Raw genomic sequence first — 144179 nt, forward strand, 5'->3', positions numbered from 1 at the left:
CCTTTTGTTGTACAGTTATCTTTCCAGTGGTCACCAGCAGCCCCCTTGGTTTCCTTGCTTTAATTAATTTCCAAGGAAAACATTGAGAAGTAACACTTGATTAGATCAGGAAGTGGTACAGTGAGGGAAGATTGATAGCGAGATGTGTAACAGAAAGAAAGACAAACGAAGCTCAAGAATTCCACCAAAAGAAACTCCAAGGCACCTCGAGATTCAGCTCAGCAATTAGAAGATACTTCTGGAGGAGAAGAACATTTTCAGATTTCAGCCCAGTACTCAGAAGAAAATGAGCTGAAGCCAATTGTATGTTGCCTGTCCCACTCTGTAACAGATAGTATGACTTCCCTCACAACCTGACATTATTCTTCAGCATTCCCTTGGACACCATCCATCAGGCAGAGAAATCTAAGCAAGTCCACATGTTTGATATGGTAGGGGTTGTTGTACTGGCTGAACAGAGAGTAGGGAAGATTTGGAATGGAACTTCTGCTTTGGATGTGCTGCTTCTAGCCTGACCCTTCACTGGAAGGCAGAAGAACAGACCTCTGCAGGTTGCCAGAGATTTTAGGTCATATGTAAGACCCAGAACACATTGCAACCAAGACACAGATCTGATTTTCCTGCTGCAGACTTGGATGATCATTAAGAACATGAGAAGAGGTTCTGGCATCTTAAAGAGCATCACACTGCAATCACTCACAGGTAGGCCTCCATGATGATCTTTACCCCAAATATCCATGAGGTTTACCCCAAATATCCACCTTCATGACTTTTATGTGCCTATGCATAAATTAGCTCTTCACTCAGATTTTCCTGGGGGAAGGTGTGTGGCTGTGCTTCCTGTGGCTTTTTAAGGCAAATGTTTTTGCACTAACTATTTTTAATTTATTAGGATGTTATTATAAGCAACACAAAGAAATGGAGAAAGGAGTACCTTATAGGAGCTTCTGAGTCACTCCATATTCAGAACTTTCTTCAGTTACTGTAATTTCAGTGTTCAACTGTGGTTTAGCTTGATCTCCCTGGCCCACACTCTGGAAAGGGAAAATTCAGGGAGTGAGGTGGGAATTTGGGCAATCATCATGATTGTGTATGTGTGTGGCCTAGCGTGTTGAGCAAACCCAGGCAATGGTGATATATATATATATTATATAAAATATATAAAAATATATATATTTCAAGGACTTGTACAAACCCAGAATTCAGTAACTAGGTTAAGCCTATTCTGCAATACAGTCTATCCCTATCAATTTTCATATGCATCTGTGCATATAAATATTCAATTTACATTTCAACGAATGTTATTTTAAATTTTGCAATATTCTTGTTTTAATATTCACAGGATGGAAATACTTTCTGAAATGCCAGGGTACACATTTCAATTTTTCCAAATATGGTATCATACAGAAAGAAAGAATCCCTTCAGTTCATCAAAAATGGCTTCCTGTTTTTATGTTTTTCCCCAGCCTAAATATAAAAATAACTTAATACCCCCAAATCTTTTTCTTTTAATATAACTTCTTGCATATTTTTTTTAAATCAGAAAGGCTTTTCATGATTAAACCTTATGCTGGTTTTATATATCTTATAATGCTGCCTTTAGCAGGAAAAAATGTTATTGTGTTAACTGCAATTATGTTATGCCTATATTGCTTTTCATGTTGCGATCCAGCTTGGACAAATGTTTCATTTTAAAGGTAGGATTGAAAAAGAAAATAGCCTAAATAATAAATATTTACATGATTTGGGTTTGTTCCTCCAACAGATGTGTCAGATGTCTTTTGCTTCTCCCTCCCCGCCCCCCCACCCGGTACGTTAATTTGGCTCTTGCATTGACAATAAAAAAATGAAGAGTACCATGAAAATGAAAATGCAGCTGACACACTCTCCTTTGGAACTTCCCAATTCAATGAGCAGGTCCTGTTTTGTTTCTTTGTGAGGAAAACTTTAGGTCCAGCTGGTTCATAAAGGCAGTGGAGCAGTGAGCATGATCAGAATGGATAAGATTTGCATCAGCATCGTTGCCCCTGACTACTGGCCCTCCAGAGTATGCATTGTAAGGTTGGATAATTATCCTCACTCACCCAGAGCCCCAGAGAAGCAGAAGAGAACCAAGAACACACCTGGAAGAGACTGCCTTGGCAATAAAATGGAGACAGAGGCTATTTTTGCTTTGATCTCACCCAGGATCCCCAAGCAAGAAGCACTCTGTATGCTCAGAAGAGACTGTCTCAAGCATCACAGCGTGGTGTGATTTTGAAAGACTCCCTCCCTCCACACCTTCTTCTCTGAAATGACAAACTGAATAAAGATTTCCTCCTCCCACACAATGATCTGAAAAAATTATGCTTCCCCCCCTGCCCCCCAAAGCCTTAAATCTGGCAATGCAGGTGACCAAGTATTTTCTGTATTATTCACAGGATGGATCTTACAAAGGAACTATATATCTATTTGTGTCCATTTGGACAAAGTTGTTTTCTGTGTGGATATATGCCATGCTATCTCTTCCAATGTGGTGTCACAAGGGCACCATTTTTAAGCTTTTATTTTAAACAAGACTAGTGTTGCCCTTCACTTATAAACTCTCCAGATGGCATAAAATAAGATAAAAACAATCAAGAAATAGCATTCTACACTAGCCTTTCCCAACTGGAATTTGTATTAGTCTCAAAGTAGTAGTTATGTGATCTGGAGATGGAGGGGATTTGTATCTGATCTGTGGTCAGTCCACTCCCCTGATCCACTTGTGATTGTTAGCCACCTATGGATTCCATGGGAATCATAGGTGGGGATCTAGTTGGATTTTCTGCTTCAGATGACTAATGGATCTGTCAGCCCCACTAGACACACCAGACCAAGAAATCAACTCCATGGGAAGGCTTTTATTGAGATTGGCTATAATAAAAGAATCCTGTAAGTCTGATTAGGGTCCAGATAATCTACTTCATCCAGGGTCCTTTCAAGCTGCCATGTGACCACTTTCTCCACAGCCTTCCCTAAGAAGGGGAGGCTGGAGACTGGATGAAAACTGTCCAGACTGGTTGGGTCGAGCAATGGCCCCTTGAGGAGAGGGCACACCACTGCCTCCTTAAGAGCTGGCAGAACCACCCCCTCCCTCAAGGAAGAATTAACCACTGCCCAGACCCAATCACACATCACTCCTCGGCAGCCATAACCAGCCAGGAGGGCCATGGATCTAACACAGAAAAGGCCGAACTAGCAGCTGCGAGAGCCCTGTCCACTTCCTCAGGTGTAACGGGATCAAACTCCCCCAGATAACCATGCAGGACGTCGCCCCCATGCCCTCCACTGGTTCTGCCCTAAAGCTGGAGTCCAACGTAGAGTGGACACGAGCAACTTTATCTGCTAGATGCGCAGCATATTCCTCACAGCGACCCTGTAGGTGAATCCCAGTATTACTCCCTCCAACAGGGGCTTCCTCCATCAGGGGCAGTGCTGGCCTCCTTCCCACCGCCGCATCACCGAGCACTTCCCACACAAAGCACCCGATCCGTGCACCCAGCGATCCAACAATCCAGCCGCCACTGCCGCCTGCTCTGCTCCCTCAAGGCCAGATCTCCAAACCGTGAGCCAGGTAGGGGAACAGGCCTTGGGCATCACACACAAACCCGTCCCAAGCTGTTCCAAGCTGCCCAACAGCCACCCAACAGCCCAGCAAAGAATATAAACTGAATGGGCCAAATAAAAAAACAGTCCAGCTCAGTCCAGTCAGGAAACAACCCCAAGCAGCTCCATCCCCATCCAGTCTAAAACGACAAGGCTCTGACCATCCACAGCATCCTAAAATCCTCCATTCCAAACAAGCATACCAATTTGGTGCCATTTTCTTTTCTCCAGACAAGCAGACCAACGCTTCTGGAACATGCCGGGCTATGAAAGGCATCACTGTAAGTACAAAACACAAAGAGCAGCTACTGATTTCCTAATATTAATGTAATTTCAGCCCATGTATTGCTTCATCATCCTGACTGAAATATGTCAGTGATTTCATCTTTTTCATTTCCATATACTTTTCATTTCTTGTCTGTCAGATAAAATTAGGGAAGCTATACTATTGCACTGTAAATTTAGGGTAATTATTAAATATACTGACAGCTGGAAGTACCAAAGTGGTGTACTGTATAGCAAAACCGAAAGTATTATCAGTGAAAGAATGAAAAAAAAAAATGTACGTTCAGCTGGGGAAACTTACAAGGCATGCTAAATGTAATTGTTTTTTCTTCCCTTCTAAAACAATCAAGATATATCATGTATCAGATTAAAATATGGCACATGTATATTTCTGAAAAAGAATGGATTACCTGGCTTGTATCTTAGAATTTTCGGGTGAATTCACATAAATATGTTTTGTGCCTGTACAAATCTAGGCTCAGAATGCTTCAGAACCTAGTCAGACTTTGGGAGAAGCTCCATCTTCTATATTCCCTGCACATATTCTGGGTGAGATTCCTATTCATTCCTCACTTCTTCTTCAGTTGCCCCAATTGCAGATCATAGATTGGACTTTTCTGATTTTCTTTTCTGGTTTTCAAGCTTACCATAAGTCTGCTCACACAGATTGACAACTATTGTTGTAAGTACCTATGTTATGGAAGCAAGCTTCTCTCTTCAGGAACACACAGTGTTTGTGTTTGAGAGAGGGTTATGTGGTAAAGGCATATCAGTATTGTTTGTCATTCATCAAACAGGCCAGTGGAAATAGTAATGCTTGTTTTAAAGCAATACTTTGGAAGCAGAAGGTAATAGCAGCTAATTCAGCAGGGATACATATCTCTAATTTTACTACCCAGGACTCTATCTGCCACCCTGGATGTTCCAGGCCTTCTTCAAAGTAAGGGAAATCTGAAGAAAACTCTTGCAGATTTCACTGATTATGGATGATGTGGTCTCATTTCATCTTGAAGACCAAAGAGGTCAGAGCTTTGGCTTTAATTCATTGAAATAAATGCCAGGCCTCAGCCAATGGCTCCTGCCTGCTATTATGCCATGGAAAATACACAAATACTTTAGCTAGCCAAGGATACAGCATGCCTTGCCCTTGGTCAGAAAAGAGTAGCATGATACAAGGATATCTAAAGTTAAAACAATTCAATTATTGGAATGAACTTTTCAGCATTGTTTTAAAGTGTGTATGTGTATATATGTATGTATGTATGTATGTATGTGAACACACACAGAGACACACACTCTTTAAAGAGTATCTATCATCATCATCATCATCATCATCATCATCATCATCATCATCATCATCATCATCTCTATCTTGCTATTAAAAGCACTCAGAAGCTAAGGAAATTTTCCCTGCTTCTTCTAAGTCCAATATCACCTGTTACTCACATCTTAAAGTATAAGTGCAGTACAAAATTAGATGAAACAAGTATTTTGTCATGAAGGAATAGTCCAATATACATGCACGGATCAGTGGCATCTGCGGAGAGTGATAAAAAATTCAGTTATCAGTTGTGACAGCATGGCAGTGCAATGTCAATGCCATATACAAAAGGGATGGGGCTTTGATCTCACTGCTTCAATGGTCGTCTCTTTTTTCTTACACACTCACACACGTACACATATATACATGCTTGCTACTGATATGGGTAGTGCAGAGCTTCTAAAGCTAGCCAAGAAGATCCATTAGATTCATGTGTAAATTTTCCAACCTGACATACAACTCTTCAGTTTTCTATGTAGTTTTGCACCTATAACATTAAGATACAGTTGATGTATGAATACACAAAGAAATTATGCAAATTCTTCTGAAATTAGCATAGAACAGAAAACACATATCATCTAGGGTAACTACCCACACATTACCAAAAAGGAAAAAGTATGAACAAGGAAAAAGGCTGATGCTTTATATAAAATTTACCTATATTAATATGCATGTGTGACAAACTCCAGTATTTTGATACGGCTCAACAGTGCCCCCAAGAGCATCTAGTAAGTTGACCCCATGAAATCTGAATAAATCAGAATTCATCTTTTCTTTCTCAATATTCCTCTTCAACATAATCCTTCTTATCCAATGCCTTGACTGGTTTTAAACAAAAACAAAAAAAAACAGCTAAAATGGTTATCATTCAACAAAGGACCTTAAGAAACTGGGCTCAGCAACCTAATTTGTTTCCTAGGCATCTTATATCAAAGGGGGGAAACAACTATCTGATTCCCTTGTAGAAATGTGAAAAAGTAATGTTATTTTTTTAGAAAAACAAGAAGAGAACTAATAACATCCAAGCAGGAGGTTAAGAAGCTTTCTCTCAAGTAATGCACTTTATACAGGTTTTAAAGCCCATGATCCTATTAAAGCAAGTAATATGCAATTAGATTAATTAAGATGACTGTTGTTTTTGCCTAGAACTCAGTATGATTTTTGACTTCTTTTTTTTTCCTTTCTGTTTTCCCTCCCCCCATAAATTTCTTTTAATATTTAATTATTTGACTATATTAATGGAGGATTTGTCATCAAAACTTTCATCATATATAACACTGCCCAGTTCAACAAAGACTCCTTGTATTTTCGAGAACTGCCTAAGGTTTCTGAGTTCTGTATTCAACAGAACTCCCTGTTGGAAAGACAAGGATGGAAAGAAAGAAAGTACAAATGGACTGGTAGCAGCCTATTGTCTTCCTCCTTCCTCTTCTTCCTTTTCTTCAGAACACTTGAAAGAAGGGATCTGCCAGTAGGAAAATATTGTAGTCCATAACAGCATATAGACACATCTCCCTACTGGCAGTAAAAACATGGTCTAGTAACTTTTTTCCTCAATATCTTTATAACATCACCTTTGTCTCATCATTCCCAACTTAAAGTGTCCTTTGTTGTCCTCATTTTAAAGTCGTGTTTTTTCACTTGTCCTGATGCAGTTTTGGTCATGATACAATCTAGCCTGCTTCATCAATGATATGGTTTCTGACACAGAGAGAAGTTGGACCTGCCCAGCTCCTATTGGCCACTTTAAACAGCTGCAGGCAGGGCCTCTCCTGTATGATCGCTGTGGACTGCCCTTTATAGTCCTTTTGGCTAGAGCTGCAGGAGAGGCCCAACATCTGACTTCCACTGCGTCATGCCTGACTGGTACTTTCCAAAGCATTTGTCAGATCTTGCAGAAGATCTTCAGTGCTTGTGTGAAAAATGCTAGACTTGTTTTTTAAATCTGTGTTTAAGAAACATATATAGTATTTGTGAGAGACCACTAACAGGGCCAGTTTAAACCTGGAAAGAGAGTTGAGTTTCGTCAGCTATCTGTTGCTAGTCCTGTCATCACTGAGGACAAATTTTCCACTGGTTCTGCCAACGAAGGGTTTCATGTGGCTGTTTCCTTATTCTGTTCCAGCTTTGGTGGCACTAAATGCCATGGTGATGACAGTCGGCTGTTGACTGGCTACTTCCAGGTACTGCCAACTACAAGGCCAGAACTAGCCAAGGACAAAGTTATTCATTATCAATACATCTGCTTTACCTTCACCCCTTCTCTGTACTTGCTACTTGTCAGCTGGGCTATATTTTAAACATGGGTTAAGCATTCTTTCAGAAGAGTGGTGTACCCATTCTCAGAAATAGCCTGAGAAGTGCAGGTGCAGACAAGGGGTTGCATTGAGCAGGAGCATCAGGAGCATTCCCTCCCACATCATCTAGCACCCTTCTCTGCACTTGCAACCTTGAAAACAATAACTGGTAATCGGCCTTTACCTGGGATGGCTGAACCTGCTGTTCACCCCAGGTAAAGGCCCATTATCCATTATTCTTTTCCTGCCAACAGGTGGGAGAGGAAAGGAAGCTGAGAGTCTCCTTTCTTTTGATGTGGCCCACTATGGCTGTGTAAAGATAGCATCCTTCACCAGCCTAGTTTCTGTTGCAGTAGAAGAATGGGCAATGGGGTCAGCACAATTTATGCTGGCAAACTTTTCTGCTCCTTCAAGGTGAATAGCTTTTTAACACGGCCATGGGAAAGTCTCCTCAGAGATATATGATGTTACATGAATGTTTGCTTTTTGTAAGGAAGTGTCACCATCCTGACATAATAGTGGGGAGTTGTATTCACCTGACTACAATGGGAAATTCCCGTCTTTACGTCTGAGCCTTGTGTTCAACGTTCAGTTTTTAAAAATATATTGACATTCCTTTCCCTTGAGTTTTTTCCTAGCTGTCCTAACTTTCAAAGGCCTTGTCAAAGTAGTGGTTTGCATTTCAGACAGAGGCAGAAAGTGAAATATGAGAATAAATGGAGAATGTAGCCAGAAAGACCTTGGAGAATGAGTGCTTGCCAAAAACATGTTAATGCTGACAGTGTGATCATCCACTCCCTGTATGCTAATAAAATGCCAGCCCAGCCTGTGGAAATGTTCAGGAAGAAATAAGTGTTGGTGATAATTCTTAGAGAGACACCAGACAGAAAGAATTATTATCAGCACAACTTGGAGCACAAGGCTACCATCAAAGTCCTCATCTCGATGCTCAAACTGAATACATTATTTTACATTTAACTTGATTAATTGTTCCAAAACTATTCAAGAGTAGCCAGAACTAGAAGAACAAAGGGCTGAAGGAGCTCTTCTTCATGCACAATATTACAGACATATGGCTTTCCTTTATATCACCAGGTTGAGAGATTGGCACTCACCCACAGATAGGATTAGGCAGGAGATATATAAATATATCAACTATCATCAATATAAGCTTCAGAAATCCAAAAAATGTGTGTTGTGTGTTTTGCACATTTGGATTTCATCCTGAGCTGGGAGGGGCAGAGAGAAAGATCTTTATTGGTTTTGCTATGGGAGATTAATGTGGCCATCCCTCTGGGAAAATGTTAAAGGGAAACAAGTAGAGAAAATGGATACTGATACAGGCCTTGAAGACATTTATCTTGGTTTAACATAGAAAGATTGGTTTTTATTAATTAATACACAAGACAAACCCCAAATCTATGAGGTTTGAGGACAGGAATGTTTTCACTTTCTCTCTCTCTTTCCTCCTCCCTTTCTCATACTGTGTTCCAGATGCTCTCCCCAAACAGTAAATGGGTAAACCCTGTGCCTGGATTCAGAGTTAGCGCTGCAGATGCTGAGGATCCCTGACATGAGAAACTGAGTCATAAAACTGGACTTCCGGTGAGGATTTATGGTGGTCTAGTCATCTTCATGGAGTGGATATAACACCACAGCTTGATCGATGCCCAGCAGCCAACGCTGGCTGCCAAACTTCCTCCAGATAAAGGAGGAAGTATGAAATCAATCTATCTGATCTCTGGATGGCCATTCCCCATGAGTTAACCACAAAGATGGAAGTTGTTGCAGTCAGCTCGTGAATTAAGCAACTGGGAGGTGAGGGATTCTATCTTTGTTCATAGCTGTGGTGTAGCCTATATATGGATACCAGGATCTGCCAATCCTCATGTCTTAACCACACTTGGAATATAATTATTCTTCAGAAAGAGATACTTTTTTTTCGCAGCAGGTAAGTCTCTCTCTTGGTGTTTTTTCATTCTTTCTGGGATTATAAACTTAAAAGAAGACTTAGAGACTTAAGGTACATCGAATATTTCACAAAAAGCTGGATAATAAGGATATAAGAAAGCTAATAATGGAAAAAGGGGAAGATTTATTTTTAAAAGTTTAATATTTCACAAATCCACATTGCAAACATCTCAACTGCATTAATTTGACTTAATTCTTCCATGGTGATGCTTTTAAGCATGTCTTAACATGCTTGATAATTGGCTGGATTTACAAAACAAAAGACCACAGTAATTTGAGTAGACTGAGCATTTGGCTGAGATGTGTGCCTGTATTTACAGCTTTAAAGGCACTAGAGCATTGGTTCTCAACGGGGGCGGTACCGCCCCCTGGGGGGCGGTGGGAGGATGCTGAGGGGCGGTGAACTTGTTTTGGGCGGTAGGGGGGCAGTGGGCATGTTTTGGGCAGTAGTACTCCCCCCCCCCATACCCTAAATTACAGGATTTTCACAAAGGGTGGCGTTGAAAAATTTTCCGCTCCTTAGGGGGGGCGGCAGCTTCAAAAAGTTGAGAATCACTGCACTAGAGGAAGTGAAGTGTGTGTTTGCTTTCTTTTCTGCTTAACACTTTCACTTCTGAATAACGGCAACACACAAAGCAAGAATGGAGGCTAGAAGTGGCTCCTTAGAGCAGCCAATCGAGAAGGAAGATAACAATAAAGAAGATAAAGCAATCCCTTTAAGTTTACTTCAATCAGCATTTGGTGAATTACGGTCTAAACTGGCTCAGTCACTTGAAACTAAATTTATGACCCTTGGAAAAAAATAGATGAAAGGTTGGATAAGATGGGTAATTCTGTAAAACAAATGTCTGGAGAAATAAAACAAATCAATGACAGAATGGAAATTCTAGAGACTAAACCAGAAGTTAGCGATATAGAATTAGAAAGAGGGATGGATAATGTGGCTATGCTGGAACTTAGAGAGAAGGAATTTTGTTTGAGATTTAGAGCCATTCCAGAGAGTCCAGATGAAGATATTAGAAGAAAAATTGTTAGACTGGGAAAAGGAAGATATTGAAGATGAGATGGACGAGGTATATTGAATAAATTTACATTTTGCTACAATAAGAAGTGTTCCAAGGGATGTTTTAGTGCATTTGTGAGGAAAAAGACAAGTTTTGCAACAGCATTTTAATACAAGATTGAAGATTGGTAGATATAATTATCTTAAAAGAAATTTCTGTTAGAATTCTACGTAAGAGAAAGGAATACTCTTTTTTGACTGAAATACTAAACCAGAAGAGGATTTTCTTTCATTGTGATAAATTAGAGAGTGCAATTTTTACTTTCCAACTTAGAAATCTTTACTTAGAAATCTTTTCTAAGATTTCGACTGGATTCTGTTCAAAAGGCCAGAGAATTCTTGGAAAATTTTAAAGGAGATTTGGAAGAGGTCCAAATGGAGGCTGTAGAGAAGACTGCCCTAAACAGATGCAAAAGGATTTTGAACAAGATGACTCTGAATTAGGTGCCTTTTCTAAACTACTGGTCTAACTATGGATTATAAATGTCTAAGGTAGAATATAAATGAAGCAAATGCTCCTCAAAAAAGAAAAAAAAGTCTTATTATTTAAACAAATTAAAACAAGACATAATTTGCTTACAAGACATAATTTGCTAGAAGATATGAATTTTGGGGAGAATTTTATAAAATGGGTAAAATCGATCTATGCTTCACAGAAAGCACAAATTATTGTTAATGGAGATTTAACAAAACCTTGTGAGATACAAAAGAGAATAAGGCAAGGCTTCCCATTATTCCTCCCCTCCCCCCCCCCCACTTTTGTTTATTTGGTTCCTGAAGTTTTGAATAGGGATATAAGGCAAGATGAGAGGATAATGAGTGTAAAAATTAAAAAAGAGACTTTTTAATTAATTCTTTTAATTACAAAAAAAGGAAAAGCATACATAAAAGTGCTTTAACATAAAAGTGAAAAAATACAACAAAAAAGTTAATATATCATTATAATAGTACACAGTTCCAATTTTATAAATGCTTAACTAATACAAATATTATTCAAGTACATATATATTTCGAATAGAGTTATATGACTATCCTGGTTTTTTGTTTTTGTTTTAATCCAGTGTATTTTGTATAAATGAGTCCCATATCTACATCTATAGGCAATCTGCTCATAAGTAAATCAGGTCTTCAATCCATTGGCTAAACTGAGCCATACATTTATCTTTCCAATGTTGCAATATCAATCAGTCTTTGGGCCATAGTAAGGGCATGGAGAATCCATTCACATTGTCCAGTTCCATGTACTAGGTATATAATTCAAAAGAATATTATCCTTTGAGCATTCTAGCTTTTGTCACACAATCATATTTATGTAGTCCACTACTTCCTCTCAAAACTTAATAAATATAGGCCATTGTAAAAACATATGTTTTAAAGAAGCATTGTCCTTATTACATCTCCAACAAAATGCTGTTTTTGACAATCCTTTTCTATGCAGACATAGTGGAGTCCAATAAGTTCTAAATATTATTTTTTGTTGTATAAGTCATAATTCAAGGTCCATTGACACTCTTGGTATAGAAGTTAAGACACTCTCCCTTTGTCTAGGCAATATATAACCTCTAATTCTTTATTCCACTCATCCCTTAGCATCTGCATATCAAATTGTTATATTGATAACAAATATCTATACAAACTAATAGCAGAGTTTTTAGTTTTAAAGAATTTAACAAGTTGTTCTAATATCTCAGGTGTCTCAGTAGCTGAAAATGCTGCTGGTCCAAACAATGTTGTTAACAAATGTTGTCATGGTAAATATTGCCATTGGGTTATAGTTGATAGATATTTATCTCTTAACATAGCATACGTTAAAAATTCATCAAAAAAGAGACTTATAAATTGAAAGCCTTTGCAGATGATTTGGTGTTGGTGTTAGAAGATCCCTGAAAAGGGATTGAATTATTAATGAGAAAATTAAAAGAATCTGTTGCATTAGCTGGCTTTAAGATTAATAAACAGAAGACAAAGATGTTAACAAAAAATATGAAGATACAAGATCAAACAGAATTGATGAACAAAAGGGGTTTCAAGACTGAGAAAAAGGTAAAATACTTGGGTGTTAATCTGACAATTATGAATTGTATGTTGTTTCAAAATAATTATGTTAAGACATGGAATGTAGTTTTAAAAGATACGTTAAGATGGGAAAACTTACAATTGTCATTGTTGGGGAGAATTTCTGTGATTAAGATAAATGCTTTACCTAGAATGTTCTTTTGTTTTAGACAATACATTTTTTTGACAACTGATGTATCATTTAAACAATGGCAGAAAGACACATCCAGATTTGTATGGCAAGGTGAAAAACCACAAGTTAAATACAAGTTGTTACAAGATACTAAAGAAAGAGAAGGTTTAGGTTTACCTGGTTTGAAATTGTATTTTGCAGCTTGTTGCTTAGTTTGGATAAAAGATTGGGTGCTGCTTAGAAACAGAAGGTCAATGGAATTAGAAGAGCATGATTTGAGATTTGGGTGGCATGGCTATTGAAGGTATGATAAAGCTAAGATTAATGTGGATTTAAAAAATCATTTTATTAGATGTGCCATACTGAGAATATGGAACAGATATAAATCTAGGTTGCGTTCGAAATACTTTTATGGCTGTCACCACAACTATATCATAGAAGAGAAATGATAACTAAGCATAAATGGTTAACTTATGGTGATATATTGGAATTCCTCCATGCAGATTTCAAAATAAAATCAAGAGAGGATTTGATATCAGAAGGATATATACGTCAATGGTTCTCCTATGTACAATTACTAGAAAGGTTTAAAGTAAATAAAAGGACTTTTGCTTTTGAACATGGTAAGACTGAAATTAAAACAGAATTATGTACAAATGATAAACGTGTTATTGCTAAAATGTATAAATTTTTAATGAAATTTGAAACAGAAGATGAACAAATGAAAGAATGTATGATAAAACAAACAAAACTTTGGGTATAATATACAAATGGAACAATGGGAGGATATGTGGATGAAATGATTGAAATTTACATTGTGTTATAATCTTAAAGAGAATTTCTATAAAATGATGTACTGTTGGTATTTGTCCCTGGAAAAATTGTCTAAAATGTATAACGGTACTTTGTATGTTGGAAATGTGAACAAGAAGAGGGGACTTTTTATCATGTTTGGTGGACATGTAAAAATGCTAAAAAATTTTGGACTCAAATACATACATTGATTCAGAAGATCTTAAAGACCAGTTGAAACCAGAAATATTTCTTTTGGGACTGATGAATAAACAGTTGGAAAAAAACTCATGGAATTTTGTTTCTATATATAATAACAGCAGCAAGACTTTTATATGCACAATGGTGGAAAGATTTGACATTACCTACAATGGAAGAACAGATGGTGAAATTGACAGCTTTGATTAGAGAAAACACATTGATTAATTTTAATGCTGATTGGAAGCCCCTTTTGGACTTTTTGCATGAAACAGGAAAAAAAATGAAATTATGATATATGGATTTGACGATTAGAAATAATAGTAGACGACAGGAAAAATGAAAGTTATGTTGTAAACTTAGAGTAAGAGCTTAAAGCAAATTTATACTTATATCTGATGTAAAAGAAAGTCAGAAGTCATTTTTCTTTTGTATTTCTTTTTCTTTCTTTTTCTTTCTGCACTTTTGACTTTGTTTTCTTTTTCATTATTTACTTTTTTCTCTTCTCTACTTTCTATCTTAATTATTAGTTCTTGTTAGTTTTTATCTCTTTATCTTAAAAATCTAATAAAGTTATTTGAAAAAAAGAAACTGAGGCATAAAATCACAGAACTGCATTACAGGAGACACAGAATGTTACTTGCATTGTGGAAAAACAGGCAATTTTACGAGTTAGGGCCATTATATACTACTGGATCATAAGGTAAGGAATCAGAATAAGGGGGAGGGAAAGTAAGGATTTGTTAAACGCCCCTTCCCACCCACCAATAAAAGCTGCAGACATTGAAAAGAAACATGCTCCAATTCAGAATGCAGGGATTTGGAGCTCAGCTCTTTTCTGGCTCCTTCGTCAACACTGTCACTGCCCTCAACATGAGTTCTATTGCTGGCTCAATCATTGGCTTGATCATTAACTTTATTCCTGGTTGCATCACCATCTCCATCACTGGTTCCCTCATCAATCCATCACTGGCTCCATCACTGGTAATATTACTGGTTCTGTCAATGGCTCCATGAGGCTCCATCATTGGCTCTATACCCCCCTCTATTTTTCCCATTATCACTTCTTTATTCGGTCACTCCTTTGTCATTCTTACTCCATTGCTCTTCTTCTGGTGCATCTCATCTCATCTCATCTCATCTCATCTCATCTCATCTCATCTCATCTCATCTCATCTCATCTCATCTCATCTCATCTCAACTCATCGCATCGCATCGCATCGCACCTCACCTCACCTCACCTCACCTCACCTCACCTCACCTCACCCCACCCCACCCCACCCCACCCCATCCCATCCCATCCCATCCCATCCCATCCCATCCCATCCCATCCCATCCCATCCCATCCCATCCCATCTCATCTCAACTGGAGCAATTTGTTTTGTTTTGTTTTATTTAAATGATTTATATAGGTCCCCATCTTATGCAGCATAACCCTGGATAGTTCACAAACAACAGTAAAAACAATAAAAACAGTAAAAAACATAAAAACCAGCACAGAAACTCCTGGTACCTCCCAATGCAATACATCCCCACACATCCACAAACAACTTGACTGGGTTCCAGCCTCACTACACTCCAAGGCTTGCAGGAAAATCCAGGTTTCCAAGGATTTTCAGAAGGCCTGGGGCCTGCCATATCTCAGGGGGAGGCTGCTGCTGAGTAGACACACTGCCTGGATCCTGCTAGATGGCAACATTTAAGCAAAGGGACCTGGAGAGTTGCCAGCCTATTAGATCTAGTGGAATGGGCAGATCCCTTCAGAGAGAGGAAGTCCTGCAAATAACCTGGCCCAGGTTATCTATCTGTACAGCTAGGGAGCCCAGGTAATGCCTGATTGGTACTCTGCATCTGGTGCCCAGTGCCAGATCCAATAGCCATGGAGGGAAGTCACAAGAGGTCAGGAGGGAGGGGTGCGCTGTGGCAGCCCAAGGCCACCAACAGGAGCTATGCAGATCCCAGTCCCTTCCATGTTATCATCCTGGTCACTGCCAAAGCACCACAAGAAGCCCATTCAGCAAGTTTTGTGTTGGGAGAAAAAAGAAAAGCCATTTTAGCATCAGATCTGATAAAAAAGATGAAGCTAGCCTGTGTCAACAGGATGTGCCCTTAAAGAAAGCTTAGCAGGGCATCCCACCCTCTGGAATTTGCTCTCTGGAGGTACGTTTGGCTCCAACCCTCTTTGCATTTTGCAAGGCTGTTTCAATGTGCCTTTGACTTAGTATGACTCTAGGTACCATTGGCTCTTCTATGGCATTCTTATTATTACTATTACATTCCTTATTACTACTATATTTTTATCCCAACTTTTTTATATATAACTCAAGGCAGCGAATATACCTAATATGCCTTCCTTCTCCTATTTTCCCCACAACAACAACCCTGTGAGGTGGGTTGGGCTGAGAGAGAGGAACTGGTCCAAAGTCACCCAGCCGGCTTCATGCCTAAGGCAGGACTAGAACTCACCGTCTCCTGCTTTCCAGCCTGATGCCTTCATCATTAGACCAAACTGGCTCTCTGGCATGGTATGGCGTGGTATGGCCTGGTATGGTATGGTATCTAATTGAGATTAATGTTGGTTTTCTTGTTTATTTTTTATTGTTCACTGTCAAGAGACTGGTAATTGGGTTGGGATGTGCATATGTGTTTTTGTTTTTTTAATTTTGACTCCCCAAAGGCAGTAATAAAAATCATTCGTTCCTTCATATTTATTTTATATATAACTTTTTATTTAGGTTTATATTACATTACTTAATGCCTGGTTGGATTTTTTGAAGTACTATCTGTGTCTGAAAAAACACATAAGGGAAGGGAAGAGATAATGGTCTGGCATTTCCCCCCCCCCCCAAATATTTGGTTGCAATCTTTTTTTTTAACCTTTCATTTATGTTTTGTTTTGTTTTCTTAAGCTAGAACAACAACAGAAAACACTAATATGCTACAAAATTTTGCTATTTTTTTGTGTTTTGTTGCTTTATCTAAAAGATTGGCATGGATACCCTTGGGAAAAAGTTTTAAAATACCATTATTTAGCATTTAAAATACCATTATTTAGTAAAGAATGTACTTATCCATAATGTATCCAATTGCCATCAATGATCACTCTTGCATACAAATGCAATGTTTTGTGTATCAGTACTATGCACATATTTGTATGTTGGATGTTAAATATTTCAGTAGGAAAGCTATTTGATATCCTTTTATTTTGTGTGCAAAGGCTGCACCCTGCTGGTTTTTAATAAAATAAGTGGAAATATGAGGGATGCTTTGTTTTTTTAAGTTGCTTGTAAAAGAGAGAGGCAATATAGTATAATTAAAGAAACAGTCAGTTGGCATCCTAGCCATTCAGATTACAAAATAAATTTTAAATAACCAACATTTATTGAGGCATTCGATATATACATAAAGGCCTTTGCTTGGAAATTTTAGCACAGCAATTCCCATTCAGAACATTTATATGACCCACCTCCCATCATGTTGAAAGAACAACTGAGAATTTCAAAATATTTCCAATCCTGGCCTTCCTCCATTACTGATACAATACATGGCCACATCTTCCCAGCAGACATTAAAAAAAAAAATTTTTTTTTTCAGCTTCCTCTAACTCAGTAATGGTCTGGATGAGGAAGAATAAACTGAAATTAAATCCAGAGAAGAAGGAGATGATGTTGGAAGAGCAGCTGGACTTGGGGGAAAAGGTGAAGCCTGCACTCTCCCAGAAAGAGCAGGTTTGCAGTTTGGGAATGCTTCTTCACCCCCAGTATTCTCTGGATTTGCAGATGAAGGCTGTGCTTGCTGAGCCAACGGTGACCTTTCCTGATCTCGTTGGACTTTGCTAGGCTTATTCCCACCTTGGTTATATTCTCTCTTGACTGCTGCAATACATGGTATGTGCAGACAGCTTTTAAAAAGGATCAGAAATTTTGCAATGGCCAAGCTGTTGACCAGTCCAAAATACAAGGATATGATGCTGAAACGGACAGATCTGCCCTGGCTGAGAACTGCTCTCCTGGCGAAATGGAAGGATCTGGCTTTGACCTCAAGCCCCTAAGCAACATAGGGTCTTTCCTGATTATCCAAGCCTCCCTTACTATGTACCTGCCTAGTTACCAAGATCTGCCAAAATCTCAGCTATCTAACATAGGTAGTCCTCATGTAGTGACCACAATCGGGACCAGCAACTCAGTCATTAAGTAAGTGGTTGCTAAGTGAAACTACGACTGTGCTTATGATCTCACTTCAGCTTTCCTTTGCTTTACAGATCTGCAAAGGTTGTAAATGGGAGGGCTGGTCGTAAAGTTACTTTTTCATCACCGTCGTAGCTGCGAACATTTGCTAAACAAGGCAGTTGCTAAACAAAGACTACTTGTATGCCTTCTCCTAAATTGCTCCCAGGCTATGGAAAGGAAGTACACTTGGCCCCTACCCTCCTGGTATCTTTTTCACTACGCTTTTAATTGTTAGCAGAACTGATTTGATTTTAATGTTATTGATTTTATTGTTGCCTTAATTTTAATTGCATTGCTTTTATGCTTACATTTTCTAATTTGGTAATATTAATGGTTGTAAACTCTACTTGAGAGTTATATAAACAATACTGTAATGCAAGTTATACATTTCATAAATAAAGTACAAAGAAAAATAATCTGCACTGGCATTGGAGGGAAGAAACCCAGTTTGGTAACCATACTTGTAAAAAAAAAAAAAAGGTTGGAATAATAGTTGATTGCAAACTGACAATGCATGAGCCAGAAATAGCTGCAAAACAGGCAAATGCAATTTTTGGCTGCATTAACAGAAATGTGAGTTCCATTTCTGCTTTGGTCAGACCTTGTCCTGAGTACTGTGTCCAGTTCTAGCCTTCTACTTTGGAAATAATTCAGAGAAGTTGAAAACAGATTCAGCAACAGAGATGTTCAGGGGACTAGGAATTAAGAGAAGTTGAAGGAGCCTTAAGGAAAAAACAACTGGAGTGGGAAGGAGCATGATAGCCATATTCAAATATTTGAAAGTGTATCAGATCAAGAGTTCCTCTCTCTCATGCTCGATTGCAGAACTCAGAATAATGGGTTTAAGTTGCATGAAGGCAGATTCCAATGGAATGCTAGAGAAAACCAAGAACAGTTCAATGATGGAACCAGTGACCCAGAAGAACAATGGCTCCCCTTGCTTGGATGCATTCAAGTGGAGGCTAGGCAGCTTTCTCTCTGGGTACTTCAACTTGGAGTTCTGCCCTGAGCAGGACATTGGATTCAATGCTCCAAATAACCGCTTCTGCTTCTAAAATTCTGTGAGCCATATAATGTTTTAATTACACCAACTGGAGCACGGCTTTCAAAGCTTGAGTGAGGCCTATGAAAGATCAGGATGCTTGCCTGGGGTGTTGTGAAGCAGACAACAATGAGAATGTTAATTTACCTTCTTGCTGTGAACAGTCTTGTGTGTCAGCCTCCAAAGATGCAATTTCCCTTGCAAGTGTCACATGCTAGGACTAGGTAATGAAGTCATAAAAACATAAGGCCCCCGAGGCCACCCAGTCCAAACTTGTGGTGAATTAAGATTAGACTGACCTGTAAGATTAACCTAAGAAGCCACAACAGAAGATCCAAGTTTGACAGAGAAGCTCCTGGTGACCAGGTATAGTCCTGTGAAAAAACACAGTTGTAGGATAAGAGAGAAAATGTCCCAACCCCAAGGGATATTTATAAGCATCCCCCCTGTTGAGCTAGGGAAGCAAATTCTCTTACGTATTCACTTATTGCCATGCAAACTAATCTGTCGAAGTAAGAGAACATACTACTCCCACTCTTTCTATTAAGACTTCCTTATAGCCGTGCACTTCTACTGAGTTTATCATTCGAAACTGAAACATGCAACAAAACACTGTAGATCATACTGGCCACCCATTCCTTCCTCTGGGGTAAGTTGTTAGAGAGTGGTACAGGCCAACGAATTCATTATCCCCTTTCACTCCTTTTAATACCTGTTCTAATTTTACAACTGACAGTAGAAATACCATGGCTGCTGATCTCCAAATATGCTCAATGCCTATTAAGCAGGTCTTCTAAGAGTCCTCGGCTAAGCCTGATTTTTGCCCTGAATTGTTAGAGGAAATACTACAGAAATGTGCATATTTGTTAGGATATCTCTTGGAGCATCATTGGAGGAAACGAGAGGATATTTCATCTCCCATCAAGAGTGAACCCTTGTCCTCCTTGCATATCCAAACAAGCACATACATGGACTTCCAGTGCATGTGAGCTGATGTCACACAGTTCATCCTCTTAGAAGAGAGGAGACTGAGGGCTATGCAGAGAGGCGGACTTCAACTGCAGAGAAACAGTATGCTGGCCTGGCCAGGGGAACCTTCACTCCTGCTTCCTATGGGAGGTTGGTGTCAGGTTCAGCCCAAAGAACTCCAAGAGACAATGCAAATACAGTTCTGTTGCGTTTATTAGCTTCCACCTCAAGACAGAATCTCCCCAGACTGAACCCTAGTTCCCAAGCCAGCCAGCCACAACACCGTGAATTCCTTAGGGAGGTGCCAGCCTCCTCTTCTTGAACTTCCCACGCTCCTGCTGGGGGCTAAGAACACGCTTATCTCCCTGAGCCTGGCCTTCATAAGTCCATTCCATCACAGTTGGGTAGATTAGAGGCAACAGGAAGGACTACAGACATTGAATCCAGCCTTTATTGCTAAGTACGGGGAATTCTTGATACTTTGCTGGAAGCAAGCAGACAAAGTGCTGCTTATGATAGAAGATCAAGCTATCATGGGAATAAACTAATAGCTCTGTGGCTTGTTCGTGTGCTTTTTCTCACAACAGAATGGAAATCTGGCCTGGAAAAAAAAAACTTTGCATAATCCAGGGAGGGGACAGATCATGGAATGATTATTTCTCCCTATCTCAGAAAGCCAAATGCCATGGCCGTATGTCAGTTGCACTGTATTCTTTTGGGCAAGGCAAGGTCCTAAAGAGCCAGAGAAGGTGGCAGAAAGCGAGAGTAGAATCCGTACGGCTATTGGGGCTTCTGTAGCATTAAACAGGGACCAGTGTCCATTGTCAGTGACATCACTATCCATCAAGAATACAAAGTGATGTCCCTGGCCATCACCACTTGAGCAGGAAGAGTAGGGATACCTCTGGTTGCACGTAGGAACGGCCCCCAGGTAGGCTAAGACAAGGGCAAGGGGAAAAATCCAGACAGACAGAAGAGAGATTCATTTAAAATATCTATTGAAATTACAAATAAAACTGTCGGATATGATTTCAAAGTACAAAACAACATTCAAAGGCATTCAACAGCTCTTGTATACATCACAGTGTTAGTGGCACAAATGTAGTTACATTTCAAATACAGAAACAAAATGTATTTATTTTACTGTAGTCAAATACATCATTTATAGATACGCAGGACTCTTCCATGCTTCTTTATACAAAGTTAAAAAAGAAAATCATGGTTCAATGAGCAAGGAAGATTCAGTTGTATGACACGTACCTGGACCTAATATTTTTGGATTCCAATAAGAGAGGATTACGTATCTAACCAAGCAGGGACCAGCAGGGGAGTGTAGACACAAAAGATGGGGGTTTTTTTGTTTGTGGAAGTGCATTAGCAAGCATGATTGCTGAAAACCCTTTAATGCCATTATCCATTAAAAATTATTTCCATACTGTTTTTTCCTGGGACAAAACCCTTTGTAAAACTAGCTTGCATGGTGTTTTTTATATGTATATGGTGTTTTGTTTATCTTGATACTGCATATCTTCCTATTGAAATGGCTCAGTTGGCAAGCCAGCAATACCCAGAGATGCATTTTTTCTGTTTTCTTCCACAGCTGGGCTGGACTCTCATTTTTCCCCCTCTGTTTAAGTTGGAAAGCATTTTATCCTTATTTTGGAACTGGTGCATGCCTAGCATCCTGCAGTTTTGATGCACATTTTCTATCTATCTTTAAAACATATGTGGGAACTAATCTGCTATCAAAGAAATGTGATGAAACATCAACATGCATGCTTCCTCATGCTCATCAGAAACTAGCAAGGAAAAAGATGAAACTGAAAACTGCAGCAAAATATCCAGGTACAGCAATCTGAACATAAATGGGATATTGAATTTGAAAATTTGCTAAAGCCCCAATGCTATTCTGGAAAAAAATGAAGCAATTCAGAAATCCAAGTCCATGAAGAATTGTACAAATAATTCTAACAATAATTGCCAAATCTGTCAAGTCTCAATAAATTATATGTATGCTGTTTAGGTCCATTACACATTCCTGTTGCTCTATTTCCTGACAGAAAGATAATTGTGCTGTTAGATGTGTCAGTGTCTGAAGCAAGTGGTCCAAGCAGATCCTGGAATGAATAACCTGTCATTTCTGATCCCTAACACTGGACAAATTGTGGCTTTCTATGGTATAAGAGTTAAAGCTGAAAATAATTGAAATGATATCCTAAGTGTTTTCTGAAGAACCTTGAAATTATCTCTCCAAAAGATATTGCAAACTGTTGATTAATTTTAACAGGTGGTATAACTAAGATAGCATTTGGGCTCACACGTCACATTAAGCCATGCTTTGCTGACCATGGAATAATATACAAGGCTGGGTTCTCAACAAAAGCTAAGTCATGGATGACATTACACAGTACAGTATGCAAAAACTGAAAACCCAAATCAAAAGTATCCTACATATTATCTCTTAGTATGATAACTTGTCCAACCACAACTGGGTGTAGCACAATTTGGGATAAAGACAATCAGTCATTTTGCTAGGTCCTGTTCCCATTTGAATGAGAACAGAACGATGTCTTTGAGCTGGATAGTGACAAAAATTATTTGTTGGAACTTTGTCCAAGAGGACATCTACTGTAACAAGTAACCGTTCACTAAAAGGAGCGTTAAGGCATTGTACTGAAAGCAAGAAACAGCATAAAAATAAAAGCCATATCAGGTAAAATTTACCTTTCATTGGAAAACAAAATTACAAAATGTGGATTTTGGGAGTTCCCAAAGACTTCAAAAGTAACATTTAGAGAAATTCAAGCTATATTACCTTCTAAGACAATATAACTGAAATTTGTAATGGCAATTATCTGATTCAAGTTTAGACACCATAGAATAACCCTGGTATAAATGATGGAAAACTGGTTTGAAATTACAGTACAATGTCAACCACCTTTTATTCACTAAAGTAGTGTTGAAAATGTCCACTATGATATGCTTGGAATAATACTGTTTCTAAAGTCAAAACCAATTCCACGGGGGTCCTCAATGTGGCACTATCACAACTCCCTAAAATGATAAATGAATGTGTGTTAGCCACTGCCCCTGAACAAAAATAATGATTTTGTTGAGGTTGGGCAAGACATAAACATAACTAAATTTTAATCCATATATCAGGTAAGACAATGATACAACCTTGCAACTTTCTAAATTAAAACCTTTTTCATTAGAAATAAACAGAACAATACAGTTTAAAAATGTATTTTTAATGTGAACAATGAGGTTGCTTAGTTTTGTGTAATTTCTGAAATATGGGTTTTATTTTTGAGTAGGCCACTTTCATTTTTCATCTGACTTTTCTTGGGTATCGACGTTGGCTTTTTATAGCAGTATGTGTAGAACATCCTGACTTTGCTCCTGGTTGGTCCATGTGGACCAGGAGTGGATTCTGACAGAGATCCAGGTTCGGGTGTGTATGACAGAAGGCTTATGCAACTCAACTCGGAGCCCAAAATAACTAACTCTAGGTTTTGCTTAGACAAGCCAGATCCTGCCTTGTCTAAGCAAAGTGGGAGGGAGGACCGCCAGCGATTTAGCAGCGCGAGCGTAAGACAATAAGTGTGCAGCAGGCTTTGCTCATGGCTTTGCTTGGACAACCTGACAGCAAGCTTGACCAGGCATAGCAAGATCCAGCTTTGGGTAAACAAGCCATCATGCTACTCTAAACAAGGCCTGAACCGTGTCAAACTGCACTGTGGGCTTCCCTCTTTCTTTTACTTGAGCCAGCTGACAACTGACTTAGGCAAGCAAGGTGGGAGCAAGTTCTGAGAGTGATCCTGCTTTGCAGCACAAATGTAGAACAGCTTTCAAATTTGCTCATGATTCATCTTTGGAGGACACTGGGATTATTGCAAAATGATTCAAAAAGAAGCTACTGCTAATGCCTTTTGTCTCTTTGCATAGGCATCAGGGGCAGTGGGGACAAAGGGTGAAAAGTTAGTTGCAACGTTGCAATACAAACTCTGCCCTTTATGTGCTTGAATTATGATATCATGACACACATTCTATCCAGTTGGCATCACTGCAGTTAGGGATGGACGCTTATGACTCCTTGGTTTGCTCAGGTTGCCCAGAGTTTTTTTATCTATGCTAGATGTTAAGAACGTGGGTGAGGGGCAAAGATTCCAGTTAGGAGCACAGTAAGAATATTTTATATCTCCAATTCCCACTACTATTTTGACAAGGAATGCTGTACCTTGCATGCCAATTATGGCTAGATTGAAAAAAAAAATTTCCACTGGCACCAGAAACAAGTATCACTCATTCTTGCTCTGCTAATCATCTAAAGATTGATAAATGGGACAACTAGGAGAAGTGATTTTATTTTTTGTTACTAGAGGAGAAGGAGAAGAAGGAGAAGGAGAAGGAGAAGGAGAAGGAGAAGGAGAAGGAGAAGGAGAAGGAGAAGGAGAAGGAGAAGGAGAAGAAGGAGAAGATTAAAGCCGGAACAAAGCACATTCTTCCCACAATTCAACCATTAATTTTCTGATATGGGAGGACAGCTGGGATCAGATTTGCATTAGATACATGTACAAACGCTGAGTCCAAACGGTTATGCCCTTATTATGCCAAGAATGATTTTCTGTTTCATTTGGCTTATATATGCATGAAAGATTTTCCCATTTCCAGGTTTCATTTGGTTATAGAATATTTTGAGCTAATACTTCCCCTTAGTTTAAAATCTACATTTACAATTTTCACTCAAAACAATGTTATCAATTGTAGCTGGATGTCCATTTTATGGTACTTCGGAATATACAGAAGACAATAATAGTGAAAATATAAGATGGAAAAGGTGATATTTAAAAACAAACATTGTTTGCTGTCACAATACTGTACACCATAAAATAGAAGTGATTTTTAAAATGAATTAAATACTTATACATTTTGAACAGCTTTTAGAGTATGCATGATCATTGCAGGCATTTTTAATAATTGAAGCATAATGGGAGGGAGAAAACAGAACCTTCTTGAATTTAGATGGGATTCTGGGACTGTAACACTGATGTTATCCATCTACATCCAGGTACAGCTTAGTGAATTGAGATGAACCGACATAAGGCGCCCCTCTCTCTGGCTGATCTTCAGTGCCCACTGGACATTAGGAAGATGGGAGAACATCTACGCTTTCCATATACCCCTCCAATCCATGCCTTGAACCCTTAGGATCTAAGGAAGAAGAGCCACCTGGGATGAACCAACAAAGTAGGTAAATATACAAGCAATATCTCCTTCCATGGGATGGCCAGTCTCTGCCAGGGACAGATTATACAGTAGTAGAGGAAAACCAGTTCTGCTGAGAACTATGTTTATTCTTTCCTGGTTCCCAGAGTACTGTCCACATGGGAAATGACGATGATTGTTATGTTTCCAGATTAGCGCCTACCACTAAGAGAAATCATGAGCCTCAGACTTTCCCAAAATTTAGAACATGCTTGGCTTCTACAAAATTATTTTTCTAGGTACACAAAAGGATACCAGATTAGAGGCAGCTCTATTTACATGTAGCAAATAAGTAATAAACAACAGGTAGAAACAAATCTAGATAGGAAACAAAAGGCACAGTTGGACGAAGCTGGCAAGCAGGGCATGGTGCATGGTGCCTCCCAATGGCATATCCTGTTGGCCAGCCTGCCCCCAATCTTCCCAGCACCTTCCCTTCCTCCTCTCCCCTGCTGTTCCTCAACTGCCACAGGAGTTCCAGCATGACATATTCCTGTTCTAACAGATTTTGTCTGTTAAATTTGAAGTCCACCAAACTGAGATCTGTTAAATCAAGGGTTTAGTGTAATCTCAATTTTTAAAAGACTCTTGGTTATATAACAGTTCTGGGCCATATGTCTCAGCCATAAAACTTTGCAACCCTCCCTCCCAATCCTCAAATTAAAAAAAAAATACAGACATATCCACATATTTAGCTCACACAGATTTTCAAATATTAGTAGGCAGAAATGGCACCTCTTAGCTTTCAGAGTCAAAGGCCTAGGGCATCTGTCTGGATGCCATGACTTTGTGTGTGTGTGAGAAAGATGGACAGGGGAGATGAGACAAGAATGCTTAGACATTTTCCAATTGCAGATATTAAGAAATTGATTTTAATAAACAGATACTGGAAGTCACATCTAAAACGAACATATTTAAATTGGTAACGGATTTGTAAAAACCACCTATACTTAAAGGAAAGAACCTCTCTCAGTTTAATGTGAATAGTTAGATGAAGATTTTCATCTGGGTAGCGTAACTCAGTTCCAGGTCTGCTAATGTTGTCTCCCAGAGAATAAGGAATGACTCATATCATTGATGCACACAATTCTGATGTTCAACCTGTTTGCTGCCAGCCCTTAAATTGTTCCTCATAATCCGACTGGTGGATAGGGAACTCTGGCACCAGTAGTTCCTGGAATCACGGCGCCTCACTTCTCACTCAAAGCGGAATAAGGCAAGATTCTAACAAGATTAAGTGCAAAAAAGGGGGGTAGGAAATGGACAGCGATGATGAGTAGGTCCCTTCTTCATTCTCTCTAAGTAGGCAGAGGGTCATCGTCTCCTTTACTACACTTGCATTTGCAGCAGAGGACAAATGGAGTAGCGAGTAGAAGAAAGGGAGATGCCACTAATAATAGCAAGCCAAATCCTGCAAAAATCCCCACGACCTGCAGTAGGAAAAGAGAAAAGAAACACACAAAATAATAGGAAAAAGATGTTCTCCCATTCTGCTTAACTGGATGAGAACTGATAGAGCCCTAAACTGTTGGGCCCAGAGTGTTTTCATGTTCTGTTTTAAGGACCACAGAGAGGCATGAGAATAAGCGCTAACTGGAAAGTCTGGTTTCCAAACTGGAAACTGCTCTCATTGCTACCTCCGTCACTGAAGGAGGAGGTATGGAGGAAGACGCAACCATACACAGGGAAGGGTGCTTTGGTCGGGGGGAACAACTCTTTCAGCGATCCAGACACAGGCTCAATAGAACAGCAAGTGCAAGAGGGAACAACAGTAACTGTTTTGAGATTCCTTTACCCAAGAAAAACATTGAAGTAGTTTACCTGCTGACTCTCTCCCCTTCCCTCTCCTTATTTCCCTTTTCAAACAAGAGATTTCTACTAGTCATGCATTTTTCCAAGGCTTCCCCAAATTCCTAGAGCTCTTGTGGGAGAAGGAAAAAGCATTTGTGAGCCCAGACCGACAATCCAACTGGCCCTTTACTCCTAACAGCTTTGGAGAGCTCTGCTGTTCCAGATGACCCTTAATTGGCATCAATTTGCATTGATGAGATGCAGACTGCATCAAACAGCTCTTACAATCCTGGAACCAATAAATACTCCTTCTGCTGAAGGAGAAGGCTGCAGGAACTCCAGGACTAAGGCTAGGGATGGGTTGGGTTCCTCAAGTCTCAGGAGTGAGACACCATCTGATCTAACAAGCCACAAAGTGTAAGGGCTCATGTCCCGGAAGGGGTAGAGAATGGAAGGCTGTTTGGAACTAAGTGATGTTGCACCTCACAGAATCAGGAGGTTAGTGTTAAAATGTTGCCCAGTTATCCCACCTGGCTCATCTTTCAATATACTGAAAACGTTTTAAGTATTACTTGGCCTTGATTGTAATGTGAAACAGATGTAATAGCTCCAACTAAAATCAACACATAAAAACATTTCTCTTACTCGGGCTAGAGGAAGAGGATCCCTTGCAAATATAATGCACATGCTTTACCCTGTTTTTTTTAACATGAATATCCTACCTTTCTTTTAGTAACTCAAAGCTGCATAGCTGGGATGATCCTTCATTTTGCTCTGAGAATGGCTGTTCTGGGAGCTAACTCTGTGACTAAGTAGGGCCTTAAAGCTGGATCTCCCCAATCCACCACTGAACCCAGCCTTGCCCAGTTTGTGTTGGTCCCCAGATTGGTTGAACTACAATCCCCAAATTCCTAGTTTAGAAGGTCTATTGGCCATGCTAGCTGAGAAATCTGGGAGTTGTAGTCCAGTGTATCTGCGGAGCAGCATGTTGCAGAAAATTGTCTTTAGTACTCTACCTTGACTCTTTATTGAGAAACCTAGACAAATAAAAAATGTGGGTAACAATAGAAACTTGCAGTCTGTGGCTAAAAACTAAAGCATTGCAGGGCAGAATTGCCATTAGGCAGAGTAAAGGCAGTAGAAGTGGAAAGGGGTGGCAGGGATCTGTGTGAAGCTCATCCCTCAGTTCTGGAGCATTATACTGTAGCTTATGCTGATCCTGTGAGGTTGAGCCAAAGCCATCACAGGAGAGTTTGGATTTGGCAAGGTATTGTTAGGTATGCATCTCATACTTCATACAGGATTAGAATCTTCTGCTGAGGTCACCAGGAGCTACTTGAGCAGAAGAATGGAAAAGTAGAATTCTCCTGATTTAACAATAGTCAGCCTAAAGGTTAGCACAGCAGATAGAGAGAGTTTCCCAACAGGCTCTCCATAGCTGTTGGGGTAATATATTCATATTATTTCTGTTAAGGTCTATTTTCAGATTTTTTTCCCCCTCCCTTAAGGAAAAATTGAGTCGACGTTAACTACTTTATAATATTGGATTTCATTATTTTTCATCAGGGAGTGAAAACTCTTCTTTGCCACCAGGTGGCGGCGTTGAACAACATTCACTTTGGGAGGTTTCGCATGTGTGTTATGTAACTGCATACTTGGAAGTCCCTGTATGTGGTTGCAAAACTCCATACTATTTTAATTTTTTTAAAATCCAATTTGCAGAGTGGTGAATTTATGGCTGTGTTTCACTTCATGAAAAATATGGCTTCCCCCTTCATAGCTTGCCATGCTATATTATCCATACTAATCCTAATACCCTTCCCTCTCCATTAGATTGTTGCAAGTATTCCTGAAATGCTTCCAGGAATATTTTAATTTCTTTCCAACAAGAACCAGACCACAATCCTAACCGCTTGCCCTCCCTTCCTAAGGGTGATGGAAAATGTTAGGAAATGTTGAAATATCCCTTGGTAGCATCCAGCTAACCCTCTTTGGCAGAGGAGCAGTAGAAAGCTCTCACAACATTCAGGTAGCTGGAAAGGAACCGTCACTGCCAACTCTTAGAAAGCTCCAAAATGGATTATGCTGGGAAGAAGCCAGCTTGGAATCCCATGGAGTCAGAAATGTTCCATTCCTCTAGAAAGTCCTAATTCAGGTGAAAGTACAACGATCTTACAGGAGGAGAAGCCTGGGAAAAATATTCCTCAACTCTCTCTCCTGGGTAACTTTAGCAGAGAGGGTTGGGAGGAGATCTTCTCTTCCCATCCTCTCTGATTCCATTAGGATTGCCTTGTGTAATTCTTTGTGCCTTTGAATCAGTGTTGACTCCTGGCAACTGCCTGGACAAGTCCCTGCAGTTTTCTTGGCAAGGTTTCCAAAGCGCCCTTCGGAAGTGCCTCTGGTTTGCCCTTGCCTGCTTCCCAGGGCTGAGAGAGAGGGACCGGCCCAAGGTCACCCTGTTGGCTTTGTGCCTAAAGCAGGACTAGAACTCCCGGTCTCCTGGTTTCTAGCCCAGTGCCTTCACCACTGCACCAAACTGGCTGTCCAGTATAAATTCTTACCAGGCAAAATAAATCCTAGTATTGTAAATCCGCTTTTAAAATTTACAAGTTGAAGCTATATTTTATCAATGTAAATCAACATTTACAAATCTACTACAACAATGTTACTGAACTGCGGTCTTAGACCCAGTAGCACTAGTAAGCACTATTGGTCCAAAAGCATCACGGCAGGTATTCTCTCTTTCCTTTCCCAGTGGATTTTTTTCCCAGTAAGAAAAAGGCTGAGAGAGAGGGACTGACCCAAGGTCACCCACCTGGCTTGATGCCTAAGGCGAGACTAGAACTCACGATCTCCCAGTTCCTAGCTTGGTGCCTTAACCACTACACCAAACTGGCTCTTTTGATTCTTTGTACCGTACATCAAAGTTTATCAGAAATACATGTGATTTAAAAAGAAATGATGTCAAATAGCTGACATCATTTCTTTTTAATTTTTTTTTATTTTCTTTGACTCATTTCTTTTGTGAGCCATCATTTATTTTCTGAGCCATAATTCTTTCGATTCACTTAAACTCTGCATTCACTTACACTCTGCATAGTAAAAAGAAAAGATAGTGAAGCACCTACCTGTGTTCTGTGCCAAATAACTGATGCCCTAGAGTGACCTAACTTGTTTCGGCAAGGTCCTTTGTCATAATGTATAAGGAGAAAGTCATCCTAGAAGAGAGAGAAAAAAGAGCTTTGAGACACTCTGGGTGTTGAATCTTGCCAAATCATCAAAATACCTCTCCTTAGTGAGGATGGCAATGTTAACTTCTGCCCTCTTTGGTAGATATAGGTAGGTATATCTACCTACCTATATCTATAATAGGTAAAGTGAAGTGGAAAAGTCACCCAGTGTTGCCTATGCCGGTGCCCATGCTGGCATAGCAATCCTCATCTAACATCACTGCTCTTATTATCATTGACAGAATGTCTTTTGCCAATCTGGGTGGAACATCAGTACAGCTAGCATATAACATTAGGTTCTGTGACATGGTCTTGGATTCTGGACCTACTGCATATTTCACCTATTTACTTTCCAAAATGGTGATTCTTTAATGACAAAAATGTCACATATACACATATATGTACAAATCCCAAATGTGAGCTTTTCAACTAATGCTGCCTTCCTGAGATGGTGTCCCATACTGCATACCAGTGAATATGTGTGCAAAAATGGTTACATCTACAAAGGAATCTAAGCTTTAAATGGTTAACTTCTAAATTCTGGCATATTCAGAAATTTAGAAGTTAACCATAAATATTCCAAAATTTTTATAATTTTGGAATATTCCGTAAGGTGGCATTTAGAAGGTCTCTTTTAAAGGCATTTAGGACCGATGACAGTAGTAACTTTAATGAACAGTATTATTCTCATCTTAAAAAGAAAACTTACATCAAGTGATTCCAAACAATACCAGCAGAAGGCATGTTTACAGTTTTTACACATCATTTGGGCACAGCCTTCATCTCTTTCAATATAAACTTTGCATTTTGGACAACGTTTGATTGGAGCATCATCTTCTTCCATTTTATAAACAGAGCTGGAAGAAACAGGTTGACAATATTATGGGAGAAATACTCGTTCAGTATGTGTCACTTTCAAATTGAAATTATTTCAGTCTCTATGTTTATATGCGATGCAACCATATTCAAAAATAGATTCCAAGACTATGTAGCCTTTGATTGTGTTATTCAGTCTAACTGGATAATGCTAAAAAGCAGCATGCACAGGCATTCACTGTTTTTGTCAGCATGAAAAAAGCAGTATCACAGTGCAAGTTTTTCACTTTGGGGGCATGCTTGTAATGTCACATTGCATGTAGAAAAGGGGCAGGGATTGCATTGTAACCGCACGATATTGTTTGTATCACTCTGAGCCCCTTGTCCTCTGCTGTGGTCACTACTGGTACTAAGGTTAAAAACAAAAGTCCAGGCAACTAACAATAAGCCTGCCTAGTAGGCCACCTGAGACAATAGCAATACAGACCACCCTTCTGAAAGCTGAGTGAAAGAGCTGATAATAATATATTAGGAACATATCCACTTCACTCAATAGCCCCGTACCTTGTTTCCCCTGGAAGGAAGCTGACTGGCATATTCTCTTGACAACCTTGTCCGGGGTGCCAGTTAGATTTGCATGATGAGCAAAACTCTATGTCACAGACTTTGCATTGCACCAACTGGGGGCTCTGAGGTCCTGATTCTTGAAGTTGGCAAACTGCTTGGCAGGAAGAAGATGGGCACCAAGTCCGACAAGGATCCAAAAGCACTTCTGTTGGGGGAAATAAGACACAGTTGGGAAAAACTGTAGTTTGATGGCAGAACCAATAAATTTAATCCCTATGGAGGTCTGGTATAATAGGTTAAGTATCCATAATCTGTTTGGTATAAGGCAGTTGCTTCTATTCCAAAGACAAAGGTGAAGATTCAGGATCTTGAGTTGTGGAACACAGTAAGGAATGCCAAATGATCTGTAAGCATCTCTCACAGAATATGCAGGAACAATGCACACATTCTGTTTTCAATAAGATGGGAAAGCAAAGAAAACATGAGCCATTTCGGCCTCCCACTCCCTCCCCACAATGTTCTGCAACATCTCATGTACAGTAGTTTCTTGGGAGATGAATCCAAACTCAACAGATTTAGTCTGGGTTGTCTCTGGCTATTTCTACAAGTAACACCAGGGCCTAGCATCCTTATCTGGGAGTAAATTCAGCCAAGCACAAAATACTTTCCTTATTTTTAAGGGAAGTTATACAGAACCACCCAGAGTCGCTAGGAGTCAAGTGGCATATAAGTTATTATCATCATCATCATCTGCTTGGCAAACTTGTCATGGATTTCCATCGTATGCAGCTCTCCAGACTCCTCTCCCCACTTTTTTTTACAATCCCCAAAGATTTCCACTAAGATTATGCCACTGAAATTTGGTGGCAATCCACTAAACAGTAGCAGCATGGTTTCCCGTCAATGAAGTAAATGTTACATGTAGTAAAAGCCCTTTCCAAACCACCCCCACAAAGGAAAAACAAACTGCTTAGTCACCTTATCCCCAGCAGCCCTTGGTGAGAAAAACGATAAGTGAAAAATCCTGTGCAACACCTCTCCCCTCAAAACCACGAAAATATGGCTTGAACCTGGTCTAAAATCTCAGCTTCTGCAGATTTATAATACAATGCCAAAGGACCTTGGAGGTCTTCTTTGCCATGACTGTGGGGTGACTCTGTGCCTGTTTTAACTTTTTTTATCCCCCCCAATTAGAGCCAACCAAACTTTGTATGGGCATGAAGTATAGATGAGCTTGTTATAGTGGTTAAGGTGTTGGAATAAAAATCAGGAGGTTGTGAATTGCAGTGTACCCTTGGGCATGAACACTGCCTGGATGACTTGGGGCCAGTGACTCTCTCTCAGCCCAATCCACCTCACAGGGTGGTTGTTGTGGGGAAAATTGGAAGCAGGAGTATCATGGACGCCTGCCTTGAGTTGTACAAAATAAAGGCAGGATATAAATGTAATAATAAATAAAATAAAAATGAAAAGGAGATTACCTCAAAACACACTCCCTTATCTATGTAACAATAAATGGAGAGAGATAATCTAGGGAATATTGAATAAAGCAGAATCAGAGAAACATATTTAAAAAAAATGGAACAAAATTATTTCCACATAGTTTGGGGTCAACTGTGGATTCTAGTAGAAAGATTGCAGCTATATACAATACCTCTTTCAAATTGTAGTTTTTTGTATCTCTGCATGATTTCTGATGCAACCATACACTCAATCTGTTGAGGAGAGAGAGAGAGAGAAAAACAACATTGAATATAGCTATAAGCAAAAGGTTATTAGACAAAAAGGAACATGATAGAAAATCATGATTTGTAATTAGAAGTGAGTGTGACTGTTATGTAAGATAAAGACGTGTAGGAAACGTACTTCATTTTCTTGTAAATGACCTCGCTTTGGGCAAGCAGCATCAGGACAGCTAATTGCTGTTTCAAGGCCTTCCTTGATCAAAAGCTCCACGTACTGTTTCAGGCACTGTTAAAAGTCATGGAAAAGAGCTATAAATGTCACACAGTGACTGGAAGACACATAGAATATTGAATACTTTTTCAGATAATGAAGACAAGCATAACCCTTAGGAGTTAATTCACAGGAGCAGCATAATTACATTTGAGACCTTTTCATGCCAGCATCTGCAAAATCCTTTTCAATATCTCCTTGTTAACAAAGGTAGACTGCTTGCTCAGTGAATGCTCCACTCATCAGGTAACGCTAAGGAACCTAATTTACCTATGTTCTGGATTGGATATCATGGCCAACCCATAATTTGGAGTCAGAAATATTCACTCTTTCCTCATATATTCCCTTCTCGGTTTCTTAGTTTAGGTTAACCTGAGTTTTCTGCAGCTTTTAAGGTGGGCCAAATAGTTGTCTATCTCTAACCAAAGTTTATTTTCAACAGGAGATTAGAACAAATGACACCCACTGCAAATAATTTTACCATGAATTAGGAAGTGAAAATATTAATAGTTAATATGATTAATATTACCCATCAATAGAGAAGTAAACCATCATCACCACAACCGTTTTGCTTTACAAAGCAATGTGTTTTTCTTCTCCCTTAACAGCTTCACTTAGAAAATATTAGTTTGCAAGCTTTCAATGAACCCCTATCTCCCCATCTGTGTAAATGGAATCCCCACATTTGCTCCAAGTGCTTTTGCTATTATTCTCCTGAGGTGCATTTCCTCTTGCTTCAGGAAGTGAACATTCACTGGACTTCCAGTCTTCTCTCCTGACTGGGAATGGCTGCCTTGTACACAGCAGGCTTCTCTGCATATGCATTTATTTGGATAAACCCAGTAACCTTTTTCCAGTGAAACAAACAGGAAAGCTTTGTGGACATGACCTGTACATAGCATTTTACAAATCTACAAGAATTCAAAAAGAAAATACTTTTCTCTAAGATGAATACCAACAAACCATGCCATCTTTGGACACGTCAAGAGAAGCAGGATGGACCCTTGTGGGGAGAGTCTGAAAATTGGATCCACCCTGCTATTATTTCTTCCCCAATTTGACAATAAAGAATGTAAACTGAAACAAAAGTGCATAGGTTTTAATGGGAATGTTTAGCTCTCACAAAGCACTTTGAGAGTTAAGTGCATTTTGCAATTATAAATGAATAATTCAAAACAACAAGGCTTCTTACACTGAATAAGAATTTTGTTTGGTTAGCCAGAATTTGCTTTCCTTTTCCTAACATTTTAAAGAGAAAGCAGGCATGGAGACCCCCTTGGGACGAGGGTGACACTAATAGGATACAAAGGCACTTAAACTTGCCCGTGTCATATTCATGATCTCAAGGTTTCATTGCTTTTCATTGCTTAACAGCCAGGTGGGAAATAATGAAAACGAATTCACAGAATATAACTCCTGTGTAACCATTATGCATGGATGATCAAAGCTTCCCGTTTATATTGCAACATCCTAAGAAATATTAATTCATAAAAGTTAAGAATATGCTGCCAGACAATGTATTGCCTGATGAGGATATTCCTTTGTGACTAAATACCATATAACACGTAAGTTCTCATTAAAAAAAAATATTATTTGATCATTCAAATTCAGTAATAAATCAGTAATCTTAAAACATTACACACACACTCACACACTCACACTCATACATACATGCAATTGTGTGAAAAAGAAAGTACACCCTCTTTGAGTTCTATGGTTTTATGTATCAGGACATAATAAAAATCATCTGGTCCTTAGCAGTTCTCAAAAGTAGGTAAATACAACCTCAGGTGAACAACAACACGTGACATATTACACCATGTCATCATTTATTTTACAAAAAGAAAGCCAAAATGGAGAAGCCATGTGTGAAAAACTAAGTACACCCTTACTGCTCCCATAGGTATGAAGAGGCTGAGTAGCAGCCAGGTGCTGCTAATCAAATGCCCTTGATCAATTGGTCATCAGCAAGTGTGACTCCCTCTGTAACAGCCAAAGTTTTAGGAGTTTGCTGGTCTCGAGCACTGAGGTGTGTGTTAACACAATGCCAAAGAGTAAAGACATCAGCAATGATCTTAGAGAAGCAACTGTTGCTGCCCATCAATCTGGGAAGGGTTATAAGGCCATTTCCAAACTATTTAAAGTCCATCATTCTACAGTGAGGAAGATGATTCACAAGTGGAAAACATTCAAGACAGTTGCCAATCTTCCCAGGAGTGGATGTCCCAGCAAATTCACCCCCAGGTCAGACCATGCAATGCTCAGAGAAATTGCCAAAAATCCAAGAGTTACATCTCAGACTCTACAGGCCTCAGTTAGCATGTGAAATGTTAAAGTTCATGACAGTACAATTAGAAAAAGACTGAACAAGGATGGTTTGTTTGGAAGAGTTGCCAGGAGAAAGCCTCTTCTCTCTAAAAAGAACATGGCAGCACAGCTTCAGTTTGCAAAGCTGCATCTGAACAAATCACAAGACTTCTGGAACACTGTCCTTTGGACAGATGAGACCAAAGTGGAGATGTCTGGCCATAATGCACAGCGCCACGTTTGGCGAAAACCAAACACAGCATATCACCACAAACATCTCATACCAACCGTCAAGCACGGTGGTGGAGGGGTGATGATTTGGGCTTGTTTTGCAGCCACAGGACCCGGGCACCTTGCAGTCATTGAGTCAACCATGAACTCCTCTGTATACCAAAGGATTCTAGAGTCAAATGTGAGGCCATCTGTCCAACAGCTAAAGCTTGGCCGACATTGGGTCATGCAATAGGACAATGATCCCAAGCACACCAGCAAATCTACGACAGAATGGCTGAAAAAGAAAAGAATCAAGGTGTTGCAATGGCCCAGTCAAAGTCCAGACCTCAACCCGATTGAAATGCTGTGGCAGGACCTCAAGAGAGCTGTGCATAAACAAATGACTGCAAACCTCCACGAACTGAAGCAATGTTGTAAAGAAGAGTGGGCCAAAATTCCTCCACAACAATGTGAGAGACTGATAAAGTCATACAGAAAATGATTAATTCAAGTTCTTTCTGCTAAAGGTGGTTCTACAAGCTATTGAATCACAAGGTGTACTTAGTTTTTCACACATGGCTTCTCCATTTTGGCTTTCTTTTTGTAAAATAAATGATGACATGGTGTAATATGTCATGTGATGTTGTTCATCTGAGGTTGTATTTACCTACTTTTGAGAACTGCTAAGGACCAGATGATTTTTGTTATGTCCTGATACGTAAAACCATAGAACTCAAAGAGGGTGTACTTTCTTTTTCACATGACTGTATACTGATATAGTCTATTGTTATAGAAATTAAGTCTCTGTGATACTTTAGGGTGTTTACGAGGCTCAGTATTTGCTGCAAAAGTTGTCAGCTGGAGGGTGCATATGTCAATTGTCTGCATAACAATGTGATTCAAGAACAGAGGTGATAGCTGCTGTCCTAGCTGAGAAGTCGAAGAGTGGATTAGGGACTGCATGTTTTCTATCACTTGCAAACCTGAATTTACAAGTCACAACTGCAAAGAAGGGGAAGAGAAAGCTGAAAATGAAACCCACTGATAAAGTTAACAGGAACTTTAAGTCAACCTTCTCTTTATTTTCTCTATATCAGAATAGAGCAGCTCAACTCACTCAGAAAACTACAAGATTCTGCCTACCCCCACAGCAGACAGTCATAGGCTCATTCAGGCAGCCTTAGTACTATGCTAATCCTACATGGCTGGCCAGAAGATATTTCTTGCAAGCATCACATTTTTAATGATGGCCATCCAAGGCCTCAGGTAAAGGGGCTGAGGGATATTCCTTTTAGATATTGGACTAAGCACATGGCTAAGAGCAATTGGGGACTGGGGGAGGGAACAAATTCAGCAGATCATGAGAAAGAGAGAGAGCATATACATGGTTCAAGCTGTGCATGAAAAGATATCTGGTACAAGCATGGCTAATAGTCTCTTTTCTGTTGTCTTTGTCTATAAAGCAAACAAAAATAATGACGGAAAGAACTAGTGTGCTACATGAGCCAATATGCATTCAAAGAAAGCCTGACATGGATGAATACAGGATTAATAATAAAAATGGAAGGGGAAGCTGATTTAGAAAAGTTATAGATATTATATTTGGTGGTGACTTCTCAAGTTCTCAATCCTGGGTTTTGGGGTTTTGTTTGGTGTCTTCAAATCAGTCTTTGACTCCTGGCGACTGCCTGGACTAGTCCCTGCAGTTTTCTTGGCAAGGTTTTTTGGAAGTGGTTTGCCACTGCCTACTTCCTAGGGCTGAAAGAGAAGGACTGGTCCAAGGTCAGTGCCTTTGTGGCTAAGGCTTTGTGCCTAAGGCAGGACTAGAACTCATGGTCTCCCAGTTTCTAGCCTGATGCCTTAACCACTACACCAACCTGGTTACCTGAAGCAAAATGTGCTCTACTGAACATTTCCCCAGATTCTTGCCAGACTCAGTAATGTGTATATTCACTATGTCCAAATCTTCACTCAGCCCACTGTGCTTACTTGAAGTTCACTGGAACAGATACTCCAACTTCATCCCTGCCCTATGCACTGAGGATTGTTTTATCAACTGAATAAAATGAAAAGAATATCCTTTCCTGATTCTCTATATGGGAGAAAGAAAAGGCTGGTTCTCAATGGTACACCAAATCTGGAGTACTCAGCAAGTTGAGGGCCAGGTCAGACATTTTCCCCAAGTCCTTTGCAGTTCAACAAGAACTCAGGGGGAAGTATTTAACCACACTCCCATTGTTGCTTTCATAATGTCTACAGAAATATGAATCCATCTATCATATATTTATTTTAATGGTCTTTGTGATCTCATTTGGCAGAATCTAGAAGCCAGAAGAGTCCAGCTTGGCTCATCAAAACAGGATATTTATTCCATAATTTGGCTTCTTAGTGGTGTAATCTGTAGGGGATGGCTGGCAGAGGAGTTTTTTCTGTCCTCACAAGAGCTCTGCTGGATCCCAAACTGGATCAGCTCATCAGATTTATTGTCTGTTTAAGTGAAGGTGGTTTCTTGTGGATATGAATTTGCCCAAAAATAAATTATTTGATGGTTTCCAAGAAATAACTTGGATATAGACAGTGAGATGAATGGTTGAGAAACTAGATGGTGTACAGACCAGTCTTAGAGGCTATTACTGATAGTGTTGCTGAGGATATTTAGGAAATATGCTTCTCAACTTTTTAACTATATTTGAAGAACTCATTTAAGGAATCTGAAGCTGATTCAGGCACTTATCCTTATGATTTACATAAGAATGAAAGAGTAACCATCCATGTTTGCCCCATCTTTCCATCACAGCCTCTTGGCTCTGTTCCTGTCAACTGGCAGCTTTGATCTAAAAAAAAATGTGGCTTGCACAACAGGCACAGCCCCTCTAGAGCAAATGTACACAACCTGTGGTACTTACAGGCATCCCAAACCTCTAAAAATGTAACCAACAAATTGTAGTTTTAATTTGAAAGAAGAGCAAAATAAATATACAGTGTTATCAAATCGCTGTTTTTCATTCATTTCATTGAATTGTAATTTAAAATTCAATCCAGCTTAGCTTTTTTGTTTCAACCCCGTTCACTTTTTGAAAACAACTCTCCCTCCCCTGGTTAAAGCCAAATCACTACTTAGCCTGAAAAAAGTTGGTTACCCTTGCTCTAGGTTGTAAATCAGAGACAGCCTAGAGCAGGCTGAGAGATAAGTCACAGGGGAGAACCTAGGAACCAAGAAGAGTCTGTGCTCTGCAGACATTCCACCACGCCCACCCCCAATTCACGACCATTAGGGAATATGTAGAAAGCAAGGATCTGTATGTTAATTGCTTAGGAGTACAGTAATTGATGAAATGTGTTTGATAATTATTGTCCTCAAGAAAGATTGCTTCCTGCAAATGCTCATGAATTTTAATCCCTAATCTGAGAGTGATTCATGTACTCTAAAGCAGGATCTGAACCTGGCAGAAAACATCAAAAACTACTCACTGTATTGTTCCAGAATTTAATATCTTGAATAAAGTCAACCGCAATCTTCTTCCTGTCCCAAAGTGACACCATTGTGCTAATGTAGGAATTAGTCTATCTTTTAAGGGCTTTTTTAATGACTTTCCAAGGGTTGCCAAGAGAGTGAAAGTTTTATAGTATGCGTCTGCTTCCACAAAGTAAAGCATTAGTGTGACTTTGCAGTGCTGAAAGCTCCATAACACATTATGGTTCTTGTTCCATGGAAAGATGGAAAGATGACTCTGCCTTGAGCAATTCTCATATATGCATAAATGCACTTCTATATAAAGTTAGGAAAAATGCAAATTATCTTAATTTTAAAAATTTCATAGGACACTGAATCACTGTGTCAAGGTTTTGTTAGCTTCCAGAATCCTGCTTTAGTCACCATTATTATATCTGTTGCTTTAACACAAACTCTGTTTTGGAGGGGTGGGTGGGTGGGAGGGAGAGAGATCGGGATGCTTTAGGTGCAAATGTGCCCCACTTCCAGAGTCATAAAACTGTAAACCATCATTTATGGTTTGTCTCCAGGGGCCATGTTGTGTTGTAATGTCTACTTCTGACTAGAATAATCCATAAAGGGGATTTATTTGCAATTTTCCCCCACCTTATTCTGATCAGAAACAGGCTTTGCACTAAATTAATGCAACGTAGCACTGAAGAGCAAATCAGCAATTTAGGCTGCCAGCAGATGGTAGATAGAAAAAACAAAATAGAGGACAGAACCAGTTTAGCTTTTGTCTGATCTGCAGACTAGAGAGCATATGTCTAGCCATGTATGGTTGTGCTAGAGTAATTCTCTTGCAGGACCATTTAAGACACATGTAGCAGTCAACTCAAATGGGATCCTACGCCATTGGTCAAACGTGGCACACTGCTGTTCCACCAGGCTTAAATTCTACGGAACGCATGAACAGATCGATTATAGCTGCAGTTGCCTAAAGCCAAAAGATTTACAGAAACAGGAACAGTCACGAGAAAATACGCCCAGCATAATTCTTATTTTCACTGCTAATATTTGGAAAATACCTCAAAATAATCTGGGGGGGGGGGGAATGGATTGATTTGATGTAAATGCTGTTTGGTTGCCTAGGCAGCACCAGAATACTTTCTTGCCTTCCTTTGCTGAGTCTGAAGCAAAGAAAAGGTCATCTGACTATGCCAGGCAAAGTGGCAAATATCAACTTAGTTAGAAGCAGCAAGATTTTCTTTTTTCTGCGGGCGGAACAGCATCCCTCACACCCAAAAGCCGCCCTTTAATTTTCAGCTGCCATGTATTTCATCTAAGTCCTTCGGGGGGCGGGGGAGTGCTTGGATAACATTGTGCATGGATTCCTTGTCAGGTGAGGGCAAAGATTCTGTGCTTGGAACCAACTACTTACTTCCCATATAAATAATACCGAAGCCATTTTTAATTGGATGGATGCAGTTCAACTCCCTTTCCTTTTTGCTCTCGATACACTGATGTGTTTAATCCAGATGGATTTTCTTTTCCCTGGCATGTCATTCTTTGAAACCCAGATGTCAGAGCTCCAGGCAGTTGTTCAGCAGATTGTCTTTTGCTTCTCTGCCTAAGAGGCTGATAATGTAGCATTATGGTTTGATTTGTCTCCTTTTTTCTTTCAGATGTGTGAGCATATTTAACTAAGACAGGCATGCAGGTTAATTAATAGCACTCCCAAATCAAAGATCATAATAACAGACTTTCAAAATGTCTTAGATGCAGGTTCATGTAAAAATCTGGAATGGACACTTACTGTCATCCTTATCTTATCTTATCTTATCTTATCTTATCTTATCTTATCTTATCTTATCTTATCTTATCTTATCTTATCTTATATCTTCTTTCTTGAAAAAGAATGTGGAAATATGCTGTTTTATCTTCCCAACTTCCCTGTGGGCTAATTAACTGAGCAATGGGCTCATGTCTCACAGCATGGTTGAACAGAGAACTGAATTATCTCACTCAACATTGTTTTTGCATAATTTTAAATTTTTATACCACTGATCTTCTAAAGAATTGTGATGTTACGTTGCCCCTCCCCCCACCCCCGACAGTAACTGTGTGAGGTAGATTGCGCTAAGAGGTCAAGGTTGCGTTGACTCAATTTCATTCAGTAAAATTTTTCTTGAATTTGGAGGAATTGATTCAAGTCTCTTATAATTCTAATATGACATTCTAACCCAGAGGAGGGAGGTAATTCAACATCTCTGGACCATTTTTACATTTAACACCCGCCCACCCCCAGCCCTTCTTCCTGCAGAATTAAGCTCCTGGGTTATTTTTTTGGCCACGACAATTCACCACTCTTTTAAACATCACAGGTCAAATAAAAGGAGTATTTTAATTTTCCAATGTTTAGTAATAAGAAATCTGGTGGCTGGCCAACAATAAAAAACTGAATCAGTTTCTTGTGCTAAATTGACATGCATTGGAAAATACACAGTAAGCCAACTTCAACATTCATGATAAAAATCTCCTTGGTGTTTTCCCCCATTTCATCAAGAGTTTTGATTAAAAGCACTGACCTAGACATCCAGCAAAGATGACAACGTGTGTCATTTTGTTTACGCACCCATCAATGCAATGCAATAGAATTATTGTGTGTGTTATATAGTATAATTTAGCAGAGTGAATGGCCACAACCATTGTTGCTGCAATCAGTATGATTGCATGCTAAAACAGAGTTATAGGAATTCTATGCCACAAAGAATTCTAACAAGATTCATCATGTTTGGTGCTCAAATGATCTTCCCTAAGTTTTTAACAATGATTTTCAAGAGCACATGTTATGCTAAATCAGTGTTTCTCAAACTTGGCATCTTTATGATGTGTGGGATTCTGGGAGTTGAACTCCACATATCTTAAAGTTGCCAAGTTGGAGAAACACTGAAAATAAATAAAAGAATTTATATCGCTTTCCTGAGATTTTCATTCTATTAAACAAAATAGATATTTATTGTCCTTAGAAGCATCTGCAGGAGGTGTAGGTGTCAGTGATGAAATTGTGGTGTGGCATTGTGATGCAAGCCCTGCCCTTTTCTAGATGCACTGTATTGTCACATACATGCCCCAGTGAGGTGGGGCCTGCAAGGTGATGCTGGGGCAAAGCAGAGAGCCCCCGTGGCTGCTGCTGCTATTCAAATATTGCTATCCAGCTGTAAATTACGCATTTTATGAAGGACTTATTGGACATGACTGATTTGAAATTTTACACTCGTTTACACTTGGGTTTACTCCCTTTGCAGTAATACTCAGAATTTACATAATTGTTACCTACAGTATAATGAAATCTTTAATTACATAAAATCCTAATTCTCCCATTCCTTGTAGTAAGCATTCCCAAGTTTAAAGCATGAATGATGGAATGGAAGAAGAGGACATGAGTCAGGAGTCAAATGTTGTTTCTTCTTCAAACTCTTCAGAATTATATTTAACAGATTTGAAGTAGCAGCTATTAAGTTCTTACTTTCAGGAAGGAATGGTTTCACTTTAACTAAAGAAGTATCTAACTTTAATTTAGTTTGTCTCTGTTGGACATTTCTGAGTTTCTTTTAATTTAATTTTCCAAACTAAACTAAATTAATTGGAAGTGTTTTAAAACCAAGCAGGATTTTCAGTAGAACTGACATTTAACTGCTTCTATTCTGTCACGTAACAATTATGAATGATAATGCTATGATTGTGATAGTCTTGCACAGAAGAGGTTCAAAATTCCATTTTTAATTGATGCCAATCCTTTTAATGAATATTCCTAAACATTTAAATCCCTCTTCACTAATATGAAATCCAATGTCTTGAATCTGTTTCTATGACTCTTTATCAGTGTTAAGTAAAAAAGCAGATGATTTATCAGTGTTAAATTCTAAACCTGACACTGCATGAAATGTATTTAATATAAACTACCATTCAAATATGTCCTTATTTGGATGCCTAAGGAAAGTAAGATTGGCTGGTGTGGGTCTTCCAGGCTGTGTGGCCGTGTTCTTGAAGTTTTGTTTCCTAACGTTTCGCCAGCACCTGTGACCGGCATCTTCAGAGTGCAGGAGCACGGACAGGAGCAGTTCTCTCTGTGCCCAGGGTGATCACAGGATGCCGGTCACAGGTGCTGGCGAAACGTTAGGAAACAAAACTTCAAGAACACGGCCACACAGCCCGGAAGACCCACACCAGCCATCGTATGCCGGCCGTGAAAGCCTTCGACGAAAGTAAGATTATTACATGATGCTCTGTTTCATATATTACAGTATGCATGTTAAATATTCTTGTTTTTCCTAATATTCTTTAGTGATACTCGAATAATGAGATTGAACAAAATACAGGTAGTCCTTGCTTAACAACCACAATTGGGACTATAATTTAGGTCGCTAAATGATGCAGTTGTTAGTTGAATCATCACATAACTGGACCCAATTTTACAACCTTTTTGCGGTGGTCGCTAAATGAATCACTGTGGTCATTAAGCGAATCACACGGTTCCCTATTGATTTTGCTTGCTGGAAGCTGTCTGGGAAGGTTTCAAATGGTGTTCATATGACCATGGGATGCTGCAACCATCGTAAGTGACAGCTGGTTGCCAAGTGCCCGGATCATGATCATGTCACCGTGGGGGTGCTGCGATGGTTGTAACTTCAGGTATTGGGTGTAAGTCACTTTTTTACTGCCATTGTAACTTTGAACGTCACTGAACAAATGGTTGTTAACTGAAGATTACCTGTAGATGATAGTAAGGATGTTTATTTATTTGAAAAGATTCTGTATCCAATCCATCTAAATATAACTGATTAATTTTAGAAATGAACTTATTTCCAAATCCCATTTTAATAACAATTTGTTTGAGAAATGTATTTACCACTACCAAATTTAATAAGGCTATAGAATTTTAGTATTTTTAGGCTTATGCATTATATTTAATATTCTCCTAATTTAGTGTATCCTGCTTCTTTTAAGAAAAACCTGGATTGACCTGGAAATATACAACTACTTGAGAAATTACTGAATCTCCTGGACCACAATATTACACTTTTTAAAAATCTTACTGTAACAAAGCAGTAGGCACATCTGCTAAGGGTCTTGATATATTTATGGAACAATTAAAACTCAAATTTGTTTCCAGGAACCATGCATGTTTGCCTCTCTGGATATATTATCATACATTTTATATACATATGATACAAAATAATAAAATATTATATAAATATTAAAACATCAATATAATAATGTAAAATGAAAATAAGAATAAGAATAAACAACAAGAATAAAATGAAAAAGAAGCAGCTAAGGATAACCATCAACAATAATTACCAATATCTCACAGGCATATCTAATCTGGGCGAACAGCCAGGTCTTAAAGGCCTTCTGAAAGGCTAGCACAGATGAGGCCAATCTAATCCTGGAGGGGAATGGTGTTCCAGAGGGCAGGTGCAGTGACAGAAAAGGTGTGTAAGAAGGATATTACTTGACACAATGCTGACAATTCTGTGATATTACAACTGATATGCTTCTAGATTTAGAAGAGCCTGGAACTAAAAATTGGTATCTGATCCAAGAATTCTTAAGTATTGGCTTTAGTAGAATGATGGATTGCCTGGAGGCAGATAATATCAAACTTTTCTTGTTTATAATAAGTAATGACTTTTGATTGCTTAGCTGATTATCTAAACATTAAAGTTAAATGATAGAATTTCTCAAATTAGCATAACATACACTTAATTTAATGACATTTACCTTAACTAATATTTTGTTCTTCTCAGCTAATGTATTTTGTAAAATGTGTTCTTTTACAGATAATATTTCTACCACAATGAATGTCTTTTAAGAGAGTGAAAAGAACAACATCTAGACAAAAATAAAACCCATTGTGGGATCATATTTTCCAGATTTCATCTCCTTAGGTTGTATAATTAAAAAAAAAATTGTGCTGACTTTGGTGGGAAATGAAAGAAAATAGAAGAATTAAGCTTACAGTACGTTTAATGCAACTCTAAATTTAAAATATACCTCTCAAAAAACACTCCAAAGAGGAAAACATAGGCCAAAAATTATCCTCCTGACCCTCCTTTGACTTCTTGACTTCACTGCCTGACCTGCTATGACCCTCAAGGGCTTAAAAAATACAGGTAGTCCTCAACTCATGACCACACATGGGACCGGAACTTCCGTTGCTAAGTGATGTGGTTGTTAAGTAAGCTGCACCCAATTTTACAACCTTTTTTGCCGCGGCTATTAAACGAATCATGCGCTTGTTAAGCAAATCTGGCTTCCCCCATTGACTCTGCTTGTTGGAAGCCCCATGGGAATGCCTCAAATAGCGATCACATGACCCCAGGATGCTGCAACCATCATAAATACATGCCAGTTGCCAAGCACCTGAATTTTGATCATGTGACCGTGAGGATGCTATGACGGTCGTAAGTGTAAGGACCGGTTATAAGTCACTTTTTTCAGTGCCGTTATAACTTCAGACGGTCATTAAATGAATGGTCGTAAGTCAAAGACTACCTGTAAAGCAGCAATAACGATGAAATATGTTCCATTCTCCAGCTACAAAAATCACTGTTTGTTGTTCTAACCACTACCAGTTTCTAAAAGCCAAGGAGCGTGATTGTGCGGATAAAAGAACTGCTACAGATAACACTGCCAAAGAACTTGAAATATTTTCTAGTACAAGGGTTTTTATTTATATTCTGCATTCCCAGTATGAACTTAACAAATAAGCCTGACCAACCACAAAGCTTTGGGCCATCCTTAGACAGACAGAATCCTCATTCTCTTTTCTAATTTGTTTGTTTGGAGATAAGCACTAGCCTATACAGGAAATATAGGCTACTCTAAATCCAGGACAGTACAGCACTTCTGCTACTTGCCTAAAAATGTATACTACATGCTCATCATAAATGCTGCTCCCCCAACTACAATACTGCAGTCTGGCCTACAGATATACAATACTCTTGTTGACTTCAGTGGCAGTTCAGATGGATGTCAGCACAGAATTGTTGGACGTTTACTAACCAGTGTACAGAAGATGCATTGGCATTGTGCTATTGTTGTCATCTGCTCCACAGGATACTCCCCAAGGCAGAGTTTACACAATACAAGAGGATCAAGCACCAAGTCCCAAGTAGGTCTGTATCTGGCTGTAGTCATTGCAGAAGAATCTGAAAAGGGAAGAGGAAGAGTGTGTCAATAAAAAAATCTGTCAGAAATGTCACATGTTTTCTTTAACCTGACCACAGTGAAAAGTTGCACAAACAATTTTTCAAGCAGAAGTGGGCAACATGCAGGTCATAGATGGCCCTACCAACTCCCTTTTTTGCCACTCTGAGCTTCCTGACTTTGTACTACCAAAATAATACACTTCCATTTTTAAAAAAAGCAATGGCAAAGTATACTTTGATAATTTTCATTTACGTATTTTATTAATTTCCATCATTCCCAAAATTCAATTGTTGTTAATGTCAACCTGTGGATTTTGGCCTGGGCCTGTCCTAGAAGATGACTAACAATGGGAAAGTCATATCAAATGAAAAAACTGCACTAAGTATATCCATTCACAAATTAATGGATGAAGTCAAGGGCAAACCTATGTATTGCTTACTCTGAATACCAGTTTGGTACCTGGGTTGTACACCCTGGAATGTTTTAACCAATCAGAATATTCATGACATCCATCACAACACCAAGAAGCTTCATCACTATTCCTGTTTTAAATAACATTTTGGAAAGATGTGTGCTGTAAGCATTCAAAGATCTTGTGCTAGTTTGAGTTTATTTTCCCCATAATTCCTATTCCTTGCCCCAACATGCTTCTATTAGGAGTGTCCCTTCCTTCTCCCATGTGATCTTATGGGTGCTGAAAAGTTCTGAATTGTATCACTGTAGGAGATCACAGGTCATCCTGTACATGCTGATCTCCTCTGCCTTGATGTACCTGTTCTTCAGCTCTGTAACAATGGGAACCGGAGACCAGCAGAAGGAAGAAAAGGTACACAAGGGTACATGATTGCTGCTGTTGCTCCTATCCCAGAGTGCCCTGAAGACACTTCAGCTAACCCATAATTATGAATGGCTTGGGTTCATTTAAATGTCCGAAATATACATGCACCTTAATATTAACAAAATAATATACAAGCATGCTTAATAATATACAAGCAACACCTTCAAGTCAGTGTTGACTCCTGGCAACTTCCTGCACTAGTCCAGATTTTTGGAAGTGGTTTGCCCTTGCCTGCTTCTTGGGGCTGAGAGAGAGTGACTGGCCCAAGGTCACCCAATTGGCTTCGTGCCTAAGGCAGCACTAGAACTCACAGACTCCTGGTTTCTAGCCTGATGGCTTAACCACTATGTCATATTGGAAGAATAATGTGACTTTATTATCTGTCAATGTAAAAGAACTAAAGTTGCAATTTAATCCTACCCACCACTCCCTTTGGATATTATTTTAGCTGATAGATCCCTTTTTTTCTATCACTACTAATTGTAGGCAGAAGCCATCAAGGGTTACACAATCACTTTTTTAGATTCCTCTGCTTGTTAAGGAAACAAGAGCAATCTTTCCATTCTTGGCCACCAAGAAGTATTATGTAGGGCTTATTCTTCATTACAGCAACTGGATAGAAAACAAGAAAGGAAAGGGGGAAAAGGTCAAGTAATCTTATTTTCGGGGGATGTTTTGGATCATTTCTTCTTAGTCATGAGCTTGAACTTTGTTCCAAAGAAAAAAGGAAATAAAAAGTCATTGAACAGATCTTAACTCCAAAATGAAAAGCATAAAAGAGATGTAGCGAGGTCAGAACAATCTGTATTCTTTATGTGAAATTCTACATGTGTATGTAGTATTTAGATGGGAAGGAGAGAGAGAGAAAAAAGAAAGAAAAAGAGAGAGAATAATTATATGTATATCAAACCACAGTGCTCTTAGTTTACTATAGACTTCTAACCTTTCTTTAAAAGTTATCTTGTACAGGCTTATTTTAAAGCCCGCACCAGCTAGCCAAATGTGTAATAAGAATGACCACCATTATTATAGAAACTTTCACATTTTCTAAAGGTCATCTGCTCCACTTTTGCTGAGGAAGCCTGATTCTAAGAACATCACACGCATGCATGTGGTGTCCTAATCTTAAAAAGTGGGTTGGGTTTATCCTCATGTATTCGCTTGCTTTTGAGATCTGCCCTAGAAAAGAAACTAATAGTTCCAAAGGAATCTGAAGTTCTGTCTCCAAACAATGACATCAATTACTATCTATTTCTTACTTTCTAGGCTTAAAAGCCATTGGCTGCAATCTCATTATGTTTGCTCATTCTTTAAATTTTTTTTTAAAATTAATTTTTTTTTAAGTTTAAAAAATGATTATGTTTACTCATTCTTTAAAAAAAAAAATCTTGGATTTATAGAGTTGGTGTTCCTAAAGAGTTCTCCAAATATATAGAAACTGTCACCATCTTGTTTTTGGATAGTCCCACTTCACTTCCAAATTCTGTAAAACAGTCAGTTATACATACGTAAACACATACACACACATCATGCTGTTCTTTTTCATAAACACTGTTATGCACAGTGCAGAAAAGAACCGAGAGGAGGAGGAGGAGGGAGAACATAAAGGTGGGAGGTAAAAGAAAAGGAAATCTAACTAAATCTGCTTTACATAAATGGTCTTCCCTTTCCTCTTGACCCAGTCTTGGTCTTCCCCTTTCTCTTGACCATTCACTCTTGCTTCATACATGCACTCTGATATTTGATCTTTTTCCTTTCTCTCCAGATGACAAAACCACCTCAACATCCTATTGGTCACTCACTTTTAAATTCATTCAGTACTATAGGCATGCATTATCAGATGTGAAGTGGGCAAGGGTATTTTGGATCCAATGTGGACACCTTTTGCTGTATCTGCCAGATACCTAGAATCGTATTGTTAGAAGTCAGGAGACTAATGCTAATATTAATACTTCCTCCTCCTCCTCCTCTTCACTCACATAGTAGTTGTGGGGCTTAGGATAATGTGAGTTTGAGTTAAGGAGACACTAAAGTGAAGGCAGCAGGTACAGCAAAGATGGCCATGGTGGACCTAAAGCAAGCTTGCTGCTTTAGATGGGATATTGTACCATCTATTTGGCACCCATTCATTCTTGGCCTTATCCCTTATTTTACCACACTTCCTAGGTAATCCATTCCTACTGCACTTCAACTTAATTTTATACAGTCTTTTGCTTTTTTTTTTCAACAAGCACTTACTTTATTTTAGGCAATAGACCATGTTCTATCTACAACCTTTCCTGCAGAATTTGAAGGTCTTAAAATTTCTCTGTTTCCTTTTATAGAGAGAATATATGTTTTCCTCATTCCTTTTTTTAACATTATGAAACCCTACTTGTAAAACACATTTGTTCATTACAAAATAGTATCTAAAATTGCAAATGTGAGAAATGTGTCTCATCCATTTCTACTCAAATAATTATGCTACTTCTGAGGGTGAGTTATTGTAGCATTACCCAATGGTATGGTTATTAATGTTGAACTAGGTATGGCAAGACACAAGTCAATTTCCCATTTGATCACAGAGCTTAGTGGGCAACTTTCCTCTTGAAAAACACTGAAATGAGAGACAGATCACCATCTACCAAGTCTTATATCACAGGATCATAGGGTTGAAAGAGACTTTGGAGGTGCGCTAGTCCAACCTCCTGCCAGGGCAGGAATCCTCAGACCATCCCAGACAAATGTTCTTTGTTTGAAAGCCTCCAGTGATGGAGCACCCATGGGTTCAAGAGACAGGTTGTTCCACTGCTTAATAGCTCTCATGGTTAGGAAATTCCTTATTTCGAGTTTGGATCTCTCTCTGTACAGTTTCCACCCGCTGGTTCTTGTTCTACCCTTGGGCACTACAGAGAATAAATCCACACTTGTTTCCCTATGACATCCCTTCAAGCATCAGAAGATTGCTATCATCCTCTTAGTTTTTTTTTCTTCTTCAAACTAAACATATCTGTTCTTTTAACTGATCTTCATAGGATTTAACCTCTGTCCCTCATATTTTAAAGGAGAAAATGGCTACTTTTATACATGCGTAATCTTACAATTTATGGGATGTTACTGTATTTTCTACTTCACTACTATCATAGCTAAACATAAAATGCACATAGGTTGCTGAAGAAAGGAGATCTGATATTTGTTGGTAAGAAAAAATTCATGCAATGCAGATAACGAAGAAATCTGTGTACTTGTCAATAGCCAAGTGGTAATAGAACACAAAATATTTTCAAATCTAGGGTTGTATTATTTCCTGTTGAAAGTGCTACAGTCTTAGCTGCATGCATTGTTAAGAGCACGGATTATCTGTTAGGAAAAAAATACCTGCCCTTCCCTTTTTCTATTGTCAAGGAAGGCCCACAGGAAGCAACAAAACAAAACAAAACCTGATGGTGGCTTTTCTCCTATTTTCAAGACATTGGAGAAAGCAAGGAATACAGTGTGGATTTGTACTTGAGATTTTTAAATTATTTAAGAACCGCTGCATTTCTTCTTTCCTGCTAGTCCATTCAAATTCCATCCTCTAGCTCTGATGACAAATCCTTTTTTGTAAGCAGTGGCTAATCTACTCTGATATCACCATGGGCCTTTCAGACACAACTATTACAACTGCTCAGCTGCAAATCTGAAGATTAGCATTAAACTAAATGTTGCAGGTATGCTACTCTAAAACCTGTTCTCATTCCCCTGGTTAAATATGAGTAGGTAGTCCTGCAAAGGACGATCAAGAAAGTATCACATGTAGTTCCAAGGAAAAACAGATGACAGGAAAGTTAAATCCTCCTCCCTGTGCCCTTTTTCCAACTGCAAACTGTCCCTCCCAAAGAAGTTTTGTAAAAGAGAAACAGCATTTGGGCTAACTTTACACATGGCTGTCATTTTTTAAACTAATATGAGCCCCCCTAGAGACAGTAACTTTTTTAAAAAGGAGAGAGAAATATACCAAAGGGATACATAAATAATGTTCTACTAGCCACAAGAACTGATATACAGTTCTTGCATGTCCTTAGAAATTAAATGCTAAAGTAAATTACCACTAGATTAATATTGCTATACATGAAGAATTATTCAATAACATTTCTGATGCAAATTGGTGGTACAGTTTCAGAACTTTAGAATATAAATATTATACTTTTTGTCTCTGAAATTGAACAACTGGTTTCTTATTTGTGAACACTTCCACCAAATCCGCTTGCTAGTTATAATGCATGAGCAACAGATAGATTATAAGGTTCTGCATATTTATTTTTTCAGTGGTTGAATAAGGAAATATTGTTCCAAAGACAAAGTAGATTTCGGTTAAGTGTGGTATATACCATATAAATATCAAGATTCAAAGTAGTTATCTACATTTCATCACTAAAGCTTAAATAAGGGGATTAAAATTAGGAAACAGTAGGCCACTAACACATAACCTAAAAAGGCCATATAGGGGAATTAAAAACAGGAAAGCAGATGGCCATTAATAAATATATCCACAGTGGCAGTGGCCATGCCTCCATTCCAGACCTTTATCTACTGGAATATTGAGACTGTAATCCTACAACCACTTAATTGGGAATAAGCCCCTTTTATCAAAGGTCAAGTAGCTGCCAACTAGGGGCATCCACAGCGATGGTCAATGACATCAATATGGGAGGCAATGACATCACAACTAGGCAAATGATGCCCTACCCCTTTTTAACATGCACTGCACATATTACACATACATAAAAAGGGGCAAGCCTTCCATCTTCTGTTTGCGCCACCACTTTGATACAGCTGACCATCACTGCAACCACCTTGGCTGACAACGAAAGTAGTGAATTTCCTTTGTTGAAAATGGAAGCAATATCTTAGTAAAACAATGGAAAAAACATCATCAAGTCCACAAGTGAAGACTATCTTAAGCTACAACCCACCAGATTTTTTATTACTTCTTGAGTGTATTTCATAATAAACTTTCAAGATGGTTGGATTCATAAATCACCCCAAGGCAGAATACAGTTGGTTTGGCTTCAGTTCAGCATAATGTCATGGTGGCTTGTAAACCATATGATATACTTTAATATGTGTGAATTAACTCACTATGGATTTTTCAGTAAATCACAGTTAAACAAAATCTAGCTTAGTGTCTGTAACTTAACCAATGAGTACAAATCCATTCAAAATCACCAACAAATGTCTTCTAGTGAGAGCACAATGGTGAGCTAGACGTCAACAGAGATTTGCAGCTGGAGGCAGGATCCGGGCTGCCGAAATCTCCCTGGAGAAAGAGGAGATCTTGAGACAGCCCACGTGCATTCCGCACTGCTGCTTCTTGCAAGCAGACCGCAGGAATTGATGCTTTGCAGCAGGCTTATAAATTGAGTGGATGGGAGTCGAGGGAGGAACCATCTTTGCTCACAGTCATGAATGCAGCCTTTTTTTTAAGGACATAAAGCTTGACTGAGCCTCATTTCTTAATCACTCTGGATTTGGTTTTTTATTGCCTTTGAAATATTAAGACCCTTCAGATGTGATGGAATGTGAGGGTGGCCTTGGAAGATAGGGGAAAGAGATGCCACCTAGGAATGATCAGATAAAAGAGAAAGGAGTCCACCAAACAGGGTAATGGTCAAAGAAAGAAACTTAGGAAAGACCTGCCCTAACTACTCAGGTGGTAAATAAGAAGGGGGGAGATTTGTGCTTTGAGACTTGTAAGATTCCGTTAATGTAGCATTACAATAAAGTAGAATTAGTTCATCTAGTCTTGTTTCTTGTCTGGTTCACCTGGGAAGTAACCAGACTGACATCAATCCTCTTTTATCTGATTGATCTCTAGGCAGCATCTCTTTCCCCCATCTTCCAAGGCCACCCTCACATTCCATCACATCAGAACAGCAAGTTATATGACATTCACCTTCACAGTGAATCGCCTTCTCCTTGGAGACAGAATTTTTAAATAAGATTTTAAAGTTTTGGAATAACATCACTTTTTGGATTAAACAGCAAAGGGTGCTTAGAGTGTTGATTTCGGAAAGTTAACAACAGATTAAGGGTCCAGATGTACTTGGAATTATAATTTTAAATTAATTGGAAGAATCCTTCCCATGGGAAATGGTGATTGTTTGGGTTTCTTTAAAAGAAAACATGATATAGGACTTTGAACGTTGGACACTAGAAGGAGCTAGAAGATAATGAAGAGTTTAATTAAAGGTTAAAAATGGAGCAAAACACTCTAACAGTGGAATTTTTAATAGATATTTTTGAACAATGATCTTTGAAATTATCTGATATGATAGATGGTCAGTCAATGAAATTATAGAAGGAGAACAAGCTAGACCGGATAAGTTTGAATGAAATTGGTTGATGTTTCATTGCTTAAAAGACATACAGCTATTAAATCAGAAAAGCAATTTGGATAACGTTTTCTCCCTAGGTGTACAAAAGAGGTCTGTTAAAATCATGAAGAATTTTTTAAGAAGTGACAAAAGAAAGGACAAACCTTTTTTTACTGGATGTACAAATCAGGTTTGTTAAAGTTTTGGAGATCCCTTGAGAAGGGACCAAAAAAAAAAAAGTGCTGAAAAGAACTCAAGCTCTGGGGCTTTATTTGAAGTGGTTAAAAGTCAAGATTGTTAAAAGTTCAGGGAAGGAATACTGTATTGGCTTATTTGATCAAGATTAAAATAGATACTTAGTTATATCTGGTAACCCTTACTGGACTTTTGCTGATAATGAACGAATAATGAGGTTTTTTGGATTTTGTTTTTAGTTAAGAGATGAGATATGGGATGAAGAAAGTATATGTTGTATTTTATGAGATGATGATAAGTTACCAAAATTGTTTATACTTGTTGTGATGAAAGGGGAAGTTACTTTTTTCCTTTTTTCCTTTTTCCTTTTCCTTTTTCACACTTTTTTATTCTTATATTTTTTGTAGTCTCTATTAGTTTTTATTTTTTTCTATTTGTGATCTCTAATAGAATTATTTCAAAATCACCAGGAAATGTGATGATGTCTGTGTTGTTGGATACACCATCCCCATCCACCAAACGGTTTCCTTTACGATGCAGAATAGAGAGCGGAATCACCTGGTGTCCTACTTTTTTTCTTTTAAAAACATTTTTATTATAATTTTATAATACAATGAAAGTATAAAAATGAAAAGAAAAATAAGAAAAAAGAAAAGAAGTGGAAAAAAAGAAAACATAGAATTTTTACTTCCACCCTTCTTTCTATTGTGTATTGCCATCTTACTCTTTCCCCTGCCTCTTTAACCATTTTTAATCCCCACCTGTTGTTCTACTTTCCATCTGTATTCTGCTACTGTTATGTACATAAAAAGGTTAAAATTGGAATATCCAAAGGCCACTCCCTTTGGGACTGTCCATGCTAATTACCCACAGTATAGCTTCCAGGGGTCTGTAAACTTCTGTGCCTTTTGGGAGGGAGAGGGAGAGAAAAAATGTTTGTCTGTTGTTCATGCTTCTCTTTCTCTCCCTGTTTTTGCCTGTCTTTTGTCTCATTTTTTGCTAGTTAATTTTGTTTTTAAAGTTTGCTGATCTTTACTGAATCAACATCGAGCTATATTATTTTTGCTAGCTCAAATGAGTGGCATGTGGGCAAGCTTTGATCTGCATATAGGGATTGACTGGGAGTGAGCTGGGTGCAAACTAAACTGGAAATTACAGTAAATTTCCAACATGCCTGAAATGTTACATTTGCAGAACCTCTGCTGCTGAAAACTATTTCCAGTTCTGACTCCAATGCCCTGTTTACCTGGGAAAGTCCAAGCAAAGGTCTTCCTGCTTTCAGGTGAAAAGTCCTTAATGTCACAGTTTGGAATGTCTAAATGAAACCTAGTTTTTGCGATTCCATTTTCCAGCAATAGTTACTTGAAAAATGGGGTAAGATTTTATTACTACTGTAATAAGCTCATGACATTTATAGCTACTGCATGTGTTTTATAATTTGCGAATCTCTGCATAAATGGTTATGGTCTGATTATTTTAAACCAAGCAACACTTCTTTTCCTCAGAGTGTGCCTCCATAAGCTAAGAATACTGTTACTGAATTGGAGCAGAAATTCAAAGTTGATTTCTGAGTGGTTTATTTTTTCCATTTTTACACTTGCTTCTCCAAGGTAAATTCAGACTGCTTTGACAATGTGAACTAGACACCCCAAATGCAGATATTTAGTCTCTGTTTCAAGTTGAAGCTAAAGATATTAAAACTATTTTGAAATAGATATTATGCATAGTTAAAACAGAATTCATTGGGTCTGGGGTTAAATGTTACTCTATTCAATGCAAATGTTTTCAGTTATACCAATTTAAAAATAAAACATACGACAAATGGGGCTTAAGCTGAAATATCTATAATGGATTTTTAGCATGAATTACAGGAATATATCTAAAATGATTTCCTGCAAATAAAGAACAACACAGAACCCTCATAAGAACTAAATACAACCATGGAAAAACAGCGTCAGCTCTGCTGAAGGACTCTGATATAATCAAACTATTGGAGACCCTCCTAGAAGCACTACTCACTGCAAAGGAAAGAGCAGGTTCTCCTCCATGTCTTCTGTGAGATTATTTTGAACAGTCTCAAAATAGAATTAAAAAAAAAACACAGTCCATGGAATCTCATCTGATAGGAAAGTCTAGCAGACCAATCTGTATTCCCCCAAAACTGATCCACTGAAATGAATAGATTTTTTGGCCATTTAAATTGCAATCCATTAACTTCTAGATTGCCACCTCAGAAGGGGTCAAAGGTTAAAGGCCTCACCCACGTGAGAATCCCAACATAGATATAGGCATCTGCAGGAGGAGCTACTCGTGACATATATGTGACAATATCACAATAATGCTGCAATTTTCATACTCATATCAGATGCTAGGCCTCAAGAGTACCTAATGGCAGCATATGTGTGATGCCACTTTGTGTACCATATGTCATCAATTTGGTGCCACTGCAGTTTGCTGAGGATGATTCTAAATAATTCTGATTAGACTCTTCCTGCCAGTTTACCAATTTGAGGGCAAAAATCGATGTACATGCTATATTCAGGGTAGTCTTCCTGATACTGATGGGATCCATTTTTAAGCATGCTTGACGCTGCAGCCTTATTTTAAGATTATGTTTAGATACTTTTGCTGCGTACCTCTTCTTCAAATCAACAAAAAGATCAAACCCCCCAATAGTCAGATGAGTTATCTTTTGACCCTTCTTCTAGCATCACCTATGTCCAAACAGAATTAAAACAATTTGGAAGTACTGGAACTGACAGGGTTTTTATAGGTTTGTGCACAGAAGCTACAAAAATATAACACAGATACACAGATACATGAGAATGGCCAGGAATCATATACCTACAGTCATATGCCTACATCTTGAATTCCTGCCCAGCTTTAATTCATTTGCTCAAATTTCCCTTTGGACAGTGTGCCCACTGGCGCCTGTACTGGGTGCACCAAAGAGACAACACATGCCATATTGTGCTGACCATGCTGTGCAAAGGAGGACAAGTTGTCCTGCCAAGAAACTATTCTGGGAAGAACTTTCCTTTAAGGTTGTTTTACCTTTGCTAGCCTACCTATGTCAACGGTAATAATATTTGGGACTGTAGGAAGAGCTCCAACACAGTGACTTCCTTAGTAATCCACATTGCTTATTACAAAGCATCTGCTTGTATGTTTCATAGTTCTGCATTCCAAGGAACGAAGTGCCCGTGGTAGACCATCAAATAAAATCCTCTTTTGACTGTGTCCCGATGTGACATCCAATATGTCCATACTTGAGCAGCAGCTAGCCACAAATTTTTATTCTAGCCAGAAAACAGATTGTGTTACTATTATTACTTCTTTCAGATTCCATCACCCAAGAGTTAGGAAAAAAAGGTAACCAGGGGGCTGTAAAAATACTCAGCTATTTTAGTTGTTTACCATGCAACCTCATTCAGTTCAATTGGGAAGGGCATAAAGGGTCACAACTCTAAAATACAGGATCAGCACCTGGCATCCCTTTTTCCTTCCACCCTAAAAAGTTCTAGTAATTTAAAAACCTTAAACTTGGGTAAATTAGGTCAGTTAAGGTTTAACTCCACTAAAACCAGGAAGCAGAATCCTAAGAAGAATAAAAGGAAAGCAATGCTAGCAATACATAGGATAAAAGCATGCAAGAAAGATTCGACTTGCCTACTAAAACAAAGAGGCACAATCTGACAAATGTTTTTATGTCTCACAGTTGTAGATTTTTGTCTACTGCCAGGGCTGGGGTTAAACAGATGCATTCATGCAGCTGAGAAAAGCCAATATCAAATTAATGTCCCCAAATCTGGTCTTTGCTGATCTCACCATAGCCATGGTTGGTGTGCGATGGGGAACCCAGAAGTCAGTTGCCCCCAAGCCCCCCACCTGATTTTGGAGGGGCTACTGCAACCGTAAATAAGGTCTGATTCAGGCACTCCTTTGAAGCCTGCTTTCTAAAAGAGACCATCAGAAGTAGGCTTTAAATGCTTCCTTTTTCTAATATGCACATAAAATAGGAGTGATTTTCAATCAGCAGGTATTATTTCAGTAAGAAGGAAGGCAAGACCTTTTAAATACTGTAAACACTTCATTGGAAGTTATTAAGAGGCCATGGTTTAAGCAAAACAAAAAAGCACATTCTAAAAGAGAGTATTTTAGGTGGTGATCTAAAACTCAAAATTCAGTTTATGCTGTCCGAGGTCAACCTAAACCAAAATCCACAAGGCCCTGCCCTCTCTTAAGGCTTCTGAGAAGATCATAGATGGAGATGCATCCCAGTAACCCCTTGAGTCATGTGGTAAAACTAAATCAGCTCTGGGGGCATACACGACTATTTAAAGCAATCACGTTTTGCCAACAATGAATCTTTTTCTGGGGCACACTCTCTCATTATTGCCCTTTCCTATTTACTTTAATGACTACTGTTTCCTTAAGGACAACCTTATGGCACAGAATTGTCATCCCAAATTTAAAAATAGAACTTGGCTTCCAAGAGGGCACCACCTCAAATTTTCTTTTTCTAAAACTGTACAACCTAAATTACATCTGAATGCTTAAGTTAGCATTTTCAAGCTTCCCCCTCCCCGCAAACATTTCCACTAAAAATTAAATCGGAATAGTTAAGTTTTCTCCCACTTTTCTAAAGAATGGTGTTTGTCACATGCTAGGAGGCTTATCCATCAAGAGGAAAAGTCACTTTAGAGTACTTCAAATCAGTAAGGTTTGTACTAATCAATTTACAGTTTTCAAGCTATTAATAATATCAAGGTAGAAAATGGCTTGTTTGAGGTGTGGATTGGAAGAATAGAAGAATGGATTACTATTGATTTATATATTAGGAAAATAGACCTTTCTGTCACAGGATGATTCTAATTTTTCCTTCTGTTTTCTGCATAACAAATCATAGGCTCTAAGATTTGAGATGACACCCACATTTATAAATTAAAGCAAAGAAGTGGGGAATAAGATAGAGAATGGACCAAAGAAGGACCTTTTCCCAAGCCAAGAGTATCCATGTGCCCCCAAATAAATATCTTTCTCTTTTTCTTTACAACAGAAATTATTTTTATCTTTTATTAAAAAAGAAAATGTGCTCACAGAGACCTAAATGGCATTCTAAAGAATAAATTTAAAAATTTGAAAATGTGGTTTCCAAATGTGGTTATCTGATTAAAAGGAGGAAAAAGCACAAAAGTAAGATGGGGAAAGGCACAGAGAATCCTAATTGAGTGGAGGAGTAACAAGGAACAGCTTACTGGCGGTCTTCAAGGGCAGCCCCATGTAGAGTGCACTGCAATAGTCCACATGTGAAATGATTAGGGCATGAGTGACTGCCTGATGGGCCCTCCAATCCAGGAATGGGCACAAAATGTGTGAAAAGGCCTTCCTAGCCACAGCTCCTCTTCAAGCTGGATCTCCAAGTCTAGGAAAAACCCCAGACTGAACACCAGTCCCATATGGGGAAGTACAACCCCATTCAGGACTAAGGATGGGAAATCTTCAAGAAGGGAGTCCCAAAAGTTGAGCCAGTCTATTCCTCTCCATCCAGACTCTCCTAGCCTCCAAATACTGGGACAAAACTTTGCCAGTATCGCTTGAAAAACCCAAGGTTGAGATAACTGGGTATCATCAGCATACCAGACCCTGAACCAATGGATGGCCTTACTCAATAGCCTCATGACATGCTAAACTAAAGGGACAAGAGCACTGACACTTGCAGTACCACACAAATTAGGGGCTTTGGGCTCAATCTCTCTCCCCCACTCCACCAACTAGAATTGCTCACAAAGAAAGGAAGAGAACTACAGTACCACAACACAGTGCCCCCCCCTTCCAATCCCTGTAGGCAGTCCAGAAGGATAGACTGATCAATGGTACTAAAAGGCACTGATAGGTCAATGAGAACAAGGATGGTAGCACACCCCTGTCCCAGCTCTGCCAGTCATCAACAAGTATGATCAATGCCATCTCAGTATTATGCCCCAGTCTAAACCCTGACTGAAAAGAGTCCAGATAATCTGTTTCCTCTAGGGCCCTCTGAAGCCACAACCTGACTACCATTTCAACTCCTTTCCCTAAACAGGAATTGGATGACTGGATGAAAATTGTCCAGCGCTGTTAGGTCATTCAAGACAGGTAGGACCATATCTTCCGACAAGAAGGCTGTCACTGCTGTTGGGACCCAACCACATGTTACCTCCCATGCAGTCTTCACAGCCAGGAGAGACATGGATCTAACAAAAAGGTGATCAAACTCATCTCAGCTAAATATGTAAGACTGCCTCAGGCAGCTTGACAGGATTTGCTCAGTTGGAATCCAACTGAGTGAATCTGTCAGCCCCACTAAGTAGACCAGAAAATCAACTCCACAGGAAGATTAGAACTATATTTTATTGAGATAGGACACAATAACAGAATCTTGCAAACTGAATTATGTTCTACTTCCCCTCCTTCTCATACTCAGGTGAATTGGGGGAGCTTGCCTGGGTCATTTCTGAATACTATCTTGGTTCCCAGGACTTAAGCCTAATTGAGTTCACATCTGGACAAAAAAAAAAAAAAAGACTTATAGCCAAAAGATTACTTGTTCAGCATCGGAAAGATAAACATATGGCTCCAACTATTCAGTGGTTTGCAAAATTGATTAATATAGATCAGCTATGGATAACTGTAATGAATCATGGCTTCAGAATGCTGATACATGTATATCTATAAATATACATCTTGTATGTTTTCCTTTTTTCTTTTTTAAAAAGAATGTTTCAGCCCTCTTTGCTTTCATAATGGTTCTGGTATATTTCTGTCAAAAGTTACTCTCATATTATTCTCTACAGAATCCGAGCCATTGGATAGCTAGAATATTCCTCAAAGCAGCCTTGCAGGTGATCCTACAGCACTTCTTTCCCCAACAAGAACTGAGTCACCTTAAACAAGGCCACTGGATGCTTACCTGCAGACACAATAAAATGAGAGAAATAGCTATATTTCACTCCTCTTATCGCCGTCATGTAATCCCTGCTATAGGCTCTCAATCGTTGTCTTTTTCCAATGGGATTCTAGGTGTCTCTTCTAGTGCTTCATTTCCTGGAGCTCCTTGGAAAACTAAGAAGACACTAACTAAGTGTCCAAGTGGCTAGCAGGATCCAAACAGAGCAACCAGTAATGCCATTGCCACATCCCCATCACACTAGGCCAAGACAGACTGAACTACAAGCTTCACCATGCTAGTCTGGCCTGTGAACCTTGCTGTGCTGGCTTCTGTATCAGCTTCTCGTCTACCAAATCCTTCCCATTATTGCTGCCACCTCTGCCACTGCTCACGTGGCTCTACAAATGACCAAGGTCAGATCTTCCAGCACTCCCAACACTTCCACAAGTCTTCCTCCTTTCATTCTGCCACCCTCCAACCTCCAACAAAAATCACAACTACAATTCCAACACCCCCCCCCCCAATCACTCAACACTTTCAGACACCATCTGGTTAAGGGATTTTGAGGACTGTCAAAAGTAGCACTGAGAAAGGATCTTCAACGCTCTCCTGATACTGATTGGAATCTGTGAAAAAAATCAGCGTCCTCTACATAAAGTAGTACCAATAAACTTTTTTCAGGTATGTTAGAAAGGTGACTATCAAGAGCATGCAATCTGATAAGGAGTTAATAAAAATGCTGAAGAGCAAGTAAACAGGCCTACTTAAATTCCAGCTGAGCTGGAAAAAAATGTGTAAGATACCCCTATGGGTTGAATCTTTTGATGTTTGCATGTGGGTTGTAGGTAAGCAGAAACAGACATTTATTTATGGAAGAAGTCTTAAGCGTTTCCTATAAGTTTTCTCTAGAGATGGAGTCAAAGGTACACTTAAAATGGACAGATTCCATATATACCAAGGATATTATAGCCTCTGAAGACATGCAGAGTCCTCTTCCCTTTCTACCCAGCATGAGACAACTTGCCTCTCTCACATACTTTAAGGAGAAGGACACGTTGTACAAGATGGTCTTGCTCTGCATGATCCTGAGTATCATGCAGATCTTCTTCTGAAACATGACTCCTCTTCTGTTGCATGAAGGGTAACTCAGCAAGCACCAGTCTTCAAAAATCAAAGTAGAAAAGAAGACATAGCCTTTCCTGCTCTCAGTGAAATCCACTCCATATATGTAGTTATTCTCAACATGCAGCATTTCCCCACCACAATTCAGTCTTGTCTGGCTTTTTATCAACCATCAGGAGACAAACAAAGAAACTAAAATTTAGTCAGTTTACAAAACAAGCCTACATTACCTACCTTATCCTAAAAAGAAGAAACAAGACAGATACCTCTATGCAGTATGACCATCCAACTTGCAAAAGTGACTTTAGGAAGCTCACAATTGATTAGAAACATAAAAACAAAGGAACTAAAAAACAAAATACAACAAACACCCAGAATAACAGAATAACCATGGTTAACCATCACATGTTCTTTTCAAAGTCTTTCATTTCTGAACAGGCCCATTCAATGCCTAGAATAAGAATCAGGTTGTCAGGGCCTTACGGAAAATTAACAGTCAGGGCCATCCAAATCTTTTGGGGAAGGCTGTTCTATAGGACAGATGCTGCAAAAGAGAAGGCATGACTCCCGGGTCCTGCCAGGTGACATTGTTTTGTAGAAGGAAACTGAAGTATGACTAGTCTGCTGGATCTCATGGGGCAATCTGAGTTAATTGGAGACAGATGGTCCCGCAAATAACCTGGCCCTATGCCATGAAGTGCTTTATAGATAATAGTCTATATTTTGAATTGTACCTGGAAACCTACTGGGAGCCAGTGCAGCTTGCAAAGTAGTGGTGTTACATGGGTGTACCAAAGTGCATCCATAATTACTTGTGCCGCTGCATTCTGGACCGGTTGCAGCTTCTGGGTGGTTTTCAAGGGCAGCCCTGTGCACATTATGTTCCTACAGTCTAACTGAGAGGTGACCAAGGCATAAGTGACTGTGAGTAGGAACCCCCCAATCTGGGAACTGGCACAATTGGCACATAAGATATACCTGTGGAAAGAGCCTTGTGGCACAGCTGCCATCTGCTTTTCTAGCAGGAGTTGAGAGTCCAAGAACACCCCCAAATGGCTCGGAAGGGCATTTGGAAGGAACTTATTTTCAGGATTGGTGATGAAGGATGAGCTTCTGAAGTTCTGTAGCAGGGGACTGGATCAAAAGAGATTGGGCTGGAGAGAAAGCTTGGACAGGGAAAAAAACCCAGGGAATATTTTCCACAATGATTACCATACAGAAAACTTTATGCTACTATAAAACTTTTTTTTTTTTTGGTTAAAATACAATACTAAACAACAGCAGTTTAAAAATAGTATATCTCATGTTACCATCACCACCACCACCACCCCGGCCAGTCCATAATTTGCAGTATTCCAGAAAGGTACAGGAAAAGAAAATAAATCTTTGACAATGCTGTTTAGAACTAGATTAAATAAACTCTCGAATCCTGGATATGTCCATGCAGTATTCTCAGGAACAATACTGAAGTAGTTTGTCACTCTCAGTTTCCCCAGTGCAGTTTAGAAAAAGAATAAACAGCTAAAATTTTGTATTACTTCCAGTTTGGATACCGACCATATTTTACCATTATGTCTAAAGCAGGAAGCAATAGTTTGAACAAACTACAATTAGATGGATAGAGCCAAGATGAGCAAGAGAAACATTCCTTTTGATCTCTATCAAAAAATCAGTAGAAGATTCCAGAATAGAGAGCTCTTTCACAATTAGCATTAAAAAAATAAATTTAATGCTACAGTGAGAGTCTCATAGGATTGAATATAAATGGAACTGATGGATGAAAAAATAAGTAATTTTCAACTATAAACTTATGCTATAGTATCTGAGAAAGTTTCTCAATTACGAAATAACATAAATAAGGACAGGAAAAAAGAAACTGATGGAAAAAAGTCAGCAATGAAATTCATTCTTTTTTCTGCATTTAGCAACCTTCAGGGGTCCCCCCCCCCCATCCAGGCTTTCAAAACTTGGATAGCTTTCCTCCAAATGACATTTTGTTTAGTACCAAATCCAATTATTTGAAATCAAATCACTGTTATCTCAGTTAACCTTCCCCCCACTCCCCGAAAATGCTTTACATTCAGGTCAGGAATGGCCAAATCAGTCAATTTTCAAACCAGGTCAAATCAGTATACAGTATGTTCAATCGTAAGTCAATTCTATATTGTGTTGTTTTCTGTATATTTAAACTCACAAAAATCATACTTAAGTAGTATACTCCCTCCCCCGCCATGAGCATTATATACATCTTTTTTTTCTAAAATACATATTTTATCCTTATAAAACACATTTTTAGCCAAGAATTGTATCACTAAATTTGGAAATATGTGCAACTGAAAGTTCAACTGAGTTCCAAATCACATATTAGTCTAGGAAGTGAATTGAAAATACTTTAGCACCCTTAATGAGAATGCTTATATACAGGACAGCCAAGCTCCCAAACAAAAGCTAAAATCTGATTCCGAAAACCTTAGTGTTTTTCTAAATGGAAATGACTGTGCAATGTATTCATAACACCCATATAACTCCCCCCGCTTTTTTTAATCAGTGGGAGACCTGATGAAGCCAGTTCTAAATGTATTCATTCTAGACCACAGAACACAATTAAAATGTACTTTAGACTTCACCACATTACAGTGATAGATTTCTTCCTTCCCTTTAGAGGCAATTTAAAGAAAAAAAACAAACTGTGTAGGCAAGATTATGGTTATACCAGTAGAAAACTATTGTTGCTGTTATCCTTCTAGCGTTGAAAGAAATGGCTTCACTTTTCTAGGCGCAACTAAAATAATGTAAAAAGCTGTAACTTGCCTGTGTAAGACGCATTCTTTCATTGCAAGTGTAGATCCAAGAACATTAATGAGAAGTTTGATTTGCAGAGGGCATCTTTTTCCCAATGTACTTTGGATGGCATATTCTTTTTTCTTTTCAATACCAATGCTATATTATAAATCACATTTGAAACTTTCCTGTCTCAAAATTAGCTTAGTACAGGTTTGTGAAGCGCAGCCTGCCATTATGGGAAACACAATCAATCACCAAACTCTTTGGGTGTGAAGGACTGGTCATACTGTTGTTTCTGACACAACTGAGGCTCCCAACAAGACAAAATGCAAATGATAAAACAGGACATGAATTGTGGCTAATTCATGCAGCCAGACTGGCAATCAGCATTTGAGAGTCAAGTGCGTCTGAAATGGGACAGGCGCTAAGCAATGCTAATGAGTCAATGCATGCTTAAGGCTTAACCTGGGCTGTCTGCAAATCTATTGAGTAATGGAGCCAAATTCTGGGATTAATTCGCCTCCTTAATTCTTACTGCATGAGCGGAAAGGAGGGGACAAGCATGTTAGTAGCTCCATTACGGATATCCTTGCTATTTTTCACAAGGTGGGGACAGACTTACAGTATATGCATTAGAGAGGTTATACTCCTCTTGCAGGGTATTTAGTTATTGCTTTATCATGTTTGTATAGCCACCCATCTCACATAATGACCCTGGGTGGCATACACAATAAAACAATCCAAATACATCTGCTTTACCTGTAAAAAGGGCACTCAGTTGTGTGGGGAGATAAGCCCAGGTACAGCAGAATTATACAAGGCAACTGGACCTGGACAGGGAGTAGAACTAATGTGTTTGATTTCATTTTCCCTTATTGTACAGGGATTATGAATGATTGATTAGTTATTTTGGGTGCCATTGGGAGAATTCAGAAGATTGCATTGTCATGTGCAGAGTTCCAGTGACTTATTCTTAAATCACAAAACAGCTCAAGGATTAAGGGGGGAACCTGCACACTGATCAGAGTCATCAAACTGGGGCTGGGTTCCATAGACGGGGCTTATGCTGGTTGTTAAAACTCCAGTCTAAAGAATATCAAGTTATTTCATCCACCTGGATGAATTCTAACAGTCAAATATGAAGACTTTTTCACATGTGATATTAGCTTGACTAAGACAAGTCTGCATGGGTCAAGAAGCAGCGATTTAATTCAACCTGTTGCACACTTATTCTGTGCAAGTCAATTCAATATAGCTAAACTGAAATGCAAAAGAAGTCAAGTGTTCATCTGGAAATTAATTCAGGCATCCTCCCAAATAATTAGAAATAAGAGTCAGAAAAAGCTGTAATTTGCTAAGAACAGAGTTTGAAAATTACTGCTGTAAGAAAGGAATAATTAGCAAAATATCATCACTATATGATTTGTGCTTTATTATATAAGATTACAGAATACATAAAATCTCTCTCAGCTGGTAATGAAAACTTGGCATTTTGCCTCATTAATTCCTTCGGTGGATAGCAACACATTTAGTGGTATTTAAAAATGGGAACACATTTTGATGTAAAACTAAAATATTAATATACTGACAGAGCAAAACAAAGCAACTCATTTTACATGAAAAATATATCTGTAAAGATATAAAGGCTCAGACTAATGATGTGTAAGGACAGCCCAGTTGGATCAGGCCAAGGCCCATCTTGGCCTGGCATTTTGTTTCTCATAGGGGCCAATCAGCAGCCTGGGGGGTGCTTGCAAGCAGGCAATGGAGACATCCTTCTCTTTCATTAATTCTCCTGTTGCCCCCAACCCAGAAGTAACACCAAGTCTTCAAGCCAAGTAGACCTGTGACAGACCTATCCTCCATGACTTTATGCAATCTCCTTTTAAAGACAGTCAAGTTAGTGGCCATCATCATATCATGTGGTAATGAATGTTACAGATTAATACTGTACTTTCTTTTGTCTGTTTTAAATCTCCTCCTGATAAGCCTCGTTCGACAGCTACCAGCCCTAGAGTGTTGAGAAACGAAGAAAAACTCATATCTGATCATTTTCTCCACATCATGTATGATTTCATACACCTCACTGATGTCCCCCCACCCCCGTTACCTTTTTCCAAAGCTAAACAGTCCCACATGTTCTAGCCTGTGCTCATAGGGAAATTGTTTGAAACCTCTGATCATTTTAGTTGTCCTTTATGCTGGTTTATCACTGTAATAAAATATTTGATTTGATTAAGTGTCCTCTTCTGCAATTTTTCAGCTCTATTACAATAAATCCAAAATTTAGTGGACCTTGAGACAATGGACTTTGCATGCAGTTGACCAAATTTCTGCAGTAATTTACATCATTTATTGTAAATTTACACAAATGATATAACTTCTGTCATTTGTTTTAATGTCATGCAGAGTCATCAAAAGATATCCATTGTTGAGATGATGTACTTTTGCACTTAATGGGCATTCATGTATATTAAAACCCACTTCCCCACCAATTCGTCCATTAAAACGAAGTTTCACTATATCTCTTTTTTCAAAGGCATCTGCTAGAACTGTATACAGTACTCCAAATATGGGCATACCATAGATTTGCATAGTGGCATTACAATTATAGCATTTTGATGTTTTGGTTATTTTCCTTTTTGATTACTGTTTCTGCCAACTTGTCTAGAAATTGACTGACCTAAAATTTCCCAGATCTTCCCTTTTTAAAAACTGTTGCCACACTGGCTACTTTTCAGTACACTGGGATTGAAACTGAATACACTTTACATATTATTGCTAGGAAGTCAGAATTTCACATTGATTTTTATGAATTTTTGGGTGGATCCCCCATTATTTATTATTATATAGTCTTTCAAGATATATCTTCTCTTATTTCGGTTTCTTTTCCCTCCCTGAGAAAAGTCAAAACAGGCTCAGATATCTATCCTGAATCTCCTGCAGTAAAAACAGATGCAAAGACAAATGCAATAAAGACAGATTCAAATAATTCATTAAGTTTCTCTGCAGGTGGAATTTCCAAATTCCACCTGAAATTTCAACTTCATCTTCCTTGAGCATTCCTTTCACTCCTTTGTCCATTTCTTGAAGTGAGCCTTCTTTTCTTTTACAATATCCTTAACACTATTAGGAAGCCATGCCAGCCTCATCACTGACCTAACTAAGCTTTCCTTACATTCTAGCTGAACATCAATTATTGTAGTAACCTCCAGGCATTATGAAATCACTTTGCCATTTCCTTTCAGCATCCTTTTTAAAAAAAAACAAAAAACCAGGCCCCACATTTTTTAGACATTTCCCTTTTAGTTAAATTACTATGTTGGATTCTGCTGGCAGTTTTTTATTTTGCACAGTTACATCTCACACCAGATCACAGTCACACATGGGATTAAGTATAGAGTTACTTCTCCCTAGTCAGTTCTTCCAAGACTATTCTATGAACAGGATCCATTTCTAATCGTGAGACTGTTAAAGTGAAGAAACATGCATCATGACATCACAGTGAAAGTTCTGTTCTTTCACACTTGTGTCATGATGTCAGGCACAAATATGTAAGGAGTGGAATTTGCATTGTGATACATATTTTGTCAATTGTCTACCCACCCACCCCGACACGTATGGTTCTGAGGCAGAGTCATTTATGGTATCTAGAAATTTGGTTTCTTTTGCTATGACTAGAATATGAACAGACTCAGATTATGTGAGAGTAACCCATTATTGCTCCTTTGTATGCCTCCTTGATTTATTTCACCAGGGCAAAATTTGTGCCATTATTTAACTGGATATTCCATACTCCAAGATTTCTTAGACATAGGAAGTAGTATAAAGTAGATTAAATAAATGCAAGTAAAATGTTGAGCTGGTAGTCACTGTTGTGTTGATCTCCGAGATTCCCCTCTCCAAAGCACTTTTATCCTACTGAACCAGGGCTCAAATTTAAACAGTATTTGATGGGATACAATCTACAATTAGTTAAGCAACAGCTTCATTATTCTCTCCCAGGGCATCCGTTATGCCATAAAATCTTAACTGTCTGTGCAATTATGGCAAATATAGATTTAGACTAACTGGATCTGTTGCAGTTACAATTTGGCTCTGATACACAATCACAGTGTTGCAAACACTGATTTGCACAGAAAACAAACCATGTGATAGAGACGTTGCAGGACTGCAACTCTCCAACTGCAACTGAGGAAGTGAAATGACTAATTCTGCACCCTTTAAAGCAATCCTTTGCAAGCAAATGTTTATATATAACAGGAGAGTTCCAACTTATATTTCATAAAGATTTTTTTTGTAGGTACACAATAAAGAACAGTCTCAATAAACTATCTTCCACCTTCACAGTCATATGATAGTTAGAAACAATTCATCATATGATCACAGCTTGTGGAGAGTAAGCTGTGTCAAATTCTCTGGTCAAGAAAATGTGGCATTCAACTTGCTCCTAGAAAAACTGCTTTTCTACTATCTCAATATTCTTATAGCACAGTCCTATGCCTTCTCAGAAGTCCCACCATGTTCAATTTTGTTCACTTCCAGAAATACAATGCAACTAAGTTAGGATTATTATTAAGCACATTCTAATGGCTCAGTGCTGCAAAGAGAAATAAGTCTGGAAAGCCGTAGTGCCGTGCCCCAAAGCTAGCAATGCTGTATTAGATGCCACAGGAACTTGGGGAGAGGAGGAAAGATGGTAGTAATTGTAGCCATTTAGTTAATGTATTTAATCAGTTTGTATGCTGCCTCAGTCATGCAGGCAACTTTAGGTGGCACAAATATTTGGCACTTCTCTACTCACTACTATGCATTTCAGAGAGAAAGTAATTTATCTCAGCAAACGTTTCCCCAATGTACAAGCCTGGCATGATTATTTTTGTTTCTCTTTTAAGGATTCAACACTACAAGATGTGGCAGGCTGGGCAGCTACAGGGGTACCTCTGCAACACTTGTTCCTGCCACTACAGTCCCTTACCACTCAATAAATCTGTGGGGGCTTTGCACAGATGAGGATGATGGGAGGTTGGAGGCAGAGGGCTGCTTACTTAGAAGTCCCCAGAACTAGCACTAGACCTGCCTAGGTGTGTACAGTGAAGCAGCCTTAATGTCCTACAACTGCTACAGAATTTATATCATCAATATCTTGGAGATCTTTTTCCTTTCCAATTTCAGTACAACTTGCAGTGCTTGGTCAATGGTATGAAGGAAAACAGTCAACGGCAAATGATCAATTTATTGTTTCCATTGTCTCTTTTTCTTCTGTATTTGCAAGCTACATCTCAAATTGGGCTAGGTTATTGAGTCATTTTTTAAAGAAAAGTACCACAGAATCAGTTTTCCTTATGACTAGACCCTGGCCTCTCGGGTAGTAGAAAAATAAGTCACAGCTTATGCACAGACATTCAGAGGTTTGTTTTAACTGCATTTTTTTCTTAGGGACTTTCTATTTATGTAACACCTTAAGTCCTACATTCAACTTAAAGCCTATGGATTTTCAGCATACATTAGACACTAAAATTCTTATGAGCCCTGAGAGGGATTATTCTGAAGTAAATCCCTTTGTATTTATCTATCTTGCTTATGTGATTCATTCTCAGAAGATGCAGTATCTCTTCCAAAATGTAGAAGAGAGGAAAAATGAAAGGCTGATGTTTGTATTCTTTCCTGTGTCTTATAACTGATTTTTTTACTGCAAGGAAGGGAGAAACCTAGCAACAGATTAAGAATACAAGAACATTATTTTCAGGTTGCACTTTGATAAGAATTTATCAAATTTACTCTTACCAGATTGGTAATACACTGAGAATATAGTTATTCTTTGATTTCTGTATTTGTCAATGTTTTGTCATACAGTTCTCCAACCCCCCTGCAAATAAATATATACACAAAAATGCTATTAGTGGCAAAATGTACAAAAAAGCATTATTCAAGGGAAAAGTGCTTAACAACAAAGTATAAGAATATAATATGGAAACATGAATGTCTTTTTGTACTGATCTTTTTTAAGTATCAGACTGGTGAGATGGAACAAATTTGAGAATTTAGAAAAATGAGAACTGGAGAACAACAGATTTGCTTATCCCCAAAAAAGATCATTTGAATAAACAGCACTGTTTATGAGTGCTGTATGTATATACATACATTTTCAAAAAAGATACCCTTATTTCAAGAATCTGCTTAACTCTGCTTACCCATTCCTTCTGCATGTTTCTACCAACCTTAAATTAACTAAAACTCAGATAAATTCCTGTTAAATACTAAGAGGAAATTTAAAAAAAAAACTTGCAATAAAGGATAGGTTGCCCATGGGTCAAAGAGAGATAAAACATTTTAAAAGGCTTTTAAGTGATGCTTTTAATATACAGTCATGTGAAAAAGGAAGTACACCCTCTTTGAGTTCTATCAGGACATAATAAAAATCATCTGGACCTTAGCAGTTCTCAAAAGTAGGTAAATACAACCTCAGATGAACAACAATACATGACATATTACACCATGTCATCATTTATTTTACAAAAAGAAAGCCAAAATGGAGAAGCCATGTGTGAAAAACTAAGCACACCCTTACTGCTCCCATAGGTATGAAGAGGCTGAGTAGCAGCCAGGTGCTGCTAATCAAAGGCCCTTGATCAATTGGTCATCAAGAAGTGTGACTCCCTCTGTAACAGCCAAAGTTTTAGGAGTTTGCTGGTCTCGAGCATTGAGGTGTGTGTTAACACAATGCCAAAGAGTAAAGACATCAGCAGTGATCTTAGAGAAGCAATTGTTGCTGCCCATCAATCTGGGAAGGCTTATAAGGCCATTTCCAAACTATTTAAAGTCCATCATTCTACAGTGAGGAAGATGATTCACAAGTGGAAATCATTCAAGACAGTTGCCAATCTTCCCAGGAGTGGATGTCCCCACAAATTCACCCCAAGGTCAGACCGTGCAACACTCAGAGCAATTGCCAAAAATCCAAGAGTTACATCTCAGACTCTACAGGCCTCAGTTAGCATATGAAATGTTAAAGTTCATGACAGTACAATTAGAAAAAGACTGAACAAGGATGGTTTGTTTGGAAAAGCCTCTTCTCTCTAAAAAGAACATGGCAGCACAGCTTCAGTTTGCAAAGCTGCATCTGAACAAATCACAAGACTTCTGGAACACTGTCCTTTGGACAGATGAGACCAAAGTGGAGATGTCTGGCCATAATGCACAGCGCCACGTTTGGCGAAAACCAAACACAGCATATCACCACAAACATCTCATACCAACCGTCAAGCACGGTGGTGGAGGGGTGATGATTTGGGCTTGTTTTGCAGCCACAGGACCCGGGCACCTTGCAGTCATTGAGTCAACCATGAACTCCTCTGTATACCAAAGGATTCTAGAGTCAAATGTGAGGCCATCTGTCCGACAGCTAAAGCTTGGCCGACATTGGGTCATGCAATAGGACAATAATCCCAAGCACACCAGCAAATCTACAACAGAATGGCTGAAAAAGAAAAGAATCAAGGTGTTGCAATGGCCCAGTCAAAGTCCAGACCTCAACCCGATTGAAATGCTGTGGTAGGACCTCAAGAGAGCTGTGCATAAACAAATGCCCACAAACCTCCATGAACTGAAGCAATGTTGTAAAGAAGAGTGGGCCAAAATTCCTCCACAATGATGTGAGAGACTGATGAAGTCATACAGAAAACGATTACATCAAGTTATTGCTGCTAAAGGTGGTTCTACAAACTATTGAATCATAAGGTGTACTTAGTTTTTCACACATGGCTTCTCCATTTTGGCTTTCTTTTTGTAAAATAAATGATGACATGGTGTAATATGTCATGTGTTGTTGTTCATCTGAGGTTGTATTTACCCACTTTTGAGAACTGCTAAGGACCAGATGATTTTTATTATGTCCTGATAAGTAAAACCATAGAACTCAAAGGCGAGTGTACTTTCTTTTTCACATGACTGTAAAATATCTAATGTGACTGCAGTTCTATTGCAGAAGAAAACTGTAATGGCAAGATGGTTTAGACAGTATGTCTGGGTGCTTTCCTGTATAAAATCACTTCTCTTCTTCGTGATTGTGCACAGCATGGTAACTTTCCCTAAATAACACTATACTCCCCCCTCCCCTCCCCTCCCCAAACTGGTCATTTCCTCATGCACTTTAGCTCTGTGGTCAAAGTGAAGAATGTTCTCTCTTTCTTTTAGAAGTGATTAGCAAAGGCCTGCCACCAAAAAGGGAGAGCACAATGGATGAGCTGATATTATTTCACATGAACTTTTGATAACTAGTAGGCAAGAAGTCTGAATAATAAATGTGTTATCATCAGAAGTATGCGTAATTGCAACAGAATGCTATACAAGTTGGGAAATTCCTCCCAGGGATGAGCTTCAGCATAGGCCACCCTATAAACTGTGCTATGTGTTAGCCAGAACTGGGAAACATCTGCAGCTGCCTTTGATGGAGCTCCCAGCTGCCAAAGGGATATGAGATTTTGTTCCGTATTTATTGAATGTTGCCATGTCTTGTTTTACTGTCTTGCCTGTGAGTATTCCTCTCTGTATTAGGTTCCACAGTTAACATTATTTTTTATTTGCTTTATTTAATAAACCCTTTCAGCTTCTACCTCATTTGTGTGTTCTTTGCATTTGAATCCACAAACCTCCTGCCCACATTTTAATGTGGCAGAACAGTGACAGAAAGCTAAACACAAACAATAGTAAATCAAAACCAGAGGCCCTTTGATCTGGAAAAGAAGGGGAATGTCCAATGTCAATACAAAAGTAATAGCACTTTCTTGGCTATTTCTGATTCTTCAATCATTTTATTTAGTAGCCAAAAACAAGTATGCCCATTTCAGACAGTGAATCAATTAAACAAAGAGAACCTATGAGAAAGCTCTTTCCTCCTAGGCTCAAACAAGACTGTAAATCATGTGAATGCAATTAACTTGCACAATCATTGATGACATATCATCATTTTGTCTACATCCCATCAATTGTGTTTTGCTACTATATATGCTCGTGCACAAGGAGTCCAGCCAGTACTACAAAATAAAATCCAATATTGTGATGGCCAGCTCAGACTCAGAAGAGTCTGAGAAGCAGCTGCTTGAAATGCCCTGGGTGAATCCTAGCTTCAAGGGGAGTCTAGCAATCAGGCACCTGAGGCTGAGATGGCTGAGAAACATCCAAGTCGATTGGAGGCAACAGAAGATAAGGGTCTGGATCCAGGTCCTCCTCCCAGCACTACATCATGTAGAGCTCCATGCAGAGGAGAACAGAGGAGAGCTGCAAGGCTTTGTACATAAGGCCATTCCTGCCCTTGACTACCTATACTTTGTGCAGGCTCCATTGCTGCCCAGCAGTTCTAAGTTGGGAACGACTGCTCCACTTGCTGGAACTCTGTGCATTTGCCTCCTGAACCTGATGCCTGAGAAAACTTTTCTCCTTAGACCCCAGACCACTTGATGATCCACATCTGGACTATTGGAGTTTTAGACCCTGGCCTCTCTGTGTTTCTGCTCCAACCCACCCAACTTTGGACTCTGACTACTTGGAAAAGCATTGCAGGTGAGCTCTCTTAGGGATTTGGGACTTTGCTGCTCTGTATGCATTTGCACACATGCCCTATCTACCACTGCCTGTATTTACTAAAACCTAAGTAAAGCTTCTTGTAATTACTCCTCATTGTGTGTCTGGCCTGGGTCAGGACAAGAATTCCTTTTCTGATTAAAACCTTCCCTATCAGACCTTTCCAATCAATATGTGGGCAAGATAAATCCTAAATCTGCAAATGAAAGTTGAATTCAATTAAAATCCAGTCATTGAACACCAAGTTAGTCCAAAGTGCAATGATAAAATTAGGTAAAATACATGTAAAAAGACTTATCAATGCCAGTATCACAATCACTTAGAATCCAATAATACTCACACCAATCACAGACCCCTCCCCATGGCTGTGACTTAAAAAAAAAAAAAAAGCTTACAGACCTAAATTTAATAACATATTTTTATCTTTTGTAGTTTAACTCTCAGATAATGCAATTTCCTGAATTTTATATTATGGCTAAGATACTACAGACTGTACTTCCATCAAATCTTCTGTCAACAGTCTCTCTCCCTCCCCAGAGTTTTTTGGTCCAAATAAATTGAGTATCTTGTTGTCCCTGATGGGAGTTTTAACAAGTTCAAAACAAATGAGAAGTTGGCACAGTCTCATAAGAAGAGACATGCCTAACCTAGCAATCAATAATAGGAGCTAAAATGTAAAAAGTTTGTAAAACAAAGTAATTTTTCAAGTATAAACGGCCATAGCTAGAAAACTGATAGACTGAAAAAAAGAAGCAGAAGAAAATATACAGTCGTACCTCTAGTTACGAACTTAATCCGTTCCGTGACTCTGGTTGCAACTCGAGTTGGTCTCAAGTCGAGGTAAATTTTCCCATAAGGTTCAATGTAAATCTGGTTAATCCGTTCTGCCCTCCGAATTTGGTCGCACCATGAGGCAAATTTCCCCATAAGGTTCAATGTAAATACGGCTAATCCGCCCTCCGAATTTGGTCGCACCCTGAGGTAAATTTCCCCCATAAGGTTCAATGTAAATACGGCTAAACAGTTCTGAAACATATGCATTTTATTTTTAAACCTCAAAAATCTTCCAAACGCCACAAAAACCTTCCAAATGCCACAAAACACACCACAAGCCTCACCGAACGTCTCCTCGCTACCGCGATCTTACCCACAGGAAGCTGCGACCGCGTGGCAGCAGGGAAAATGGCCGCGGATCTGGTTTGTAAGTAGAGGCAACTTCGTAAGTAGAGGTAATTTTTTGGGGCCGGAGCTGGTCGTATCTTGAAAATTTCGTAAGTAGGGGCGTTCGTAAGTAGAGGTACCACTGTATTTTAAAAGACAACCAGTCTGATAGTTAAAATTCCAACAAAAATTAAACAAAATGTGTGCAGTTGAGTTTGTGTGAAAATGTTGAGTAAGGATGTAATCAAGGCTAATGCAGGATCAAAAGTAAGAAACAAGACAAAGTGTTAAACTATATTCAAAACTGTGAACTGGAACTCTTTGATGATTTAAGTAATATGTGAAGTGCTGGTGAAAATACTTAAGCACCCACAGACACTCTGCAAGAAGTATTTAAGTGGCTTCATTTACAAGCTTTTGGGACATTTTGTCAAAGCTTTTTTTGAAAATAACTAATTTGAGTTGTAGTTAAAATGTACTTCTCAGCTCTACAGAATCTGTCTTCTGCAAAGTATTTTAAGTGAAAACCATCTTGAAATAAGATACGAAGTTTAAATTGGAATGAATTATATTAACCACTGTAGTTCAGTATCCTGAATTGCCTTCTTTAAGCTAACGGTTAAAGTTCCCCACTTTAACTTCAGTGTCAGTCACAGCCTGGATTTGGATGACAAGTTAAACTCTTAACAGCATGGCTTAGCATGATATATGAATATCCCTAATGTTTTTAGCTATATAACAAATTATTACCATTGTTGGAAGGAAATTTTACCAATTTCGTTTCTGAGCTGGGAATAAAATGCACAGGTGGTTGCCTGAAACAGAGGTAAAAGTTTATTTCCGAGAGCACACCACACAGAATCGGGTCTCAGAGTTGGCTGCGAGCGAGAATTCCCAAAGAGCCCTTTATATAGAGAAGATCGTGCTACTGTTCTTTGAAAGGTGCGGAAGAATGTCCGCCCTCTAGGAACTCTTAGAAAGTGTAATTAGCCAGAGTTCCAACAGGGAGCGCTCTGAGGTCAGGCACCCCGCTAAGCTGCGGTTTCCCTCTAATCAGGCATCCTGTGTTTGCCTGTCTAGCACTGCCTGGTTGGTGTTGAACTGAGGTATTTGTCTGTCTAAGCGCTGCTTGATTGAGATGCACATCTCTTCGGGGAAGAGATCTGTTGTTATTTTTGTTATTCGATTAAGGTTTCAGCTAAGTTCAAGGACTCTTAGTTCTTCCCGCCACATTTTAATCTTTTAGGTGAGCCCATTCTTATTTATATTTCAAATTTGTCACTGCCCATCTCATTGCAGAGTGACTCTGGGCGGTTTACAGAAAAAGCAGAAGAAACATTAATTAAAATAGATAAATATTAATTAATTAATTAATTAATTAATTGACTGACTGACTGACTGACTGAAATATGCTACATTGTAAATTTTAACCTTTTACCTTGATTGCTGTGAAAAGATTGAATGGCAGGGTGGGACAAGCAGGGAGGTTTGATTTCTTTCTCACACCATTAATTAATTGTATGATTTTAATGGATATGTCAACAAAACAGGCTAAACTAAAATGTGGTTGGCTATCTTATAAGCAGTGTATTGTGCAAATCCAACCAATGTTGCTGATTTACTATTCAAAGTATTATGTGAACCCAAGCAAATAATTTAGTAAATCACTAACTAGTTAGCTATGGTTTAGCATTTTGTGCAAATACAAATGAACAAATAAAAGATGGAAAAGATAAGGAAACTGCAGGCCTCACCAAAACAATCATCAGAGCGCATGAGATATTCTGTCTCCTACCCACCTGCCTGACTGGGAATAAGATACACTTACAGTGCTTCTGACAAGAGAGCCAGTTTGGTGTGGTGGTCAAGGCAACAGACTAGAAATTGGGAGAGCATGAGTTCCAGACCTGCCTTGGGCACAAAGCCAGCTGGGTGACCTTGGGTCAGTCCCTCTCTCTCAGCCTGAGGAAGGAGACAACGGCAAACCACTTCCGAAAAACCTGGCCAAGAAAACTTCAGGGACTTGTCCAGGCCATCACCAGGAGTCAAAAACTGACTCAAAGGCACAAAAGAAAACAAAAAGGCCACACCCTTCTGAACAGATATGTCTAGGGCTGCATTGTTCAAACTGTAGTAAATAAGTTGTTCATCCTTCCCTTTGTCACATTCATTACTTTTAATAAACAATATAAAACAATAGAATAGCCACACAGGTGGAACACTTGGCCAACCTTCACTGATCTCAAGAAAAGGCCAAGCGGGGTCATACAACCAGGAAAATTCCTGGGCTGTAGGCTAGACTGGAAAGTCAAGTATCTATCTATCTACCTACCTACCTACCTACCCATCCATCCATCCACCCACCCCACTTTGGAAAAAGACAAACCATTTCTATATGTTGCCAAGAAAACAACATGGACATAGCCATGTAGACATTGGAAAACAAATTCAACTAGAAGGAAATTTTGCTGTAAATTATTTCATTTATATTGGTTTTAAAGATTTGGTTACAGAGGTTTCATGCAAAGCTGACAGTCCTTGCCTATTCAGAGAGGATCTGACAATCTTACAATTTAGGTTCATAGCCACAAGTAATTATTTACAAATGCTTTATGGAAATAGAGGCTGTTTTCTTTTCCAGGAATATAACAGGCTTGTAATTACACTCTGCCTTGCCGTTGAGGTCACTATAAAGAAGTTTGAAATGTTTTTCTCCTTGGACATCTAGAGCCTAGATCACACTGTTGACTGCTGAGTTAAAGGCACAACTGCAGAAATAAATCTGAAGAATTACCATCTCCAATCTTTTAAATTACTCTTCCCCCAGCTACCGCAGCAAGTAAGACTCTGGATGCTAGTCAGAGTGTAAGGCAGAATACCTGTATCCTTTCCTTTCCCAGTGCTTCTAAGCATATGTAGCTTGTCTCTCTGCATGTTAATTTGATGTCACCCTGATCAAGTTCCCATGCACTGCTAAACAATCACAATTGGCCTGATTTGTGTAACATAGTAAACCAAAACCATATCAACTACATTACAGTTTGTACATACATTATGTTTGTACATACATTATGTTTGTACATACATTATGTATGACACACAACCCTTTGAATTCAAAGGGCTTCATTATCATTTAAGTAAGCTGGCAACATAAAGAAATAGGTGAACGTTTCTGGTTAAGATGCTTATAAACCTTTTGATCTTATATTTATTTGGCCACTTAATGAGAATATAACCTGAGACTGTTCCCAATGTGCTTCCACCATCTAAAGTCATGTAGGTAAAACTTCTACAAGATAGTCTTTCTGTTTTTTGTTTTTGTTTTTTTTTGTTGTCCTGCCTTTGAAATAACTCTTCCAGGGGAGGTTTGGTGGTTAAATGCCTTATTTCTCTACAGCAGTATCTCTCTGTTAGGAAGGTACAGAATTTCAGCTGCCATCCAGCTGTTCAAGCCATGAGATTCTTGCCAGAATGGAATATGGTAAGAAAGAAAGATCCCTCTCTTCGTTTGGAGGGAAGCGAAAGAGCAAACACTCTACTGAGCATTTTCCAAACCTAGACAGTACTCCTCTTCTGCAGCTGAGACAAGAAAGAGATTATTTGGATCAGAGAAAAGGGTGTTAATAGAAAACACTACATCCTTTTCTGTGTTTCAGTTTTCTTTTGCCATTTGCTGGAAGAACTGTCTTTCCTTCACCCAGGTTTTAGAGTTTAGATAAAAAAACTGGGAGGTTTGGAGAGCAGAAGGGTTTAGTTCCTTCTTCCTGCCTGCAGCCTCTGCGTAGCAGAGAAATGGTAGCTGGCCTTTGAGGTTGAAGCAGAGTGCGTAGTTCGGCCCTGAGAGAACAGCTTTCATTTGCCAAGAAAGATGGGATGACTCAAACACATAAATAATACCCCCAAGATTAAAAAACACAGGCCTTCCTGTCAAAACCTGAGGGGAAAAAAATCCAGCTAATTCCTTACTGCAGTGACCAGGAAAACAACTATCATATGATGGACATTCTAATCCTCCATCTGTGATACAGCTGATAATTTTATCCACCACTACATAGGTAGGAAAAATGCAATAACACCCCCACACTTTTTTTTTTTTTAATGACTTGAGAACTGGGAAGGAAAAGCTTATTTGTCCTTTATTAGAATTACTGAAGCATCCAATAAAAAATCCTTTAGACACTGGGTAGTTTGTTTGTGTGGCTACTGCCAAGTGTGACAACAGAAATCTTAATCCCAGCAATCATCACCTCTCTGTATTATTGACCTGAACTTGCCCCAGCTATTTTTAAATTATAAAGTCTTGGAATCAGAAAATGGCTTTCACTTGGCATAAGCAAATGTTTCCTAATAACTGGAAAAAAAATGTTAAAAATCCTCAATCTAACACTCATTACTCAACTTTAGCATGGGGAATCTTATGGTTTCTAAATCCCCCCTCCACTCCAAAGCTAGAAATTATATAAACCCCAGGCTGGCATTGGCATCTAATTAATAGCAATTCACATACTCTGTTAGTGTGCCCCATTTTCTACCACCAACAGGAACGCTGCTAGTGGCAGATTTACATCAGTAGAGCTTAACTTCTCTGCACCTGAGGAGTTTAAGATTATTTAAGATTTTCTCATTTGCTTGCTTGCCTGCCTGCCTGCCAGCTATCAATATACGAAAGCTATCTAATTAAGTTAACTGTGCCCACTAATGTTTTTGAGGGTTAGAAACCTTTCAGTATATTTGCCAGTCTACTTAACCTGCCTTGGGAGAACAATCAAATTCAAGGAGACAAGGAAACTTACAGGATGGCAGTTAACACTAACCAGATTTCTCAAGTAACAGGCTTTGGGTGGAACACTGAATAGATTTCCAGGTGCCTTTGTTCAAGGAGGATATGACCACATTCCCGAGGTACAGTAATAAACTTCTCAGCCTTCCCCTTGAGAATTACTGAAAAATAAACATCTAACATGCAGTGTTACGCCAATAATGATGCCACTAAAACATGCTTTGTGGATGTTTGTAACTGATATCCATTTGTTGTAAAACAGAAGACAGAAGGGCACTGCTTTTACTGCGCCATCAGAGGGTGATTAATTTGGGGAACAGTTCAAGAACACAAGCAAACAGGCCTCATCCCATACTGTGGGAGAGAAAGCAGAACAAAAGTGATGAGAATCCTATATGAAATGAAATTGAAGCCAATCATTTTCTTTCTCGCAGAGATCATGGGAAAGTTGAGCATCACTAGCGGAATAACTGCATTTATGGTAACCAAAGCAAGGGGCAACTTCTTGGGTAAACCTGTCTGGGCTTGGAAGCTAAGCAGAGATGAGCCTGTTGGATGGGAGACTACCAGGGAATTCTAGGGATGTAGGCTACACTAGGAAATTGAAAGTTATCCCCTGGAAAGGCAATGGCAAGCCATTTCCATACTTTTACCAAGAAAACTGTATATGAACATGTCCATGATCTGGAGTGGAACAAAACTCAAAAGGAATTTTTTACATTATTGTGATTTCTATGTTAAATATTTGAGGGATGACTTATTTAGTGAAACTCAGACACTAGAGTAGAAAGAAAAATGTAAAGTGCTCTCCTAAATACAGTCAGAGAAGGAGCCTTGCAGATCTCCCAGAACAAGGAGCTCCAGAAGCAGTTGACCTTGAGGAGGCTTCTTATATTACTAAACCTTATCTCAGCAACTGGGAACATTTACCTTAATTTATATCAGAAGCTAAACATGGTTGGTCCTGATTAGTACTTGCCCAGGGGACCAAATACTGTTGGCTAGATTGAGATTTTTTTTTAAAAAAAGTTGACAATAAATCACTTCCATGCTATTGCCATGAAAACTACATGGGTACCATTGCCAAGAATCAGTCTCAAATTGAGGGATCTTTACCTATGAATGCCTAGAAGGCTACTGAGAAGTGATCATTAGGAAAAGCAGAAGAGTTGTATTACCAGCATAATCCAAATGACCTCACCAGCACACAGAATATAACAGAATTCTATAGAATCCATAAGCTAGAAGCCACAGAGCTCAACACCTCCCACTCAGCATCACTTTCTGGACTTAACATCCTAAGGAAAAACAGGAATTATTGCAGAATGATAACATGGCCCATGGTGGGGTTTTTAATTTTTCTGTTCTCTCTGGAACATAAGCAACCAAGTATCTTTTTAAACCCCATTATATGCACAATTAGAAATGTATTATCTGATCCATCTGATATCAAAGTGGGGGGTGACTTTGTATTTAGCAATAGTTCTATTATATTTTCTACATTAAAGACTGCCAGGCACATCTGGAAAACAGGGACAGAAATCATTTCAACTCCCCCTGACAAATGTATACTCCAGGATCATCCTAGTTTGAAAACTGCAGGTAAATCTAATTTAATCTTCTCTTCTCTCTCTTCTTTCTCTTCCTCAATAATTGGCAAACTGAGTTATTATACTTTAGAACAGCTTACTGCTGATCAAGTTTTTTAAACTATTTGAGTTATTGCACAAGGATTTTGGAATGTCTAGAATTGTGAAATCTTAGTATATTCAATGAAAACATCTCCTGATTTCACAATTTGGTTCAGATGCATTAGTAGTGTCTAAAAGTCCCAAACTGTCAGTATTGGAATGTATTTTAGATTATTCTAACTGTACAGTATCTTTAAATAAACAATTATTTAAAAGTAAAGCACTAGAGTAGATGTTAGCTGTTTGCAAGAACACTGGATTAAAGAGACAGAATATCCCATTATTAATAAATTAGTGGCTAAAATTCTTAAAGATTATTAAGTATACTTCTTATGATCTTAAAATGAATTCTTACAAAATATTCAATAAAGTTTTTTTTTTTTTACTTCTACTGGACACCCCAGAGATTATTTGAAAAGAATGGTCACTTATTAGGTTGGAAATGTAAAAGAACAAATATCATTGTGGTTTAAATATGCGACTGTACTTTTGAATCATATATCCAAAACTTGGGATTTATCATTATATGAAAAATTATGCAATTATCAACTAGGGGAGGGGTAGACAGCAAAAAAAATTGCTGTTCAATACTGGAAAGACAGTAAGGTCCCCGATCTACAGTCCTGGATCACCACTAAGTGTTTGCTTCTTGTTTATGAACTGGCTCTCTATCGATGTAATAGAAAGACTGATCAATATTATTCCATTTAGCCAAGAGTTAATGGTGTGTTTAGAAACTGGGGGGGATGATTTTCTCTGAACATAATATTGTTTTTCTTTTTTGTGTGTCCATGAGGGTTGTTTTTTTTTTAAATCTCTCTCTCTCTTTTTGTGTATAGTGAAACAAAACAATATGGTCCATAGTACCAGATGCCACTTAGCAAAGGTCATCTACCAAAACACTGTTTTACTGTATGACAAAGCTAGAAATCAAACTGAAAAGCATGTGTAACAAGGGTTGGCAATACAGCACTTATAACATCAATTAGATCTTAAGAAGTGCCACAGCCCTCACCACCACTTTGGTTAAAATCTCACATAAATTAGGGCAAATTAATTTTCAATGGATTTCCTCATGTCACAGATGAGAGTAGACAATTGTTCTCAGTTATCAGTAATGTCAGACAGCAAGGTGCTGACTAACTCTTGACTTCCAGATTTTGCTTCTTGAGGTTGGGAGATTTAAGATCTGCTATGTGTGCTTTTGGGGCCGACCAGCAATGGGTGCTTTCCTCTGATTTGAATAACAAGTATCAGTACAGGGATATTTCAGTAAAGCAATAATTCACCAAGCTAAATAAATAAATAGGATTGAAAAAATTAGTGTAAATACATAGGAGTAAAACATGGTCTGCTCCTACCATGATCCCGATCCTGTTTACTTTGTAGCATGGCTATTTTGTTCTTAAAATACTGCACTTCTGGCAAATTATGCTAATATCATCTGTAATTTCCCACAACAATGGTCACAGGAGCTGACCAGCATGGTATATAGCAGCCCTCAGTGTACATGTAAAGAGTTACCATGTGGGTGGTCAAAATCTCTGTTAGATTTAGTATTTTCGCTGAAACCGAATTATATTTAAAGCCCTGAATAGCACAAAAGCAGTCTGCCAGTGAATCCTTTTGTACCAGATATGTGACTGCACCCAAGGATTTTTGGTGTACTTTCACTGAAAGTTGTCACCAACTTAGTAAAATGTTCCAGGACACTTCAGAATCCATTCATTCCATGGTAATAAGGAACATCCCAAGTGTGTCCTATTGGACAAAAGAAGACCACACATAGCAAACTGTCATCTTTTAAAAAGCAACACTATTTGAACACACTAGGTATGAAACAAGGGGGACGCGGTGGCGCAGTGGCTTAATGACGCTGAAAGTTGCTGGCCAGAAATGGTCGACACTTCAGCAGTTCGAGTCCAGCTTTCGCGTTAAACAGGGTGAGCTCCTGTTTCCTCCCCAGTTCCTGTCAACCCAACAGTTCGAAAACTTATGTGAGTAGATAAATGGGGACTCTCACTCCGGTGGGAGGAAAAATGCTGGCGGCGCCTTCCAAAAAAGGAGTTGGGAGCAGTTGCCGGTAAGCGCGAAAAACCGCGCGCGCCCGAAAAGGGCGCGAAGCAACGGAAACCCCGCCTCCTGCGCTCGCCAGCTGGGCTCTCCCCTAGGAAGGAGGCTCTGGCAAACCACTTCCGAAAAACAGTTGCCTTGAAAACTGCAAGGACTCGTCCAAGCAGTCACTGCAGGGTCAGCAATGACTGAGCGCAGATAAAAAAAAAAAAAGGTATGAAACACTTAGAAGAATTACTCTAAGTTCATGTTGTCCAGAAGAGTTGACAATTTACAAAGAAAGAAGGTTGCATGGAAATAAAACTATAAAGTGGAAATTCCCATGGTACTTCTTTGCACATTTACTGCCATGTTTAGAATATTTTCCTAATTTGTGTTGAAATGCCAAATTTCCATCAGAAATGTGGAGGAATTACTGAACCTGGAAGTGTAAGATATTCCTGTCTCACATTTTCCCCTTCTTTTATAATATCTGAAAGCAAAGAAAGCAATTTCTCTTGTATGAGTTCCACAGCCTAACTGATGTGTGTCTCCTTTTGTTTCACCCCTTCCTCTGAACAACTAACACAGAAATTTGGCATTTCAACACAGGCTAGGAAAGTATTCTAGACATGGCAGTAAATCTGCAAAGTTCCATTCCACATCTCATGGGGTAGTGGAGAAACAAGGTGTGCTTAATTTCCCTACTACCTAAAGAAACTCTGAACAGAATAAAGAATGCTTCCATATTCTACTCATATTCTGTCTACTTATTCCTTTCTCCATTCCTAGAATTACAGGAGGAGGCTGTGATGTATTCACACCATTCAGCTTTCTCAGCATGAGGAAAGTCTGATTTCCTCAGCAGCAGGGAGGGAGTGTCAATGAAGTGTTAGTTTATGACTAGGCTGATGTGCTCATGGACAAAGCTTTGGTGGAGGTCTCTGGGATGGTACAGCTCCAGTTGGGTCACAGTTCCCAATGCCTGAATCCTGCAAGAAGGGAAGCCCTTGGTTGACAGGACACAGCTTCTATCTTTTCCCAATGACCTGGGCCTGGGTGTGCCTCACATACATATTCCATCAGCCAGGGTCCTCCCTGAATTTATTAGAGACTGCCATGCCCGCCTGGCCATCTGCATTCCAGGTTGCTCTCAAGAGGGAGGAAGAAGCACAAGCAGGCAACAGCCACCTCCGAAACCTCTTCCATTGGACTCTTCCTCTCCACAGTACCATTACCAAGAACAGTCCTGTGGGAAAGAGTCTGGACATTTATTTGCTTTAAAATATTATATTTATCTGAAAAAAAATATTGCTACTCTCAAAGGAAGAGAGATGGAGGGGAAAATGATACAGACAGAAATCCCCACCTTGTCAACCAAGGGTTGCCAGTGGCAGATAGAATCAATGTTTGAGATTTCTCACCTTTTAACAAATGTATGAATGTGTATATACCTGCCAAGCCCCAAACTCCAAAAAAAAGGGCAGGACCAGGACAAAAAGGATTATATTAATTGAATTAATAACTACTAATAAAAAATAGGATGTCTCATTTAGAACATTACAGTAGCTGCATATACTAACCATTTTCTTTCTTACACACAGACACTCCCCTACCTCCTTTCAGCAGAAAGATTAAAAAAAAGAAAGAAAGAAAAAAGAAAAAGTATTATTATTTATTTATTTAAATGTGTTATAGCTGCCCCCTCCAGTAGACTTTGGAGACTGGGTGGGGGAAGTAAAGAAAAAAGAAAAAGAAGTCCTGCTTAGACATACATACATACTGAAATTCACTAAATAAGCAGCTCTTCCCAATTACAGTCCAGTCTTCAAGGGCAACAGTGGCTTACCATTTTCACCTCTTGCTTCCTATTTGGTAAATATAATTCTATTTACAGTGCCTTTATTTACAATTGTTTACATTCTTTATAAGCCATTTGGGGAGGATTATTATCGTGAAAGGTATGATATAAATAACTGGCATAAATAAATCATATAAATAATACTCAGTGAGAGCTAGTTCAGTATAGTAGTTAAGACATCAGGTTAGAAACCGGGAGACTGTGAGTTCTAGTCCCCCCTTAGGCACAAAGTCACCTAGGTGACCTGGGCCAGTCACACTCTGTCAGCCCTAGGAAGCAGGCAATGGCAAACCACTTCTGAAAAACCTTGCCAAGAAAACTGCAGGGACTAGTCCAGGCAGTCCCCAGGAGTCAAAAACTACTCAAAGGTGCGCGCACACACACACACACACACACACAAACAAATAATACAGTGGTACCTCGGGATACGAACTTAATCCGTTCCGTGACTCTGGTTGCAACTCGAGTTGGTCTCAAGTCGAGGTAAAGTTTCCCATAAGGTTCAATGTAAATCCGGTTAATCCGTTCCGCCCTCCGAATTTGGTCGCAACCCGAGGCAAATTTCCCCATAGGGTTCAATGTAAATCCGGTTAATCCGTTCCACCCCCCGCCCGAATTTGGTCGCAACCCGAGGCAATTTTCTCTTCAGAGCCTTACTCCTGCCAAGCCTGCTCTGCATTTTCTTTGGAGCCATGCTAACACGCATACCAAAACCTTCGCAAAACACCACAAAACACACCACAAGCCTCACCGAACGTCTCCTTGCTACCGTGACCTCGCCCACAGGAAGCCGCGACCACGTGCCAGCAGGGAAAATGGCCGCGGATCCGGTTTGTAAGTCGAGGCGAGTTTGTAACCCGAGGTAAATTTTTCCTGCCGAAGCTGGTCGTAACCCGAAATGTTCGTTAGTAGAGGCGTTCATAACCCGAGGTACCACTGTACTCAGGCCAGGAGAACCTTAAGGGGAGGGAAAACACAGAGGGCTTCTGGACACTGGCACATCAAGTCTACCTGGACTGACTGCCACATGGACTGTAAGAGCACTCCCTCATCTGTATGGCTTGTTCGGGCAACATGAGTAACTCTGGAAATTAAGGTGTGCAAAATAAAGAAAGCACTGGTGAGGACATGCTTTTTGTATTCAAGCCTAACCTTAATGGGACTGAAGGCTGAACAGTTTCACCTTGGTGCTTTCCTGTATGAAGCACTAGGCACACACCATTCCCTCTTCTTGAATAATGATTCTCAAATTACAGTGTTCCCTGTTGTGCGCCAGTGCTGAATCACAGGCAGCTCTCAGAAGGGATTCAAGTGCCAGGAACCAAGTCATGAATAGGTCAAATAATGAGAGCTTGGGAGTAGAGATGACATAGGCATTTATGCCAAAACTAAAAAAGGGGGATTTATTTTATTTTTTTAAAACATCAGGCCAAAGAAGTTACTATTCCTCAGTCAAATTCCCAACCTCTAATGGATTTGCCAGTCTGGGAATGCCCAAGGAGGGCAGCGTCTGTCCATGGCCTGAAAGAAATTCATTTTCCTGGGAAAAGTAATTCACATTACAGTCCTGAGGCTTACCACACAAGTTTGCTGTACACAGAGCCAAGAATTTCTGGATCTAATCCTGATAGTTCCTTGCCCTGTGATTATAAAGGAAAATCCAGCTGAGGGGTCTAACCAAAGTTTTCCAAATCCGTATGCTGGATAAGAACATGATTGTCCTGACTAAAAAAAATTAAAATGCATTGGCAGATGCCCTTCGTTAAAAACATAATCAAATACTGTAATAGAGATACATACAGTGGGGCAAAAAAGTATTTAGTCAGCCACCAATTGTGCAAGTTCTCCCACTTAAAAAGATGAGAGAGGCCTGTAATTTTCATCATAGGTATACCTCAACTATGAGAGACAAAATGGGGGGGGAAATCCAGAAAATCACATTGTCTGATTTTTAAAGAATTTATTTGCAAATCATGGTGGAAAATAAGTATTTGGTCACCTACAAACAAGCAAGATGTCTGGCTCTCACAGACCTGTAACTACTTCTTTAAGAGGCTCCTCTGTCCTCCACTCGTTACCTGTAGTAATGGCACCTGTTTGACCTTGTTATCAGTATAAAAGACACCTGTCCACAACCTCAAACAGTCACACTCCAAACTCCACTATGGCCAAGATCAAAGAGCTGTTGAAGGACACCAGAAACAAAATTGTAGACCTGTACCAGGCTGGGAAGACTGAATCTGCAATAGGCAAGCAGCTTGGTGTGAAGAAATCAACTGTGGGAGCAATAATTAGAACATGGAAGCCATACAAGACCACTGATAATCTCCCTCGATCTGGGGCTCCATGCAAGATCTCACCCCTTGGGGTCAACATGATCACAAGAATGGTGAGCAAAAATCCCAGAACCACATGGGGGGACCTAGTGAATGACCTGCAGAGAGCTGGGACCAAAGTAACAAAGGCTACCATCAGTAACACACTACGCCGCCAGGGACTCAAATCCTGCAGTGCCAGACGTGTCCCCCTGCTTAAGCCAGTACATGTCTGGGCCCGTCTGAAGTTTGCTAGAGAGCATTTGGATGATCCAGAAGAGGATTGGGAGAATGTCATATGGTCAGATGAAACCAAAGTAGAATGTTTTGGTCTAAACTCAACTTGTCGTGTTTGGAGGAGAGAGAATGCTGAGTTGCATCCAAAGAACACCATACCTACTGTGAAGCATGGGGGTGGAAACATCATGCTTTGGGGCTGTTTTTCTGCAAAGGGACCAGGACGACTGATCCGTGTAAAGGAAAGAATGAATGGGGCCATGTATCGTGAGATTTTGAGTGAACACCTCCTTCCATCAGCAAAGGCATTGAAGATGAAATGTGGCTGGGTCTTTCAGCATGACAATGATCCGAAACACACTGCCCAGGTAATGAAGGAGTGGCTTCGTAAGAAGCATTTCAAGGTCCTGGAGTGGCCTAGCCAGTCTCCAGATCTCAACCCCATGGAAAACCTTTGGAGGGAGTTGAAAGTCCGTGTTGCCCAGCGACAGCCCCAAAACATCACTGCTCTAGAGGAGATCTGCATGGAGGAATGGGCCAAAATACCAGCAACAGTGTGTGAAAACCTTGTGAAGACTTACAGAAAACGTTTGACCTCTGTCATTGCCAACAAAGGATATATAACAAAATATTGAGATGAACTTTTGATATTGACCAAATACTTATTTTCCACCATGATTTGCAAATAAATTCTTTAAAAATCAGACAATGTGATTTTCTGGATTTTTCCCCCCATTTTGTCTCTCATAGTTGAGGTATACCTATGATGAAAATTACAGACTTCTCTCATCTTTTTAAGTGGGAGAACTTGCACAATTGGTGGCTGACTAAATACTTTTTTGCCCCACTGTATATATTACTGCAGCCAAGTAACTAAGAGAAACAGTGGTGTCAGCAGCAAACCAAGGTGATGCCAAAGTGACATAATCACATAAATGCCACATTCAAAGATTTGTATGACATCATCAAACATGTCTTCATTTGCCCCCACATGCTCTCCAATATCCATGGAGAGAACAAAACTGGGAAAAGGAGCACTCATGCATTATAGGCCTAGTTCAACCATGCAAGTTTAGCATTTAATAGCTAAAATGTCAAATTATCACTTCTATCAGCCTTTTTCAATCTGAATACCTTTCACTGGGAAATTTTGAGAGTTGAACCTTGAAGGAGCCCTAGCTGAGGGGCTTCCATGTATCAAAATGCCATCATGGAAGGCAAGAAAGTCTTATCACTAATAAACTGATTTTCAATGGAATGAGTTCACAGAGTTAGTGGCCAGCTTACCAGAGTTTCAAAGAAAAATTAAAGAAAAGTATGTAAATCATGTGTGAAACAAGCTGCACATGAGAATTTTCCAGCTTCAATTCAGGAAGCTCCAGCCCATATAACGTGAGATTATGAAGCTGGAGCACAGACAAAATGCAAAGCCTCAGTTTTGGAGAATACCATTCTGTTGGTAGCTCATACCTCCTGTATTCCAGAAGCTGTGCTAGCTGGTGCCTTGTTTCCAAACATGATTTAATCTTTGAAGCTCCAGCCAGGCTAGAACTCCCATTCCCCAGAAGTCCAGACCTGAAAAGTTGCAACATTCTAATGTCATCCATCAAAGCTCAAGAGAGATGCTAATATCACCTCCTTTTCCTTCTTTTAAAATCCTTTTGTAGGGAACAGCACAATGATTATATAAGCAGACAGATCTTGAGTGAGACAAAAACTAGTGATGTTGAACGGTACAATAAAGCCATTTGTGGTTATGCTTGTTGTAAAGATGCCCAGAACAAACTGCACCAAAGAACCTAAATAGATAAAAGCCTGTTTATATTCCTATTTTTAAAAAATGATGAGAATTATACTATATTGCAAGATTTGACAAGGGATACCATTTGACGCAGCTATTTTAGGACAATCCAAGAACAGTCTTAGATACTTGGTGGTGCCAAAGCATTTTTTGAAAAGGTACTTCAAAGTATTCCCTTATAAAGCAAAAAGCCCAAAGCAGCCAAAAGATACAAAATTTATTTCACTTGGAACAATATAGCAGCATTAGTAAAACAGTACATCAGTGCATTCAGAAGCATAAATCTGTCTCCCTCCTGCGTTGCAAAGCCTGGCCTTCGCACATAATAATCAATCTAGAAGCATAGATAGCTGAAACAAAGATAGATTGCTGTTCTATATCACGCAGAATCGAGTTCAGCTCATACAGCCACCTGAGACAAATGGATAATCAGTTGCAAAAAAAAAATAATAATAAAAAACTACTACTTCCTGTCTTCAGAACTCAAAGGCAGAGGGAGCTATGTACAAGCTAACGGTTCAAGTAGAATTTCTCCTCAGCCTTTCAACACGCTGCCAAACGTAGGGAATTCTTACACCCTTGGTCTGCACAACTGACACAGACAACTATAAGTTACTACCAGAAGCAGCTTTCATACTGGGGGCAGACATGGAGAACCAGCCTTCAGGAGACATGTTCGCCTTAAAACTGGGTTGGAGCCTCTCGACCTTTCTAGTGGATGCAGGAGGCCATCTGGTAATGGTGATGATGTCACTGGAAGGAGAGGGTCTGAATTTTTCAACCCTTTGTTTTTTGGGGGGATGAATGGGTAGAAGTGGGAGCAGCAGGCCTTTGAGAGGCAAAGATTCCCATTCCAACTCTTAGCTTCCTCCAATCCCTAAAAAATGCCCCCATATCTGTGTTTTTTATAGTTTTAATAATGGGTAAAAATGGAGGTGATTCACTTCCAAGCAGCTTTCTGCTCACAATCCCATCCTTAATTCTGAGTTCAGGAAAAAATAAATAAATAACTGCTGAAAAATGGGAGTTTTGCAGCCAAGTTTCAGCAGTGGGATCTCAAAGTGCCTGGAGGCCACAGGTGGCCTGTGCATTGCCCATCCTAGTCCTAAAGTATTTCAAAGTATATATGCATCTGAAATTAATGGTTTATCTGTATACACCTGGAGTCTTATAAAGAAAAATTATAGCAAAGCTTTCTAACTCAACATTTGATCAGATATTCCAGATAGCACTGACCCATACCTTACTCCCAGTTGCAAAAAAAAGAGCAGCATCAGACATCATTTTCACTGGATATCTTCTAGACCGGTGTTTCTCAATCTTGCTTAACTTTGAGATGTGTGGACTTCAACTCCCAGAATTTCCCAGCAACAACTGGCTGGAGAATTCTGGGAGTTGAAGTCCACACATCTTAAAGTTCCCAAGGTTGAGAAACACTGTTCTAGAATCACTTGAGCGTGGTCCTAAACTTGGTCTGCTCCCGCCATGTTCTTTCAAGGAGCAGAAAATTCCTTCTCTCCTACTGGGGTGTGTATGTGGGATAAGCACAGAACTGGACAGGAACAGCAGTGGTAAGGAACAGATGATGCCTACATCCAGAGCCTTAACCAAAGATCCCCCAAAACCTGGAAGGGACATTGGTAATGGCTACCCATTACTCTTGATGGTGCCGATGAATTACAATTCAGTTCTATCTCCTTTGACTCAAAAAAAGACAACAGTCCCTGTCACACTACAGCTATTGATTAACTAATCTTAGATCTAAGATGAATATAATTCTATACAGAAGTACACCTGATATGATTAAAAACATGTGTGGTAGTGAGTGAGAAGAAACCTTGGCCCTACCCCTCCATCACATCTTTGTTCCTCATTCCTTCATTTCTCATTGGGCTGTTGTTGTGGGGGGCAGGGGAGCATTGGGCATTTGCAGTGAAGAGCTTCTCATACAATTTGCCATTTAATTTTTTGTTGTTGTTCCAGCTCACAATTCTCAACATTTTATGTCAGCAGTTTCAATGTAATTAGATGGCCAGATGTGGAACTTCATTATGGAGATGCATACTTGAGGATGTGAGGGCCTCACCCATTCAAATTTCCCTCTTGTCATTCAAAAGTACAAAGTGTGCATTTGTGGGTTAGTGCACTAAATCTGAAGATATAATTTACCAAGCCCACAGTCCCACTTTGAAAAAAAAAGGGAGGGAGGGAGGGAGGGAGGGAGGAATAAACTATACCCTATAAATAGTTAGTGAATCAGCAGCCCTCTGAAGAGCAATTATTGTTTTTTTCAACTACGATTGCTAACTTTTTTTCCTGGCAGATTCTTGTGGCCTCACCACCTACCTGGCATACAGAAATGAAACAGATGGAGCTTCATCCATAAATTTACCCCCTTGCCTAAAACTGATAATTGGTGCCTTTCAGCTGTTAAAAGCAAAGGAATCTACCAAAAAGGATTGGAAGTCCTTCTATCAGATTACAGGATGTCATATATCTAAGAATTGTTTCATCTCCCACACTGCAATATATAAATATCTCATTATTTTTCAGAGAGACGCTGCAGTAATCTCTGTATCTCAAAGGAGCCCAGGCAATTCTCCATAGAGTTTCCTTCTTACAGAGATTTGGCTCTATTGTGCTGTAAATATTTCCAGCAGTGCACCTTCAAATTTGTAACAAAGGAAAAGGAGGAAATCTAAAAAAAATTTTAGCAGCAAAAAGGAAAAATAGGCCCTACACAATCATCCTATGACTTAGTGCTACTAAGAGAACAGCAGGGAACTGGAAGAAGAATTTTAAAGAACATAAAGGCTCCAAAGCAGTTATGGGAGACTCATATAATTAGAAGTGAAAGTTTGCTGGAATAAAATAGAGTCCTATAATAGAACTAGATTTTAAAAAAAAACAGCTTGGGGTAACCCAAAACATTGATCAAATACAATCCATATATAAAACAAGGTGAAAAAAGGCCCAGAGGGAGTGTGGTGAATTAGATGGCAAGCATTCATTCCACTTTCACTGTCAAGCAGACACACTTCTGAATTTCAAATTCATTTTCATTCATCTCAGATATGGATCTACATCTGCACAAGGGACAGATTGCTGTCCTAGGTCACATGCAAAGTCAGGAACCAAATTCTTTCCTTTCAGTGAAAGAAGAAGTTTTGCCTTTGAAAAGACTGCTGGAGAATCCAAGGAGAAAAGGAGCTATGTGCTGAGGTTGGGAAGAGGAGAGGAATCTCTTTGGCCACTGTTAAAAATAAAAAAGTCAGTAAAAAAACTGGGAGAAAAACTTTGGGGAAAACATCCATGAAAGCAAACAAGGGAATTCTACTTGCAGGCATCAGGTCTTCCTACAGCACAGGTAACAAGCTGAGCTAGAAATAATGCATAAGATTGCTTTTTAACAGTGTATATTGCTATTGACTCTGTACAAGCGCAGCCCTTGTGTGCTTTATGCAGACTGGCACCTCTTCATGTCAGAGTTGCTTTTATATTAGTGGCAGATCTATCATCCTATCATCTATCATCAAGCTGCACCCCAAAGCAAACAGTAGAGCTAGAGTAGGCAGAGGGCTTCTGGGAGATGAGACCATCAGCCTTTCACAATATGGGTTTCATTCTGCCATTACAGGGAGTCCTGCAGTAATTCTGGCAAATGCAGATGAAAGGGCGAGATCTAAGTCTAAGGGTTTTCACATCACCTGGCTTAGGTTGGCTTGTTGATTTCTGAAATGTCTTTATATTGTAAAAATGTGAAGATGGAACAATATGTTCCTATATGGGCCAGATTTAACAATATATTAAAGGTTTGAGCTTGCTCTATCTTAATATTATATCTTTTTTAAAAAATTCCTTAGATCTAGTTCATTTTAATCATGATTTTATATGTGTGTATGTGTGCCAGCATGTGTATTATTGTATTATCACTGTTGTATTATTATTTTTATTGTATTTATTTTGGTTGTTATATTTTTGTTTATATATATTTATGTCGTCGTATTTCACCAAATGAAGAAAAAATTGTGTTCCTCAGGATATGCCGTTCAACTAACAGTACAACATTATGCAGATTTACTTAGTAATATGTCTCTTTGATTTCCATGAAATTGATCCCCAAGAAAGTTTGCTTAAGGCTGAAGCCTAATTTACCAAACATAGTTACTCAGACAGTAAACCTCCAAGTCTCATATAGTCCAAACATGAAGTAATATGTAGACTTTACTTCAGCATACAGTTAGATGCTTAACCTCATTTAAGTCACAGCCTGTCAGTTCCAAGTGCCATTTAAAACATACTTTCGTCTCTCAAACTTGGGCTTGTGATTCTTATCCCTGAACATTTCATGTGAAGAAGAAACCTACATAACCAAAGCTGCAGGCCCAGCACTGATACCATCAAAGCACACTTGAGGATGGCATTTTTTTCAGCTGTCCCGTGCTTAACTATCTCCTTCCAGTTTCCTGCAGCCAACCATGAATATCTCCTTGCTTGATCTGAGTGGGTTTCTGCGAGCTGTTTCAGCAAGGCTCCCTTTAAAATATATATGAGCCTATTCATGCAGAAGAGTTAGAGGGAACAGAGATTAGTTAATCTTTGGATCAGAGGACCCAAGGTTTTCAAAGAATATTCAAGGCACTGCGATATATTTAATAGCCAGAAAGAAGCAGGATATAGTATTCAGTTCCTCCCATGCTTATTCTTACAAAATTATTCTCTTTCTTCCTAGGCTAATTTTAGATTCTTATCATCTTCAACTATCTTGGTAGGAACAAACTTTGGGAGCAGATTAGAAGCTGGGAAACCACCACCCAGTTAATTCATATAAACGATAGAGAAAGGTGTGTGTGGGGGGGAGATTTTAACCCAACCATCTTCCCTTTTTCCTTATTGTCACAGAAATTTTTAAAAGCATTTATATGAAGGGGGAGGGAGGGGGAAGGAAAATATCCTCCCAATGCACAGCCAGTGAACACATTCCTTCAACCACCCGGAGCTAAAGCAAGTTACACCTTTTTAAAGGGCCATTGCATAAATCAAATTCTTATACTGTACTCTACTAGTGAATCTAGGCAAGCTTTTACTAAATGGTTCCTCACTATACATCCATGTAGGTTGATCATTTTTCCTTCCCCGCCCCTTCAACCTGTCCTGCCAAAAACTAACAGCTGCTTCAGCAACTGCAACAGAAGATTTCTTGTGGGAGGGAGCGTTTCTGAGGATCCGTGGGCATCTTTATTTCACCCACCTACCCCAAGTTCTCCTTTAGCCAAAAGATATGGAACGGGGACTGGTGGCCTGTAGTTATTCCTAAACAACATCTCTTAACAGTACCCCCAATATGACCAGTGGTGAAGGATACTGGGAGATGTAGCTAAGCAAATATCTGGAGGGTCCAGGAAAGCTAGAGCTTTCATTGATTTTTTTTTTTTTAAAAGCAATGGCATCTAGCCTTCCCCAGTCAGCTGAGTTCAACAAAATTCAAAGCTTCCATTTCCTCCATCACTATGAACTGGAAGGACTTGGTTTTTCTCATCCATGTATATAACAAAACTGTTCATCTGATATAAATAAGGTTGAAGATTATCCTTCTGCAACTTGGTGCCCTCTAGATATATTAAAGAACTCCTGTTATCCCCAGCCAGCGTGAGTGACAAAATATTATCAGCCTCAGTAAGTCAGAAGATCCTCGGGGGGGGGGGGGGGGGGAGTTTCCTGCCATTATAACTCCTACTTCAACCTCAATCCCTTGAAAGCTTCTTAAATATTTTTTTTCCCTTTCTGTTCTGCTAGCTCTCCCCAAACAGTCAAGTACAGCCAAGATTTGTCAGACCTTGTATTTTTTTTTTCTCCCAACAGAAAATCTTTTGGTGGAAAAGATTAAGCTAGAAGATTGCTCTTACTGATGCTTCCCTAGCAAAAAGGTGCCAAGGCATTCTGAGTATTAAAGTAAAGGAGGGCATAGATGCTGCCTGCTGCACCCTCCACCCTCTTGTTGTCTCTACTCACCTTCATTGCTCATGCTAGAGATGGGGTGAAAGGTATTTAATAAAAAGAAATTGATACTAGCGTGGCAGCCAAATGGAGCTATGCCAATAATTGCAGGGGAAAAAAAGATCCAGAATTGTATTAAAGTGTCTGTGTGTATGTATGTATGTGCAGATACAGGTAGTCCTCACTTAATAATTCTCCTGTTTAGCGACCATTCAAAGTTAGGGCAGTGCTGAAAAAGTAACTTTATAACTGGTCCTCACACTTACAACAGTCACACGCTCAAGATTCAGGCACTTCACAACTGGTGCGCGTTTTTGACCGTCACAATGTCCCACAGTCACATAATTGCCATTTGCATGCTTCACAGCCGGCTTCTGACAAGCAGAGTCAATGGAGAAGCCAGCAGTAAAATCGCAAGTTGCAGTCATGTGATGTCTCGCTTAATGATGCAGTGGTCTGTCCCAACTGTGGTCAATAAGTGAGGACTACTTGTACACCCACAGAGTGAATATACATACCACAGAATTCAATAATTAAGTTCTTCCATTCCTAACTATATCCATTTGTGGCCCAAAATGAGTGAGCTATCCCAAATACTGATTCTGGCATCTGTGATCTTGGCACTAAGTCTCTCTGAATTCCACGGAAGTTGCTTGCTTCAGAGATTTAAACAATGGCTAGCTTAGCACTCCATCCATCCTTTTTATAAAAAGACGCTTCAGAGGAAAATACTACTGACAAACGCAAATAAGGCCCTCCAGTGTGCGTGTGGGGAGGATGCCATTATCCATCCTCCTAGGAAAATAAAGGACGGGGAAAGGCCACCCAAACTTCCCACCGTAACGCCGCCGGTGCGCCTCCACTACTACGCCACCGTGGACCAGATTAGCACGCCTCCCCTACTTTGCCGCTGCCTCTACCTAGGCAGTGTTTACGGACGCCCTTTAATGCAAGCTAGATGTTAGACTGCTCGACGGATGACAGCTCGGCGAGCTCGCCTGCTGCGCGGCCGCCTTAGCCAGCCGTGCGGGCTTCGAAAGCGAACGCCGATGGCCCTGCGCGCTCCATCTCAGTCCTTGAGACGCGGCGCCGGAGACGAGGGCGGCCTACCCAGAGCAGCGCCCAGAGGATGCCGCCTGCAAGGGGATACGGAGAGCCCGGCGCCTCACCCTTCTCCCGCTGCCGCTGCTGTCCTCGGAAGGAGAAACGGTTACCGCCTCGGCCGCCTCTGCCAAGCGGGCGCCTCCTGCGCTCCGCCGCCGCTCCCGCCGCCGCTTGCATGGACCACGCGCTGCCGCCCGCTCCTCAGCCGCGCGAGCAGCCTTTCCAGGGCGTGGGCGCCTTGCTCATGCCTCCGCTGCCGCTGCTCCCCGCTGCCAAGGCTGGTCTGCGCGCCTCCCTTGCTGCGGCGGCTGGCTGCTTTCTGTTCTTCTTCCCCCCTCCTTCTGCCCCTTTAGGAAGGAAGAAGGTGGGTGGGGGAGGAGGGAGGAGGAGGAGGAGGGAAAGGGAATAGCTAATCTGAGCACAAGGGCGCCATTAAGCTTCTGTGGCTTTGCAGCCGAAGCGGGCTTGCTTTGAAGCGGCCGCTAAATTGGGAGCGCCGCCGATGCCCCGCGCGCCCTCTGCCGGCTTACGGTGCCGAAGGCGAGCGACAGAGCCCTCAAACGCCACCGAGACACGGGTCGCTTTTGCCAGACTTCACGCTCGGGCGGGCGCCGGGCTCTTTCGGCTTGTGCCCCAAATCAGAGCCCTGGGTGGTCGACTCGCTTGCGTGGTCCTTTGGATGCTCTCCGTCTGTGATGGAGAAGGAAATAAAAGAGCCTCCTTCTGAGCCACTCCGCCGTCTTTGGCAGCAGTAAAGTTTTGCCCGAGAAGGATTGATGGTCCCTGCTCCCTGGCTCATCCGTGGGATTTTAGAGAATTTAACCGTTTTTATTTTCCTGCACTCTCCCAACACTTCTCCCCTCCTTTTTTCTAACCCAGACTGTCCCTACCGTTAAGCAGAGCATTAAGTTGTAACCTAAGGGGGCAGATGCTAAAAGCCAAGGCATAGCTGAACTGTAGAACTGGATGCACTTAGTGGGGAGGGCCACCATTTTCTCCACATTGTTCCACATCAAAGGTACAGAGACAACTACAGTTGCCACCTCATGCCCAAGGCAAGTTAGAACTGAGCGATCAGCGTTCTCGCGGTTCTTCCAGACTCAAGGACTGGAGGAACGCATTTAAGTGCAACCATCTGGGTGTGCCCTAAGCTAGACAGTTTTATCAGGGAATTCACCAGACTCATCTTTATTAGTCTTTACTACCTCCTGGATCACCAATGGCAACTCAGCTCACCAGTGGGGTGGGGGTTTATAGGTTTTTGTATCATGGGTTTTAATTCTGTAAGCTGCCTGGAGTCACCATGTGTGAGCTGGATGGCCATATACATTTATTTAATAAGTAAATAAAAGTAATAAACTCCAGCTTCTGAGGAGCCATAATGGTTGTCACCCTCCAATTCAGGCATTTGAGCTTGGCCACAGTGTGACCAATGGAACCTGCAGAGGGGGTCGTGGGGGAGGGGGGGAGAAATGGTAGAAGCACTTTCATTGGACGCAAGTTCTGCCTCCTTTCTATATCCATTGTGATGTCACACATACGAAAGGGGCGGAGCTTGCATCCTGACACTGCGATGCCACTTTCCTCATGTTGATGAAAGCATTGAGTCCTGCAGATATCTCTGTGCATTACACAGAATGTTAAATGAGAAGAAACCTTTACTTGATTTTTAAAATCCTGTAAGGAGGGAACCTGAAGAGCTGTACAGTATATGCTTTTTGACCGGTGGTGTTAAGAACTGTCTGTCTATGGATCTGTCAATGTTGAATTAGAATTGGACCCCTTGCTGAGATACCTTGTGGCTACAGTTCCCAGAATTCCCGTGCCTCATTATTCTACAAGACTGAAATACATTTGCTGCGTGCAAAAATTATGGGTGAACAGCAAGCAGCATTGTAACATTGGCACATCACTGGATGCACTGGCGCAATAGCCATCAGAATGCTTGCAACCAAGTGTATTGATTGCGCTGAGGTTTTAAGTCGTGAAATGTAATAAAAGGTTATGTGGTTTGGGTGTAGACTTTCAAGCTTTATTTAGGCAGCATTCCATCTGAAGAAGGGCAAATTTTACTAAACTGCTATGGAATGAAGCTCCGTAATTGCTTCTGTGGTATTTTACATATTTGGGGGTGGGGGGGCAGTTATGTAAGAAGCCTACATGCACAAAATGGAAGATCGCAGAGCATGCTTTAGCCCCACTGGAGTTGAATCTGATTATGGTTAGCGCAATAAAAATAGAATTAAGAGAACCGCAACTTAAGAAGCCTTTTCAGTTATTTTTTCCCCCAGTGGTGTACAGTATTAAATCTTTATATAGATACTGTGGCTTTGGTCTAAATTTGGGCCTGGCAGCTGTACACAGTTATCAAAACCAGCTTAAAAGCCATATTTCAAATAGTACCATGCTATTTAAGAGTAAATAGAATTACTATTGATTAAAAGGATCACAGTCAGACTAGGTTTGAACATTTAAATTAATATTAATTTGAAACTGAAAACTATTGAATTAACACCCCCCCTCAAAAAAAGGTAGCTTAAGGCTGGCTTATTTGAGGTAATTCGTATGTTTGTGTTTACAATGGTTATGTTAAGCTGCAGGTCTGGACAGGCTGTGGCACTTTGTTGCTGAGTTAGAATTCCCATCAGCCTCAGCCAGTATTAGCTAATACGGTAGCTAATCCCCTTTTCACTGTTAGAGAAGAGAAATCTGTTTGGTTTACATTTAAATGCAAGCTTATGTGGTTCAAACTATCCAAATCAGTATGTGAAATGCAGCTATTTTTTTCCCCTGGTTTTGTAATTTTCCTCACAAAAAGTACATGCATTATGGGAATCTGTCCTCCCCCTCCCAAGATAGATCGGTAGGTAGGTATTAGGGAAAAAAATGCATATGCGTGTGTACATTGGGGTATTGGGAACCCAAGCAATTTCTGAACAGCAGTGACAATTGCACAGAGCATGGCTATCTTTTAAGAGATTTCTACATGTTTATCAGTCAAAAGGAACAGCATGTTTTCCTCACTTGACCCTCCAAAACGATTTAGCAGGGGCGGGCAGGATTAAGGTCTGAACTCTTAATAAGCAAAAGGTGGGTTTGTGCAGCAAGCACAAGTTATTAGACAAACCTGGAGTGAAGGGTCTTCAGCCTTACCTGCGATCATAAAAAAAGGGGGTAAGAGAGCCAGTTCAGTCTAGTAGTGAAGGCGCTGGCCTGGAAACCAGGAGACGGTGAGTTCTAGTCCTGCCTGAGGCGTGAAAAACAAGCTGGGTGACTTTGGGCCAGTCACTCTCAGCCCTACCGACCTCACAGGGTTGTGGGGAAAACAGGAGGCAGGAGGGTTAGGTATGTTTGTTGCCTATACTTATATATAAAAAAATTGGGATAAAAATCTAATAATAATATGACTCCAATTATTTTAAGTATCAGTCCAGGGCACATTGCTTCATTTCTGAATTGGGACCCTTTTCCCCCAGTGAGACTAAATACTAAATTGATAGGCCGTATTTATAACAATATAAATCAATGTCTCCCCCCCCCCCCAGTCTAGTAATGTTACAAATACAGGATATCAGACATTTAACTAGATCAAGTAATACATACGAGAGTCAGTCTGGTGTAGTGGTTCAGGCAACAGGCTAGAAATCGGGAGATGGTGAGTTCTAGACCTGCCTTAGGAACGAAGCCAGCTGGGTGACCTTGGGCCAGCCACTTTCTCTCAGCCCTGGGAAGCAGGCAAGGGCAAGCCACTTCTGAAAAACCTCGCCAAGAAAACTGCAGGGACTAGTCCAGGCAGTCACTAGGAGTCAACACCGAGTCACAAGGCACGCACAAAAAAATTATATTCTAAATTCCTGTAAAAGAAAGATTAAAGCATTTTTGCCCAACAGAGATGTAGCTTACCAGTAACATTACTGGGATATATTATTACTGGTGAATAAATGTTACAACTGCTGTAATTAAGTTTGAAAAAAATAGGGTAAACTGAAGTTGTCCAATTTTATATTTCCTTGTGTTAACTTTGAAAATAATAATTTAAAAATCCATCTCAGAATGTAAAATAACGATAAAAGTGAAGGTTCCCTTGGGTCAAGTTGGATTTCTGGTGACATCCGTGTAGCTTTTTTCTCTGCTGACAATGCGGAAGTCATTTGCCATCGCCAGGATGGCCTCCTAAGAATTTGACTGACTTCTCAGCCTAGCTTAAAGTTCTGGCCTTTCCTGATCATCTCCCATCCAAGTTCTAATCACGCTAACCCTAATAAATGATAGAAAATTACAACTTCTCTTTTTGGGGGGCGAGGGGGGGGGTTGTATCTGATGCTAATGTACAACACATGCAACTGGAAAGAATTCCTTCTTTCCCTGGTGGCCCCCAAATCTAGGAGGTTGGGGGACACTCAAATAGATCTGGAGGAGACATTAGGCACAGGTAAGGAAGACATAATCCCCTTGGGAGTCTGGGCCAAAGCAGCATTAGAACACATTCTGTGCAATAGCAGAAATATCTCCACAAACCCAAATAAGAGGCAGCTTTTAACCCTGTGTTAGAAATGAACTGCTTTGTTTCCAATGAATTGATCAGTTGAATTCTAGCATCCTGCAAAAAAAAAAAAAAATCTACGAGCATAGCCCTGATGAATGAATCAATTTGCAGGAAAAATTACTTGAATAAATTACGCCTCAACGAATGAATCAGTTATAAATAACCATGTTTATTCAATTTATATAGCTGCCCATCTCCATATATGACTCTGGGCAGCTCACAAATAGTTAAAAACAATATGAAAAAAGCAAAACAATACAACAATTTAAAACAATGAAAACAATATGAACCATAAAACTAGATCACAAAATAAAACATATCTTTTACTTTCCGCAGATTTTTCCAAAGATGTATTAGCCATTGTTAGTCATAAGTGGATTTAGAATTTTCTGTTAAAAATCATATTATTATATTATATTATAATTATTATTATAAAAATTACAGCTCCTCTATATAAATTAATGATAGGAGTGGAAGTCAGCAGCCCTTGGAGTCCTCTGATTTCACTTCCAGAACTTATAACTGAAGTTGCAGAAGCAGTGGTACAGTTCCACTTAGTATTTTGAGGTAAGAGACATGCAAAAGGCCTAAAATTGGCTATCTGCAGTATTGCAAACAAAACTCACATTCCACACGCACGCACAAAAGAACCTTAGAAAAAATGCAGAAAATACTGACCTCGGTAGCCCTACTCACTTTGGCCTTTGTCCCACCTGCCCGCCTGCTATGCTTCCGGTAGAAGCATTAAGGGTAGTTTTGGATCACCTGAAGATTGCCAACCCTGGTCTAAATTTTTCATTGAAGCTCTTTTTCAGTAATGCATTTGTGATAACCATGGCAACTTGGTGTTCTGCTGTATCTTCTGTTTGCAACTATTTGTCTCAAAATTTTAGCTTAATGACCCTGAATTTACATATGCAAATTGGTATCCAAGTATTCACGTGTTCACAAACAATTACCATCTCCTTTTTCTTTATATAGCTGAGTCCCACTGGGATTAAATATTTTAAAATTCACCTCTGCAATCCTACAACATGGGAGCAGCAAGGGCCTTGCAGCTCAGACTGTCTCCCAATATTCAATGTTTGACTATTGGACAAGTGTCTTTCTAAAGCTAACATATTTTGTGTTGGTTGCTGGTACGATTCATTGCTTGTGAACAAAACATCAGATACTCAGAGCCAGTTTGGCCTAGTGGTGAAGGCACCAGGCTAGAAAGCAGGAGACAGTGAGTTCTAGTCCTGCCTGAGGCATAAAAGCCGGCTGGATGACTTTGGGCCAGTCACTCTCTCTCAGCCCAACTCACCTCACAGGATTGTTGTTATGGGGAAAACAGGAGGAGGAAGGAGTATTAGGTATGTTCGCCACCTTGAGTTACTTATAGAAATAATAAAGGTGGGATAAAAAAGTCTAAATTATTAAATTAAAATCTAAATTACTATTCTGTCTGCAATAAGCAACACTGAAATATCACCATGCACCTACAGTAGCTAGAATGCAGGACAGTTTCTTTCTAAAAAAAAAAAAATTGAGCATTTTTCTCTGAAGAAGAGAGTAAAATGGGTACAGTTCGTGCTTGCAGACATGTCCAGCAAATAACAAAGTTTGATCACCACTGTAGTGTCATATCTGCTTTGCTCCATTTGTATTTGCCTCCTCTCTTGAAAAACATATTTTCATCAAAGCCGCTGAATTGGATAGCATGTTTTACACCTATATCCAGGATTGATCGAGAAGGTTCTTTCTGGCCATTTACACAGTTGAGAAAGCGCATCTGGGAAAAACACAGAGAAAATAATTACAGTGGAAGAGAACTACTAGTGTGTACAGCTGTTCTACCAAGCTAAATGATTTACAACCAAATCACTTGAAGTTAGTGCCTAACTCCAATTCTGCAAATGACTTCAAGTAATTATATACAGGTAAACAATGTTATTAATATTTATGATTCTGAATGATGCCATTTACCATAATGCATTTGTTTTTAGCTCATGCGTGAAGAATTATTTCAGAAGCAACAGTAAAAGCATTCTGAGTCATTTTTATTTGTGCACAGATGTGCAGTACAATGCAAAATGGAATATATAATCTAGCCAGTTTAGATTTTATTGTCAGATTCCCTACAGAAATAGCAACAAAACAACAAAGTAACAATATAGACCAGTGATGGCAAACCTATGACGTGTGTGTCAAAGGTGACATGCCACGACATTTTGGGTGACATGCCAGCATTCACCAACACCCGACAACAACTATTCTCCCTGTTTGAGTACCAAAGAAACTGAGTTTGTTTTATTCGTATTTCATTTTTGTAATTATTTGACATTTCTTTGTATAATACATAGCACCACACATTATCAGACTGTATTGTTTTTAAATAAATGAATATATAAAGAATTGTTTCTCTTTTGTTCAGGGGGATGACACACCAGCAGAGTCAAGTTAGGCATTTTCCGAATTTTTGACACACCGAGCCCAAAAGGTTCGCCATCACTGACATAGACCAAACTGTCTGAAAGGCCTTTCAGAGTGCTTTTAAGATGAAACTTAGGGGTCTGTAATTTCCCAGGCCAGAATATGTATGTATATGTGTAGGCATGTTTGTAGGTATCAATCAATCAATGAATCAATCAATCAAACTTGGCCATGTGTATAGCGGAAACCAAAACTTCAGCCAAGATGCTGACAGCACAAATCTTGACCTCAAGACAAACTGCAGAAATGCTTAAGAGCAGAGTTGCAAGTGGAGATATAGTCTCCCATCAAAGCAGAGGAAGATTTAGGCTGACTCAATGTATACTCCAGAGTTGTAGAAGTAAACTGATTTACTCCAATTTCAAAATTTGCTTCAACCCAGCAGTTGCCTGTAACCAGGAATTAGAAAGATGGGCATCAAAGGACCCAGAGAGGTGCTTATACATGTAGTATCTCAATCTTGTATTGACTGTCTGGACTTTTCCCTCTTTTCTTTTAGCTTATTTATCCTGTCATCTCAGTTAAAGTGCCCGAGTTTTAAGTACGTGCATACAATGTTCAGTTGTACCATACAGTACATATGCACACTGCTCTACTTCTGTAAACTATATACTGTAGACTGCACTTTCATTCCAATCCACTGGCTGAATTGAATACAATGGACTCACTACTGAATAAACACATACAGGATTTTTTATTTAATGGACTGGGTGGAGGGAGGGAGGGTCCATTATTCCTGACTCTATTTTAAATCAAAGAACATGTTATTTACAGCAACAGTATTATGCAAATAATATAAATGACATCATTGCATCAAATTCATGACCTTGCACAAATGATATAAAATGATATAAATACAATGGAAATTTTCATCTGTTGTATCCAAAGTCTGTTGATCCAAGGTCCACCAAATCAGGTTTCCACAGTATACTATAAGGGAGAGTTATATCTGAAGCCTAATATTTTATTAGCTCTATTTAATATTGAATTGTTATATGCTTCACTTATATCAGTGGGTTTTACTTCCAAGATGTATAAGTTGTGATCTCCCTATAGCAAGGACTAAAATAAAGCTCCAGTTTCAGAAATAGGAAAAAATGTTTTCAAAATATAGGGGAAATAAAATAACAAACAAAAATGGCTTACATATTCATCCAGAATTAGGTAGGAATTTCTCATCTGTGAAAAGACAGAAAATTAATTTACCATAACATAAAACAATATGTTTAAAAATTGATGGTGATCAATAATAATAGCAGATTTTATCCATGAGTTTGGTATAGCTTATTTTTATTTTGTCCTGTTGTTTCAAAATAGAGCTAATATAGCCCTCAGGATTGACTGTATCACATTAGAATGCAAATTAAAAGCTATCTGTGCATGAAGAATTAGGTTAGCAGAGAGAAAGGCTCTATTGTGGAAACCTGATGTGACATAACATCATTCAGTCCTATGATTTCCCACCCCCAAAACTACTACATTTCCAGAAGAGATACGCCATAGAATTCTTCTGATGATTTAAGCAAGTTCCTCAAAAAAGGAACAAGGCAAAACTCAACATTTAAACATGAAATTGTTCAGATCATATAAAAAGAAGAATGTAGATGTTTAGGAGTACTCCTTTGGTCCATATCATATTATTTTCTAGGTCAGTGTTTCTCAACCTTGGCAATTTTAAGATGGGTGGACTTCAACTCCCAGAATTCAACTGCCTGTGACTGTTCGCAGTTACAACGGTGATGAAAAAGTAACTTTACAACCAGTCCTTGCATTTATGACCTTTGCAGGTCTGTTTAGCAAAGGAAAGCCAAAGTAAGATCATAAGCAGAGTTGCGGTTTCACCTAGAATCACTTTGCTTAATGGCCGAGTTGCTGGTCCCAATTGTGGTTGCTAAATGAAGACTACCTGTATAGGGAGTCACTATTATCACAACTGCTGTATTGTTTAGGTTTCTATAGTAGACACAAAAGTTCACTTGGAGTTGGTAAACAATTTATTTGCTTGAGAATAACCTCTCATGCCAAAACTTGTAGAAAAGGTTAGGACTTACCATACTTTTGCTGATGTGGCCTATGGACATGATAGAGCTATGCTATTAGAGGGCAAGATCTTAACAGTTCTAGCAAAATATTGTGTGTTTCCAGACCAAGACCCATGGTCATACAACTACTCTGCTTCATTTACTTAATAATACTCAGTATTCTCAATCTGCAATTTTATTATGTTGTTATATCTTTGAATTTTGTATATCTTTCAGTAGTTAAGAAGGAATAGTTTGCTGAGTACTTTTTGATTAGTAGTGTTAGATGCCATCTCTCTGAAAACATCCATTAACCAAGGCTGCAATTTCTATACACAGTTGCTATACTTCTATATAGGTAGTCCTTAACAGCCACAATAGGGACCAGAAAATTCATTGTTAAGCAGGGTGGTGGTTAAGCAAGTCATGTCCAATTTTACAACCTGTTTTGCAGTGGTCATTAAGCAAATCACTGCGGACATTAAGCGAATCATGCAGTCATTAAGTGAATCACGTGGTTCCCCATTGATTGTGCTTGCCGGAAGCTGGCTGGGAAGGTCGCAAATGGCAATCATGTGACTCTGGGAGACTGCAACCATCATAAGTGTGAGCTGTTTCCCAAGTGCCTGGATCATGATCATGTGACTGCAGGGTGCTGTGATGGTTGTAAGTGCGAGGACCGGTTGTAAAACCCTTTGTTCAGCACCTTTGTAACTCTGAATGGTCGCTAAACAAATGGTTGTCAAGTGAAGACTACCTGTACATACATACAAACAGTATGGCATAACTTTTGAATAAATGTAGGACAGACTGTATTGCATGAGATACGTATATTAAACTGCAGCAGCAGCAAAAAAAAAAAAAAAGTCACTGAGGTACAGCATAAAGCTCAGTTTTAACAACAGTTCACATGCTTTCCAGTACTGTTTATGTATGGGACTGTTCGGATATGTATATAAAAATGCACTTCATTTAATTTACTGAAGTATAAGAGGACAAATATTATAATCCAAATGGGGAAAAAATTAAAGGATGGGAAAAGAGTTATTTTCATTCCTTTAATGATAGTCTAAAATAAGATAAATTGAGATTCTAGGAATATTAAGTTCTGTTTCATTTTTATGCCCCTGTTCAGAGTATTCACCATCAATAGTTCTGCAATGTCTTGCAGTATTATTACGGTACTGTATCATAATACAGTATTAATGTAGTTTTATATTTCTAACTATTTTTAGTGGCCCAGTGCTTAAGAAATGATTAAGACATTGCTGTTAATTTCTGATGCAACTGCTTGCAACAGTATGAAGAAGAGACGTGCAGCAATGCCCCATGGCCCAACACCGGGCCTCTAGGCTCCAACCACACAGAGCCAGAATGCTGAGGGGCATAAACTGCAAGCATTCCAACAAACACCCATAAAAGCTTTCTTATACTGTAGCAAATGACAAAGGAACCTGGGTGGCTGCATTTCCCTGTTTGCAGTCAGCATTAGGACTTCAAATCCCAGCATTAAATATATTGCTTTCAAAATATATCAACAATCAGCATTGTTACTTTACTTTTTGATTAGATTCGGGGACTAAGCATGAGACGTCTTTATGACGATGCAGGAATCGTTCAAAATCTTCATCACTGATGATAAATCTTTCAGCTTCTCTCAGAGCTTCTTTCCCTGTATTTTCTCCTTCAATGAGCAAACACTGGAATATCTAGAAAGTGTCAAGTGTATGATTAAAAGAGAATTCTTGCTGATCACATCACAATTACTATGCCATATAATAATACTATGAAGAGAATCTGACAGCCTTTTTGCAAAACTGTGCCAGGGACAAGCACATTCTTCCAGTGGTGGAAAACTACTAACGGGTCTCTTGGTCAATCATTTTTATGCCATCTATATTTTCATGGACAGTCAAATCATTTTTATGCCATCTATATTTTCATGGACTGCAGTCCACCCCATCTAAAAATGACACAAGTTCACGAGAATATGTAAGAATGAGTTCTAACTTTTTTGTTTGTTTGTTTGTTTTCTGACTATTGGGTGGGGATGGGGAAGTTAAGGCAAAATCCTCTGCCTTAAATTTTGCAGATTAAAACATCAATTTTGGTCGTAACCCCCCCCCCCAAACAGGAAAACCGTTTCATCAGGGTAGGCTTTGTCTTTTTAAGGGCTACAATGGGTCCTTAAGCTTCTGAAAGTGGGCTGTGAGTTGCCCACCCTATGATAAACTCACAAAAGTTTAGGCTATAACAAATGTGTTCAGTACAATTTTTTAGCAACAGACTAACATGAAGATGTCTCTGGAAACAGCAAAAAGCAGTAAGCTATAAGACAATGTACCCATTCTAGACATTAAGGAGGCATTAAAGTACAGCAGTAATGGAATTATTAAAAATATAGTCCTCATTTACTGTTTGCAATTGGGACCAACAACTGTGTCATAAAGTGAAATGTGACATGACCATACCTGACTTACAATGTCAGTTTGTCAGTTCCAGCTGCAATCATGAAGCAAATCACTCACAGTCATTAAGCATGACATCATGTGATCGCAACTTGCAACTTCCTGCTGATTTTCCCATTGACTTTGCTTCTTGGAAGCCAGCTGTGAAGGTCACAAATGGTGGTCACGTGACCATGGGACACTGAGACTGTCATAATGCACACTGGTTGCCAAGAGCCCAAACTGCGATCATGTGATCGCAGGGCCACAACTTCAAGGACCAGTCGTAAGTCTCCTTTTTCAGTGCCATTGTAACTTTGAACGGTCACTGAACCAGTGGCCAGTAAGTAAGGACTACCTGTAATGTTTTTGAAGGAGGCTACCAACAACTGATGCTCTTTTTCAATACAACTTTCTAGCAGACTTCCAAAACCTGTGAGCCATCAGTTCAAATGCCACAGCTCCACCCACATTTCATGGCATCTTACCTACTTGGAAAATCTTGACTTCAAAATCAATAGGCAGGAAGCAAAACCACTTTTATCAAAGTGTTGTTCAACATGGCCAGGAAGCAGACTGCTTTACAGCCATGCTGCCCCAATCCTAAATTGCTTTAAGATTTTAAAGAAATGTTGTTCTGCAGTCCTATACATAACCATCATAAGTCCCAGTGAGGTCAATAGGGCTTGTAACCAGGAGTAATGGATCATTGTCCTTCTTGATTAGTCATTTGTTACTTAATGAAATCTAATAAAAGTTTTTAAATCTGTAAACTACCCGGAGTTGCTGGGCATCAGGTAGCATATACATGTACTGTATTATTATCATTACTATTGCTGGTCACATAGTCAGCCAGATGTTTAGACTGGATTTGGGATTTTTGTCCACCTATTGAGTCCTTCCCAAGGACGTGGGATAGGCAGATGTTGTTATTTAATAATATTAAAGGTTTCATCACAGGATGTATTATTATTATTATTATTTCTAGGTAAAAACAATAGTCCTGAAGTAAAGCAAACTAAACAGCTGCTATTTTTACACAGTCATATGAGTTTTATGACTCTAATCAAGACAGACTTTATTTTATTTTATTCTATTGGGCTTAGAGGCTGCCGGAGTCCCAGAGACCCTGTGTGACCTACATCTCAGCAGTAAAAAACAATAACATTAAAGAAAAAAAGACATACTGTACATCTACAACCGACAACCCAGCACATCAAAAGAAAACAAACAGAATCTCCACAGCCACCCTAACCCCAAACCCAAGAGCAGAGTTTTTCAGACTTGGGGAACAGCTTCAGGGTGGGAGCCAGATTGATCTCTGGGGGGATGCTACTCCTGAGGGCACTTCCTAAGTTAACTTTTCCAAGAGGTCAGGGAATATAATGACAGGGTAATGACACAAAATGAACCAGATCCACACCACACACGTGGATGGTTTCTTCTAAAATAAGAGGGAGTTGTCTTCTTTATTTTTAAAACTAGTTTAGGGGTTACTCCAATTTCAGGTAATATTTTCCACTTTACAATACTGAAAGTTATGCTGTCAGTTCTCTGCTCTTACCTTCCAGCGGACAGGATTTAGAGCTTTAATCTTCTCATTCATGTCTTCTTCCACATTGAAACGATTGATCACAGAGTTTATTTTGAAAGCAACACTATATTTCTGGCACCACATCTTCAGTTTTTCAAGATTTTCAACATGATTTTTCTTCCCTTGCCCACGGCCAATTAAAACATTGACTTCTTCATTGAAGCTATCACAAGATACAGCAAGAATATCTAGATATTCCCCTAAAGCAGAAAAAGTTCACTAGTAATCAATACCATCAGTCAATTGTCATCTAATTCTATTAAGTTCTAAGTGGACAACCATTACCTTGATCATAAACATGACCATGATTTATTAGCCCACATTTAAACTGCTGGCTTACTGACGTTTACAATAGAACATAACACCAAAGTTAAAACCAGATACATTAAACTTAACTATTAAAAATTAGCTTATTTAAAAACAAGCGTTTTAATATTTTGTTATTTACATGTCAGTAAACCAAACTATTTTTAGAATACAGAAACCAAACTGGAGCACATAAAGACTTTTAAGAGGAAAGGTAAATTATACTTGATGATGGTAAATACAAAAATCTTAAAATTATGACTGATGAAAAAAATAACCACTGTTAAAATACCAAAGGGAAGAAACTGTATAACAACATTTGTTGGCTTAGGTTCAGTCTGTGTGTGAATCCAGTGGTGGTTAGAAATCATAATTCATGGCTTAACATGCTGTGTGAACCTAGTGAAGCTCTCAGAATGGTATAAACATAAAGCTCTCAGAACAGAGAGATACAGATGTTACACTATGCCATGCCCCTGTGTATGTGATTTTACATGATTTCTGCCACCGCCCCACTGGAGGGCAGTATACCATTCTGATAGCTTCTATATATCTACCCCCCTGAAACTATTGAACACCAGGATGTGAATAGCTCCTAAAACTAATGCATTAAATATAGTCATCTAAAATGCAAAGGTCTTTGAGTTCAATTCCTGGTAGAGGGTTTGAACCCCACATAGTAACTTTTGGGTACCAATGTCTGGCAAGTTCTAAATAGGATGAAACTGGTCACATGGTGCTTTATGGTGGTCAGTGTAATTGTGAAGGTAGTGAGTGATTAATAAACAAAAGACAGAGACCTTTGAGAAATTTCTCAATCATTGGAAGCTGCCGAATTCCAAGTCAGACACTTTTTTATCTATCAAGCTCAATATTGTCAGCAATAACTGAAAGCAGCTCTCCAAATTTTGAAACCCATATTTTCCAAGGACAAGAAATAGGACAGCTTGTTGGCTGACAGAGCCTGGGTTCTCTTGAATGCAAAGCAAGTGCTCTATCTCTGAACTATTATTCTTCCCCCATATTTTTAATGATAACATTTATATTAAGTACTTTACCTTACGCAGTTTTGGAGCTAAGAATGAAAACAGCTGAAAATTAAATGGGGCACGCAACAAGACTGTGTGTACTATAGCTAAAGAATGCTATAGACTCCAGACCATTTGAAATAGGAGCCTTATTGGGCTGTTCAGATTTCTTTAGGGGTGGACAAATTTCAAGAGCCTGGAGGACAATTTTATCTCCCCAACTGGACAGACTTTTGCTGTGCTGTCAAGTCCAACCCAGAGCATTTTATTGGGAGCACAGTGCTCCAGTTCAGGATGCCAGCCAGCAAGTTGTGCTCCTGCCAGGATATTCCATTCAATTTCTCATCCCCTCTTTCATTTTGCCCCACATCAGACAGTCAGAGAAATCTCTTTGCACATTAAATTGGGCTGGTTTGGGAATATCCTTATGTTGTTGCTGTTTTTTAACATTCCAATAACCCTTAAGATTTTCCCAAGCCCACTGATACCTGCCTTTTGCACACAACTTTCTCTGTTATATTAACATTCTCTGTTATATATATTATTAGATATATGACAACGGGGGGGGGGGGAACTGAAGAAGTTTGTTTCTTACTGTTTCATTAGTTTTGGCCAGCCAAATCTGGCCAAAGAGCCCTATCCTCTTTTTGACCGTGAAGTTCGGCACAACCAGTACAATAAATACATTATATAATGCTAGAACAGCTGATTATCATTTCTCTTACCATAATGTTTGAACCATCTTTCCTTAACCATACTGCCATTGGTCACAATGCTAACACTCGGCAACTTTAGCTCCTGCTTGCAAAATTGGACCAGCTTCCCGACAAACTCGCCTCTCTCGTGCAGAAACGGCTCCCCGCCTGAAAAGTTTATTTTCTCCATACCTGGGATGTGCCAGAGAGAACAAGAAAGTGACAGGAACATTCAAGCAGTACATCACCTTCAAGAACAATATAAGTAAAAAAAAAAAAAAATCATTAGATTTTCTGAATTATTTCTCCCCCACATATGAACACAGAAGGTTGAATTGGATGGTTTATATAGTTCAGTACCATTAATACACTGTAGAGTTTCAAACGAGGCATTTTCTCAACTCAGCCAAAAGATCCCAGGCATTAGATCTGAGACCGCTGGCATGCCAAGTGTGTGTCCCATTAGTGAGCTATATTCTTTATTTCATGTATCTCTTGCTCTGTTATGCAGTCTGTTTTCCCTGAATCATATGGATGTCTCATGGCCCCAAATGTATTGCTATACTGATTGGGAAAAGGACACAGAATTCAACAGTCTGGAGCATAAACACAAAATTCAGTAGATGAGCATTGTGCTACTTCCAAGGGATCAAAAATGCAAAGCATATGCAAAAGTAGCCGGCCAATATGCACACTGAATTCCAATCTAGATGGCCCACAGTTAAGCAAGGTTTTCAGTTTCAGAGCTGCTTGGTCCTGTTAAGAATCCTTGAAATGCAGAAGCGATGACACCACAGTCCCTCTGTAATAAATATTTCTCAAGGAAATTTTCCAGTTCCAGCACTTGAGGTGTGGACCAGGGCTGTGGAATGAGTGCATTTCAGTATTTTAAATGCTGGAGAGTTCTTGCCTTATTTTGCATGGCTTCTAACGTTGTTAGGTATTGTTAGGTATTTCTGGGTTTTAAAAGCAGAATTAACTGGCCCCATTAATCAATAAAACGCAGCATTAAAACCTTGCCATACATACTTACATCATGCGAGCAAGCGAGCCAGGAACATAAAAGTTGCATCTTAAACTTTCACCTTTTCCCCAGCAGCATCGTACCCTAGTATCAGGCAAACATGCAGCTTATAGACAGATATTTCGGATGACAGGGGCCTCCATCCCCATCTGGTCTCGATCAGAGCAGGAACCCTCCCACCATAGTCCAACCGCAGCCCCTCCGTGGCTTCCCGGAGCCGGCAGGGTCACGCTTACCCGCCTCTTTGAGCAACCGGAGCCCCCGCTCAGCTTCCTGCAGCGGCAGCACGAAGGAGGTCTTGGCGGTGTGGAAGCAGAACCCGCACTTGTAGTTGCACTGGCGGGTGAAGTGATAGTTGACGCTGAGCGGCACCGGCGGGCCAGCGGCGCCCGGCCCCGGGGCTGCGCTCAGGGAGACTCTGCGGCGGAGCGCCCCCCAGAGACAGGGGATCCCCAGCCGGCTCCAGAGAGCGGCCAGGGCTTGGAGCAGGAGGCGGAGGAGCTGGCGCGGAGGCAAGTGCATGGCGCCTTCTCCCCGTTTTACCTCAGCCGCGGCTGTGGCGCTCCGGGGGCGAACGCGGCTTTTCAGCGAGCAGATAACGGCGTGCATGTGATCAGCGCTCCGCTCCCGAAAGTTTCGGTTTCCTTTCCTTAGAAATTGCGCGAAGCCCTTCAAAATGCCCAGTCTTGAGACGCCTTTCGGAGGGCCCCCGGCGGTGGGCTGCCAGGCGGTGCTCCCAGGAGATACGGTGAAAAGTGCTGCCAGTTAGGAAGCTGGAAGTGGCAGTGTTAGGGTCTGAATCAGACTGCCGCTCCGTCAAGGTGCCTAGGACCAAACAACGTGCGTAATATTTTATTTTATTTTATTTTATTTTATTTTTGCATCAAATTTATATGGCCGCCCACCTCACGAAAAGTGACTTTGGGTGGCGTACAACAAAGTTATAAAACAGTAAACACCTAAAAAACAATTGTTACTAAAAAAAATAAATTAAAAAACATAATTTTTAAATTATAAAAAATAATACGTGCTTCAAAGGAAGGTGTTTTGTGCTGGAAGCAACAGAGACCATGTTCCATACCCTACAAGATCCTCCCCCCAATTCTTTTCATAAGACAGAGTTGGTTCCCCAAAGGACTGAGGCAAGACAGGCGTGTCTGTTCTCACACCCCATCCTTGTCTCGCATGCTCAAGAGGACTCACTTGGGTAACGTATTTCTATCGGTGAGGGGGACTCAAAGTTTGATGGAAAATGGACGCGGCTCAGGAGCATCCAGTTTGTGACCTTCAGAATGGTGGGCCAAAATGTCAGGACTTGGTTTAGTTTTCATTTTTTGAAGTTTGGGAGACTTCTGAGGAGCCAAATGGATGTCTTCTGGCAAACTTGACAGATAACCATTTCACAACTGAGATTCCTGCTCTCCCCTCCCCCGCCATCTTTTGGAGAGTGGCCCTTGCCTGGTGTAGCCCTCCAGCCAAAGGATATTGTGCAGCCTCAACGTCCAGAAGGATGAGGAGGCAGCCGCATTTTGTAATGGCTGTCTTCACACCGCATGTTGGCCAACCACATTTCAGTGTAGCGTATTGCATAAATCCAGCCCATGGGGATATGCACTATGCACTAAAAACCCATGGGGGTTAGTTCATGTTAGGGTGTTGTGCAAGCCTAGGAAATAGGATAACTGAAAAAACCATATTTAATTTACCCATAGGTAAATATGTCATGTGAACACAACCAGCAGATGGATAGATATTTATACTATTTGAGTCTGACACCATTTGTATTAGAGTAAGGTTAGGCTGTCAAAATAAGAACCAAGTACAATACTAAACTTCAAGGATAGGGTTATAACTACAAAACATAGTAGTTGCTTTTTTTTTTTTTTTTGGTCATCTATGACCCTATTATATGGTGGCAGTACATTATGTCTCTGATCAATACATTATCTGAATAAGATGGGGCCATGCTGTATTTTTTGGCTCCCATTGCATTCCCCTAAGTAGATCTCTTACTTACAACAGTGTTTGATAGCTATAAATCCAACAAATCCAACTTTTTCTCAGATGGCAGTGCAGGCATGGAAACCCTCCTTCCGTTGAATATTTTAAAGGCATATAAAAGGTATTTTTAAAAAGCTTACACATTGTAAAGGGAAGACACTATGCAACATTCCATTGTTTTACCTACCATTTATGTATGAGTAGGTAACAAAACTCCAGTGCCCTCTTTTGCTAAGATGCAAATGTCAATATTCATTGTTTATCAGGTGTTTTTATACTACTGTACTCTGAACTAGGTGCCCTCCAAATATGCTTGGCTACAACTCTCATATGATACTTAATCCAGGCTGCTGGGTGGGATGGGGGCATGATCCTGTACAGTGGAGGGTACCAAGGAAGGTTGTCCCCTTAGCCTCACATAGAGGCTTATATCATGACCACCAGAGAGTAGATGATTCTGAGCATATACTTAGAATGGTTCCGTATGTAGGTTACTGGAAAGCAACATTCATGGTATGCTGCTCTGTTTTTGTTGTCACTCTAGCCAAAGAAATGACCACAAATATTAGACTAGCCATACTGGATTAAAATAGATGGCAGTAGTAAGAAAATGTCCAGCCTCTTTCCAAAGAGCTTTGAATTTTGGTGAAGCAAAAATGGGGATATGGATAAAGTAAGTATCAGGCCTAGCAGCAATACCAAATGAAGCAGCAATAGGAATCACGTGGCAAAGTCATAATGTACTTGGGTTATTTGGAGAAAAACAAATCAGAGAGCTGGGAAATGACTAGTGAATAACAGAAAGCAAACAGAAACTCTCCAAAGCTTTAGAGGACCTACTGAGTTTATTCTCCTTTATTTGTTTTATTTGAGCATTCAGGGAAAAGGTTTGAAAACAAAAGTAGACTCTTTGGAGCCTAAGCAGTCCAAACTAAGAACTCAAGATAGCATTCAAAATAACATGCCTAACCAAGGAGATGAATTGTGACCTGCCTCTGCTCTCCTGGACTCTTAGCAGCAGTCTCAATTAGCCTTCTAGCCTCAACTGTGAGCATATAAGCAGCTCCTTACTTGGGTACTCTCTGGCCCCCATCTTCCTTCCTAGGAAGATTTTCCTCTCTTCTCTACCTAGGCAATGTGTTCAGACAAGGCCAGGCAGAACAGAAGGGTGGGGGAGTTTGTTCCTACAAACAATACCTGATAAAGGTAATCCAGCAGGTGTTTTCTCTGTTGATTTCTCTTTGTCATCCCCCAACATCCCCACAACCCTCTACACCTGCCTCTTTGATAGAGCAGCCTTTATGCTTAGCAGGCACTGAGTCTGAAGGCACTCATTCTCTGCTGCTGTGGCTTATTCACAAGAAGTCTGGTGTGTTGCTTTCACCACAAATGTGTGAAAATGATATGTCTCAGGACAAATGGTTAAATGATGGGCATCCATAAAAAGCAGAATAATCCATGCACCAGTATATAAATTTCATCTCTAAACTGTTTATCAATAATGGATCTGTGAAAATTATGCAAATGACAATAAGGTATGGTACCTTTTCTGTCCAGTAGATAATTGGAGTTCACCCTTTTATTTTTTCCTTCCCTGATGCTTCCCCCTGTCCCACTTTACTATTCTAGTTTGGCTGGAAATGAGAAGACTCCTAACCAAGGGCACTGGTAAGGCAACCATGACTTCTCTGATGATTTTTTCCTCCCACAATGATAAGGAATCTAAAATTGCCAGTGGAATTCAGATCACTAAACAAAATATCTGGAAGGAGATTAATTTTTACAAAAAGAGATAGGTTTATAATTCATGTTTACGTTGTGTCTAGTAGCTGATTTATCAGTGCCAGATTTGTCAGTTTAACTATAAAGGTGAATCTGTGATTTTATTTTCCTGTTGTGATGATCCTTTTTGTAAACTAACATACATTGCCTTAAGTTTCTTTCATTAATCAGAATTCACACTTTTACACACTTGAACCTTATGTGTTAATTTTATTTGTTTCAGTTACAATATTAATTCGGCAGTTCTTGTTATTGGGTATATTTTAGACACAAGTTTAATATATGTATGTGTATATGTGTCTATAAGTGAGTATAAGAGAACGACCAAGAAAAGAGACATTATTGTACAGATATTTTAGCCTTGCTGTATAGCCTGTTCCTGTCTCCAATATAAAAAGTTGGGGATTTAATTTTTAAGTACAGGTAGTCCCCAGTTTAAGAACTAGTTCCATTCCTAAGGTCTGTTCTTAAGTCAAATTTGTATGTAAACTGGAACAGTATTATTATATAATGCTGTATAAGTAGTACTGTATAACTAACTCAAGTCATTGTGTATTTAACTAAAATTTTGCTACTATAGGCTCTTTTCTTAACTATGCATCATTCTTAAACCAGGCATTCTTAACCCAGGGACTACCTGTACAATCAGATTTTTAAAATTTTTTTAATCCGCACTCAATTGTGGCCAATTCTGCGGTGACTGCCTGGACGAGTCCCTGCAGTTTTCAAGGCAAGGTGTTTCGGAAGTGGTTTGCCAGTGCCTCCTTCCTAGAACAGAGCCCAGTTGGCGAGCGCAGGAGGCGGGGTTTCCATTGCTTTACGCCATTTTTGGGCGTGCGCGGCTTCCGCGCTACTGGCAATTGCTCCTGTCTCCTTTGCAAGGCGCTGCCAGCATTTTTCCTCCCACCGGGGTGAGAGTCCCCATTTATCTACTCACTAAGTTTTCGAGCTGTTGGGTTGGCAGGAGCTGGGGAGGAAGCAGGAGCTGGCTCTGCCGTACGGAGCTGGGCTCGAACCGCTGAAGTGTCGACCATTTTTGGCCGGCAACTTTCAGCATCATTAAGCCGCTGTGCCACCGCGTCCCTATACAATCAGAATATGCCTACTCAAATACATTAGAACTTGAGGACTGCCTTATCCTACCTAGATGGGTATATTATGATCCTTGCAATATGTAGGCCTATCTACAGAACAATCTGCTTGTTGTGACATTAGGCATTTTACTAAATGTAAGTGTAGCACAGAGAGTGGTTTACCATTTTTATTAATTCCTTTTTCCTATACCTGCTATACTTGTTTAATACTGTAATGCTTACAATAAACTCTTATTGGATCTATTTCCAGTTTTTGTCACAGTAGCCTTTGGACTTGCAATAATGCTTTCTCACCAATCGTTAATCTTAGTATATATTCCACCTGCACTGGATAAGAGTAAAGATCATATAGAAAATCCTTTGTTGTTCTCTTAAATCAGCCCTTTTCCACCAGTTGCAGTTTCCATATCTTTATAGCTGCTGTGATAGTTCTTCTGCTTGAGACACTACAAAGATCATTGGTTGCTGCCCTCTTATTCAAATAAAGTTTGTTCCTACAATGTCCTATGCCTGACCCATCCCCCCCTTGTTTCCCCCCTCCTCACAGGGCAGAGAGATTGCTTAAACAAACTCTCTCTTCCTGAGCTGCTCTCCTCCCCAGCGCTAACAGCAAGTTAATAATCTCAGCTCTGTGACCTTAATTACAGACAGTCCCCTACTTACAAACTTTTGAGTGGCGAACTTTTGCCGATATGAACAAGATGGTCCCAGAAGTTGGGAGAAGGCAGGAAAGGGTTAGTTTCTGGTGCTCCGCTGACTAACCCTTTCCTCCTTTCTCCTGCCTTCCAGGAGGTTGGAGGTTTGTGTTGGAGTTGGAATTCCCAGAAAGGTTTAGTTTACTCAGCATGCTCCGTCACTGGCTGAGGCAGGAACCACCCCCTTCGCCCAGGGACCCATTGCCACCTCTCCTGCCTCACCTGGTGATGGAGTGTGCCACGCCCCACCAGCTCGTCCCATTATGCTCTCCACAGTCTGCAGGCTATTGCTCCTCGCATTGGCAGCAGAAGACAGGGCTCCTCTGCCCACACTGCTGCCCCGCCTCCTGCCTCCTCCTCTTGTTTTTACTTTTTATTTATTTTATTTATTTATTTTGCTGGATTTCTCCCCCGCCCATCTCCCCCACAATAGGGACTCTGGGCGACTTACAAAAAACATTAAAACTATAAATATATATAAAATACATAATACATCTAGAATTAAGAACAATACTGAAAAAGGAAAATCCAAGAAGATGGGAAATCAGATCAGGGACAGCCGGCCACTATGGGGCTAGCCATTCCCCTGCTTGAGGTATTCCCTTCCCACCCCAGGCCAAGTGACAGAGCCAGGTCTTCAAGGTCCTTTGGAAGGCCAGGAATGAGGGGACCAATCGCACCTCCGGGGGCAGAATGTTCCAAAGAGCGGGGGCTACCGCAGAGAAGGCCCGCCTTCTGGACCCCACTAATCGGAGTTCTTTCACTGAGGGGGTCCGAAGCATGCCCTCTCTGTGTGATCAGGTGGGATGGGTTGAAGTCATAGGGAAGAGGCGGTCCCTTAGATAACCTGGTCCCATGTCCAGTTGTAAATACATGCATTGGTTAGAAAATGAATGTTTTAATCACTGTTTATTACTGTTGTACTTGTGAATGTCACTAACAGGTGGTAGCTAAATGAGGAGTGGCTGTATTGTGAAGGCCATGGTTTTCATAACTGTGAAAACTGGATCATCAAAAATGTTAAATGAAGAAAAGAACGTTGGACATGTAATGTGAAGATAAGAGCCATTGAGGAAGATCATGAAGACAGTTGACCATAGAAGGCTAGATGCTATCTGATAACACCAGTAGGATTTTACAAGAACTCAAAGGAGCAGTTACTTATTGACAATTCTGATGAAATTATGTCTATCAGGTTCCAAAGAGTCAGAACTGACTGAAAAACAAATTACAGCAGAGGTGGGGAACCTGCAGCCTTTGAGATGCCACTGAACAGCTCCCAGTAGCTTTAATTCGCATGGCTGATGTTGAGGGATGCTGAGAATTGTTTAACAACATCTGGAGGTTCAAAGGTTTCCCACATTGCTAAATGCATAGCAGAACTGAACCTGTGTTCTACGGGTTGATAGGTTATTTTTGACATTCTATTGTTGCTATAACTCTTGATTCCAGAACAGACAGAGTATAAGCAGTTAAGTTTGTGGAAAGCAAATATTCAGTTCGGGAATTTTATCATTATCATCATCATCATCAATTATTAAATTTGAATGCCACCTGACTCTTAATGACTCTGGGTGGCTCACAACAATCAAAGAAATTACAATAAAATCAATGAAACAATATTAATAAAACGAATATGCCAGTGAAAACCAGTTAGACTCAGGACTGAGCCATATTTTTGACAGCAAGACCCTGCACTTGGGGCAAAAAGCCCAGTGTGGAGATGGGGGGGGCAAGGGGAGGTCAGAAGAATGAGAACATTGTGATACAAACCCCACTGTTTTTGTATGTGTGTTACAACATCACACACATGTACCAAAGGGGTAGAGTTTACAACACACCTAAAAGAGTTGTTTCAACGAGATGGGTGGTGACAAATTTTATATATAAATAAAATAAACAAAATGTAAAATAGTTCCTGTAGACACTGTTGGGCAGATGATGCAAAATGAACAGGACAATGTCACACATAAAGGTAAGCTTTTCTGTATATTTGGAGAGTTTGTGCGGTTTGGATTTTTTGCTATGCTTCATCTACCTTAGGATCTCAGTTTTAAAAATTATGTATAGTTGGGGGGCGGAGGGCTCTAGGGACCACAGAAAAGGAGCTGGGCAACTCCTCTGCCCCTGGGGTCCCAGCTTGCCCACTCCTGCTTTAAGGGATTGGAGGCTTCCATTTTCTTGAGTCAGTGCAATATACAGTATTTGCAAAAGAAACCACCATAATTACATACCAGATTAAAGGTGGTTTCAATGAACTGAGATTAAACCAAAAATTATAAATGTATTAATGTAAGTGTTGGCAACCAATCAGCTTAAAAAAGCTGAACGCTCATTATACCATAGTTTAACTGTCAAGCTGGAAATCCACCAGACCCCAATTTAACAGAAATTGGTCAGAAATCAAGATGTCCATGGTGATTTTTTTCTTTTTTTTACTATCCATACATGTCCAATTTCTATAGCAAAGCTAGGAAGACTGCCTTGTTGGCATATTAGTTACAGATGCTGCTGTGAACAGGAATAATGCTTATCTTGCACATTAGAGTCCATTGGAGTTGGACAGCTTATACATTCAAATAAATAAATAAATAAATCAAAACTAACTAAATAAATAAATATTCTTTGTATGAAAATGTGAGAATACTTTTTTTTTTTTTTTGCACGTTAACATTTTCCCGAGGATACGAACGTTAATCTGATGCAGGAAAAACAGCAAATAATGTTGTGGCTTCTCCCAAGCTGATTCATGTAAAATACTACTAATTTATTTGCATTCAGTAGCCTTTGGATCCCAGTGTTTTGGGTTCTCCCCCCCCCCCCCCACAACCCACTGGCAAACTTTTCATAAGAGGTGGCTGCCTGCTTACTAATACTCAGATCGCTCTGTAAACTTTCATTTTCATGAAAGCGTCAGCTTCATTTCCCAATCGTCTCAGTTTCCCTTTCGTGATATTCCCCATTTCCCGTTCAGTTTGGCTTTGGACGCGCCGCGCCCGTTTCTTGAACCCGAGCTTCCTCTCAGGTGGGTTTCGTTTCCCGCGCAAAACGTCTCGGAAAAGAGAGGCGTTCGCTCTGTCGCTCGCTTTCGTTTCTCCGCAGGTCCTCCGGGAATAGCGGCGAGGGAGCGGCCGGCCACGCGCTCCAACTTTCCCACGCCCCGCTCCTCCGCCATCGTTTTCGATTCCCCGCTCGCCGAATGGGCAGGACCCGGGGCGGCGGCTTCTCGCGCTATCGGGTTCAGACCTCCCGATGCTTCCACGCAGCGCTGTCGGGTTCCTCCGGCTGCCGAGATTAACCATGGAAGCGCCGCCCCAGCGCTTCTCTCCGAACCAAGCGGGCTGGCTCGAGCGCGCCTTCGTCGCTGAATCGGCCGGCGCGGACGTGGACTACTTCGCCCTGAGCGGCGGCGCTGGGGAGCCCGGCAGCCGCGCGCGGCCCCGATGCTTCCTGCCTGCTCCCGGCAGAAGCTACTCCTTTGGCATCCCCGTCGCGCCCACCCTACGGGAGCGCGTCCGGGCGGCCAGGCTGCACAGAGCTTTGCAGCGCCGGCTCAAGCAGGCGCCCTGGGCGGCTCGGGGCAGAGTCCTGCCGCTCCTCTCCTACAGCCCTCGGGGAGCAGTGCTGGAGAAAGGCTTCCTCGTGCAGGACGAGCAGGGGCTGCCGGAGACGCAGTCCTTTTTGGAGCAGCTGTTGAGTCTCCTGCTCCCAGCGCCAGCCCACCTCTCGGTGTACGAGGAGGCCGCAAGCGGCGAGCTCTGCTGCGCCTTGTGGTGTCTTCAGGGGGCAGGAAGGGGTAAAGAGCTGCTTAGGAGAGCTCCAGTGGTGGCTGCTGAAGAACCGGAATTCCATCCTGCCATTCCTCACCTTCTCGGTGATACCGTGTTCAGCTCTCGGGAAGCTGCCTGCGAAGTGCTAGAGGAAGTAAGTGCCCTCCTGAAGGCTGGCTGTGGAAAACAGCAGTTCCCTACAGCCAGATCTCCTTTCCAGTGCATAACTTGAAATCTACAGAAGGAGGAAGGGTGTCTCTGAGCAGGTAGTAACTAGGTAGAGAGTAACTAGGTAGCTCCTGTGGGTAGAGTGGAGGAGGTTTGATAGGGCTGGAGATCATACAGGGGAAACACCTCGGCTTGGTCGAATCAGTAATGGCACAAACTGGTGGGCACTTTTTTCGTGATTCCAGAACTTTGGGTGGTTTGAGGGATGATGAGGTAGGATTGATGTTGCAGCCACAAAGTTTGCCTTTTTTTTTTTTACAGTGTCAAGGTGGAGCGTGAAGAAGGTAGACTCAGTCAGATCATCTAGGTCAATGTTTCTCAAACTTGACAAGGGGCTGGGGAATTCTGGGAGTTGAAGTCCACATGTCTTAAACTTGCCAAGCTTGAGAAACACTGATGTAGGTGCTAAATCAGGGTTCCTCAAAGTGGTCAATATCAACTGCTAAGGGTTGATATTATTATTATTCATAGTACTATTAAAGCAGTAAAATTTTATTATTTTTGTGTAATACAGTAAATGTTTGGGGGTCAATAAACAATCTGAACCTTCACAAAGGGGTTGATGAGCTAAAGAGTGTGGGAACTCTTGTGCTAAACAGACCTTGTGATCTACATTGTCTGCTCCTGCAAGATGCATAACCCAGTGACCCAGTTAAATTGCCATACTGGTGGCAGTGGTAGCAGCAGTCTTACTAAATGGGTCAAACGTTGTCACGGTTCCTCCAGGAAGCCTATGACTTCTTGAGCCTTCACAGCTGGAGCATAATGGCAAGGTTTCATGATATCACTAGCTCCACCATTTGGGCCAATAGGCAGCAGTTGGCCTGGCTGCTGTAGTCAATCAGTGTTTGAGAGGAGTATTCTGTGCTCTCAGCACTTGGCAGTAAATTCTGACATGGAGAGGCCTGCTTTTCCAATCAGTCATTCCTATTCTTTTTAAAGGACTGGATACGACATACAGGTCAACTGATTAGGTTTGCTGTTCTTATAACACAGCTGATGGGTGAGGTTCATATAAACCTGTGCAGTATTGGCTCTGTTGTAGGCTAAAGGTGTTTCCCTTGGTTTTAGTTGCTGGGTTAATTGACTTCTTTTTGTGTGTCCCACAATACATTATGAGAGCTGGTCTGGTGTAGTAGTTAAGGCACCAGGCTGGAAACGGGGAGACCATGAGTTCTAGTCTGTCCTTAGACGTGAAGCCAGCTGGGTGACCACTTCTGAAGTGTTGCCAAGTAAACTGCAGGGACTTGTCCAGGCAGTTGCCAGGAGTCAGAAACTGATTTGAAGGCACACAACACAAAACAAAAAACCTCACAATACATTAATTCCACCTGTGTTGTATGTCTGCTTGAGGAAGAGTCATTAATTCAGGAATGTTTGTTCCATGGCACATTTGGGATATGTAGAAATAATGTATGTCATTAACACATGACTCTTGATGATGCTTGTTTCAATTTCAGTTTCTGTTTTTAATTTTTATTTATTGAACTGTTAAGTAACTGAGTGACATAAATCTGTGATGCACAGAGAATAAAGATATATTTTATTTAAAAATCTGCTAAAAAGACAGAATATACACGTAGATAGTTATATATCTAAAGTGTTACCAGTAGTATATCAGTTGCAATTGTAATAAAATATAATGTCCACCCAAATTTGATAGAATTGTGGTTCCTGCGTCTGGTGTTTCATTATTTTCACTCTATCTGTAATCTTTTCTAACATGGCAGTTGAAGAGGCCTTGTTAATCCACACCTCAATTATTAAATTATCTAAAGTTTTCCAATGTTGGGCAATTATTATAAGATTATAATTAATAAAATTAATAGATTATAAGTTTTATGCTTGAGATTCAGTCTCATAAATAAGTGCAGTAACTCTGGGGAACATTCCATTCTTTGGCTGGTGTGGGTCTTCCGGGCTGTGTGGCCATGGTCTTGAAGTTTTGTTTCCTAACGTTTCACCAGCACCTGTGACCGGCATCCTGTGATCACCCTGGGCACAGAGAGAACTGCTCCTGTCTGTGCTCCTGCACTCTGAAGATGCCGGTCACAGGTGCTGGCGAAACGTTAGGAAACAAAACTTCAAGACCACGGCCACACAGCCCGGAAGACCCACACCAGCCATCGTATGCCGGCCGTGAAAGCCTTCGACAATACATTCCATTCTTTGTTCAGTAATGATGTTTGTCTCCCCAAAATTTTTTACACCAAAAAGGTATAACTTTATTGCATGACTACTACAAATGAAAAAGAGCCAGTTTGGTCTAGTGGTGAAGGCACCAGGCTAGAAACCAAGAGACACTGAGTTCTAGTCCCAACTGAGGCATGAAAGCCAGGTGGGTGACTTTGGGCCAGTCACTCTCTCTCAGCCCAACTCACCTCACAGGGTTGTTGTAGGAGGAGGAGAAAGGAGTATTAGGTATGTTCACCTCCTTGAGTAATTTATAAAAATAATAAAGGCAGGATAAAAAAATCTAAAAAAACAAACAAACCTCTCCAATATTTGGAAGAATAATTGTGATTATTTTATTTTATAATTTGACTGGAATCAAGTGCCAGTGATGTAAAATCTTCCACGGAAGTTCTTGCATTGAAGCTGAGGTGAATCTACCCGATTTCCATAATCTGCCAATTTGTCTCCTGCATTTACCAAAATGCATATCCCAAGATTCCTTTAAGAGGAAGAAGTGGATCTCTTATTTCTAATTGCAATAGTAGCCTATAAAGTTTCGAGATTGTTCCCCTTGGTTATTCTAGGTAGTGAAATATTAAGTTCTCAAAATTAGTGTAAGACTGAATTGCTGAAGCTCCAACATCCTTATTGCCCAGCAGAGATTTAATTGAATTTAATATTTAAGAAAAACCATAGTAACATCACCTGCAGTGGTACCTCGGGTCATGAACGCTTCTGTTCATGACCAATTCAGGTCACGAACAGCACCGTTTGCAAAACTTTGCTTCCGTTCGTGAACTCCGCATCGGGTGATGAACAGGATCTGCGGCCATTTTCCCTGTTGACACACGTGGTCATGTCTTCCTGTAGGGAGGGGGACTCTCCCTCCAAGCAATAACTGCCTCCCCACCCTCCACACCTCAAGCAAGGTTAGCGTTCTCTCTCTTCATAGTGTACTGTACTTTGTGTCATATTTTTGTGGTTTAAAAAAAAATACATATGGTTCAGAATGGATTAACCGTATTTACATTGAACCTTATGGGAAAATTTGATTTGGTTGGCGACCAATTCGGGTCGCGACCAGAGTCGCAGAACGAATTAAGTTCGTGACCGGAGGTACCACTGTATTTGTTGCTCTACCTCTTCTTTACTGAGGGGCTTCCTGTTGTTATAGAAATATTTTAAAGGTTGTATTCTCTTAAAAGTTTCATTTGAGCCAGACCATAGTGATTGTCCTGTTCTATATACGTGAGTTATGGAGTTAGAGTAGAAGTATCCTTTCCCAAGGCCTTTGGATTTTTGTTTTTGAATAATCAGTTGCTTATGGTGTTTGAAGAGAAAGTGTATGAAAAATCCTGGTGGAGAATGTAAACCATGCATCATTATGCAAAATATGGTATAGCATGTTGTACAAACTCAGCTTTTCACTGTCCATGTTCTGTTTGTGCTCCGTAGTGCTTTGTAACAGGGAATATATATGTTTCCTTGAAGGTTTTGCAGGAGGCATGGATATTTCAAAGAATCTTGAAAAATGTGCATGTTTAATTGCACAATATCTTCTAATCTCCTAAATTAGTCCAATCAAATTTAAGTGATGATTTCAAGTGTTGATTTCCTATAATCTTCCATTTGAATGGCCAAGTTACATCTCCTATATGGAAGATTTCAGCATCTGTCTCTGAGAATGTCAGTTGAATTTCTTTCAGGTGACACAACGGTTGCTCAGGGTGTAAGAGCCATGTTCTGTATTCCATCTGGCACTTCAAGTAGGTATCAGAAATGTTGTTGAAGCCACTTGAGGAATTAATCTGCAGAAGGAGTGTCTCAGGTATTGCTCCTAGGACCTCCTAAATCAATGCATCCTCTTGTTACAGTGCACTTCAATAATTCCTGAAGCCAGATTCATTCTAGAACTTGTGGATAAGTCTCCTAACCATCCAAAAAAAGGAAATTTTCCTGTAATAGTTATTGAAGGGCTGGATGCAACAGGTAAGAAAAAACTTAAATATATTCTTATGAAAGCATAGGCAATTTTTTTGACTGAGTTCATGGGACACATATCTGACAGGTATCAAATCAACCTATTTTGTGGGTTTGCATAGCACACTGACCTGAAAACAAACAGGGTTAGGGTTTGTGCAAAATTGTAAAGCCATAAAAAAACAAGATTAAGAGTAGACAAGTGAGTATTCTATCAAATCTTGTCAGCTTACAGATGTTATATAAGAAGCAATATGCAATAAACAAAAAATATGCAAATAAAAGATCCACAAACTAATGAACAACATAAAATGAAGTTAAATTAACCAAACTGAATTACAACCAAAGTAAGATGGGGTCAAGGCTCAAATGCCCTCTGGAAGATGTCTGAGCATTTTCCAGAAGGTAATTAGGTTGAGAACCAACTGGTTACTGCTAGGAGGCCATTTCAAAGAACCAGTGCAGCCATTGAAAAGCAATGCCATCAAACTTTAGCCCTCCTCACCTCTCTAAAGTGGGGCATCGCTAATTTTCCCCGCAGATAAATTAGCTGGGCCAATTCCAATGGGAGAACCTGGTCCTGCAGATAACGAAGCACAAAGCCATGTAATATTTTATAGATTAGTACTACCACTCTAAATTGCACTCAGAAGCCTCTTGGCAACCAAAGTCTGGGGGAATTATGGTAGTCCCATGCTTTCTCCAGATTGAGTCAACAGACCACTTTGTCTTAAATGACCAAACATTTTTGTCTCTGGCAGAGGGGAGGGGCTGGAGCATCTCACTTTATGTGTAACCAACAACATATCTTCCTAACAGGGATGTGGATTGACAATCTGGCATGCAATCTAATTTGCTGCAGATGCTCATGAATAGAACTTTAACTTCTAAACAACATACATTGGATTAACATGCATGGAAATTAACCCTTCTCAACTGAAAAATACTACTCGTTTAGCTACTGTATGTAATTGGTTTCCTTTTTCACCACTGCCTTTACAAATGTTTCACCAGGCTTGAGAATTATGAATACTTTTTTATAAATTATAGTTGTGTCACAGAAATCAATCAATCAATCAATCAATCAATCATGCAAGTAACATACTGCCCAGAATTGTTTCCTGGTTATTAGTTATTTTGGAGGTTGTTAGAGTGTCCAAAGGAGCAAGAAAATAAAATGACAACAATTAAATAAAAGAGAAGTGTGATGGATAGTAATTTGAGGACCTGTGAACAGATGTTAATGTTAGTAGAAAACAGAAATCTTTGCCATATGGCAGGGTTGGGTAGCTGACAGTGTCTGGATCAAATATAGTCTGCACATCCATCTTTCTACCTCCCTCAGAGTTTCCTTACCATACTTGTGAGGATTATAGGAATTGTAAGCCAACATAGCAGGAGAGCACCAGGGTGAGAAAGGCTGATATACATTAATCTGTTTTAATTCATAAAGCAATTCTGTCAGGTGAGTAAGCATTTTTTTTCCTTTGTTTAGTAATTCATCTGATGCTTGCCATTTATAAATATATCTAGGTGATGACATTCATCTATGACACCTGCATTGTAGTATGCCATAGTTTATTTGACCATGGTTTATTGAATATGCCGAACTGGCTGAATTTGAACAAAATCATGATTTACAATAGTCCATGATTGGATGCACACTGCATATTAAACCAAATAGATCACTTTATGGCTTAGCATGATGCGTGATTTGTGAATGAGGCCAGTGAATTCCATGCAAATAGGGGATTAAGGCCTGGTGTGAAGCTTAGATCCTGTACTATTTTAATCCCAGTTCAGTCTTTCCATTCAGTGCAGGTACAAGAAAGTTGCTTCTCATCTTCACCACATCTCCTCACAGCAGGATTGGTGGCAGTTGTGAGGCAGTGTTACTAACAAGGTAGGGGATTCCCTCCTGGAGCAGGCTGAAGTTTCAACTCTTCTTCCTCTCAGTCACAGCTATAGCCTTCTGACAGCAACTACCAAAAAAATGGCTGGTAGTTGCTTTCTTAAGAGAACATCAGCTCTATGGCTCCAGTTGTCCTAACTTCTCTGCAAAGGCTTGCCTCATCTGCACGTAAGACAGGAGAGATCCAAACACAGTGGGCTATTATATATGATACCAATGATCTAATCTAAATTCTTTCAAACTTGATCAACCCAGGTGCTGTGTCATAACTAAGGACCACTTTCCTTCCTGTACCACATGTAGGTAAAACAACAGTAACTCATTTTTTGAAAGACTCACTGAATGCTGTGCTCTTGAGGACTCCTCCATCTTGTGTTAGCCAGTGGCGGAAGATTTTTGATGATGAACCACCACTCATACGGAGAGCATTCTATGCGCTGACTAACTACATTGTGGCTTCTGAAATAGCTCAAGAATCCTCTAAGTCACCAGTGATTCTAGACAGGTTTGCAAAAATAAAATGTTTCCAATAGAAGAGAATATCTGTAGCTCAGGGTTGAACCATGGAGCCCTTGGTGCTCTCTGAGCTTGGTTGTGTGCTTGCAGATATTTCAAAACTGTCTGGACAAGCTACTGTATATAAACAGGGAGCAAACCCCACACTTACTTGCATTGATGATGTTACTGAGTTGGGTAATGAAATATCTGCAAGCAAACAACCAAGCTCAGAGAGCACCAAGGACTCCACAAAAATAAAGTGTCTTGATTGAAAATATGTGCTTCTTGTTAGGTGTACAAATTGTGTTTCTAGTATTTCTCTGAAAGGTTGAAGTAGGAAGTTAACATTAATTGTTTTATTCTTATCCATTACCTGAGGTTATTTTGTTCTATTTATCACAGTTCTGATATACAGGAGAACCTTCAGAATAGCCAAGGGTATATGGCTAGAAGAAGGAAATGGCAAACCACTTCTGAAAAAACTTGCCAAGAAAACTGCAGAGACTAGTCCAGGTAGTCTCCAGCAGTCAAAGCTGACTCAAAGGCACCCCCCCCCCAAAAGGCTAGATAACGATGATGATAATAATAATGAAATATCACTCTTAATTTTGAATTGATGGGTTTAAAACAACCGTGGACTTCTCTGATTGCTGAAAGGATCTTGATATTTGTGCTTTTAACAGCAGCTCCAACCTGTACTGAAGGAAACTGAGGAGCTTCAAAAGCAACCAGAGATACAAAAGCAAACAGAGATCCCGTGACTACCATATCTGTGCAACAAAAATGTAATTGAATATAGTGATTCTCAAGCTGACATTTTGTATTTGGCTCCTTTGGAGTCTCAAAAATCTCAAATTATTTTTAAAATAGTAAATTTCTAGTCCTCATTGTAGAATGCAAAGTGCAGTTTGTTTCTAAAATGTATTAGCCATCTAGCTTATTTTTTTCATCAATCATGATATGTATTGGTATCGATATGAGTGAGCTATAGATATGTCAAAGTACCTTGGCCCTGAGTCCCCAGTACTTTAATTTCCCCAATATATTGAACCACATAATGTCTCTTCCTTTAATCTAAATTAACAAAACAAAAAATTGTGTTATTCTTGTGTTTTAATGCTGTACAGTGGAACCTTGGTTTACGAATTTAATTCGTTCCGTGACTCTGGTCGCACCCTGAATTGGTCGCAACCCGAAGGAAATTTCCCCATAACGTTCAATGTAATTACTTTTAATCCGTTCTGGCGTGGAGGACAGGGAGGCGGCTATTGCTTGGAGGGAGAGTCCCCCTCCCTACGACCACGTGTCAGGGGCGGAAAATGGCCGCGGACCATGTGTCAGGGGCGGAAAAATGGCCGCGGACCATGTGTCGGGTGGAAAAACGGCCGCGGACCACGTGTCGGGCGGAAAATGGCCGCGGACCACGTGTCGGGCAGAAAAAGGGCCGCGGACCGTGTCACGGGAGGGAAAATGGCCGCGTATCCTGTTCGTACCCCGAGGCAGAGTTCACAAACTGAGGTAAACTTTTGCGGCCGGAGCTGGTCGTAACCCGAAAAATTCGTTAACAGAGGCGTTCGTAACCCGAGGTACCACTGTATTTGTTTATGAACTGCCTGGAGAGTTTGGGAGTGACTAGATAAATACAGTAACAGATACTAGAGGACTTAAATCAATTTATTCTTCAGTCTTGCTCACTTAGAATGACTAATTCTGATCTATATGTAATGCAATATGAATATGTGTGTGTGTATATATGTTGTATGCGTATGTATGTGTATGTATGTGTGTGGGTATATATATGTATAAATACATAAACATACTGCATTATATTTATATAATTTTTCATAGTAGAAGGAAAATGGATTTTTTTAAAATCTCAGAGAAACTTTTTAAGAGTTTAAAAACTGAATGCTTATGGATTATATTCTTGTATCACATTGAGTTTAGGGCTGGTGTTCATGCTGCTGTCTGAACAGAAGTACCTGTATAACTACCTCTGTTACTTTCTGACAAAATGTTAAGGCAAAGCTGCGGGGTCACCCAAGTCCTCACAGAGCTCCAAGGCTTAGTTTGTGCCTTGAGAAAATCACTTTGCTTGACCTGATCTGTATCACAAGGTCCTTGTGAAGAGACAGTGAGCAACACTTGGGTTTAAATTCCTTAAAACCATTCAGAATCAAATGAAAGAAAATATTTATATGCGCGTTAACATTTACGTACTGGTCTATCCAACAGGGCTCAAGGCAGCTTACCAAAATACAACATTAAAATATCAGTGTCCCAAGTAACAGCCACAACATAGCAGGAGGGCCCCCCGTTGCAAATCTGTTCCCAAGGCACTCCAGAAAACTAGGTTTTATTGGCTTTCTGAAAGACCAGCAGCCTGGGAGCTCATCTGATCTTTGGAATGCTGTTCCAGAGAATTGGGGCCGTGGCGGAGAAGGCTTGTGTTTTGGTCCTTGAAGATGATGTTTCATAAGAGAAAGGACCCTTCCCTGTGACTGAAGAGTTGTCTTCACAGTTCATTTTACATGCAAAAGCTGATTGTGCTAGAAGTAGAGAATGATTGGTACCTCGGTTTGAAAGTCACATGAATGCCTTTGTTTGGATAGATATTGGCACAGCACTGCAGCATACTCAATTGCAACTGAAATAACTGGGAAAGTGCAAAATCTCCCTCCGCCTCATCATCTGGTGTATCGCTGGCCTGATGACCTTCTGAGCCCAGACATTGTCTTGCTGTTAACTGTTAGTCCCGAAGAAAGAGTCCGGAGGCTGCAGGGACGTGGGACGGAGAAAACAAAAGAAGAGGTTGATTTGGAAGCAAATGATTCCTTCCGTCAAAAGTATGTACTAAAATACAATAAGAAATATCTTCCTTATTGGCACAACCATGAAAACCTTGCTCTGTCTGTTTATGATAAGGAATAGGTGTGATGGGAATTAATTAATTATGGGAAAATTAATTATGGAAAATTATGAGGAAGAGAGTTACATGCTGGTTTTGGTGAACGATAAGACCTTTAGAAATTTGGGGTACGTGTGTGACGTTGCACTTTGCAGGCTCTGCTGCCTTGCGTCAGGTGTCCTGAACTACCAGGTAGACTAGCTGCAAATAGTAAGAGGTTTAGTCAGATAAGACTCTGTGCTTTTAGGTGTAATTGTGCTCCATAGTAATTGAAGCTGGAGTCTGAAATCTTGGGTTCCATAACATACTCCGAAGATATGAAACACAAAGGCTAAGGGTTTGTGAATCAGCCGAGCTCTGATTCAAAGATTCATTTTAATAAATGTGTGTGTGCATACATGCAAAAGTTCATGAAACCTTTGAATTGATTTGAAGTTAACTGATTCGATCTGATGCATTCAGTTCAAAGGAGACAATTTAACTCACTTTCAGATCAAAGCTTAAAATTGAAGCTTTTCGTAGCCCTAATAAAAACCCTTCCTTGTTCTTGGACAAACTGGGTTCACATATCAGTTTGCTTCGCTTTGGATTAATGGCTGTGTGAACCCTGCCAGTGCAGTATTTAAGCCACAATTCATCGTTTTTGAACTATGCTACACTGAAAGTTTTGCTGTTGGCTCCTAATATGTATGCTAAGTATTTCTTCATTTTCTAATGCTACCTATTTTTTAACAGAGTTGAAGAGTCTTACAGAAGAATGGAAAATCCAGCATGTCAAATCCTTGATGCCAGTTCTTCTAAAGAAGATGTTGCTAAAGCTGCTCTACATCTAATTAAAAATCAGTGCCATTTTCTATAGCTGTTTGTGTAGGCATTAGTGTCAGTAACTTTCAGAATCAAAAATTCCCAGGCAAAACACTTAGGTGTTAATATTTCCTGAACAAGCGAGAAGCATAAGGCATGTGCAGAACAGGCTTTCATACGGACAAGCTAGTTTTTAAAATATGGTAATCATACTGAAATGCATTACTGTTACAGGAATGCAATAATTACTCTTCATAATTAAAAACAAAATATGTATATGCATGTTCACGTTATAAACTTTGCTTGGATTGATACTAATTTGTTGTAGATTTTCCAACACATTCTCTTTCTTGCTCTCAGTCTGAATTAACTTCATGACAGTATCACATAGACAAATTGTAGTAAGTGCTTAATGAGGTGGGCTTATCAAAAGGTAAAATAATTAAGACTTTAATGTGAATGACTATGGTCACTGGCGATAAAATTCTTCATTGAAGTGAGAAAGGAATGGGTGTCTAGGCGTCTTTTTGTGTCCTTCCATTTTCCTACCATAGTTGTTGAAGATACCTCATGCTGTTCCATTAACACACTTTGCAGTAATGGCAGGAAGGAGAAAGAAGGGCAGGTCCTCGTTTTAAAAGGAAGAATATGTGCACATCAATAGCTGTGCAAAGGTTCAAAATCAGCTCTAGCATACTATGAAGGGGTTGTACGTTAAGATTTCAGTCTCAAACTAGCCAACCCGTGACCCATTGGGTCATTGTTTCAGAGATATTTCCTTACCTAAACCAAGAAACAGAATGACCAAGGGCAAAAAAACAGCGGGAGTGTGAGCGACTTATGACTTGCTGCCGGCTTCCCCACTGACTTTGCTTGTGAGAAGCTGGCAGGGAGTGTCAGAAATCTTCCCTCCCCCCTCTCTCCCCCCCTTTCCTTCCTCCCTCCCTCCCTCCCTCTCCCCTCCCTGCCCCTACCTTCCCTTCTCCTCCCCCTCCCTCCCTCCCTTCCAATATAGGCTTGCACCATTTGTCCTCCCCTCGTGACCCTAAAAACAGTAGCTAAAAATACATAACATAAAAAATAAACATTGCAACAGCAGATAGTATTTTAAAGGTTCTGTTGCAGCATACGAGAAAATGGTAGCACATTAACATATTAAAAAGACTGGCAGAATAAAAATACCTTTTGTGCAGGAAAGAGAACAGAAGTAGGTGCCTGGAATACCTTACTGGAGAGGGAGACTACTGATAACGCCTGCTCCTTGGATGTTCTCTTCCAATAGGGCAAGCTCAGACTGCCCCTTTGTCCCTTTCCTCGGATTCCACTAGAAACATTCCAGAGTTTTTAAACAAACATGGTTAACAATTGTGCTGTATTGCGACAAGGGTATTTAAGTCTGTAAAGACTGAGTGATTTAAACTAGCTAGTTTGCATATAAAAGTAAGCCAGTGCGGCCTATTTTGTTTTTGGCCCTTCCCTGCAAAAAAAGGGATTGATTAAGACGGGTCAGATGCAGACCAAATTAATCATGCATGTCCCATTGATTTCAAGGAAATTAAAGCATGACAAATCAACACAGCAATCCTATATTAACTTTGCTGGGAATAAGCCTGTTAGACCCAATGGGAGTTACAGGTAGCCTTCATTTAGTAACTGTCTCTTTTAGAGACTGTTTGCAGTTAGGATGGTGATGAAAAAGTAATTTTACAACAAATCCTCGCATTTACGACCTTCGCAGGTCTGTAAAGCAAAGGAAAGCTGAAGTAAGACTGTAAGCCCAGTTGTAGTTTCACTTAGCAACTGCTTTGCTTAACAACCAAGTAGCCAGTCCCAATTGTAGATGCTAAACGAAAGTACCTGTACTTTTTTGGGCCATCATATATAGAATTCGCAACAGGATCCAATACCTTCGTCATTTACAACTCCAAATAAGTGTTGTGTTTCCTGATGGAGCTGGTTCTCTGGTATGGAAGGGGCTGTCACAATAAATTAGCTTCATTGTAGAACGTATGGGGAGGGGGTCATTTTAGAACATATGGGGGGGGGATATCTTTGAATTTATATAAATTTGTAGATAAGCCCACTAGAGGGCAGGAGAGAACTAGGCATCTCAGAATCTCTAATTCAGACAACAGCATCTGCCTTTTATCAAATATTTTTTGCCCCTCCTTTGGAAGGTGAGGAACTAGAGATAAGGAATTCTGATACACCAGAACTACCGCATTCACTAGGGCTTCAGCTCATGCACTGCTCTGCGAAGATTTTCCTTAAACACAATTTGCTTGGTTGAGATGCTTAGGTATACTCAATGGCAGGTTTCTAAAATGAGGTGTTCTGACCTTAAAGCATTCCCTTTTAGTCTCAGTTTTGCTCAAAGGCCACATAATAATAATAATAATAATGTCAGTAAAAAAAACAAACATTCAAAGCACCTCTTGGAAATCATTAAAGCCCCCATGTCTTTTTCAAGGCTTGTGCCACTGTTTCAGAAACTTCATACAAGCTCTTGCACATTGGCCAGGACATCTTTTGAAATATTTTTTTCAACATTGTTTAAAAAAAAAAAATCATACATTCCAATTAGTGAACTATGGAAACAGTTACACTTTGGTCTCACTACCATTGTCAGCAGAAGTCCAAAGACTTGTAGCAGTTCAAAGTTGGCTTTAGCAACAGAAGGTCATTTGCCAAGGCCTTCACCCAGCTCTGTAAGAAAATACTGTAAATTGATCCTCCAATCTAGAATATTTGAATTTGGGATGGTTTACACTCTTCAGTACTAATGCTGAGAAATAATAAGGATAACATTAAAGCTGTGCTGGATAAGTCTGGTCCAGCAACCTCTTCCCATTGTGGTGAGCCAGATACCTCCTAGGAGCTTATCAAGAAGACATAAGTGCATTAGCACCCTGCCATGTATATGTCCTAGTGACTGGAATTTGGAGCTATGTGGCCTTTAATATAGAGATACTGTAATAGCCAACTATCTCTATCTATCTCTATCTCTCTATCTCTATCTTTATCTCTCTATCTGCTTTTGAAACTGTCCAAGTTGGTGACTATCACTACATCTTGCAGTAGAATATTCCAAAGTTTAAGAAGTACTTTTCTCCTAAAACTCCCATCACATAATTTCTTGGGTGATTCTTGATTCCATTGTTACAAGGAATGAAGGTAGGGTAGAATTATATTGCTATGCAACAAGTGATATAGATTAATAAGACTTTATGATCCAACTATCTTCAGCAAGACCTTAGCAACCATCCTTTTCCTGATTTTTGTTTTGTTTTCCCCAAAGTTATACTTTAAAAACCCAACTTTTGGTTGGAGGAGTTGTCAGAACAAGTTTAGGCCCCAAAAAAGACATTGGGGCAGGTGGCACAGTTTGAAGACCACCTTTGGCTGGTAAGATCCTAGCACTACTGGAACCTTCAGGAGTTTTGTTCCAGAGGCTGCCTAAGCCACTGTTGTCTGGGATTCCTGAAGATTTAATACATTACTGTGCCCCCATTGGTGGGGGTAACACCTCTGCCTTCTAGGACTTTCCTCAGTTTCTGGGACATGCAATTTATTCAGCAAAGCAAGTGTGTCCTCCTCCTTTAGGCTGCACTGCTCATTGACCAGTTCTCCTTTTCGTCTGGGGAAAAATTACCTGACTGGTCCAAAGTAACTGCCCTTTGGCCCTTTCCTACTTTTCAAGTATATTCTGCCTCTCACATCTTAGCAGTCTTGTCTGGGGTCAGAAGCTAAGCAAGGTTGGACTTGGTAAGTACTTGAATGGGAGACCACCAGAAAATTCTGACAACTATATGCTAGGAATGGGAAGTCAAAACACATCCTAGAAGAAAGCAACAAAACACTTGTGTACCATTGCCAAGAAAATGGCTTGATTGCATCCACAAATCACCAGGACTTTATTTTACTCAAGAGCATCTTTATACTGTTGAACAGGAATCTGAAAAATCCCCTTTAACAGCTACCTTCAATATAGTGCCTTCTGGATGTATTCAGACAACATTTCCCACTGTCCCCCAAACAGCATGAGTTTGGTGTACTCAGAATGCTGTCAAGTTGTAATTATGTGAGAAAAGGAGATGATTTAAACACTGTATTGAATTTATATCAAATGTAGGTTTTGACCTGGCATGCTATTCCAAGGCCAGATGTGACCCTTAGCCTTCCCCCAAAAACATTTGCACACCTCTGACTAAGGAAAAAGGGAGAGGCATAATCAGAGAGGTGAGAAGGAAAAGAGGTAAGGTGAGTTGCCTAAACTTCATGCCACTATTCTGAAAGGTCAAGAGCCTTTGGACTCCCCTGCCCTTTCAAAGCTGGCCTTTGTTTGCATCTCTGCCTACAAATTACACTATGCAAATATGATGTAAAGTTGCTATAGGGGGCCTGTGTCCTGTTTCAAACACCTAGTTTTTTTATATGTATATATGCCCAGAATATATTCAAATTTTCCTTGGAACAGATAATAATTATATTCATAGGCCTGTCAGTTTATATGTGGAAACCCTCCATCTTCTGCTGGATTCTTACTCATTAACCTTTAAAGTCTTCTGTAGTGACCTGCTCTGGTGCACTGCCACTCTCAACTAGTCCTATTTCTATTAGCATTTCTTAATTCAGCCGGGAGAAATGAAGATTCCCGAAACTCTTAAACTGTGTAGCAGCAGTTCCATTGATCTGACACCATATTACAGAGAGCTCTTCTGTGTCTCTGATGTATTTTATTTTAATGGATTTTGCTTATACTGGTATAATGATGGGTGTGCCAAATTATTTTTTTCCCCAATGGACAATGAAATTTCTCTATTGGCTGCATCTTGAGATATACACCAGAGGATCTACTGCTTTTAAAGCATTTGTGAATGCCTTAAAGCATTTCTTTTAACCAAATTGGCTCATTAAGGGAAAGAAATGTGTTCAATAATAAGTTAATCCTGGAAGATTTTTCTTTTTCTCTCTCTCTTTGGCTAGGAATTTGTTCTTTCTCCACCTAGAATTTTGTTCTGGTGTAAACAAGTACAAATGGGTTGTGAATTTATTCTCTGAAAGATGTGATGTGAGAGGACAAAAAGTTCACTGGCAGCTTGGTAGTTTAATGTGGTTGATTGATTGATTGATTGATTGATTGATTGATTGATTGAATGCTGTCAAGTCAGTGTCGACTCTTAGTGACACATATTTTCTCAACAACAATCTAACCTGGTCCTTCAAGTCTTCCAATTGCGCATCCATCGCCACTGTTGGTCATCCTCTTCTTCTCTTTCCTTCCACCTTTCCCAGCATTAGAGCCTTCTCCAGAGAGCTAGGTCATTCTTCACATAATGTGTCCAAAGTAGGGTAATTTGAGCCTGGTCAATTGTGCCTCAAGTGAGACCCCTTGGTTGATTTGTTTGATGATCCATTAGTTTGTTTTCTTGGTATTCTCAGGAGTCTTCTCCAACATCAAAGTTCAAAAGCATCAATACTCTTTTTATCCTGCTTCTTCAAACTTTCACTTCCATAGTGGAGACAAAATTGCAGATATATTTTAGTCAGTCATTCAGTTCAGTGCAGAATGAACACGTTGCAATTCTCAAGCTATGCAAGGCAGAATCATGGCTTTATGTTAAGGACGTAGGAAAGTTACTAACAACAGAAGTATACTTCTTGTGGATTAGAAGGGTCCTATGTCAACAAAGTTCATCTCACCCTTTTCCTGCTGAATACCACCCAATCAGGAGCATAAAACTCTATGGCAAGCTTTGGATCCTTTCAATCAGGGTGTATAGCTTTCTTCAGGGCAAAAGAAGATACACTCCCAAAAAGAGTGGATGGGGCCAGGACAGAAACTAACCTGATGACTCCACAGTCGTTTGTCTAACTTTTCCCCTTCAAAGACACCTATTATGTTCAACAGACAGAATGATCACCTGATCATTTACCGAGAAGATGGCTTTGCCTTCTAGCTGAGCAACGAAGGGAGAAAATTCAGATCTCCTGATAGACTGACAGAAGCTTTTGCATGGACCAGCAAGAGTTTCCAACTCCTCATGCTTAAGCAGTAGCAAAGAAATTGCAGACAAAATCTGCCAAAACTGTTTTGTGCTAATTGCTTCTCAATTACATGGCTATGAGATTTAGGCATCAAGACGCCATATGATCTATAGATGGCAACAAAGAGATACCAAAACTCTCTATGCTCCTATATAATACTGTAGACTTCTGGATTTTTGCAGCTGATATCTAGTAGCCCTAATATCATAATGTCCTTTACGCATTAAATGAGGGTCTTGGCTGGTTGCCTTTGGAGAAGTCTGAATAGGTCTGCTGACCAGATTTCATTTTAGTTACATCCCCTCTCCTTAGTAACTCAGCATAGACTTGTATTTGTATATGTAGACCATTCCTTTTGTTGTATGCTAGTCAGTGGTTTGGCCTTTACCCAGCCATTGTTCCATTATCCAACTTTCATCTCACTTGATTCAGTAAACCTTACAGCTCTGTTAAAAATAGATCCCCCAAGTCTACCCAATGCTGCTCTGCCACAAATAATGTCACCCAGCAGTCACTGCTTGTGTCATGGCTGACCAAGGATTAGAAGCATAAAAAAAGGTGGAATGTTATATGCATAAGGATAAAGCCATACTAAAACGTGCCCTGAAGGACCCTCCACTTTGAAATGATGGTGATCTGACACAAGAGATGCCTTGCTTAAGCTTGTATATCTGTGTGTATGTGTGCGCGTGCATCTATATACATGCTAGCGATCATCTTAAGTGTCTTAAAAATACTGCTAATGTTTTATTTTTAAAGTACAGAGAAGTAAGAAGCCAATTTACTGTAGTTGGAAGACATGAGGGTTGGAGAAAGTGAGATTTGGGAAACGGAAGAAGCTGCAACGCTGTACAGGTTGAAGCTGGTCAGGTAAGGACCAGCAATTCTCAGGCCAGACAAAACTGTTATGTAAACATAGAAAGGATGTCTCTGACTCTCAAGGCTGCAAAAACAACACACAAAAGCCAATTGACTTGAAAAAAGTGGGGGGGGGGGGAAGCCTAGAATTTATCTTTGTAGTAGATATATTTATACGGTTTGATTTCTGGGTTCTTCAGTAGGCAGATCTTTTCCACATATATGATCTTTCCTATCTGCAATAACACAACTTATTTAAGCCGTATCACTTCTGTAAAGGTTTTGCTGTAAGCAAGTTCCTGAATATGGCACTGGGCATCTGAGTGTTAAGATTTATTGCTCTGTTTCATGTGATGCCTGACAAGAGCCCACAGAAGTTAGTGAGGGATAAGAAACCAACAGACAAGTGATTTGGACATGGGGCACTAGAGGACAAATGGTTGTTTGGTCTTGAGTTGGTATCTTCTGGAATGGTAGAGAAATAATTGAGAGTTCCCTGGGAAGAAGAAGAAGGAGACCAGCTGCTGTCCTGAAAAGCCTACAGACTGTCAACAAAACAGGATGACAGCCAAGATCCAGAAAGCAAATGAAAGTGCTTGAGGATCTAAACAAAGACAGGATTTAGTCTGATAGCTGACCCACACTTAACACAACTACTTTAGCTCTTGTGTTTTTTAACACTAGTTGCCATTAGTGGTTTGGTTACTCAGGGAGGCTATTACAGAAGGACAGTGGGACACAAGCCCACAGTCCCACTTGGCAAAATGGGCAAGAGAATCCCCAAATATAGCCAGACAGGATTCTTCTCACATATTGAAGTACATGAAGCAATAAATACCTAGAGTCCCCTGTAGTTGGGTGGCATCTCTCTCGCTCTCGCTCTAGCTCTCTATTCCCCTTTCACCCCTAAGGGTGGTATGTGTCTTCCTCAGTCTCAAGTCCTCTACCAGAGACCTGGCAGTTTGAGGGTTCTGCACAGTATCTTAGCTGTTCCTAGCCCTGCACTCTTCTGGACAGAGAGCTCTGATGGTTCCTGGGATCTGTTGGAGCCACTCTCCCAGCTTAGGAGTCACAGCCCCAAGTGCTCCTACCACCACTGCGACCACTTTGGCCTTTACTTTCCACATCCTCTCTAGTTCTTCCTTCAGGCCCTGATACTTCTCCAGCTTCTCATACTCCTTCTTCCTGATGTTGCTGTCATTTGGCACTGCTACATCTATCACTACCACTGTCTTCTGGTCTTTGTCTACTACCACAGTGTCTGGTTGATTGGCCAGTACCTGCCTGTCCGTCTGGATCTGGAAGTCCCACAAGATCTTAGCCCTGTTCCAACCTTCTGTGGAATCTCCCATCTGGACTCGGGAGGGTCTAGCACATACACTGTACAGATGTTCCTGTACACAATGCCAGCTACTTGGTTGTGCCATTCAGTATATGCTGTTTCTGCCTGCATCTTACACCCTGCCACTATGTGTTGGACTGTCTCTGGGGCCTTTTTGCACAATCTGCACCTTGGGTCCTGTCTAGTGTGGTAGACCCCTGCTTCTATGGATCTGGTGCTTAGTCCCTGTTCTTGTGCTGCTATGATCAGTACCTCAGTGCTGTCTTTTAGTCCAGCCTTTTCCAGCCACTGATAGGATTTCCCAGTGAGCCACCTCAGCTATCTGTTGATGGTACATCCCATGCAGGGGCTTGTCTTACCATGGTACTTCCTCCACTTGAACTTCCTCCCATGTCTGCTGCTGCCTCAGGCATCCTCTCAGCAGCTCATCTTTAGGTGCCATCTTAGTGATGTACTCCTGGATGCTCCGGGTTTCGTCCAGGACAGTGGCTTTGACACTCACCAGACCCCGCCCGCCACTTTTCTGGCTGGTGTACAGTCTCTGGGTGTTGGTCTTGAGGTGAAAACCTCCGTACATTGTGAGGAGCTTCTGGGTCTTCACATCAGCAGCCTCCATATCCTCCTTTGGCCAGCTCACTACACCAGCAGGGTATCTGATAACTGGCAGGGCATATGTGCTGATGGCATGAATCTTGTTCTTCCCCTTGAGCTGGCTCTTCAGGATCTGTCTTATCCTTTGGTGGTACTTGGATGTTGCTGTCTTCCTTGCCTCCTTATCATGGTTCCCCTGTGACACTGGGATACCAAGGTATTTGTAGCTGGTCTCTATGTCTGCTATGTGACCCACTGGTAGTTCCACCCCATCGGTCTTAACTACCTTCCCTCTTTTTACTACTATCTGGCCACACTTCTCCAGTCTGAATGACATCCCAATATCCTCACTGTAGATCCATGTCAGGTGGATCAGTGAGTCGATGTCTCGTTCATTCTTAGCATACAGCTTGATGTTATCCATGTAGAGGAGGTGGCTGATGGTAGTTCCACTCTTGAACTTGTATCCATATCCAGTCCTTGTGATTATCTGGCTGAGAGGATCCAAGCCTATGTAGAATAGCAGCGGGGACAGTGCATCACCTTGGTATATGCTGCACTTGATGGCCACTTGTGTGAGCTGTCTTGAGTTGACTTCCAGTGTTGTCTTCCACAGTCCCACTGAGTTCTTGAGGAAGGTCCTGAGTGTCCTGTTGACTTTGTATAGTGCCAGGCATTCACAGATCCATGTTTGTGGCATTGAGTCATAGGCTTTCCTGTAGTCAGTCCAGGCTGTGCTCAGATTGGTCTCCCTAGTCCTTGAGTCTTGGGCGACTGCTCTGTCTATGAGCAACTGGTGTTTTGGGCCTCTGGTATTGTTCCCAATGCCCTTCTGAGCTGTGCTCATGTACTGGCCCATATGATTCTGTAGCTTGGTGGCTATGATGCCTGCTAGGACTTTCCATGTTGTGGGGAGGCAGGTTATTGGCTATTAGTTGGATGGTGCTGTTTCCTTGTAGGGGTCTTTCATGATCAGCACTGTCCTTCCTTGTGTTCAGTTGGTTCATCTGTGCTGCTAGGCATTCATGCACTGCTGATAATTTCTTTAGTCAGTAGGTGTGGATCATGTCTGGGCCAGGTGCTGTCCAGCTCTTCATGTTCTTGACCTACTGTTGGATGTCTGCTACTGTGATGGTTACTGGTTCCTGTTTTGGGATATTGCTGTGGTCCGCTTTCAGGTCCTTCAGCCACTTTGCACTGGTGTTATGTATCTTCTTTTTCTGCCATATGTTCTTCTAGTACTGTTCTAGTGGCTGGATAGCATAGTGCTTAGAGCACTGCGTTTGATGCAGGAGACTGGGGTTCAAATCCTGGCTGGTACCTACCTTACCAGTAGGGGTCCTTGGGCAAAGACCCCCTAATGCTTCACCTGCCTACCTCAAATATGAAAGTGATACAAACTAAGAAAGTCATGCTGGCTTGGATGTCGCCCGGATTAACAAGGTCCGTGTCAGATATTGGGGAACCAAGACAATCTGATCATAAGTGAGCTACTGGAACAAACCATACATGGACAAGACAAGAGAACTTGGAATTAATGGAATGCTACTACAACAGTAGACCTAATGAGAGGGGATATATGAAACGTATGAGGAAACTATGAATGGATGGAAGACCTACCTCCACACTAACGGAGAAACAACTAGTTACCCAACGTTACAACATAGTGAAGAGGAAGCTGCTCTCACAACTTGACATAGACTGACTACACATTCCAACCCAGACTCAAGCAGACCTGGAAGAACAACTGGATGTGCAGCCAACACCTGAAGCTGGAACATACCTGCCAC

General features: G+C 40.0%; 3 protein-coding genes across 4 annotated transcripts; 1 reads left to right on the forward strand and 2 right to left on the reverse strand.

The window, feature by feature from the left end:
* Nucleotides 1-18523: 18523 nt before the first annotated feature.
* Nucleotides 18524-98012, reverse strand: RNF144A (ring finger protein 144A). 2 transcript variants are annotated; one of them, XM_007426795.4, is made up of 8 exons: nucleotides 97633-98011; nucleotides 46635-46780; nucleotides 33521-33625; nucleotides 33309-33369; nucleotides 31652-31859; nucleotides 30981-31128; nucleotides 30170-30259; nucleotides 18526-26680 (listed from the first exon to the last, which is right to left on the reverse strand). In XM_007426795.4, exons 1-8 carry the CDS (start codon nucleotides 97742-97744, stop codon nucleotides 26549-26551), a joined length of 1002 nt encoding a protein of 333 aa, XP_007426857.2. In that variant the 5' UTR covers nucleotides 97745-98011; the 3' UTR covers nucleotides 18526-26548. The 2 variants fall into 2 exon arrangements, with proteins under 2 accessions (XP_087992637.1, XP_007426857.2); XM_088136511.1 differs by lacking the exon at nucleotides 33521-33625 and having other exon boundaries at nucleotides 18524-26680; nucleotides 97633-98012.
* A 4269-nt stretch (nucleotides 98013-102281) lies between these two features.
* On the reverse strand, nucleotides 102282-114289 carry RSAD2 (radical S-adenosyl methionine domain containing 2). The gene is made up of 6 exons (XM_088136518.1): nucleotides 113940-114289; nucleotides 112710-112871; nucleotides 110621-110850; nucleotides 108169-108318; nucleotides 105735-105767; nucleotides 102282-103887 (listed from the first exon to the last, which is right to left on the reverse strand). The coding sequence occupies exons 1-6, from the start codon at nucleotides 114223-114225 to the stop codon at nucleotides 103723-103725; spliced, it is 1026 nt and encodes a 341-aa protein (XP_087992644.1). The 5' UTR covers nucleotides 114226-114289; the 3' UTR covers nucleotides 102282-103722.
* A 7960-nt stretch (nucleotides 114290-122249) lies between these two features.
* On the forward strand, nucleotides 122250-134077 carry CMPK2 (cytidine/uridine monophosphate kinase 2). The gene is made up of 5 exons (XM_025165791.2): nucleotides 122250-123199; nucleotides 127323-127437; nucleotides 129644-129845; nucleotides 132451-132684; nucleotides 133482-134077. The coding sequence occupies exons 1-5, from the start codon at nucleotides 122528-122530 to the stop codon at nucleotides 133603-133605; spliced, it is 1347 nt and encodes a 448-aa protein (XP_025021559.2). The 5' UTR covers nucleotides 122250-122527; the 3' UTR covers nucleotides 133606-134077.
* The last annotated feature ends 10102 nt before the right edge of the window (nucleotides 134078-144179 follow it).

This window comes from Python bivittatus, unplaced genomic scaffold, assembly GCF_059951505.1.
Source record: "Python bivittatus isolate LINGU-HERP-01145 unplaced genomic scaffold, Pbiv_v1 ctg000020_np1212, whole genome shotgun sequence".
NCBI lineage: Eukaryota > Metazoa > Chordata > Lepidosauria > Squamata > Pythonidae > Python > Python bivittatus.

Bases quoted from the DNA above. Each gene is read 5' to 3' on its own strand.
- RNF144A (XM_007426795.4), bottom strand. From the start codon at position 97,744: ATGCAAGCGGCGGCGGGAGCGGCGGCGGAGCGCAGGAGGCGCCCGCTT. The intron at 33,626-46,634 runs GTTAGTAAACGT...GACTTTTAACAG, and splicing joins AATGCATCTTCTGTACACTG to TGCCTGAAACAGTACGTGGA. The intron at 33,370-33,520 runs GTACGTTTCCTA...TCTCCTCAACAG, and splicing joins GTCATTTACAAGAAAATGAA to ATTGAGTGTATGGTTGCATC.
- RSAD2 (XM_088136518.1), bottom strand. From the start codon at position 114,225: ATGCACTTGCCTCCGCGCCAGCTCCTCCGCCTCCTGCTCCAAGCCCTG. The intron at 112,872-113,939 runs GTAAGCGTGACC...GGCACATCCCAG, and splicing joins CCGGTTGCTCAAAGAGGCGG to GTATGGAGAAAATAAACTTT. The intron at 110,851-112,709 runs GTAAGAGAAATG...TTTCTGCTTTAG, and splicing joins AAGATGGTTCAAACATTATG to GGGAATATCTAGATATTCTT.
- CMPK2 (XM_025165791.2), top strand. From the start codon at position 122,528: ATGCTTCCACGCAGCGCTGTCGGGTTCCTCCGGCTGCCGAGATTAACC. The intron at 123,200-127,322 runs GTAAGTGCCCTC...CTCTTGTTACAG, and splicing joins CCTGCGAAGTGCTAGAGGAA to TGCACTTCAATAATTCCTGA. The intron at 132,685-133,481 runs GTATGTACTAAA...ATTTTTTAACAG, and splicing joins AATGATTCCTTCCGTCAAAA to AGTTGAAGAGTCTTACAGAA.